Below are 138,569 nucleotides of genomic sequence, written 5' to 3' on the forward strand. Positions count from 1 at the left end.
TTCAAAAAAAAAAAATTACTGAGTACAAATAAGGTTAAAGTGTATTATTACCCATATATTTTCTTCAAAGAGCACTAGACATTTTGTATTAATAAATGTAATATTTTTTTTAAAATAATTTTTTAGATGAATAAAAATTTTTCCCAATTAATGAATAACTAATGGAGAGAATTTTCACTCTTTCAAAAAATAATATTCCATTCAGTAATACAAGATATCTAGCGCACCGTAAAAAAAAAAAACATGAGCAAAAGTACATTTTAATCTATGCAAATATAACATACAATATAATATCTAGAATCCACGTCATACACCGGCGCTACAAATTTACACCATGAACTTTAATGTTAAAAAAGGGGGGAATAAAGCAACCTCGAACCCTTCAAAGCTGAGCCCACAGACTCAAACCCGCAAGTCATATTTATCGTTTTAGAGATGAATATTAAAGTCTGATCCTTAAAAAAATATGAACCTTTTTTCGGCTCCATCAAGATGTTCAAATAGAATCCAGCTGTCTTTTTGAAGGTTTAAAGTCTTTGATGCTAACACAGAACCCACAGATATTACGGCTTTTTTTTTTTTTTTACATGGTGAGATGTGTAATAGTCTGTTAGGATGCGACTTCTGCTATTTCAAATGAAATTTAAACTAATACGTACTAATTTTTTTAAAAAAATAACTATATAAATATCCAATATTGTTAAATTATATTTGAAAATTGTTGAATTCAATTTGGAGCAACGATCTCATGTATGTTTTCTGCGTGTGTGTGTTTTGGTTTTCCATTTGTTAATAGTCAACTTGTCAAACGTTTATTTAATAAAAATTAGTTGATTAAATAAAATTTGTATTTAAATATCATTTTTCAAATGTTAGCGTAGTAAATTAAATTTTATTTAGATTATATATGATAAAAAAAGCTTTGAAACATACAATTATCAAAATAGATATTGATTTTTATAATTTATAATTTTCAATATGCAAATACTTCATACCAGACATATTTGACAAAATATATGTAATAAAAATTTTAAATAACATAAAATTCAATATGTTAATTAATAAAGATAAAAATATAAAGTTTGATACATTGGATAAAAATTATATAAATAATCAAACATCCCTCAGGCCTCAACCTTTAAGTAAAACAATAATACATGTCAATCCACTGAGTCTGAATCATTGGGGGAAAAAATATACAGTGCAATGTTATTACATTTTATTAGAAGTTAGATGTGCAAATAACTTAATTATAATGTATTCCTTTCATCTAAATTATATGACACTTTTATTAAAAAATTAATGTCCCAAAATATAAATACTTTGATAAAAATAAAGTTTATTAATGATACTTTTTTAATATTACCTTTCTCATATATTCTCTTTCTTTAATATTATTTCATCAATTGATTATTAAATAAATAATATTTTTAAAAGTTTATATTTTTGTTTTGAAAAAAATAAAATTGTAAAGTATATTTAATGAGTTTTATTAATATGTGAGAATTTATTTAAAAATATTTTATAATTTAAAATGGAGGAAGTATAATGGATTACTTTTTGTTTACAGAAACAGAGATAATAATTAAAAGTATGAGGTAGGGTGATTTAGTTGGGAGGGAAGGTGGTTATTGTTGTTTTGTTAATTGATATTCGACAACCACTATGTGCATGCTCCGGTGCAGGCACTAGACTTTTCCTAATTACAATAATTAATCCCTGGATCACTACTTACTGCATGATTAGGACATTGTCTCCATAATTAAAACAGCTAATTTTGCCTTCATGAATGACACTTGAAAAACAAAAAACAAAACAAACAAAAACTAAAGTAAGCAGAAATTGAAAAGTAACTATTCCGATATAATTTTTTTTTTCATGCATATATAATTCATAATTTTTAAATTCTCAATCAACCACTTTTAGTACCTTCTTTAATTTATTATTATTACAGTTTATTCTATAGGAAAGGAACAAGGCAAAATAATTACATCAAAAATGAAATAATTTGATAAAGTATATTTAGATTTAATTTGGTTATGTTGAATTGGATAAATCCACCTATTGGCCCAAAAAAAAATTGCACCCAAAAATATGAATGAAAATTTTAAAAATTAAAAGTGTGGCCTATTCACATTAATATACAATAAATTTATTATTAATATATAAAATATTTATTATTAAAAATTTAAAATTTTACAAGCAGTTTATCTTAATATACAATGATATATCATTGATAAATATAATAAATCAATTATAATACAAAAAATAAAAAATAGTGGATTATTTGTTTAGTTTGGTCTCATAACCCAAGCTAGACCTATAAAAATTCCATTTTGAATTTAATCGTAAAGGATATATAAGAAAATTGCTAAAATATGTTTAAAAAGGAGCTGCTGTTCTAACTATTTTGTTATAAAAAAATTGACACGCGCGACAGGCTATTTTTGGGCCAACCACTTAAGGATGACCTCAAGTATCATTTAATTGGAGGTGACATGATATGTATTTCTTCAAGGATTCATTCATAAGTGGTCAAAAAAAAAAAATGATTCATAACTTTCTCGTTTTTTAAATGCAAGTTGATAGGATGTAGAGGACAAAACATGATGAGGAAGGCGAGTTTCCTTTGGGGTTGGCAAACACAGCTATACACAAAAAGCAATGATGTTATGCGCTCCCTCGGATTTTTATTGTAGGGTATATTTTTAAAAATTATTTGGTTCCTTGTATAAGACATTCAATAAAATATTAATTATATTTTTTAATATTATTTCCATTTTAACTTATTAACTATAAAAAAATTAATAGAAGTTTTTAAAAATTTGTTATATTTTTATTTTTTAAACAAAGATAATAATATAACCACCTCTCCTTAATTTTAGCAAGATTGTTAAATGTATTTTATAAGAGGGAGAGAAAGTAATGTGAGTTTTGTAAAATTATGGGAAAACATAATCATCGACCCTTATAATTTTATCAGATTTTGTTTTTAGTTCTTATATAGTTTTTTAGTATTTTTAGTCCCTATAATTTTAAAAAGATTGGATAATGTTTGTTTTTTAGAACGTTATAGTTTTAATTTTTTCAATATTTTTAATATCTATAAAGATTAGAAATACTGAAAAAGACTACAAAGATTGAAAGTAAAACCCAATGAAACTATAAGGGTAAAAAAATTATCTACTCCTTCTGACTAGGTTCAGGTTCGAGTCACAGGCAACCCATTATACTTAATATATCCAAGTCACACACACACATATATATATATAAATGTATACAAAAATGACTCTAGTCTGCGGTCAAATGAATGAACTGCCTAGAGCTTATGTGAGAGTTGGTAAGGACTAACAGTAGAATGAAATGAAACTATAAAAATAAAAAATTATGTTTTTCCTTAAATTATTGGATGCATGTTTAGATGTGTTTGTGCATAATTGTATCTCGAAGAAAAAATTAAACTAAAATATTATATTATTTAATCAAAATAAAATTGCATTAATTGTTTTATGTGAATGAAAATTATGAATTCATGAGAGGTAATTTAAAAAATTTATAAATATTTATTAAGATATGTAATTCTATTTATAAATAAAAACAAAACAACAAGTAATATAGTTTATCTTGTGTATAGAAACAGAAAAAGTAACCAATACAATAACAATGCCTACATGGCATTTCGAGCGATAAAAGATGGTGTCAAATTGAAATTTCTCATGTCTTTGTAACCTTGTCAAAATGATCATTAATCTTTATTACACCTAAAGTTTTCAAATTTAATATTCTTTCTCCCATTGTTTCAATACTAACATTTTTGAAAAAAAAAATCTTAATTAAACATTAATCCTCTCCTTACTTGCCATTTCCTCAAAAGAAATAGGGAAATTTTTATTTTAAAATAAATATTATTTGTAAAAAAAATATTAACAGAATAAAAAGTAAGAGCGTGGAACTGCGTATATAGGAATTAGGAAGACGTCAGACATTGAAGTGCTTGCTTCTGCATATTGGTGCTCCTCTCAGTGACAGTGCTATCCTTCTTTTTTTTTTTTAAATCAAAAGATCAATTAAATAAAATAGAAATAGCTTACAAAGTACGAGTCTAAGGAACCATAAAATAAAAAGGGGAGAAAGAGTAAGCTCTATCTTGAGAAACATTGAAGTAAACAGCATCAAGATTTTCAAGTAGCAAATTAATGTCAGTTATTAAAGGTTGGATAGAATGATGCTTTTGCAAAAGACAATTTTAAGGCTTCCTTTTATAGCAGATCATAAAAAAACCACGACAATTAGAAAATGTTTAATCTGTTTGATACTTAATTCATATGAGTAAGGCTCTAAAGTAAAGCAAAATGAAAGAGTTGAGTTGAATGAATGAAGAGTATTTCCAAACAAAGCTCATAATGAGCTCCGGGTTGATGTATAAGATAGAAGTATAGAAAACACTATCGCTTCTTCAATTTGATCATTATAATATTATAGTTCCAAATAAAGAATACAGTTGGATGACAATTCCAAGTGCAACCAATTAGATTGAAACCACATGAATTATTTCCATCACTAGTATCATACCACTGACGTATATGAAAAAGATAGTGGCATTAACTGTGAAATTTCAACAAAACTTGACTAGGATGATGGATAATCTTATTATGAAAAGCAAGGTTACTCTTTTGCCAAATTATATCGAAGAGTATAATAATATCTCTCAATTGAAGATCAAGCGCATCTTTGTATAAGTAAAACAAGATATAAACAATCCAGTTAGACAATCCAATAACTTCAACATCTAAGGAGTGGATAGACAAAGTACCAAATCATATATGTCTAATATAATTACAACAACCAAACATATGCATCAGTGATTTAGGATCCAAACATCCAAGGGCACATTGAGATTGTAAACCTAAATGATGTTTTTGAAGAATGCCTCTAACTAGTACGTTTGAATGGATTAGCTTCTCTATGAATAAAAGCTGCTTTTGTGGCAATTTAATTTTTCAAAGAAAACTCTAAAAGGATTCATTGGAGAAAGAAGATTGGTACCTACAAATGAAAAAAAAAAAAGTCATCTTTAACTAACTAAAACTAAAAATCATTAGTGTTTCATGGTTAAATCAACTTAACATTTTGAGAAAACAAGGAAAAAAAGAGTTTTAAGAATGGCCTGATCATCCTGCAGGCTATAGATTTGTTGAATTAAATATCTATTCCAATTAAGGGGAGATCAAGGTGAATTTTTGTGAATCATTAGATCAAACACACAACTAATATCAAATCCATTGAGCAAGTTGCAATCATTCAATTTCTACCAAAGCTCATAATCAATCGAAATATTAAATCTAGAACTTATTTGTCATTTCAAAATTTTAAGGATGAGATCTTGAGAATCCAGGCACCCTTCCAAAATCATGTAGCATTATGAGGCTTCTTCAATTTAATATGACTAGAGAAATTAACATATTTTATCCTAAGAGTGTTACCGAGCATGGAGTTTGGCCGACAGGATAAAGTCTTCCAAATTTGTTTGGCTTGCAAAACCAAATGAATCTAATGTGTTGATCGAATACCAAGTCCACTGTTAGAGATGGAAGCAAAAAGAGAATCCTTCTCAATCAAATGCATCATCTTCTAGTCATCATCAAATCCCCAAAAGAAATTTAATCAGCTTGGAGTCAATAAGGCGACAAATACTAAGTGCTTGCTTTTGCATATTGGTGCTCGTCTAACTCATAATCCTGTCCACACTTAATAAAGAAATAGTGAATGGTTAGGCTGAGGAATCTATCTATCTATCAATCTTTTAAATAAAAAGTCAAATGTTGAAAAATATATCTTCAAAGTCAATTGAGCTGTTCATCAATAGTAATTGCCCCACCACACGCTCATCATTTTAAACGTTTCCAAGCCCCTTTCTTTCCCTCCAGAGTGATTTTAATAACGAGGTACTGAGAAATAAGTTTTACACTTTAAACTAATATTGTCTCTGGATTAACACAGTTTTTAAATTTATATTTGAACCAAATCATTCGTTCCAATACATAAAAATCTGTAGGTTTAAATTTAATTTAAATTAATTTCACATTATAATTTATTAGTAATTTTATACTTATCACTATACAGTATACACTAATGTCACTTAAAATTTCAATCATTTCAAATTTTTTATTCTCTTTAAATTTTTATTGCTAGTGCCTTTATTATTGTTATTTTTTTCTTTCATCTATTTTTGATTAAAAAATAGATGTAAGTTTATCATTTTTAATTTTTTTTCTTTTAAAAATTTTTACACAAGATTTTAAGTAAATGAAATTTTAAATTTAAAGCTGAAATCCATCAATCTGAATCTCATCTAAAGGTATCTGATTTTCCTTTAAATGAGATGGATGATTTAAATCTTAAATCTTATTTCTAATAAGAATCATATTAGAAGAGTTAATCCTAATCAAACCCATCAATATTTTTAATTGATTGGATACCATGAAATATTACATTAAATAAAGCATGAACTGTGAAGGATATGCATAAAGTGTGTGGAGGACCACTAAGGTGTGGTATATATTGACCTTTATGATAATAAAAGGGTGGCAGACATGTCTCGTTGTCGTTGTACGTAGTGCTGCACCACACTGTATAGTGAATCATTTCAATTTCTCATCTCTTATATGCACACTATGATGGAGATTTGTTGAATCAATATTATAAGCACACATCAATAATTAATATTTGTGATGCAGTGTCGCAGTCCGCTGTGCTGGACAAAGTCTGGTTGGTGTTGGGGGTGGGGGTCACCCATAGAGAAGCACTCTGCGCTTGACAAGTGTGTGTCGGACCTTCCATGCTTGTTATGCATCTAATCTAAATTAACAAATTAACAAAGTAGTGTGATTGGGTGAGCCACACAAATCCTCTTACTGCGTAAGTGTTTTATCTGATATAATAATAATTGTTGGATTTAGTTGAACAATTATCAAACATTTTATCATTTAATACTCATATCTTTAGTTTTTATATTGTCATGGGTTTAGAGTTTGGTGCAGCACACAGCGCCCGTGCGATGTCCCGAGGACCCCATAATTCTCGGAACCAACCTTATCACATACGAATCCTATTGGTTTCGTCCTGCCATGGGCTCATCAGGGAGGCGGCACTAGCCCCCGACCAGTTGTGCACTTAGCCCGAAGACTAAGACAGAACACACCCAAATGCTTATGTTGCCCCCTTTTTTCATATTGTGCGAGGCTAACCAGCGGATTGTTCATTATATTGGTCTTTACACAGTCACGAAAATATCATTCGTGACATTCTTCCCCACCCAATTTAGCACGCCCTTGTGCTAGGGGAGAAAGACTCTGCCCAAAGATCGCCTGTACAGTACTGCCACACACACATCAGCTCACCACTGAATGGCCACCCGAGTCCAGCACCCTTCGGACCCACTCACACCCGCGAGCCATCAGGAGTGAAGTCGACCACAGCCTACCTTTCCACCCGAGTCCCCACTTTTGGACCCACCTGTACCTCACAGGCCTTCTGGAGCGATGCCGAGATCGACTAGTCTCGACACATGGGACTCCACAGGTACACGGCAGTAAAGTACGTCCGGCTCTGATACCAATCTGATAGGGGACGCGGAGGCAGAATCGTGCTGGTTTAGGGACAGAACCCTAGCACAACAAAAAAAAAAGAAATAGACGAAACTTATGATAAAAATAAACAAAAATATGAAATAAATAATGGGATAATGATCAAGGAGAAAATCCTCTAGAGCACCTGCCTCTAGGAATCCCAACCTTTGAAGACAGCACAAGAGTTGATCACGCTCTTAATCACGTCTGTACGCGGGATGCCACCACAAAGCACTAAGGCTTACAAGAGTTATAAACTCTAAAATGAATAATTTTATTCAACTTCTATTCTGTTTGCCTAATTTATATAGACTCATAGAAAAGAATATTTCCTAAAATTAAAACCTTAATTTTCTAATACTAAAAGGAGAAATAATATAAAATAATGATAAAATATTCAGCCACATAATTTAGGAAATGTGATCCTAAAATTATGGGATTACAAAATTTATAAATTAATATTATAATTAATTTTAACCTTTGACTAGACTCAAAATAAAAAATCAAATCAAAGGACCATTAAAATAGGAAATAATTTAGGAGACAATCAAGGGATCATAAAAGATTTAAAATCACGCCACCCTTGACTTCTTCACTAGGGTTTCATGCCTCCTTGCTTGCAAGAGGCTCAACTTGTAGTCTTTCTTACATTAGGCTTGGGTTTGCATCTCTTAGGCTTGACTCTTCATGAGTTTGGATTTTAAGTACATTATACACGTATAGATGCTCTCTTTAGGCTTGAGAGGAGTGCCCCAATGCTCTCCAAGCTCTTGAACTTCTTGCACAAGACTGAACAATGCTTGCTTCATGGCTTTAGCTCGGGCTTTTGTCATTGGACCTCTAATATGTTGTAATGGGTCTTTAGGTATGTTGGATTGGAAGTATTGGGCTCCTTCCATGCCACCATGCTCATGATTACCATCCTCAAGTTTTGTTGCCATTAGTGCTATATCATCCGTGCCATGGGGTCCATCATTCCCTCCCAGTTGGAAAGGATTTGTCCTCAAATCTGCAGAATCATATAAAGATAAATTAGAAACATTAAATGTGGCACTAACATTGCCATAAGAGTTAAGCAAATCAATCTTATAAGTATTATCATTAATTCTTTCCAAAACTTGGAAAGGTCCATCTCCTCGAGCTTGAAGTTTAGACTTCCTTTGATTAGAAAATCTCTCTTTCCTTAAATGTAACCAAATCCAATCTCCAGGCTCAAAGATCACACGTCTCCTGCCTTTATTAGCTTGCCTGGCATATTGCTCATTTTTTCACTCTATGTTTGCTTTAACCTTAGCATGTAAGTCCTGCACAAACTCAGCTTTTTTCTTACCATCAGTGTTAGCATGCTCAAAAAAAGATAAAGGTAAAATATCAATAGGAGATAATGGATTGAAACCATAAATAATTTCAAATGGAGAATAAGAAATAGAAGAATGAATAACCCTGTTGTAAGCAAATTCAATATGAGGTAAACAATTCACCCAATTCTTCAAATTCTTCTGAATTATTGCTTTTAATAGTGTAGTCATAGTTCTATTAACTATCTCAGTTTGACCATCAGTTTGTGGGTGGACAGTAGTGGAAAAAAGTAACTTAGTTCCTAATTTATGCCACAGGGTACGCCAGAAATGACTAAGAAACTTCACATCCTTGTCACTCACAATAGTCTTAAGTAAACCATGTAAACGAACAATCTCTTCAAAGAATAAGTCAGCAGTGTTAACAGCATCATTAGTCTTAGCACAAGCAATAAACTAGGAAATAACATATGTTAAGAAGTGTTTTAATTGTAAGAACTGTTTTAAACTTGTGCAAGGAATTAATAATTTTTAAGTGTTCATTAAATACAAGAATTAAGGTGTAATTTTACCCTCAAATTATTCTTGAAGGAACAATATTACTCCTAAATTATTCATCGTAGCAACTTTGTCCCTAAACTAATTAAATCAAAGCAATGTTATCCCCATCATTTAAACGACCATTACTATAACTAATGGAATCTACTTTTTATGAGTTAAGGTATAATTTTATATTTAAATTATTTTTAAAGGAGTAATGTTGCCTTTACCATTTAAAAATCATAAAATTAAATTAAAAAAATTAAGATAAAGGTGCAAATTTATATTTATTACATGCAGAAAAGTTAATATTCAAACTCCAACTATTTGTTTAAATAATAATAAAATCCCTATCATGTATAACAACTTGTTTCCTAAAAATATTAAACAACAAATTGAGTATTTAAAGATCAAAATTATTTTAAACTATATAAATGATTTTAATAAAAATTTAAAAACTAAAAAAAATAGAATAAATGATTCCACTAAAAATATAAGAATTAAATGATTTCAAATAAAAATCTCAATGAAAAATAATTATCCATGATACTTTAATTATTTTAAAATCTCAATCCTCTCTAATTATATTTCTTTTTCTCCCTTGTCACATACATCTAGGTGACTATCATTTCCCTCTCCCTCTTTCTTCCTCTTCCCTTATTCCTTTCTTAATCTGTAGGTTCAAACTAATATATCAGTAAATTAAAACTCAATTCATATTTACATGAGGTATCACGAAATACAGATTGGGAAACTAATGTATTTAGATCCGCCACAGCGTGGGCACATATATATATATATATATATATGGAGAATGCTAAGCTTATATAGGAGGAGTGGAGGAGTGTATGTGTATGTGTGAGATGTAAAGTGACTTCAAAATCAAAGCAGTGAGACAGAAATGGCTGCTTTAGGTAGCGATGAGAAGTGGATTCAAGCGAAGAATCAGCAACATCATCATCATCATCATCATCATGGTTCAGTGTCCAAGACGAAGAAAACCAGTCCTAATTCTTCATCTTCTTCAGTAGCGTCCCATTCCAAAGCAGCAGCAATCATCACAAAACGAAGATTTCGAGCTTCCAATAAAACCCCAGCCACTCTCCTCAACGCCAACGCCTCCAACTTGAAGGAAAAGATCAGGATACCAAGCATTTGTGAAGAAAAAGTTTTAAAGTAAATTTGTATCATTATCTAAAAATTATAATAATATTAAATAAAATAATATTAAATGTATATATAAATAAAAATTATAATAATGTTAAATGTATGTATCAAATAAATATAAAAAAGATATAAATTATAATTTTATAACTTATAAAATAAGTAAAATTTAATTAAATTAAATATCAATAGACTCAAAAATATCTACATTTACACCTATAATTATCGATTGAAATCATCGTTAACGATTCAATTTAGACCAAAATATTATTTTCATAATTAAGTTGGACTGAACAAGAGTTAAACGGCTATTAAGCTAGAAACTAAAGTTAAATTGGAAACCAGAATGATTTTCATAAAATTGGACGATTTTCAACATCTTATTAAAAATGTTTAAATTTTTTAAAAAAATTTAAAAATTAGATCTTATTAAAAGCTAACTTTATTTTTAAATAATTCAAATGTATAAAATATAATTTGAAACTATTTTTTATAAAGATGTTGATAGTTATAGGTGTAAATACAGATATTTTTAAGTCTACTCATATCTAATTTAACCAATATTCATTTATATTTGATAAGTTATAAAATTATAATTTATTTTTTCTTATATTTATTTTATATATGCATTTACTATTATTTTTATTTAATATAATTATAATTTTATATTTATATATACATTTAATATTATTTTATTTAATATTATTATAATATTATTTTTATTTTATTTTATGATTTTTAAATGGTGAGGGCAACATTACTCTTTTAAGAACAATTTAAGAATAAAATTACACCTTAATTTATGAAAAGTGAATCCTACTAGCTACAATAATGGACATTAAAATGACAAGAGAATATTGCTCCGATTTAATTAGTTTAGGGGTAACATTACTACGATAAGTAATTTAAAGGCACCATTACTCTTTTAAAAATAATTTAAGAGCAAAATTATATCTTAACCATAAATACAATAATTGTTTTTATGATATTCATTGAATAAGTGAGTTTAGACTACCCATTGAATCCAAACATTTAAATTTAAGTGTATATTAAACTATATATATATTTGCTTAACTTAAATAGATACACCAACACGAATAATTGAGTTCATTAACAAGGGACTCAATATTCTCATTTGGGAAAAAACATTATGATGGAAAAATTTCTTCCTCTTAGGAATCCAACTAGGAGAAATTAACGATATTATGTATCAAGTTTGTCACTACCTCCGTTTCGAATGTACAAGGTATTTTTACACAACGCACATCCAAGAAAAACAGTTTAGCAGGTAAAATTTCAAAAAAGAGAAATTTTAATTAGCTTCTGGGGGCATTTTAGGTAAAGAGACCTCAATACACTTAAGATTTTGTAAAATGCCTTGTGCATCTAAAAAATATATTATATATGAAGCATAGTTAGTACCAAATAAAGAGTGAAATCAAAATATATAAAGGAACATATATAACTAATATGTTCATGTTTAATACCTAGTCATATATATATCGAACAAGATTGTTTTAGATAAAAAGACTCGTCCGCCCAAAAAAAAAAAAAAATCTCATTTGCTTAAGCCAACCCTCCCAATATATTTGAAGAAAGAATAACACCAAAGCATATGATTATTTCAAAAACGGTCCTCTTTTTCATTCAAAAACAAGTGGTCCTCTTATTTCTTGCTATTCCTCGAATGATCCCTTAAATTGTCAATATTATTTCCTAAACGCAAGCACACTAGACAAAGTTCAATGAAAAGTGAAAACATAACCATGATTCGAAAATCTGCTTGAACTTTGGGGACAGAGATTATTAGTGTGACAATGAGTTGTAAATAGCCTATTCATTTAATACGCAATCTAAAATGAGATAAGTCCAGTATTCTTAAACAGGCTTCGTTGTTTGGGCCTACTCGTCATCCATAAAAGCCCATTTTTTGGGACTCCATCATTTTATACATTTTTTGTTTGTTTATGAAGTATATTAAGAATAAATATGTAAGTTGACCTTTTTATTCCTTGTAAATTTATCTTTGAAAATTATCAACGTTTTCATTTAATTTGTATACTTTGAAGGATACTTTGGTAATGATCTGTAAATGTTTGGAATTTAATTCTTATAAAATATATACTCCCTCTATTAAAAAATATAAGGTATTTTTTAAAATATTTGATATTAAAAAATATAAGAAATTTTTAATACTTTAAGATATAATTAATTTATTCTTGAAAAAAATTTCATAATAAACAAAACACTTTACGTTTATTTTAAAATAAAATATTCTATTAAATAAGGGTAAATATGAAGATGAGATTCGGTTAAAAAATATTTTGTATTTTTTTAACGGAGGGAATATTATTGAGATGAAAATTATATATTTATTCAAAATTAAAAATGATAAATAGAATGCTGATTAAAAATAAATAACATATATTGAACTTTAAAGAAAATATAACTTATGTCCTGTTAACGTTACAAGTGCCGATAAAGCTTGGGAGTTCGATATCTCACTGCATTCCATTATAATAATAAATTCCTAATTAAATATTAAAAGTAAATTCCAATATTAAAACAAAAAGAGTAAATGTCAACTGTTTTCTTAATAGAATGGTCCAATAGATATTTTAATCTCATTGTTTCATATAGTAAGGGTATATAATATGCCTAAGAATCTCTTACTATACACTACAAACTTAAATGTTATTTATTCATTTTATGAGTACCTATTAGAGTTTTTTTAATAAATTCTAGTTGTATATATTTAATATGCCGATAAAGTCTTTTATAATAAATAAATAATAAAGCCAGTAAAATTAAAATATTCACACTTAATTCAAACTTACCAACTCTATAACGCTCTAGCTCTTACCTACTAAGTTTAGAGCGACACTATTGAGTCGTGTTTCTTCACCTAACTTTTTATATTTGATGATCATGTTTGAAAAAATAAATATTTTCCTAACATACAATTTAATTCTAAAAGGCTACAATATGCAAAATTTTATCCTGTAACCTAATCAGATCCCACTAACAATATACAAATAATTAAAATATGATTCAAAGATGTGAATTGAGTGAACTTGCGATTATTTTACATGGGTAAACACAAAGTAATTTCGATATGAGAGACGGCTATATTGTTGTAAAATCGCACGAAATTAAAATGAAGTCTACAAGGCACTTAATTAAATATAAAATAAGACCAAGATTACTTTAGAGTCTATAGAGAAGCAAGATTAATTACTCAAGCTGTGATTAGATAGATAGGGCCATTAGAGAAACTAGCCACCATTAACTCATATTGTAGCTTGATCACCGACTGGAGTTTATAACCCTAGTTTAGAGTCAACAACCAACCACTGCTTTAATAAATATAATGTATGTATCGTGCATTAATTACAAATTGATTTATATATCATCAATAGAAAAGGAATATAAACATTTGACCCTAGAAGAAGAAGAATCTTCCATGTGTCATGAACAGTAAAACACAACAACAAGCCTACAAAACTAATCTGTTGCACTCTTGCATATATCATGGTGACTCATTAATTAAATGACAGAAACCACTTGACCTTGTCGAGAGACTATTAATTATTCCCAAGAGTACATATATGTGTGTTAGCATTTTAAGAGTTGAGTTATTGATTATTAATTTCAGTATGGTATAAAATACTGAAATGATGAGTCGTTACCCTTATATATCCACCTTATGACTAATCCATTAATATAATATAGTAGCATTTTAAATTATGACAATGCTTTTCGTACTTCATAGTAGAATTAATGTTTTGTTCCAAAAGCTAATGGTTTCGACGAATTTATATTGAGTTATGTTGGGATTCTTTTAAGTGAGAGCTTTACTATCAAACACTGATGCATTTTCAGAATTTGAATTCAAAACTTGTGGCTAAGTTTGTACAAGTTCCTCACTAGTAGAATCAAATGCTTCTCGGTTATAGTAAAATTAATGTTAGTGCCATTGTCCAATTTCATATAAACTTAGTTGTCTTCTATACAAGAACAAACAATTGGTGAAAAATGCAGCAGTTAAGTTCTGTGGACTTTGAAGGATATAGAATTTTTGTGAAAACAATAAAGTTCATCGGTGAAATCGATGCATTTAAGGTCTCGAGGAGCTCGAAGTATTGCATGAACAAGCTTTTTGGTTGGGAATGATAATTTTGAGGACAATGTTACCATTAACACTGTTTCATAATGACCTTGAGTCCCAAACTCCCAATTAGTCATATTTGGATGCTCCTTTCACCCGACAAGTGGAGGGAACAAATATCTAATAAAAATAAAATTTAAAAATTTTATTAAATTTATAAAACATAGTGAATGGGTTATAACTTTTTTTTAATTTTAGTGAAATATGTTAAAAACAACTTATAAATTAGATCTAAATAATATTAAATATGAAAGGCTAAGTTTAAGAAATGCTTGGATTAAAAATTCACCTTTTTTTTGGGTAAATAAAGAACATGGTAGAGCACTTCGGCCAAAACTTACCAAAAAAAAAAAAGAGCACTTCGGCCAACGGCATTATATTAGGATTTAGGATGCAAGAATTAAAACGATCAGCATTGGCCGTTGACTAATTAGGCAATCACCTGATCCCATTTCTACAACCTAACTTTACAACTCCAAACTGCTCTTTCCCGCATCACCAAGCTACGGCTTTCGACTTCCCACCTTTCTCTTTTTCTCAAACGCCGAACAAATGTAAACATATATATATATATATATATATAAGGATAAACCCCATCTAACCCCCCAATTATTTCGTCGTTATCAATTCTACTTACTTTACCTTTAATTAGTTAATTAATTAATGGCTTCTTAATCATCATGTTGAAATGCATAGACTGTACACAGTCACAATTGTAATGTTATTTTAAAATTTCTACTTCAAAAAAAAAAAATCATAGACCAAAAGCCAAAGATGAGAAAAAATAAAAATACTATGAGGACGGTGGTGGAGAGATGTCATCGGCTCGTCTCAAAGCTCGCATACGCCAAAGTCTACGTAAATACGGCGTCGTCTGAGGGGGACCTCCGCATTGAGTGGCGTCTTATTTTCGTAACTTCAGATGGGGGCCCCACACTCTTCTAAAGAAAATCCACGTCACTTCCTTGTCTTTTGGCGCTTTCTGGCTTTACCTTGGCGCCAAAGTCAGCCAACAAATGGCGTCACCCTTCACGGCTTCGAAACGGAGGCCGCGTCTTTAACGGCGCCGTCATTAACCGCAGTAGCGGTGGACTGGAGGGTCAACACGGACATGCTGGGAGAGGATGGCCCTTCCACCCCGTTGCCGTTGGACGCTGCGGCGGGATGGTGGTTGGTAGCGGTGGGGACCAAGGGGTTCCGGGAGTGACACGTGGCGGTGGAGATGGCGGTGGCGAGGGAGATTGGCATGAGGCAGAGACCTTTCCCCTGGAGGTACTGCATGGCGGAGCCCATGTCTTCCTCCATGAGCTTGGCCACCTGGTGCTCCGTCAGGGCCAGGGTGTCGTTGGAGGACGACGCCGTTTGGTTGCCGTTCGAGTTGCGAGCGGCGGTGGACTGGATGCAATCACCTCCCTGAAAGAGACAAGTCAAATCACCCCATGATGATGGTTGTCAATTATTATATTATCAGACGGAAAGAGAAGGTAAAGCGAGAGAGGAAAGGAAAAAAGAAGAAAGAAAGAAAGAAAGAAAGAAAGAGTTTTGTTAGGGTGTGAAAGGTGTCTCGAGAGAGATAGAGACTAGAGAGAAAGAGGAATCTGAGAAAGTGGGCACGCGTGCTGCCTTTTTAATTGTCATTATATGTCGATTGAGAATTGAACTGGTAAGGGCAAGGCCAAGTGTGCGTGTGTGTGTGAGAGAGAGAAGGGTGGGGAGGGGTGGGGGAAGGGGGTGGTTGGGTTAAGACTTAAGAGAGTACTGAGTCCGACAACATTGACAAAATGATGCCTCCCCTGTATGCTGCACATCTTCAACTTATTATTCCCTGTTAGCTTTATTTATCTATATCTTCACAGTTTCACATAACACTTTTAATATTGGAATCAATTATCAGAGAGACAGAGACCTCCTCCGTTGAAGTTTGGGTTTTAAGGCAATAAAAAATATAGCTATGCAAAAAGCAGAATACTAGCATGGAGGAATAGTATTGGGTGATAGCTGGGTTACCTCAGAGGAGATATCAGCAACAAGAGGAGCAACAGCAGCAGCACCGCCCAATCTGCTCATGCTCAGAACCTGTTCATTTCGCCCCCGCATAATAATAAAGATCCCCAAAAGTATTTACACAAACAATTTTTCATCGATATATAAACTAGAATCGCACCTTAACTTGGAGCTGTAAGAACTTGACATAGTCTATTATCTCGTCCAGCATTGAGGCCTTGTCTGTCTGTCATTTCATTTCATTTCATTTCATTTCACACATATTTCCAAAACCCCATCAGTGATTTGTTTTTCTTCGGGCCAAGTGAGGCACGGAATGATAGGAAGAGAGAGAGATAGATAAGGTTGGTTACCTTGTTGGCATTTGGAACCAGTTCCTGCAGGGCCTTCATTCTCTCTGCGATTCTCTCCCTTCGCAGCTGCCAACACAAACAATATCCCAGATTCAGAATATTGACAAAAACCTCACATTACACACTGTTCCTTGCTCAGTTGCTTGCCTCCTCATAATTCCAAGCCACTGTCTATTTTCGGGAAGATAAATTTTCTTCACAATCAACGTTTTAAGTTTGATTCCGAAAATGGATATAAAAAAAAAGAGGGAAGAAAATGGCGAGGATTTAATGGGCATGTTGCGCGGAAAATGACCCATGAAATTGTGGGCTGGATTTTCTCGGCAGCCTCAATTAATGAAGCCAGCAACGAAGTCAGAGAAAGCGAGAAACAGTTACAGTACCCTCTCCGCGATGCTGTGTGGGTCCGTCGCTTGACCTCTCCTTGCCCTGACCCTCTGCTTCGGCTGTGCCGGAGCTCCGTTCGTCGGGGCCTGGTTCGTCGATGGCGTGCCTGATGCTCCATAATTCTGCCCATTATTCATATTTAACAAGCATTTAAGAAAATCAATAAAGGAAAAAGAATCTGAAAGTCGAATTCAACCAGCCAAAAAGGATTGCTACGAAGTAAATAAATAAATAAGAATATCTTTAAAGACGGAACCTGAGGATGATGGAAATGTTGGGACTGGTTGGAAGCTTGATGGGCGTCGTGCATAGATCCGGCGAACCCGTTGTACAGAGATTGGACGGTACCCTCGCCGGCCTGTGAAAATTACGCAAAAAATTCGGAGAAAATTACGCTACATATCATCCGAACCTGAAATGCTTGATGATCAAGCTTTGATAAATCTCTATTGGCCCAAATAACCCTGGATGTATCCCTATTGAAACTCACCGGAATATGAGATTTGAAGGAGGAACCATCACCGACGTCGTTACGGGAAGGGTCGAAGTTTCCCCCTGCACCGAGAGACAAGGGCATCTGAAGAAGGCTAGAATCGGCGGCAGCTCTGGACGTGAGAAGCTGGCGCTGAAGCATCAAAGCCACGGCCTCGGCGGTGATGGACTTGGGAGCGGGAGCGGAGGTGGGAGGGATCTGGTGGTTGCGAAACTTGTCATCGAAGTGGAAAGCGGCGGCATTATTGTGGTCGTCATCGGCGGCGGAGGAGGAGGAGGGATTGAGAGGGTGGTCCCAGAAGGGCTTGGGGTTGAGGTCAGGCCAGGAGCAAGAAGGAAGGTTGGAGAGCATTTGGTCGAGGAAATCGTCGTGAAGGTCAGGTTGTGGGACCTGGTCGTGAAGAGGGATTTGAGAAGAGTTCATGGAGGAGGAGGAGGAAGAGTTGATTCCCTGTTGCATTTCGGTGGTGCTGGGCTGCATAGTCATCCAGAGCTACAGTTGGTTCTTGAGGTTCGAGTTTGAAGTGGGGAAGACGAAGAGACTCGGAACGAGAACGAGAAAGAAAAGAGAACGTTTTTTTCCCGGGTTTCCACAGAAGCTGCCTCCCACTATCTTCTTCCTCCGATCTCTGGTTTTACTTTTGGGAGCTATGCTTGTACTTATACATAAATATATCACAAACCAAACCAGAACATCATTTTTTTTTATTTTCTCTTTTTATTATAAAAAGGCCATCGTGGTTTCAAATTTTTTTTTATATAAATGCGAAAAAAAATTACTTAAAAGTTTCAAAAAAATATAAATATAAAAAACTCTCATGAGATCAGTTTTCCTTTGAAATTCCATGTAATTTATTGAATGCCGGAGTTGTCAATTATTTCCTGATAAAAACTCTCAAGGAATCAGTTTTACTTTGAAATTCCATGCCATTTATTGAATGCTGGAGCTGTCAATTATTTCGTGATAATTGTTAATTATTTCTATTTAGTTTTTATCTGAACAACTCCATTAACCAAACCTAAAGCCCGTGTGTGAAGCTGGACAACTCTATTAACAATTATCCAGTAATAATTATCAATTTTAATACAGCAAATATGCAACTTCAAAATAATTTTATAAAAAAATTAAATTTAATATTTTTGTGTGAGACTTTAAAATGATATTTCTCGAAAATAACTTCATGATAGTTAGGGTGAGTAGCTAAAAGGGATAAGTTATTGGAAGAATCTCAATCAAGGCCTCCATAGAAATTTACATTTAGAGTCCAATATAATTTTAAAAACTCTCTATACATCGAAAAGCTGTAAATGAAAATATATTTTAATAAAATAAATGCATTTACCTTCCCTCTCTTCATAAATGGACAATATAATATTTATAAATTATCAACATAATGTCTTGTATTATACATTTAATCTAGTAAAAATGATTTAACTTAAAATGCATAAGTTGCACAAGACGAAAGAAAAACAAAATACCTATAAATACATAACATAATGTCTTGTAATGTACAATTAGTTTGATAGAAATAAGTCAACTTGGAGTGAAGTATATAAACTGCACAAGATGAAATAATAATAAAATATTCATGAATGTACAATACAATGTCTTGCAATCGATAACAAAATGTTCAAGGGTAGATGTGTTTTTTTTTTTTGTTAAAATATATTTTCACTCAAAGCTTGAGGAGAATTTTTATATTGCATTGGACCATAAATGTAAATTTTTGTGCCATGAGGGCCTTAAGTGAGATTCAGTTATTTTTTTTACTTGTGTCATTAAAAGACTTAATATTTCAGAAAGTAATATTTTTGTGTGCTTGTATCACTGAAAATATTAATATTTCACGGAGTCAACCCACTACTTTTGCAGAAAAGGAAATAACTCACTAAACAGAGCCCGAGTAAGTTCTGCAAGAGAATAAGTCATGGTTCTTTAGTATTTATTTTATATTATTCAAATAAAGGGATATTGTTTAGTCTTTAGCATTGAATTTTTTTATATTTATTTAAAAAAATTAGACTTCTCGATAATTAAGATAAAATGAAGTGAGCAATGAACATTGAACTTTGTTTTTTTTTTCCAGATAATTCAGTGAATTAAACCACATAGCCCCTTTGAATGGAGAGATTAAAAGAGCAAATTAAAGTGAGGTGTGAGTAAAAATTAAAACCTCAGAGCCTAATTATGTATTAAAGATATTTCATGCAAAATGGTCCCATTTGTGGGAACTTTATTAGTGAGTAGAGTGGCGAGACCTATTTTGAACCTATCAAGCTTTTGACACAGCCTCATCTATTTTCCCCCCTCCCTCAAAGAAAGAGATTGATATATGAGATGAAATGGACATGAACAATATGTTAGATACGTAAATGAGTACCGTTTTGAGCTTTGTAGTTTGCACATGTGATGTCTTCCATTTTGTGGTGCGATAGAAGAATGGGAGACTTTAGTCAAAAGTGACAGAGAGGCATGATTTTATCACCAGGACTCGTCACTAGTCACTACCGCGTGAGTAGGAGAGGGACAATAAACCTGACATAAGAGTCAAGGATTTGAAATTCAAGCTTAACTTGATTGGGTGAGACCAAAACTATCTAGAAAGCAATGTCTATTTTACTTTTATTAATCTCCATTATTCAAATTATAATATAATTTAAAATGTTAGCGGGTAGTTATCCTAACAGCTATATTACCTTCATCTCTTGAAAGAAATATTGACTATAAACCTAATGTTAACACGGTTAGTGTACGTGTATAGATTGCGTGTCTTTCTTTCTTTCTTGTGAGAAAGAGTTAAATTAGAAATAAATTTTTTTACAGTAACAATTTGAGACTAATTTATATATACCAATAAGATTTAATAATGACAAATTACAAATTTATTTTTTAAAATAAAAATATAAACTTTTAACAATACTTTTTATTTAATATAAATTTATAATCATTTTAATTTTTCTCTATTTGAGGGCATTATTAAAAAATTATTATTAATAAAAATTAATTTTTATTAAATTATATTATATTTTGAAATAATAAAATGTTTTTAATATTATTTATAATTTAGGATAGAAAAAGTATAAAATATTTTTTTTATCCATCAAATTGATATGCAAAGGCTTCAGATTCAGAATGTTCCCAGATACACTGTTGGGTCAAGTTTTTGGGATCTTGATATGACACACATAATAGTCTCAACCCTCAAGCATTTCTCAGGGTCGGGTGCAAAGCAATTTCCACCGCGAATTAATTTATTTTATTATTATTTTTTTGGTTATCACAAATAATGATATTGATGGATAATTGAATCCCCAAGTTTCGAATTGAATGTGTCAGTTTTTATATTCTGGCGATGATCTCCAGCGATTTTCCGTATCACAATCATTAGTGGAGATCCACGATGTGCCCCCAATTAACTCAACCGCTTCTCTCTCTCTCTCTTCCTGCTTTTAATGTAAGTATACAAATAAAAAAATTTATATTTAAATATAATTATTTTATATTATTTCATGAAATTGCCTGTCCAGTTAATTACTTTGTTTTAAAATTCTTTCAATATATTGTTCACCTTGTGCTCAACAAACTAGCAAACAAAACTCATCTTGGATGTATAAAGCAACTACGGCTGATCATGTGGCCCAATCCTTCTCGAGCTAGTTTGGCTAGGTACTAGGCTAGAGTCAAAAACCTGCCTGACCTAAAGATACATTTACTTTTTTTTTTTTAATTTTGTGCATAAATTAATTATTTTGTAGTATTATTTTTCTTTAGATTTTTATTATATTTTGTTTATGAATTTTATAGATATTTTTATAGAACTGATAATTTAAATCAAGATGAGCTAGCTTGAACTCGTTTAAAAAAAGTTAGGGTCAGGCTAATTATATGAATTTTTTATAAAGGTAGTATACTTTAATGCAGGCTCAAATTGAGTTCAACTGTTGGAATTACTAACTCTAGGTATATGTAAAGCAAGTAATTCAAGTCTTATAAATTAGTTTGAACCTACTCAAAAAAGTTGGTGATGGGGTTAATTATACGGGCTTGTTTTAAAAAATAAGGTACCTTAAGTTCAATCCAAATAAACTTATCTAGCCCGAATTAGCAGCTTTAGTTTTATATGATTTTAAATTTTATAATTTTTTTAAAAAAATTGTAAATTAATTTTTTTAACTTTATTGGTTTATGTTAGGTAAAAAATAATAGATAATTCTCAAGCACATATCATTTGAAATATTATTAATTTTAATTTTAGAATTATTTTTATAAAACAATATATTTTAAATAAATTTAATTTTTTTGTTGGTCAAAAATATTTTTTGAAAACTATTTTTTGCGTTGGGTCAAACTCAGCCCAAATCTTTAGGCAACCCAATACCTATTACATTAGACCAAGTATCAAGTAAGGATGAAGCCCGGTCCAATTTTACCCATGCACAGCTCTAATTGCAATAACACTACGATACAATAATGAACATCAATTTCTCTACCAAAAAAAAAAATTGCATTCATACAAGTTTAAACTCAATATCTTTTCTTCCACTTAGATTAACTCAATATATCTTTTCTTCCACTTAGATTAACACACCTGTGGCTTGTTATAGTTGATGAATTTAATAACTCTCCAACATAGTAAAACCTTTTTTAAGAAATTAGAACCGATATAGGAATTGTTGTCACAAACGTATCAATCCCACTTGCAGATGAGATTAGGTCTTAGGTGTTGATCACTACGCCGAGTTCTTTTTATCCAAATATTTAAGATCACATAATTAATATTCCAAGTTTGCGACGCAACCCCACAAAACCAAAGCATTCGTCCCATTTGCCTAATTGCTAAATATCTAATCAAAACTTCATCTCAATACTACGTCAAAACTGAAAGAGCTGAAGTATTCTTTATTTTACTCTTTTAACATCCAAAATTTAATTGCAGTTCAAATCACACGTAGAAAATTATTTGAGGGATGGATAGGTATATATATAAAAGAAAATGATTCGAACCAAGTGTTAGAAGCACGCAAGCTCTATTGGAACGAAAAGAAAAAGGGGGAGGGGGGTTGGGGGGCTTTTGAATTAGTGTTGAATACGTCACTTTGATTGCCATAATTTCTTCAAGCACTTATTTTTCTGATCACCTATTTTTCCCTTTTTCTCGCGAACACCATATTGTGATTTCCTTTTTCTTTTTTAATTGCTTACATATATCCTTTTATTAGAGATAATTTTATTCAAGATACAGTTAAACACTAAATGTAGGTACCTCTCTTATTAAAAATTCAAACCTTAGTTTGCTACGTTGTGAAAGACCTTTTTGCCAGACTTAACACATGAACATAAACATGAGCATTCTCTAAATCTAGCCAACACACATTTTCCTATCAAAACATTGAGCAAACTAATAGAGAAACCTCTTTATTGAAACATACTACACAATTTTTCTAGTTTAAGATTATATATAGATAGCCTGATGATGTTGGGTTTGGATTAGATGTGTTTAAATTTTAGTCCAATTCATTATTTAGTATCTAGGTTTGACCCAAATTCCATTAAATTTTATATTATATTCTTTTTTAGCATCTCAAACACTCACTCCAGCGCGCTCATTTTAAATTCAAGCAAATTATCTTTACTGTTATCATTCAAAATTTTTGTTGTTGAATCTAGAATTTTTTTAATACTGCTCAAATAAATAATTTTTAATGTAAGATTTTAAATTTTAAATTTAAATCTAAGTCTATCTATCCAAACTCATTCTAATTGTTTTCTACATCTGGATTATTTTTGGGCATGATTAGTTTAGTTTATCTGTATTGAGGTGAAGGTGAAGGCACTTACAATCTTTTTTTCTTTAAAAAAAGGGGGGATGCATGACTTTTTTTTTTTTTGCCCAAGAAAGCACGCATGGTTAGCAATTTTAAGCCCATTTCACTACAGGGTGACATGTGGCTCTATACACCTCAGCAAATCCCCCCCCCGAAAAAGACCTTAAAAAAAAAACTAAAAACAATGTGGTATGGTCATTGCATTTTCTTTTTTAAAAAAATTTCCAAAAATGCTGTGTTTTGTTTTTTATTTTTGTCAACTCATCACCATAACACAACATTCTTTGTGTTGGGTTTGGGTTTTCTCCCATGAAATAGTTTTAGCCTGTTAGGATATTCTTGCTGTTAAAAAATATAATTTTTTTAATAATTGAATATTTAAAATTATAAAATATTTTTAATCTTTCAAAGTGTAATTATTATATTTTTTAAAAATATCCCTACTGAATAAATAACTTTATATTTATTTTAAATTGAAACAAACTTTATTTAAATATAACAAATATGGTTAGTTAAAGATAAATAATTATTTTATTGAAGAATGAAATTTGATTAAAAATATCTCACATTTTTTAATGGAAGGAATATATACAAAGTATACCTATCTTGCATCCACCAAATTTTAATTAGATGATGACTAAAAATCACAAAGAGAAAATTAACTTGACCAGGTGTTGATCCTACATGTTCGACATTAAATCTGAACTTGATAAATTTTAGTAGAAACAATTTTAAAATCTAATGGCGAATTGATATAATGAACATCTTGAGAGAGGTTTGGCATAAATTTAAACTGGAACAAGATACATGTTCCTTGAAATATTAACAGGGCACAAGGTATTGAGATTCACTTGTCGTTAAATCTCAGTACAATTAGTAGACAACATATCACACTCATTATTTATATTAGTTTGAATCTCAGCTTCCAAACTCAGTAGCAAGCTCATCTGCAGTTTTTTCCAACTAAGACCTATCAAACAATCCCTGAATAAAACTTTTTCTTCCTCTTAAATATTTTATTTCGACACCAAGAATATATCAGCCCATGGCATAAGAAGGAGTGGGCAAGTTAATTACAGTGGTCTTGACCTTGGTCATCATGTTTATGCTGTTTGTAATCCCTTGTGATCCAATTCCACTGTCCTTAATTCCCTGCAAGTCATGCATCAATTTCTCAGTATTGGATTCACTTGATTTCCATGGCAAAACAGTGAAATGTTTGGAAGTAACATAAATTTTACGGGTTTCTCGGCCAGATTCACCTGGAAGGGGAAGTGATCGGGTCCTCGGGCTGGGGCTGAGTTTATCTGAACTGTTCCTGTCTCCATTGCATCACTGATCAAAATTGCTTTGTTCACATCCTTTGTGAAGACACAACCCTGCACAGGTTCAAATGTGCGGATGGATCATGGATCCAAGTTATTTTCATGCTCACATATTACAGAAACCTACTTTCAAGGGACATTTGTGCATGCAAAAAACCGTTTTGAATCAGAAGCTTCAGCTATTATGTAATAAAATGTGTTACTGCTGATCTTTTTGGTCATGTCAAGGATCATTTTAACTGGAAAGCTTAAATTGTTAAGAGAATTAGTTTTATGATAGAAACTAACTATACCTGAAGTCCAAAATTGCTAGCATTGCAATGGTGGATTCCTTCTTCAACAGAGTTAATCCTAATAACAGGCAAGACTGGTCCAAATGGTTCCTCCCATGCAATTCTCATATCAGGCCTGACATTATCTAGAAGCAAGGGCCAAATAAGATTTCCCTTTCTTCTGTACTCCTGGCAGAATGTTGCTCCTTTCTCTTTAGCATCCATTACAAGACCTTCAATATAGTTTGCCGATGACTCTGTCACAACTGGAGTGATATCACTGTTATTTTCAGGTGGCCCAACAGTCAGTTTTGCCACCTTAGCCTTAACTTTCTCCACCAAAGCATCGGCGACAGATTCCATTACTAGGACAACCTTGACAGCAGTGCACCTCTGACCACTGTTATTGCAGAACATCAACTGGTTTTAGAATGTTGGTTTCTCAGAAATCATATCTGGATTACAACTAGTCAGTCACTACAAGAAAAGCATGCATCTAAAAGTCAGGAAGATGAATATAGTTTGTAAATATATTATAGAAACTGTAACCATGTGCACTTGATAGCTTAGAGAAAATTATTTTATAGCTTTGCTTTTGAAGATGGAAATTTACACTACATTCTAGGAATTGAGAGTGAAGCAATCCAGTGTCATTGGAAAAAGCGTCAGCATGAAAAGCCATTTACCTGTATGAGAAGCCTCCTTTTATAATGTTTGAAGCCACCAAATCAAGGTCAGCATCTTCAAGTACAATGCAGGCATCTTTTCCTCCCAGCTCCATTTGCAAAGGGATCATGCCTGCCTTCTTTGAAATTGAAATGCCAGTATCTCCACCAGTGAAGCTGAGATACAGAAGGATGAAAAGCCAGAAATAGAGAACTTAAGTACATCTCACACAAGTAGGGAACGTGATTTGCCATTAAAGCACCAGATATAAAGGATAAAGCTGTTACCTTATACAGTTCGCTCCTGGGTGCATTGTGAGGAAGTCGCCAATCTCAGAGCCTTTGCCGGTGACACAGCTGATTAAGCCTTTGGGAAAACCAGCCAAGTGAAAGCAGTGCACCATATGCAGACAAGAAACAGCTCCCTAGGAGGCAGAACGCAGAAGAATAAGAAAATCAGCTTCATTTGATAAATCATCCTAGCAATTGTTGTGTTAATCATAGTCGTTATATGGTTTGGGTTTTAGAAAAATGGAGTTGAAAAGAACTTGTTGAAGAAATGGATGGCGTTTGTTTGTGTGATATTTGTGGAAGGGGCGAATATACATTTGTAAGAGTTGCTCAATTAGAGTTTCTCTATTTGTTGCTATTTTCTCAGTTATCACACAATAATACATACATGGTAATGTTACGAGTTTTCAGGCTGGGTTCTATCATATACTCTCAAGGAATAAAGCAGGAAAGAACGGAGAAATTAATCTGAGTCATGGCAATATCACAAACGTGCAATACCTATAGGCGCAACCATGGAATCTCATGTAGTCACTTCTTGATTAAGCTAGTTACTTTACTTGCAAGAATGGATCCATTTATCCATAATGCCTTTGAAGAGTCTTACAAGTTATTTGAAAATAAGGGATTTGAATTATTTTCGGATAAGAATTACCTGAGTAGGAGGCTTGAGCACAAGGGAATTTCCAGCAATCAGCGCAGGACCAATTTTTGAGACAGCAAGATTTACTGGATAATTAAATGGTGGAATGGCTAAAACTACTCCCAGTGGAATCTGAAAAATAATAGGAGATTGTTTAGATTACACATCATGTAAAAAACTTCACAAGAAAGAAGGATATCAAATGACTAGCTGACAGACCATGGTAGTAATTATATTTATTGTAACTATCAGTAAATAAAATAATGAAACGCCACGCCAGGCAGAGATTGCAGTGTCTAATGTACTAAAGAGAAATTATTAGAAAGGTACTATCAAATTAACCCAGATTCCATGGGGATTTAAGATATTCATGCATTCTAATTTTTAACTCCAGTACTTTATGGCAAAGATAGTTCCATTTCTGAATATGCATATTGTCTCAAGTGTTTAGGAATCTGTTCTTCCTCTAAACTAGAAGCTTTGGCTCAAGGTATTGGAAATTTATCCTGAAATCTGAATAACTTACTGTAAGGTTGGTCTTATTGTCCACCGAGTCATCAAATATGAGCATGCATGGGTGCATGTGGGTATCTAAGTGTTGATCAACCTTCACTTTTTTTTTTTTTTTGGCCCGATAACCACAGTATTCCTCCTTCATAAGTGAGGGTTAATTAATAAAATATGGAGGCACTGTCCTCTTCTTTTTGAAAAACATAAACTTACAGCCTTTTCCATTTTGATCTTCTTCCATTTAGGTTGAAATAGAGAATTTATAGCAACACCGTCCCTTGTAACAAGTTGCTCATATATGAAAGTTGAAGCGTAACAAGTGAAGTGAAAAGAATGTGCCGAAAATATACCTTGGATGTGAGGCAATACTTGGTCCTTTCATTTCCAGGAAAACTATCTGATACCAAGAACTTTCCCTCACCCAGAATCCTCACACCTTCTTCAGCACAGTAAGAAACCAGATCCCCAGATCTCACAACCTTCATATAAAATAAATAAATAAATAAGTAAACAGTAACTAGCTATCTTATGGCTCAATATCCATTCGTAAACACTCATATTTGTTTGGCGTACAACCCAGAAAACACAAAAGAATACGCACCTCTGTGACCGAATCTTTAGCTGGTTTTGCTATTTCTTTCACAAGACACTCTGCAATTGGATCTTTGTGTTCTTTAAGAATGGCTGCTGCCTTGTGAAGAAGTTCAGCTCGCTTCCAAAGTGGGGTCTTTGCCCATGACTTCTGTGCAGATTTTGCTGAATCCATGACCTTGTTGACCTCTTCTTGTGTACAAGCTACAACAATATCATAAAAAGACTCAGTAAGGCATTCACTCATATAATCTTACAAGCTTCCTTTTACTTCCCAGTTCTGCCACAAAATACCATAAATCCCACCTTTAAAAACATTATTTACACGTAAATCCTCGCTGCAATTTTCAGTTCCAAGAAACCAGAATCCTTAAGATTGTTTAAAAGCACCATTTAATCCAAAAATTTAAAGGCAAAAAGGGTAAAAACCTTCGAATTCTGGAGCACAGTGACATCACTAATTTACCACTATTCCCGTAATAAATTTAGTGAAGGCAACATCCACAAGCTAAACATCGAGTTAACACTAGAAAAGATGATCAAAATGTTCAATCATGAAAATTAATTACCCTGAACTTTGTACTGAGTCTTTCTGGTAGTGGGATTAATAATAGGAACGGTTTTCCCAGAAGAAGACTTCTTCCATTCTCCATCAGCATAATACTTGTACACTTCTCCATCAAAAATCTCTGCAAAAACTCCAGTCCCAGCCATTTCAGAGATACCCAGATACACAAATGCGACCCCCAGAAAAAAATGAACAGACTTTCTCCCTTTTTCTCCTTTTTCCCCTTCTCACCAACAAGTTCTAGACTTGTATTTATATATAAGTGCAGAGAGAGAGAGAGAAGCTGCAAAAAATAGGTGAACGTTAGGAGGATTGTCTGGTGTAATACGGATCGGGGTTTTGCGGGTGGCGGTTTGGTGAGTGAATGAAGAGTGAAGAGAGTGAAGGGAGATTTGGTTAAAATTAAGAAGGTGAGCCACGCGTTGGTTTGGTTGTGTCTTGTCCAGAACTGGTTAGGTGGTTCAAAGATTGCCACTTAGCTTGAGCACTTGATTATCTCAGATTCTCTCAATTCAATGTTTAATTAATAATTACTTTCGTTTCGTCTTTCTCCTACAAGATTTGACTTTTCTGTTATTGGGACAACTTGATGCTCCTTCTTCCTTCAGCATCTTTCATGCACAAAACGGTTAAAAGAATATTCCATTTAGAACTTAACAAGCCTGCCTCCTTTTTCTTCAACCTTTTTCATAACCCATAAACATAAAGTTCAACATTAAATTTGTGGAACACAAAAGGGCTTATCATCATTGAGAGTATAATGACTTATTTAACTATTAAATCCAGTATTTAAAGGTGGTAAGTGCTGTAAAAAAATTATCTAGAAAGAAAGATCATCTTTTGAAGTTTTGAAATGAAGCTTTAATATTGACGTGACATATATTAAAATTGTATGGGAGGGAAGCAGGGGAAATAGTTTTTGAAGAATATGGTAAGCGATACAGAAAATTGTACGATAAAGTCAGATTGACTAATTATATGACTGTAATAAATTTGAATAAGTTCTCGATTTTAAATTTTTATGAGTATAACAATTTATATACTAAAATAAATTGTTGTTATATTTGAGTATAATTGGATAGCAAGTTTTAAAATAAAACAAGCTAATATATTTATTTATACTTTTATTTTTATTTTTATTTATTTAATTCTTTTTCATACGCTCTATGTACTATTACTTTTTTTATAAAATTATCGATAGAAATATCAATTCACACACTGCTATGAATATGTTACATTTTGTAAAATTATCAGATTAATATTTGCTCATTACTTAACATTTATTACTTTCTATGATATGTTTGGTTCAAGGAAAAAGAAGGAAGAAATGTAAATTTTAATGAGTTTGATTGAAAAATAAAAATAAAATGATATGGAAAGTTTTTAATTAATTTTTCTTAATATTTTATCTTATATCTTCTTTATATTAAAATGTTATAACTTTTTTTGTCTATTTTTTAAAAATTATGCTTATTAAAATCTTCTATCTTATTCCCTTCAAGTCAAATAAAATATTAATATCCGCTTAATGCACGGGTAAATAATCTAGTTAAATTACACATGAGGGGAAGCAAGGGGAATATTTTTTGAAGACATATACACACACATATATGGTGAGGGAGACAGAAAATTATATGATAAAATTAGATTAATTAATCATGTGGCTCTCATAAATTCGAGCTAGTTTTGGTCCACGATGAGATTGAGATCTCCATTCTCCACCTTACTTGTCTGACATGAGATTTACCACTCGTCATTGATTTTTTTTTTTTTTTAAGTCACCATCAGTACAGATGACAGATGAAGAAGAAAATCCATAGTGTACCACCGAATGTTTAGGTGAATTGATATGGAATCGTCCTAACTTAATTAAATTTAAAATCTTGAGTTAGAGTTTTGAAAATACAATTAAGATGATAAATTCTCTAAGGAGGGAGTGGTAGAGGCTTTCCTTAAAAATGGGCTGAGTCAGTCTCAATCTGAATTAGTCTGATCTTGAGTTTGTGAGTTAAAATATTGGAAGCTATCATAAAAAAAAAAAACCAAAAAGAAAATCCAAGGTGTGAAAGACACCAAAATTTAATAGAAAAACACAAGTTTAGGCCATATGTTATCAGCGCATAAAAAAAAAATTGTGCGCATAAATAATATTTTAGCCCAATTAATATAAAAAATCGTTTCAAATTAAAAAGATTTTGCATTATCCCAACTGCTTTACGAGTGGCGCACGTATTTCAGAAGAACTTTGTTATAAGTGAGCTGGATTTCTAAATCGTTATTTGCTGGGGGCAGCGTCTAGACTGGCGTCACGATGTCTCTCCATCACTTAAAAAAAAAAAAAAGTACGTAGGATTGTTTAGCTTTAATAAATAATAAATAAATAACATCATCCTTTTGATTTTGGAGGCTCGTGAGACGTGGAAAAATTAGGCTAATATCCTATACAAGAAATCCAAATATAGATTTTTTTAAAATTATAACATTGATAATTATTTGATCCTAGAAGTTTTTATTTTATTATAATTTAATTTTAAAATTTTAAATCATTATAACTCAATTTTTATAATTTTAACTCAGTTATAATTTAATCCTGAGTCATAAGTCTTGCAGTTGAATCCTTATAATTTTAACCATTTAAAATATTGATTTTTATATTTAAAATATAAAACTATAAATACTAAAATTATGTTAAAATTTAGTTCAAATATTTTAAATTACAAAAACTTTTAATCTTGATAAAGATTATAAAATTTAAAATTTTAAAATAGTTTTAATTTTTACAATTTTTTTAAATGCAAGGACCAATTTTAAATAGTTAAAACATATTGAGCTGTAAGAGTCAAAGTTTAAAAAATAAGTTTATTTAAGCCTAAAATAAGGTGATGTTTAATTAAAGCTCCAAATAAAGATAGATGAAGCATCGAGCCTAGACAGGTGAAGAGTTAGGCTTGATAAGTTATCAAATGAACCAAACTCCAATTTGTTTAAGTAAAATTTTTTTAATTAAGTAAGTGTTGAATCGTTGAAAAGATATGAATTATAAGATTCAGAATAACTAAATTAAAAAAATTATTATATAGGTGCATGATTGTCACTTGAACATGTCTCAAATTTTGTGAGTCCGTGTCAAGTGGGAGAGAATATTTTGATAGGAGCATCTAAGCTTTTTATTTTGTGGACATAACAGCATCAGATGAGCATTATAGATAGGGTTTTGTTGAAGAAGAAAAAATAGAAGACAAAACATAAAAGCATTGTCACTTTATTTCCCCTTTACATTGCTCTGCACTCAAAATTTTAGCTCTTCCTCTTCTCCACTTTCTTATACTTATGCCATTCTATGTAAAGTTGCTAAGTTAGTTAATTATCTTTGATATTATACTTTTTTTTATGTCTACCTCTATTTAATATAATATCATAATTAAAAAATCTTATCAATTACAATTCTAATTAAAAATACTTAAAAAAAATTTCATTGATCATGCTTTGAAATACATAGAATATATTATATTTTTTAACATATTATCTAAAAAAATGTCTTATATTTTTTAATAGAAAAAGTATTAAATGATTGTTAATTATTGTTGTCTAGTTGTTAAAATTTTTTTTATTAATTATTATTTATTTATTAATAATCAAAAATTTCAACATTGACAATTTTAATGAATGACATGTTATTTAAATTTATTATGTGAAATTTAGAGTAATTTTTTCCATAAAATAATACACATACACAGATGTGCGTGTTTTTCTAATAAATTTACATCCCAATCAAAGGCTACATTTTTTGAAATTATTAACAAAGTTAGAACATTGATTATAAAAGATTGAATCATTATCTTCGAACACATATTTAGGAAAAATAAACAGATGTGCGGACATACTTACTCGCATAGCCTCTTAAAATAATCTTAATCTTATTATTTACAATCATTCATCCTTAAGATGCAAATCTCTTATAAAATTTAATATGACCTGATTTTATTTAACATTTATACAGATTTTTCATGTTCTTGTATTTTTTTTTAAAAAAAAAGACTCCATCTTTTTCGAAGGAAGTGTTATGTCGCAACGTAAACATCTACTTATCGCAATTAGCTCGGATGCTATGTTTTAAGGCTTGGACCAAAATAGCGCGAATACGGAGGATCCCACCACCTTCATCATTAAACAAAAGGCTACCAATTGAACACGTGTCACAAAACACAACTTATCACATTATTGGCTCCCTGACATTTCATTACTCCATTTCACATGTTCTTATATATAAAGTATTCTTAAAAATTTATTTTATTTTTAAATATAAAAATTGTCAACAATATTATTAAATAATTAAATAATTTTATCCCTATATTAAAAGCGAAAGAGATATTAATTATGATATTATTAAAAATAAAATTAAAAAATTATTTTGATTTTAGCTGATTTCAATCCTATAACAAATTTTTATTGAAATCGCGAGATTCAATTTAAAAATATTTTATATAGATAAAAATGAAGGTAGTATTATTTATTAATTTAACATGATCAACACACACATAAAAAATTTATAATGATTCATACTATTTATGACTTACAAATGAAAAAAAAAACTTATTTCAAATTTGCATAGAGCCTTATAAACTATTTAATCTAGTGTTTAAAATTTTAAAAATTATATTATTTATAAATTATGAACTGTGTGACTCATTTTAAAAGAAAAAGCGATAACGTTGTTTCGGGAAAAAGAAATGAAAGGGAAAGGGTTAGAGAAATGAAGATGTTAGCTGGGGAAACGAAAGTTGTAGGTGGGGTCTCAATTTGGGCCACAAGTTGTTTGTAGGGACTAATTCATCTGCATTGCCTTGCTTCATTTCTTCTGTGGACCAACTTTCTCAATTAGTTTCAGCCACGTGATTCACCCCAATTCTTTTGCTCCACACATACATATATATATTATTATAACGTCCTCTTTCCCTTCACATATTTCCATCACCATGATCTTGACTCTTGGACTCTTGAAAAGGTTCACCCCCCAACATATGGGCTTACATGCTGGACCATTTTGGGCCTTCGAAGCCCAGTGTACAAAGGAAGGAATTTCTAACAACTACTAGATGGGCCTCCAACTTTGAATACTTAGAATTATAGAATTAGTCAATCCCATGGACTTTGATTGGAATCTATGGTGATCAGCGAGTCATTTTGGAAGATTTTATATTATTCATACGTGTTTTGATTTAAATAGTACATACCACAATAAAAATTTAAGTATATTAAATTTATCTCAGTTATGAATTCATGACCTGTTTGTTTTAGCCTATTTTATGAAAAAAAATCACTTTTGTTTTGAAAAAAAATTATTTTGTGAGTTTTTATGAAATTTATTTAAGGAAAAATTGATCTTTTAATCCTCCAACTTTTAATTAACTTGTGACTCAGTCCCTCAACTATGACTCGTTGTGACTCAATCCCTCAACTATGACTCGCCTATGACTTAGTTCCTCAACTTTTGAATCACTTACAAATTAGTCCCTGAACTTTTGTTAATTTTTTTTTATATTAACTTATATCTCACATCAATGAGCAAGATGAAAGTATTTTAGAATAATATATGAGCATTTTTTATTCCTCTTATTTGATAAGAATTTTTTTAAGAAAGTAAAAAATAAGGATCGAATTATTGGTGAATCAAAAGTTGAGGGATTAAATCACAGCGAATTATAATTGAGGGACTGAGTTGTAACGAGTTATAATTGAGGGACTGAGTTACATGTGAGTTAAAAGTTAAAAGATTAAAAAATTATTTTTTTATTTAATTTCTTGAAAATAATCAAAATAAAAAAAGCATATTTTTTATTATTTTAAGAAGTAACTTTGAGTAGTTTTTGAAAAGAATTTAATACAGTACATGAGAGGGAGTATTTAAAAAAAAATGGAATACATGAAGATATCATAAAATTTTAAAACAATATAATAATAAATTATTTTTACAAAACAAAAATCAAGAAAGATGTTATAAAGTTTAAAAATAAATAACTAATAATTACTTTTCTATTATTGTAACCAAATATAAAATGATATACGTTTTTTTATAAAATATTTACAAAATAAATATCATTTTATAAAATATCTAAATTATTTAAAAATTACTTATTTTTTAATTTTAAACAGATGAGCCTTTGATATTTCAAATTTAATTTTTTATCATTTTTAATATTAAAAAATAAATTATTATTGATAGAATCAAATATAGAAATCAGAGAACATTTACTCTATTTAGCATCGAATGAAGTGTCTGAACCATATTGAATTAGAAGCAACAGGAAACACTATTTTTTTTTTTGAAACCAGACAGTCCAACCATCAGATTCATGAATTTCAAACTGGGACTTCGTAGATCGCGGGGGAGATCAATGGTTTCCATAGGATACTCCGTGCTGAAGGCAAAGAGCAGGAAACATATCGTTTTATAAATTTTAAATAGGAGTAAATGTTTAGAAATATAATTACAAATGTATTGATAAAATTATCCATTTTCCAAGTTTAAAATTATAATTATATAAGTTAGGAGTAAATAAGTATCAATGTATATTTATATTTATCTTTTTTATAGTTCATGTATAATGTTTTATTAAAAAAATTCTTCAACATTTACATGGAATTTGAAAAATATATCTTGCCATTTATAAAAGGTGTATGGGATGAGATAAATTCATGAAATTTCTTTAACAAAACATGTATTTCTCTTATTTTATTTATAATTCACATTATAAAAAATTCATTTAAATTTATTTATAAATCATGACATAATTTTTTAAATAATATTTAAAATATATTTGTAAAATTATTTTTTATGAGAGAAAAAAATAATATGATATTATTTTTTAATTTATTATATAATAATATATTTAAAATTTTATATATTTTTATTTTTTTATTGATATTGATAAAATTAATAAAAATAATTTTTTAAAGATAGAAGAGTAATTTATAAGATTTAGATTTGAAAGAATTAAAAAAAAATTTGATTTTTGACGTGGTTTTTAAATTAATTTTGATTTGATTTGACTCTGAGTTAGATTAAAAATAAGTTTGGCAGAATCATAATTTACTGAATTACTATAAACATGATTTTTAAGGTTATTAATTTTCATTAAACATAAGTTTTATTAACTTCTAAAAATCACGACAAAGACTCCTGAAGCGGGCATAGTTGGCGGTGATCGATTTCCTCGTACCTACGGGCTACCGCTTCCTCCATCGGTTCTTCTTTCAGGCTCTGAACGCAGAGTTGAAAGCTGTCTTCTTTGCTTGAGGTAATTATCTCCCTTGACTCAGTCTCCATTTTCTGTGGCTTCTCGATTCGATCTTGGCTTCGGACTATCGGTAATTCTTGGGTTAACTGTCGGTTTCTGGCTTCTGGCTCTTTTCTGTTTGCAGATTTTAGTGAGTTGTTTCTAAGGGATTAGTATTTTGCGACGATCATCAATCCTGAATTTCCTGTTCGGGAGTACCCTAGCTGAATTCAACTTTACGTCTCTTGTTCACGAACCCTAGAAATCCAATGCATCCCAAATTTTGCCGGAAATGCCAAATCCTAGTTCAATCGCCAGAACTAGGGATTCCTTGCCAATCCGTAACTGTTTCCCCCATCACCAATCATACACTGTTCCACCTTAAACGCACTTTCTTCCCCAAATCGCTCTCTTCCCAACTCCTATCGTCGTTCTATTTCACTCTTAATGGCAGGCCTCTCGCCGACCATACCTCTATTTCGGCTTCCCAAATTCCTCCCCTTTCCACCCTGATTTTGCGATCCAGGTCTCGTGGCGGTGGTGGCGATGGCGGTGCTACGGGTGCGGAGTCCCGTGATTGTTACCTCAATATGTACGCTGTTAAGAAGCCCGATAAAGTGGACCCGAATGAACAAAGGTTATCAAAGTGGTTGAACTGTGCTTTATCGAATGAGCCGTTGAGGGAACCTTGTGTGGTGGATAAACTTGGAAATATATTCAATAAGGAAACTCTGGTGGAGGCGTTGCTGAAGAAGAATCTGCCCAAGGAGTTCAGGCACATTAAGGGTTTGAAGGATATGATAAAAGTTCAGCTATCTCTAATTCGTGGGATGGAGGATGCGAATAGTGGGACTCGTTTTCAGTGTCCTATTTCAGGGCTTGAGTTTAATGGGAAGTATAAGTTCTTTGCGTTGAAGAGCTGTGGTCATGTTTTGAGTGTTAAGGCTTTGAAGGAAGTTAAATCCTCATCTTGTCTGATTTGTCACGAGGATTTTTCAGAAACAGATAAGATACCGATCAATGGGAGTGAGGAAGAGGTAGCAATGTTGAGGGAGAGAATGGAGGAGGAGAAGGCTAAATTGAACGAGAAGAAAGCAAAGAAGATCAAGAATGGATCGAGGGTCAATGGGGAGAAGGATAGTATGAGTTTGGAACAATCAAGGTTAAGTGGTACCAAACATGGGAATGCTGCATTAAATGGTGTGGCTGATGGTGCAACCAAGCGTTTCAAGGCTGCTGATATGGCCCCTGCTAATGCTAACAAAGAAGTTTATGCATCGATATTCACTTCTTCAAAGAAGTCAGACTTTAAAGAGACATTTACTTGTAGATCCCTCCCACTTGGTAGAAACTGATTGTTGTATCCAACATAAAAGTATGTGCTACCGACCAAGTCGCCTGTGGTTTTAGAAGTTACTTGCACTGTAAGTTCTTGACAACATACTATGGAATTGGATTGCCTGGGTTTTGAAATGATACAGACATGTGAACTTGATTGCACAACAAGAGAATCAACTTTGAACTAGTCATTTTGTTGCTTTGGCTTCTCATTATTATTTATTGGTTGCCGACGTATTGACTTCCTTATAGTGTGTAATCTATTATGCCTTCTTGAACATAGTATCGAATCCATACTCATCTTATATTCCTTGGGTTTGATTTCTTTACCATCCTGTTGGTGAAAGGTGAATGAGAAATTTAACTCCTGTTTGTACTTGGAATGTCATGCCTATTTTGTGGATATCTGGGAAAACCATTCTCAGTCGAAGGCAAAGGCAACCAATCTCATGGATTAGCTGTTTTAATAATTAATGTTAGATTGCTTCCGGAGTGATTGTGTGTTCTCTTTCTGCTTATTGGCATTTCAGCCTTATGGAGGTTACATCTTTTTCAGTATTTTGTCTTTGCTTAGGAGACTGGAAATATGCAGATTCATATGACTTGTTTCATGGCCATTTTACAATTTCAATTCCAGAGCACCATTTTCTTACAAAAAAATGCAGGATCTTTCTTATTAAATTAGTTGATTTTTCATTTTCTTTATTTTCCCTTTCATGGTAAATCCTTGATCCAAATACAAAATGGAACTGGGGAGCTTATGGTTTTCAAATGATACAACAGATTGGAGATTGGAGATGTTCTTGGTTCTGTACTTGGGAATTGTGATTGGACTTGGCGAAGCTACAAAATAAAATGAGCCATGTTGCTTTGTACAAAACGATTGATTTTTTTAGTTGTGGGCCAACTTTTTCCAATTAGTTGGTGGCTTCACTCTCTGGTACTGCCTGCTTGAAATTTGTACCTTTTGTGCACCAAAACAAAACAAAAAAAACAAAACAAAACAAAGAAACTTGTAACACTTGGATCCACTAGCTGATTAGGGATTGATTCAACTTAATTGGAAGTCTCAAATTTAAATTCAAGATATATAATAACAATTAAATTCTGTGGAAAGTATGCCTTTTAAAAATGTGTTTGTAAGTTGTCAATAGAATTAGATTAATTAAAAAACTTGGCATATTGGAGCTAGAAAAAAGAAAAAAGGAATATCCCCCCTCTTTTTTTAATTCTTGCTAGAACATGATATTTGTAGTTTTGTGCCATGTATCGTATCAAATAATTTTCACAAATTCCTAGGATTATTCATTAACAAAATAATATAAAAATAGCTTTGCCTTGAAATTTTGGAGTTTGTTTCCAACCAAAAACCGAAAGTACCAAATAGTGGCATTTTGCATGGTTAGAGCTTGTTACGTTTTATCAAGGTACGTAAAACCGGATCGGTCATTGAACCGGTCATGACATTGGGTCACGGGTTAGTGGTTCAATTAGGGTTGAACCGGGGTTGAACCGGTGGCAAACCGGTCATGATTAAAATAATACAATTTAAATAAAAAAATATTAATTATAAGAACATTCAACCAAATACAATACTTCAAATATCTATCCTTACAATGACAACCTTTCTATCATATGATTAACATGTCCATGGTAACTAATATTGACCAACACCAAAGTCATCATTAACTTCATTCAAATCTCCAGGCATTGAGACATTAGGATTGGAATGAGAAAAACCAGAACCACTAGCAACATCAGGCAAAGATGGGGGCTCTAGAACATTCATATATTCATCACCTACAATACAACAAATAGAAATTAATACTAATGAATGGCATTTCAAAAAATTCATATACTTGTATTAAACATTATAGTAAATTTAATAAACCTTCATAATCCCTCTCAAGGATTAATGGAGTAGCTATGGTTTCATTGTGAATGACACTTTCAAGATTTGCAACTTCTTGAAAATCAAACTCAGGAGCTGGCTCTTCCTCTTCTTCAGCTACCTAAAAGTCAATTTTGTCAATTGATTCATAATCAATGGGATCATAACTTTTATTTTTCCTCAATTGACTCCTTGAAAAAAAATAAAATAATCAAATATGATAAACAATAATAAAATTCATATTCAATTATAAATTATAAAAACATTGCCATTTAAAACTCTAATTTTTACCTATGCTTCAATCGCAGATTATAATTTGTAAAAACTAAATCATTCAATCTTTGATGTTGTAATCTATTTCGTCTTTTGATATGGATGCGTTCAAACAAACTCCAATTTCTTTCACAGCCAGAAGAAGAAGAAGTTTGACTAAGAATACGCATTGCAAGAGTTTGCAATTCTGGAACAGAACCTCCATAGAATGACCACCATTTATCTGCAAATAAAAGACACTTAGTTAGATGTTAATCATATAATAACTAGAATTACCATGAACATGTTAAATAATAAATATGAATACTCACAAGGATCTAATTTCTGAGCTGCTCTTTCACATGAAGTTTTGTCAAAAGATTCTTTACGATCACGATACAAGCTCAATTGCTTCATCATTACAATATAATCAATTTCTTCACTTTCATTTGACTCAAACACATCAAGCATTGCATCCATTAACCTTCTCTTGTGAACAAAATTCTCATTATACAAGAATGCAGGATTCAACAAATATGCCGCTACATGAAGATTTGTCTTAAAGTGCTTATCCCATCGAGCTTGAATAATGCTTATGTAAGGCTTGTAATAATCTTTCTTATTGTTGAATGTTGCCTTAATTGCTTTTTTTGCCCTTTGCATGCCTTCATAAACATAAGGCAAAGAAGGCTTCTCATCTGAATCCACAATTCTCAACAACTTTATAAGAGGAGATACAACCTTCACAATTTCTAAGCAATCACCTCAAAAGCCATTATCTAATATGATGGCAGTAACAATTATTCCAGCTTGAGTCTTTGACAATTTGTGATCCACAAAGTGCTTATCAGTCACCAAAGCTTGCAAGTCATGCTTATGCATATATATGCTATGCAACGTAATAAATGTAGTAGCAAATCTTGTTGCACTAGGACGTACAATTTCTTTCCAACTCGATCTTTTCCTTAGCCATGACAAGAAGATCATATGATTATAAACAAAAACAGTTATCTTTGATGCCTTAGTTCAAGTGCTGACATATTGTCCAAGCTTGCTATATCTTTTAAAGTAAGGTTCAAACAATGAGCAGCACAAGGTGACCAATAAATATTTTTATATTTTTCCTTAATCAACTTACCACATACTACATAATTTGCAGCATTATCAGTCACCACATGAACAATGTTCTTAGGACCAACCCACTCAATCACTTCACAGAACAACGAGAATAAAGTCCTAGCATCTTTTACCAAATCTGATGCATCAACAGATTTCACAAAAACCATTCCATGTGTAGAATAGACTAAGAAATTAATCAAAGTTCGCTGCCTCACATCTGTCCAACCATCAGCCATGAGTGTACATCTAGTGTTTTTCCATTTAGCCCGATAACTCTTAATAAGTAATTGACATTCTTTTCTTCAATCTGTCAACAAATTGACTCTAAATTCATAAGCATTAGGGGCTTTGAACCCTGGCCCAATAGAAGCAATAGCATCTATGGCTTTTTGAAATGAAGGGCAATCTAATGCATTAAATGGAATGCAATTGATGATAGCCCATTCAGCAATAGCCATTTTTGCATTGTACTGTGCTTCTTTTGTTGCAAACACACTTTTGATGCCAGGCTGGGAACCAGGAGTTATCCTAGGGGCAAAATAATTCTCAACTGAAACAGTAGAAGCTTGCCTCTTATTGGCACCTCTCTCAGGGACTATCTTAATTGGAGTAGGAGCAATTGGATCATTAGTTTCAAGGTCCCCTATGTCTACTTGTTCTTGTTCTTGTTCTTTTCTATCATCAACCTTCCTTTTTCTCCCACCTTTCAGAGACTCTACCATTCTGTGACATACATCATGAGGAACTTTTTTACAAGAAGCTACTTGACCACTTACACCAGCAAGATGTTGCTTCATTCTGTTAATCCCACCTCCTCCATAGCTTGATGCACAATAAAGGCAAGTATATATATTTTTCTTGCCTTCTTTTCTTAAGGCAACATGTGCCTAAGCAGGATCAATTTTTCCACACATAAATGGGGCCTCATATGTTGAATCATTACCACTAGGAGGGGGATCATTGGAATTGGAGGTAGGATTCTCATTTCTATCACTACTACTAAGATTACTTCCAATATCCATGATCAATGCAATAATTATATTTTAACCTGCAAGCTAAAATAATGACTAAGCTTCAATTTCATTTTTCCACACAAATGCTGATTAGTCATATTCAGTGTTGACTGCATAGTTTTCAAGTTTGGCCACAAAGAAAGAAGGAAAAATAAGAAGCTTGATATGCCCTGTCTATAACATAGTGCAATCCGTAGTTCAAAATTAAGATAGAAAATCACAACATTTTTAAAATGCACACACAGTATGAACCTGAGCAGAGGATAAGACATGTGCCTTGAGATTGCAATTTATATAATAGCAATTCACGTGCAAAGATCTCATTTTCCCAACCAACATATATAACCCCCAAATCATCAACAAGATAAACAGATCACAGAGCAGGAAAAGATCAGAAAGCGCCATCAATAATCCCTATTTAATTTTAAAGGGCTTGGACATGATCGATCTACAAAGTCATGAAGCATAGGCTTGAGCTGTCAGATTCAAAGTCCTCTCCATACTTACTTGAAATATTAAACAAAACCATAAACTGACATTATATTGTCAAACAAGATCAAACACAAAATCATTACCAGAAGAAAGCCTAGATCCGAAGCCAAGATCAAACATTATATTATCAAAGCCACAAATGATTATGAAACTAAACCAGTATATACATATAGCTTCATTTCCGAAGCAACATAAAAGCACAAATTAACAGTAAAGAAACCTTAAAACCAAAAAAACACAAAACACCAGAAAGTTTCACACATACAAAATGATCTGCCGAACAAGCAAGAAACAAATCACGAGCAACAGAGTCGACCACTTAAGCTGAATCACGAAACAAAAAATAGAGTTGTGCACGATCAACAGTGACTAACTAGAAGCAAAATGCGAGCTGCGTACACCGAGCTGTCACGAACTGACCGGCTGAGATTTCAGATCGATCAGGCTAAGAGACGAAAGTCGTACACTGAGCTAAAGGAGAGACCGAACAGCAGAGATAGAGAGAGAGCTGGAGAGGATGGATGGTCGGAGACAGGGAAAGGCGAGAGAGGAGGGTCAGAGAGTCGGACGCTGATTAGGGCGAGAGAGAGGACTGAGGAGAGACGGTAAGACACAGACGAAAGTCACGAAAGGGAAAGGCGGAAAGCTGGTGCTGTCTGGCGTCCGTCTGCGTCTGCAATTGGAAATCTGGGCTTCATACCATGGGCTCTGGATTTGGACCGAAAGAAAATTAAAAAAAATAAATCCCCCAAAACGACGTCGTTTTGGGGATTTTTGTCTGAAAAATCATGACCCGGTTAACCCAGTCAACCTATCGGGTTATCCGGGTTACACCGGGTTGACCCCAGGTTGACCGGGTTACATCGGTTCACCCCCTCACCGGTTTAGGAGTAAACCCAGACCGGACAAGGGACTGGGTCACCGGTTTTCGGGTTGACCTGGCCGGTCCGGTCCGGTTTTCAATAGCATGCGTTTTATCTTTTTATAATGTGAGAATGTAAAAGTTGTTTGGTTTCTTAAATTTTTTTTCATAGTGCATTTAAATGGCACATTTTTTTGGTCATGCATCATTTAAAAGGTACATTGAAAAAGCTTTAAAGTCTATTTCTATTTAATTGAATTTTGGATAGCCTTCTAAAAGTGTTTTGCATGATTTTGCTACCAAACTAATTCTCTATGGTCTATTATTTTGGGACGGAGGTGTTCTTTGTCTAATTATCTTGACCAATGCCTAGTCAGTTTCTTTTATATGGGATATGTAATTTCAGATTAGCTATAAATAATCACATAATTATTTTATATATATTGGCCAAAAAATTTTATACATTGAATAGTATTTTTTGAGTTTAATATATTGAATGATATTGATGACACATGTTTATCAATTTTCTGCTTGGTATATTAAAAAAATAATTAGTCATATTAATTTTCAGATCAATTTATATTGATCAGTGTATCAAATTTTATATTTTTTATTCTTATCATTTAACATATCAAATAACAAAAATTATAAATCATAAAGTCAATTATATTTAAAAGTCAAACTTTCCACTTTAAAAAAATGTTTTAAAAAACAAATTAAAATCCTCGTATTTTGATGTCAACATTTTATCCATAACTTTACTAACTTAATTAAATTCAGAATTTGAGAAGGTTGTCGTACAAAATTGTTCACAACTTGAATTTTCGTATAAAAAAATATGCAAAATTTCCTGATATAATTTATACGCCTACAATCTGTCACTGTATTTACCAAGAAAATCTCACAAAACAAGAGGGAGAAAACAACGGTGTATGAAAAATAATAACCTTTTCTGGAAGTATTTTTTCTTGATAGTAAATAAATATATAAGCTATTTTCAGGGCAAAAAAAAAAAAAAGATTAGAAAAAAGCCCAACGAACTCTTTCGCTTTCGCATTTTGCCGCGTCTTTAAATGGCTTGTTTATGAATTCCATGTCGTCTTCTGATTTGCCCCCAAGTTCGCAGAATCCTCTCCAGTTTCCCCACCAACAACATTGATAATTCGCCGTCTCAGTTCATCATCTTGCGGAGCCTCGACGTTAAGTTAAAAGTCCTCTTCATAATCTTCTTCGGGTAAAGATTCATTTTCTTGCTTCTTCATTCTTCTTTGTTTTTTTCTCTGATTTCTTGATGTCCGTAACCCTCATTCCTATTTCCGCATCTTTGTTTGCTTGCAGATTCTATACTCGAGGGATTCTGGCATATTATATCACTTGCTGCAAAATCTTTGGACGTTTGCGAAGAATCAAGATGTCGATTCCGAACACAAGCAATGTCGAAATCAGGGAAGTCTGGGCCAACAATCTTCATCAAGAGATTGAATTGATCCAGAAGGTAGTAGAAAATTACCAGTATGTGGCTATGGATACTGAGTTTCCTGGTACTGTTCATGGGCGTTACATGGACACTAGTTACGAAACTCTGAAGAAGAATGTTAATGACCTGAAGTTGATTCAGCTGGGCCTCACATTTTCTGATGACCAAGGAAACCTTCCCACACTTGGAAATGGAAAGTACTGCGTGTGGCAATTCAACTTTCGTGAATTTGATCCCGCTAAAGACAAACAAAACCAACAATCAATTACACTCTTGGTTGAAAGTGGCATTGATTTCAAGAGGAACAGAGAAGAAGGTGTCGAGGCATCCGAATTTAGTAAGCTATTAACGCCCTCTGATGCAGTGCTAAACTGTGGTAAGCGTTGGATTGTATTCCACGGTTCATCTGACTTTGGTTACTTAGTCAAGGTGCTTACAGGCCGTCCTCTTCCAGATACAGAGTCTGATTTTATGAAGCTGGTCAAGGTATATTTCCCAAAATTTTATGATGTGGAATACATGATGAAATCCTGTGGCATTGTTCCCGGTGGTTTGAGGATGCTTGCTGAGATTTTGGATGTAAATAGAATTGGTAGTATTCATCAAGCTGGATCAGATAGTTTACTAACATGTCATACCTTCTTTAAACTGATAGAGGTTTATGATCTCAAGAACAAATTACAAGAGAAATTTGAAGGTGTTTTGTCTGGTCTAGGTCCTGGTGCAAACACATGTATTCCTCCAGAGGGAAAAAAGTGATGAAATCATCATTTATATTTGCTAGATTGCAGTTTTTTGCTTTTAATAATTCTCATGTTTTTGGTTTGCCTCCTCTATCTTGCGCTTGCTGTGAGATATGTTTATTTCTTTCTTAGCAAATATGATTTCGAAGTGTTTTTTTTGGGAGGGAAGATAAAGGAAAATTTCAAAGTTATAAAATATGAATCTCTTGCTTCTGGTAATAATCCTCTAGCTTTATCGAGAAACTTAATTAAAGTATATGAATCTATGTTGGTAGATACCCAGGTTTTGATCATTGTGTGTATCTTGTCTAGATGACTTTTGGGCACTATATTTTCTAAGTTTTTGTTTCATGGACGTTTTACAAATACAATTCCACAGGAGCAACATTTTCTTACCAAAGAATGCTGAATCTTTTAATTAATTGCTTTGATATTCCTTTTTTTTTTGGGTCAAAATTTTGATATTCCTTATTTAGTCCTTCACCAAAATGCAAAATCGAGCTGGCTAGCTTGTGGTTTTCAAATGATACAATAGATTGAAGATGCACATTGTTCCAGATAATTTTCACAACCTCTGGGATTCTTCACCAGTGCTGAGCTAAGTAATTAATGCGCATAAAATGATTTGTATTTCATATATTTAGTTTTCCTAGTTTCGCATAATCATTTTTTTACGTTGGCAAAAATAATATTTTTTAAGAAAAAAATTCTTGTGACAAAGGTTTACTTGGGGTCAATAATGAAATGGAAATTTTAAAAAGGGTTGCTCGCTCTAATTTTAAATGTATGGGTTAGTTTGAGGAATTTGTTTTGTTCTTAAATGTAAAGACATTTCTAGTTAAAAAAAGAGAGTAAGACTTCAACTTCCTTTCTCTCTTTATTTATTATTTGTTCTCTAAAATTATTCCTACTGATTACAAACAACAATCCATAGTAGTAACTTGCAATGAAATTATTAAAATGAAGGATATTTTAGAGAAATTAAGACACTTTTTTTTTTAACAAATGACTAACTTTACTAATTTTTTTAATCAATGTGAAATAATTATCTGGCTTCTACGTTTAGGATAAAAAGACATATTTATTATTAATTTTTCAGTGAGATATATACAGCGTTGAATCGGACAAGAGTAGTCTGACCTGTAATGAAAATTAAACTAGAATCCATTATCAAGGGTTTCGATTTAAAAAAAAAAAAAAGGCATGGTTTTTACATTTTCTATTACGATGCAAATGAGTAGAACAAGAATCGAAGCAATTTTCATGTAAATAATTTATCCCTATCTGTCCTAACCCAATTAAATAAAGAATTTGACAAGGTTCCCGTACAAAATTGTTCACAACTTGAATGTTCAATTAGCAGCAACATGAGTATGTTTTTAAGATTACTCAACAATAAAACAGTTCAATGCAATTTTAAAATACTCAAAATTATGTGAATTTGTCTAATATATAAATTTTACATCAATAGTCTATCACAATACTGCATTTAATTACATGAGTAAAGACGTAAATTTGGCCATTAATTAATTTTTTAGGAGAATTGGGTAGCTTGTATTATAAGTTGGTGCAAAATAAATTCTCAATTTTTAAATACAAAGTATCCAGCATCCTTCATTAATTTTTATTTGATGAAAGTTAACTTTTCATGTAGGGCCCACAAATTTTTGATTAAAATGACATGTTACACTCCACCTTAACAATAAAGGTGTAAATGTAACCATGAATTATTTTTCGAAGAACATTGGATAGCTTCTACTGTAAAAAAAATAAATTATCTAACATTTTTTTATTAATTTTGATCAAACACCATTTATTTTCAGACTTATGAGATCTCAATGCATCAATCTCTCCAATTTGTTTTCATTTTCTTCATTTTTAATCTTAACTCAAGAAAAGAATGTTCAAATAGTTATTATCTAAAAATATTCATGAGGACATAGCCAATGAAGGAGAAGAAGAGGAGGAGGAAGATAAGGTTTTATTTAAATTTTTGTGACGATTCAATTAAAGTAACTGCTTGAATTGCAATACTATTATGTGTGGGAGAAACTTGATTCAATCTTAATTTAACTTTGAATTATTTTTATAAAAAATAAAGTAATTGTATCAAGCTTGTCCCACAAGTAATAACATCACAATTCAAATAGCTAGTTCTCTTGAATTGCCACAAAGATTTAAATGAAATCATGTTTTCCTCCTTCTCTTCTACTTCGTTGGCTTTGTCCTAGTAAATATTTTAAAATAAGAACTCTTTGGGCTTCTTCTTTTCGAGCTGAGACTAAGAACAACGGCAAGAAGATTTGAGAGATTGATGCATTGCAAGTCTCATAAGTATGAAAATAAATGATATTTTATTAAAATTGATAGAAAGGTGCTGGATAGTTCATTTTTTATTGTAGAAGCTACCCAGTGCTTCTCAAAAAATAGTTCAAGACTAGATTTGTACTTTTATTTGTTAAGGTAAAATGCCACGTGTCATTTTTGCCAAAAATTTATGAGCCCCATATAGGAAGTTTATGTTCATTAAATAAAAATTAACATAAGCTGCTGGATGCTCTGTTTTTTAAAGTTAAAAATTTATTTCACACTACTTTGTAGTATAGTTACCCGGTGCTTTTGAAAAAAAAAAGTTGAAGGCCAAATTTACACATTTACCCTAATTATATTCATATGTTACTTCTAATACATTTTATTAGAATGAAGAAAATTTTTAAAACTCATTATCTAAATTTTTAAAACTCATTATTTTTTTTTAAATTTTAATAAGCTTTTAGTTATTCCTATTTAATACAGACACACTCTCCTGTCCTTATTATACAATGAGCCATAAAAGTAAAAACTTGTAATGAAAATGATTTTTTTTCTCTATATTATTCCCTTTGATTTTTATTATAAAATATTTTCAAATTTCAATTACTTAACTGAAACTAAGAAATGGCAGTTAATTTATTCAATATGTGTTAAAATAAAAAAATTAACTTTACTCCTATTGAAAAATAAAAAAAGAAAAAAAATATATATAATGAGCCATAAAATTAAATTAAAATGTGGATAAAATTTAAAAATAGTAATAAATAACTTTGCGTTAGGACCAAATAATTCTTCAAAAAATTTCTGTAATAAGAACAAAGTGAGTGCAAATAAGATTAGATAGAGTATTAACCAAGAAAATCTCACAAAACAAAGGGCAGCAAGAAAACGATGTATGAAAATTAATAGTATGAGTGTATAACCATTTTTCCTCCGAGTTACAAAGCTTTGTCTATATTCTCTGTATTATCAAGAGAAAAAAAAAGCCAAAAAAAAAAAAACAGAAGAAAGACTCTTTCGCATTTTGGCGCGCCAAAGAACGCATTTTGCTTATTTAAAGTCATAGGCTCATAGCCTTTCCTCTGCCTCTCTATCGATCCTCTCTGTGACTGTGAATTCCATTTTCAGTTTGCCCACTTGAATCATCAGATCATTCGCCGTCTCAGTTTAACCCATCACTTTTACGTTCATCATCTTGCGTTAAGTTAAAGTCTTGACAATCATCTTGAGGTAAAGATTCAATTTCTTGTTTGTTCTGTCCCTTCATCATCATAATCTTCCTCTCATTTCTTGAACCAATGGACAAACTCTCCCAGATACTGGTCATCCTTAGTCCTCTCTCGGCCTCTTTGTTTGTCTGCAGATTGTATCACTTGCCATAAAATCTTAAAAATGTCGATTCTGAACGCAAGCAATGTCGAAATCAGACAAGTCTGGGCCAACAACCTTGAGGACGAGATTAAATTGATTCGTGATGTAGTAGACGATTACCCTTATGTGGCCATGGATACTGAGTTTCCAGGTACTGTTACTGTTATTAGCAATGTGGATGACAAAGAGTCGAGCTACAAAGCTTTGAAGGAAAATGTTGATCTTTTGAAGTTGATTCAGCTCGGCCTCACATTTTCTGATGATCAAGGAAACCTTCCCACTGGTGGAACTCAAAAGTACAGTGTTTGGCAATTCAATTTTCGTGAATTTAATCTCACTAAAGACAGTTATAACTCAGAATCCATTGACTTCTTGATCGGAAGAGGCATTGATTTCAGGAGGAACAATGAAGAAGGTGTGGATGCAATCAAATTCAGTGAGTTATTAATGTCTTCTGGTGTTGTGCTAAACCCAGAAGTGCATTGGCTTGTATTCCATGGCTCATCTGATTTTGGTTATTTAATCAAGTTGCTTACCGGTAAAAGTCGTCTTCCAGATACAGAGCCTGAATTTTTGAAGGTGGTCGAGACATTTTTCCCAGTAATCTATGATGTCAAATGCATCATAAGATTCTGTTACAACCTTTATGGTGGTTTGGATAAGGTTGCAAAGACTTTGAACGTGGAGAGAGTTGGCGTTGGTCATCAGGCTGGCTCAGATAGCTTACTAACATGTTGTACATTCTTTAAACTAATACAGGTTTATAATCACCTCAGAGACTCACCTGAGAAATATGCAGGCTGTGTGTTTGGTCTCACTACTGGTCGATAGAAAACAAGTGATGAAACGGTTTCAAATAATAAAAATAAAAGAGAGAGTATTTGTTGCTAGATTGCAGTTTTCTGTTGATTCTCATTTTTTTGGGGTTCATCTCTCCTGTCTTGCTCTCATTGATCCTCCCTTGTGAATATTTAACTGTGTTAAAATATGTTTATTTCTTTCCCTGTGGCATTTTAGCTGTATTTCAAAGTGTTTGTGGGGAGGGAAAGTAAAGTGAATTTGAAGTTATAAAATATGAATCTGTGTCTTTTGGTTATGGTTCACCAACTTTACCAGGAAATTTTGGTGTTGTAATTTGGCTAGTGTACTCAGAATCCTTCTTGTTTGGGAGAACATTTCTCCTTGTGGCGTCCATGAATGGACTGAGTCATACATGTCTCTAAGTATTCACTTTGTTTTCGCCTTATGGAATTATGTGGGTCGATGCAAATCAATACCGCATCATTCTTTTTCGGGATGATGTTTAATTATTGTTATCATAGTTAGCTTTGTTTTCAAGTGAACTGAAAATCATGCTTGCAAGTTCGGGGGAAAATTATTTTCTTGTTTAGATGATTATTATTAAAAAGCGTTCAGTATAGCTATCCACTTTGTCTTCAAGTTTTGAATAAAGAAACAGGGAACATTTATTGAACTATACTGCTCCCCAATAAGCTTTGTTCTCATGGTGTAATAGATTAAATGTCAGTTGGTTTAAATATATATAAAAAAAAAGCATAATCTTTAATCTCCATAATTTCATCAAATTAAAAAATTTCCGTAATTTTTTTTACTGCTTTTAATCTTATCGAAACTAATGACACTAAAAAAACTGAAATTACAAGAACCTAAAAAAAACATCACCTAATTTTTCTAAAGTCATATGGACTAAAAGTACTGAAAAAAATTACGGAAACTAAAAAGCAAAGCCTGATAAAATATAGATTTCAATGATGGTGTTTTCCCAAATATATATACATAGAATGAATGTCTTAGATTTTAATGAGACAAACTGACATAGACAAAACACTTGCAGCTTGGAAGGAACCAGTTGATGGCCTATAAATAGAATACTTTTTGTACATTTTTTAAGTAATTTTGAGATAAAAATTAATCCAAGAGGATTAAATCAATCATTAGATGTTTACGCTCTGCATCCAACGTCTATCGAAAACAATGAACACACTCAAACCTGCCCACTGGTCAGCATCACCCAAGAAAACCCCCCCCCCCGGGGGGGGGGGAGGGGGGGTACGACTTGTTCGTTAAGTAGGGCTAAATATACCAACATCATATCTAACACAAAGTATCCTAATTCATCGAGTGATTCCGGCTTCAAGGCAGAACTTTCATTGCACATACATGAAACAAACAGAAAGAAGAAAAACAACAGTTCAGATAATAGAGATAAGACAGGCTTGTGAGGAAATTCTCATTTACTGAACCACCAAGAGGTAAAAAGTTCAGATCTTTTGTACTTCGGTGCAGAACACCACAAACATCTCGGCTGTGAATTCTGCGTATAAACATCATCAGCCCAGTCTGGCTTCTCTACGTAGCACCTGTATTATAGAAACCCACAAGCTCAAAAATATTAGATTACAGTGAATATTGTGTGTATATGAATGGGGAAATTCAAGTATAACGTGTGTCCATGCAATGGTCAGGATTTCACTTCAACAATTTGCAATCCAACATGTGGGTCTCATGTCAACAAATACGGTTCTAATCATTGGGAATATTGCATCATGAGGTGCTTGAGAATTTTCCTCCAGGAACAAAAGAGACCTTAAGCAAAATCAGTGGGATTGTACCTCTTCAGCAAACTTTATCAAGATAGTAGTGCGTGGTCGTTGTTGACCTTCCATGGGCACAAAATGAGCAGTAACAACAGCTGGAAATCCAGAGCCGTCCAAAACGCCCTTTGTTGAAAAGAACAGAACAGAATCAGGTCAATGACTGGATTTCGACCCTCCATTAGGCTCTAGCAATCAATTAGTCAATTGATGAATGAGGACACTTACTCGTACTATTCCAGCAACAAATGCCCCACAATTGAAAGTTCCCATGTCCTTTGGAATAGAAATGAATCTACAAAGCAGAGACAAAACTAGACCTTGCTATAAATTTATGTACGCAAAATCTGGTTATGTCCTTTGGAATAGACCTTGCTATAAAATTTATGTACGCAAAATCTGGTTATGTCTAATTTTCAATTAAAATGATGAGAGTGAAGACTCTTTTACCTGTTGACAAGGAGCTCCTTTTCACTGATCATGTATTCATCTTCATGTTCAGTGCCTTTCTCCAGTGAGTCCGCTACCTAATCCAACGGCAAATGCAAAAACTAAGGGGCCAGCTAAGCAGTTGAGTTGCTTAATATATGATGACTTAATCTAATCCATGCAAATACAAACATATGATGCAAACATAAAAGAAATGTAAATGAATCATAAGCTTCTGCCTTGCATTTTTAACAAAGTAATTATGAAGGGCAGTCATGATTACATATAAGTACACAACAGTATGATGTTTCAATATTTCGAATGTCTTTCCAGTCTCTTATACCTGATCTTTCAACAGATAATTGAGTGGCCAAAAGACACAAAGAAAAGAGCAAGGCCATATAGATGACGAAAACCTATGAAGCAGAGACACTTTATAAGAAGAAGCAATAGTGTCAATGAGTTAATACTTCCTATAGAAACATGACAGTTTGATGGATGACAATTACTTAATGTAAAACTCAACTGCATGCGCCCACAACTGCAATAACCATAGCATAGCAACGACAATTGGCATTTTGTGTCTATGAAAATGAACTGCTTTCTCTTGGGGTGAAGAACGGGGAAGAAAAAGTTAAAAAGGATAGAGGAACTCACCTTTCCAAATAATACCTTCCACACTGTGCTGTGCACAAAAGACAGAATACCTAATAGTCTTGTCTCCCTTCTGTTTCCCTACAGAATCAGAAAAGTATCATTACGTCAGTCATTCATGCAATGCAAAGGCACAGACACATTCCAGCTGGTGCGCCATGCCCAAACCAAAACCAACATAAGGTGTCAATTTTTTATCATACAACGGTTAATCAAAAGATCCAATATGCATCCACATCATTAAAACACAATTTATATTAGAAGCAAAGCAACGTTCACAAGACTATGACTCCGCAAGTATCCTATCATTTTAGGAGGACAAAGTTAATGAGCCTAAGGGATAGAGAAGTCTCATAATGGAGAAGAAAATATCATTAGGGAAGGTACCTCTAACAGGCTAGAGATTCAGCAGGAAAATTACCATGTTGAAGATTTCAACGCCAAAATGTTGATAGGCATTTATCATAAAATTTAACTAGGTTCATAGTCGTTAAACATAATCAAAGACAATCCCAGGTTTCGTTATAATTAAGAAACTCACCAACATAAAGTTATTGATTGATTTTAACCCATGTTTTATGCCATTTGGTACTAGATTAGAAAATGAAACATCAGGACAAATCTATCTTGAGACTAATGGTCACCAGAATTATCAAAATTCACTTTCATACCAAATTCCTTTTCCTTTTTCCTTGCACAATCAAATTCATTAGAAAATCATCATTAAGCTGGATCCCTTGCATATCCAAGGGTGTAACTGCAATTCCTTGCATTTTAAAAAGTGATGAGGCTTTAAATGAACAGTTTTATTATTTTCTATAGCAGGTATATGACAATAAAACCAAATAGACCATAATGCATGTTAAATCAACCAGAAAAATGGACCATCAGACAACCACATTTCTGGTTTATCCTACTGTCTGCATATTGTGTTCTAGTCCACTTCACCAGGTACTTGAATCATCACTGCACTACATTTAGATGAATAATGAAACTTTATTGAAGAGTTCCCAAGAGCCATCATACCTTTTCTCTGTGGCAAAGCAGTTCCAAAACTCGCGCCCCAACAGCATATCCAGCATCCTCCAGTCTGATAGTGATGTTCAAAATAAATTACATGACATTAGAGTCAATTGTGATATCACATCAAGTCATCAAGTGTCTCGTTAAAAGCCTGATTCAATCTTATGTTTCGTACAGTTTTTTTTCTATTCATACTCCATAAATTGCAAATAAAGTAAAGGACGATGATCATAATAATGACATACAACGTATAACATTGCATTAATCATTTACTAGGGCTAAAACCAGGGAAGAGACAATTCTCATCAGTGGAGTGACATACTCTGCGCAACCATGAGACAAAGTAAATTTAGTGATTCCAACTTAGAATCATATAGGAAAAATTAACAAAAACAAATTTTTTCACACTGCTTTATCTTCAACGATCCCGTCCGACTGGACAACTAAAGAATGTGCCATAAAAGAGCAATCACCTTCGTTCTAACTCAGCAATATTGTCGACCTGAGTTTGGTTGTACTGTACAAGCTCTGAGAACAAGAACGCAAATGCACTCAAACTAACCTGCACCACCATCAAATCTACATATGATTACAAAAAATAAAATACCAATAAAATTATACAGGCAACTATACATATTTCGAGTTCAGCAAAATCAATCGAGGCTCAATTTCCCTCTTTCCAGGATACCAGACAGGTTGAACAGGAGCAGAATGCCCCGAAGAGTGAGATCTCAATAAAGCAAGCTGGGGAGAAAAAGGTTCTTATTCTACATGCCAAACAAGTTGCGTCGATTCAACCAATATATTCTCCAGACAATTTAAAGGGCAGGAAGAGAACAAAAAAGAAAAGAAGAGAAAGCAAGTAGATTGAAGAAGAAGAGGAACCTCTTGCTTGCCCTTGTTGAGGGGCCTTTCGAGGACGTTACTATACTGCTTGATCTTTCCAGCTCCGATCATCGTCAGAAATATTGCCTCTCACTGGAGCGAGTAAGTTGTAATCCCAACTCACTCAGTATAGCATATACGGAAATGTTGGAGCGGATCCAGATACTAAGTAAATCACGAAATGCAGATAATTAATCAGGCGGCTGCAGTTGATAACATATCAGCAGTCCTAACCGGACCAGTATCACACCGGAGAACGACCACGTGGGCAGACAACGGTCGACGGCGTCCGACGGCGAGCTAGACGAAGTGGGGAATGCTTGTCCGTCGACGAAGAAAAATGGATCTGCTTCTTCCACCAGACGAGATTGCGTTTTGTTGGGCTTGTAATTAGTTTTAATAATTCTGGCAAGAAAAAGAGTTTTATTAATTCGTTTTATTATTTATTTTCTATAAGGACATTATCGTCTTTCACTATTTTCGGGCTGCTTTTCCATGGACGTACAACCCTTTCATCCCAAATGCAGCCTATCGCTATGTACCTTCTATTGTATGATCTGTGATTCTGTGTACTATTTTTTGATGATAAAAAAAGGATTGTAAATTATTAATGTCTTATACAATACTTTCATCCAGGATACCTTTGAGAAATAATTTTTGATATAAAATATAAATATTTTATAATAATTAAATTGCTTTTTTAAAATTTTATTTTTTTTATTAGTGTGAAGATATTTAATATAATTGTACCATTGTTTAATGTCAAATTTACCTGAAAAGTATATATTATTTTTTATGATATAAAAAAAGCTAACTTTTATTAAAATACATGAAATAATTAAAAGTGTCTTATAATAAAATTAGAGTAAGTACTCTCACCGGTCTAAATATAAACATTTTTTAAAAAAACCTGTATATCAATAAAGTCCTCGATCTTACAAAAATATATATTGTTTTTTTAACATCTACTCCCAATTATCAATGCATTTCCTAATTAGTGAGAGATACATTTATATGAAGATCTAGATTAATAAATACAAAAGGTAAAATAAAAAAAATTATATATGTTAGATCACCTATATTTTGAACCAAAATTAATTGAAAAAAAACGCTTATATTTTGAATTGGAATGAATATTGCATTTAGGGAGAAGCTGAAATTGGGGGGAAATTGGGAAGACAGGACCCAATTGTTTAGATTTCAATATGGATTCTCTTAAATTTAAATCAAATTAAAATAATAAAAAATGCTCCAAAGATAATAAAAAAACAAAACATTGGATGTGACAAATGAATTTTTTTTATAGAAAAAATTACATTAAAATCTCACAAAAAAATTAATTATTATAAAATTCATTGATAATTAATATAAAGTCACTTATAATAAACTTTATAATAATTAATTTTTTTATATAAGGCCTGTATATAATTTTTCCTTTGGTTTGAATTACAACTCAATTTGAAGAAGATTGAGTGTAATTTGTATAAATTTACAAAACACTTGCAGTTCAAAGGCATACAAATGACATTAATTTGCATATACTTTACCATTAATTTATAATAAAATCATTTTTATACATAAAAATAAATAAATTAAAGCGTAATGCTATGATCATAATCAAGGAGAAACAACACATGTATAACTGTACCTCAACAGCATAGAGACTCTATTTCTCTTTTGTGGTCATCCTTCTGCTTTACTTGTATCAACTTAAAAAGTTATGGATAGATTGTACACGTAAAAGATCTAAAATGGAAAATGAGATACATACGATTCATAAATCATATAAGCTAAATTATGTTTAAAGAGACATAGGTAGACATCATGCATTCTTTTGAGAGTGAATCTCCGCTTACAGCAAAAATGAAGCACCATGTCATTAGTGAATCAAGTAAAATCCTATTGGCCAATGAGGGGAAATTAAGAATACAAGGAAATGAAAAGAAACATCCTCCTGAATTTCTGGTTCTTAGATTTTCTACCAAATGATGAAAAAAGAAACAGGCCACATCTTGATAGGTGGTAGTATTTGATGTGAGGCATTTTTGTTAAACTAATAAAATTAGTCTGAACCCTTCCAACCAGTTAGGAATTAAGATAAGCATATCTCATATCAAAGGAAAAGAAAATATTGAAGCAAGAGTTCTAAATTGTACTATTATGAGAGAGTAATTCACTAGCTCACAACTTCCACTTCATCTCTCTTGTTATCAGTACTGTCTTCCTCATTGACAAATCGCAGATCTGGATAATTTCTATGGTTCAGCGAATGCAACCAAAGAGCAACAGCTCCATCGTTCTTCTCTGTGGAAGCAATATGAGAATATATATACTTCATCTTGAAATCTCCAGCTTCTTTCTCATATGCTTTCATTGACAACTCTTCGTGACTATCATTCCATTTCTGGTTATATGATGCAAAGAAGCACTCATCCAAGTATAAACCAACCTCTGGGGCAGTAGGCACATTAATGTTAACATCCCTGCAGTTAAAAAGATGAAATCGAATGTGAACTCATATTGTCCATCAATTTGAAAAGTTAATAAAAACTACAGGAGCTTTCTGTACTTACTTCTGCAAAGCTTTTTCAATAAGTGACTCTGGCGCGCAATTTCTCATGATTGCTACAGCAAGACCCATCATCTTCCGTATCTGATGAAGCATGAAGCTCTGTCCCACAACCTCACACTTCACAAATTCAATGCCCTCAACTGTGACAGTGGTGTTAGCATCAAATGAAATTATGAAACGCCTAGCAGCAGGGTCCTCAGCTTTTGTTCTTGTGGTGAAGTTATGAAAATTATGGGTCCCTCCATAATATTTCAAAATTCTATTAAACCTCTCCCTCTCCTTCTGACCATAACAGAATCCACTTCCCTTTATAGTCTTCTCCTCTTCATTAACATTTTCTTTCCCAACAATGCTTGAATCATCCACTGATCCACCATTCGTTTGAGTACTTTCGTGATGGGCAGGAGCCACAGACTTGAGGTCAAGTTCAGAATTCAAATCCTCCACTGAATTTTTTTCTTCATTACTGGATTTCTTATTTAAATTATCACCATCAGTTTTGTTCAAAGAAACCCCAAAATCCTCTGTCACTCCAGAGTTAGGAGCAGGATCTCCTTTGGATGAACTGCAAACATCCATAGCTTCTAATCCTGTACTGTGCTTACCAACTAAGCCAGGCACCTTCCGACCTCTCTCAGAACAATCCAAACATTTAACAAGTTCATTTTCAGACCCCACACTAGCCAACACACTCTCTCTATCGCGATGTGAACATGGATCAAGAGCAAACACAGGAATGAGATAGACATACCTCCTCCGATCACAGAACTTCTTGGCATTAAAAGATGCTGTGACCCGCTTGTAACCAAAGATCCGTATCTGAGGAGAAAGGTTTGAATTAAGGCGGACAACAAGACCAGGTGGATCAATATAAAAACGTCCTGAGACAACCTGACCAACAGCACTAACACCTTTATCAGTTCGGGCAGAGCGAGCCCAGTCATACCTTTTAGGATTTCCACGATCCTGTTCAGGGACAGCTCCAGACACAAATAAGGCTTCTTCAAGGTCACCTTCAATGGTCTTTGCACCAGGATTTTTCTGCATGCCTTGATAGCCAACACCACAGTAAGCAAAGAAAATGGCAATTTTGCGGCGCTTGTATCTTTTCTTGGTGCCCATTGCAGTTGTGCATTCTTCATCATCAGAAGTGGTGGTAGACATTTTAAGTTTTTTTAACTCAGGTTCTTCTCTGACAACTGGCGGCGGCGGTGCAGGTGGTGGTGAGCTCGTCACTTTCACATCTGAGTTTTCCATTTTTAAGAAGTGATAAGAATACGGCTTGTATAGGATAATGGTAAAAAATCCGGACTTTTCAACAACCTGGAATGAGATTCAGATTTAGAGGTCACTGGCCCGGCCACCAGATCAATCTATGGCCAACCCAATGATATCTACATGATGCCACAACTAATCACTAATTTTAAATATCACACACACACACATATATTAAGAAACTTGCACTAGGTTGAAAATTCATGCTTTAAAAAAAAAAAAGAAGTAAAGATATCTTTAAACACAATTTCTTTCAGCTTTTAACAAACAAATCATCAGAACTTGGAAGAACTTAGAAAATGTTTTCAAAATGGATACGCATGTCGCTTCTGATCGGAGCAGTCCAACAAATCAATCAAAAGAGTTGAGCTAAACGCAGAAATACAAATAGGCACAAAGGTTATCCGACAAGGTCAGTAGCAAGCTATAATGGCCATTGACAATATTACTTCAAGAATACAAGCAAACACCGATTAAGCATATCAGCAGAGAACAAACAGCCAGTAATTACATATACGGATCAAAATCCTCTAAGGTTAGATGTCTAAAGTCCCGCGAATTTAAGAAAATACTAACCGTTGATTAAATCAGGTGGCATAAACTTGTTAATAAAAAATTGAGAGTACCTTTTTTATGGGCTAACAATTAATATTGCATTGAAACCACTCAACAACTCAAGCAAAGTACCATTTCTTTTATTAGATGACCCAATCACAAAAGTTTGTTTAATCAACGGCTAATATGATATCAAATTCACAGAACTTTAGACAGCTAAATTCAGAGAATTTTTATCCTACACATATAACTCACTGGTATAAAGAATTGATTAGAGAGAGAAAGATTATAACAGTTTGCCTCAGCTGTTATATAATTTCTAAGACAGTTGAGAAAGGTGGAAAGACTTGAGCAATTGATTTGAAATCGAAACCACACGAGAGATCCCGAAACTTTTCGATTAAAATAGAGCTGGGTAAGATCCATCAATTGCTTGCCACATTCATACCATGAACAATGGTCCGGGAAAATGCTATTTGAGTATTTCCAAACTCATAAAGTAAAATGAAAGTTGAGAGAGTCTGGAATCTGCTATGTCAAATTATGAAACTCATATACAACTGATGGAAGGGAAACTGTGTGCAAGTCTTACCAGGAAGAGGAAGGAACAAGAGATGCTTTGATAAGAGTGTCCGCCCAACTCTAAGTACTGCTGCTTGCTACTACGAAGGAGCCAAAGGGGAGAGGGAGGGACGGAGGCAAAGACACTTAAACCCTCACACCCTCACTTTTCAGGTTCTCCGTTTGCGGAAGGAAGGCGATGGTTAGGAAGAGCAAGGACTTCGAACAAAGCACTCCATTTCTCAGTGAGCACCACCCCACGTCCTGCGCTTCCACTGTCTCTTTAATTTGGGCCTAAAATCTGCAGAAATATCCACAATACAGTTATTCCAATTGGGCTGTCTGTGGTTTTTGGGCGGTTTTTTAAGCCGAGAAAGGTTTATTATTATTATTATTATTATAGATAATATAGTTTGTACTCCTTAACTTAACATTTTTTTTAAAAATTAAATATTAAAAAATATAAGATATTTTTTGAAAAGTTAAATATTAAAAAATATAAATTATTTTTAATTTTTAAAATGTAATCATTACTTTTTTTAAAAAGTGTCTATTGATTAATAACTTTATATTTCTTATAAAGTATTTAATAGGAATAAATATAAAAAAATAGGGTTAATTTAAAAATAGGTTGCTACTTTATTCGGGGTGAGATTCAATTAAAAACATGTTATATTTTTTAACAGAGAGTAGTCTTTATATTTTTTAAAATATAGATTTAATCATTAAATTTTGACTTCACATAATTCAATTTTTGTGATTTATTGAATTAAGAGATTATAGTTTTTAGGTAATATTTAAAAAATATTTTTAAAATTATTCTTTATAAGAGAGAAAAGTAACATGATATTACTTTTTAAATTTGTCATATAGAGGTTTATTTGAAATTCTACACATTTTTATTTTTTTGCTTTTTTTGTATTGGATATTAATAATATTAATAAAAATAACTTATAAAGAGAATTAACGGATTATAATCAAATTCTGTAAAATGGCCCCATGGAAGATGACCACCCATTTCAAAGAACCTGGCGGCCCCAATTCTCAAATAGCTTGCCATTTCATTTCTCCTCCAATGGATGAATATAAATACATCTCCACTCCTCAACCCAAATTGTTTGAATCAACAATTTTTTAGGACCCATTTGTTTTAAATTTTTAAATAAAAAATCACTTAATTTTTTAGCAAATTTCTTATGCTTATGAGAAGTTATTTAAAATTACCGTTTCAAAATAATCAGATGGGATAGAAATAAAAGGTTGAGACACATGAAAATATAACATCTAAAAATTATTAAACCAATTTTTTTTTTAATTGTTGCCAAATGCAAAATATTTTTTGTGTTTACAATGTCTCAGATGAACCTAGTTATTCATAACTAATTTATATGATAAACGATATAGTGCATGGAGTATTTAGGGGGGGGAACTGCTCAAGCAATGACAAGCTTTAAAAATCATTTAAATTTAAATTAAATATTTTTAATTTGGGAACTTGATGCAACCACCTACGTTTTGGAGCTAAATTTGTGCACCATCAGTTGTTCTAACTAATATTCTTGCTAACTGCTAAGAGAGTAGCTGACATAAATTAGCCAACATAAACCAACCCGATAATCACATTCTAAAATCTTGCTAACCAAAACTTCATTATCTACTACCACTTTGCATGTGACATCTCTACATTCTTTCCAAATCCATATAGTTAACCTCATTTAATGAAATAAGACTCGTGGATGTTATTTTGAAGTGTTGTTTAGAAAAGAATGTAGAGAGATAGTATGGAAAGTAATAGTATAGAATCAAGGTCCACAAGTGTATGGAACATAAATCGGATCCATATTAATGCATTTATGTATTTTAAAGGATAACATAAGAAAATATGATTGTACATTCCATATCTTAAAATTACTGTCTGACCTTTCTCTGATGCTTGATCTTTCCGCTACACCTAGCAAACAACCTATGAACCTAACAAAACCAGTAGTTTACGGATGTTAAGAATTCTCAAAAGTTTATGAACCAAGACAATTATGAACAGGCAGGTAAGCATGTCATAGATGGCCTGATTGAAAAGTGTTTCCTGATATGCTGACACGTGTCTATCTATAACTACTTTGATCTGCAATTTTTTTAAAAAAATATACATAATATTGAAGAATTTCTTAGCTCGGTTAGCCTTGAATTTATAGCCCACCGTTCACCAAAACAATAAAAGAATACAATTTATAGCCCACCGTTCCAGTAGATGAGTCACACCTCTCTCACAGCAAATTAACCAGCAAAACCTTGAGATCCTGGAAAAGAAATATCATTCATGAGTTGAGTAATTCACAAAAAAGAGGAGAGAATATAAGTTACCAAATGATGTGTAGAAAATAGTTTCCAGATTTTTCAATTGGAGGAAGCTATGCTAACATCCACTCTTTAACGTTAAACTAACTTCCAGATCTATGAGGAACATAAATCAATCCTAGCATAGATCCTATAGAAGATGATAAAGAAAATTCTATAGAAAAATATAAGCTTCATCAAAAGCATTTTGAACAACAATCTGCTCACAGTATTGTTCATCAATGAATTCACATAAAGGGTCAAAAATAGTCTTACAGTTTCCTTGACCAGATCATCATCCCAGTCTTATTGCTAGCCACCAAAAACTGCAATCCCATGTCTTGGCTGCCTTCTTGATCTTCACGAACCAAAAAAAAAAAAGTGAACACGGAAGGTAAAATATATCCATTGAGTTATCAGATGACAACATTTCAATTAAACAGTATATCTCTGCAAAAAAAAAGCCAATCAAATGGAACATACAAGTCTAAAGGCAAAAGATGCATGTCCATAAATACAATAGATTTGTTTCAATACAGTTACTGAGAAGCATTTCTATTTGTATAAAATAAGTTACAGTAATACATTCAAAATGGCCACAAACATCAGATCATAGTCAGTGCTTCATGTCCTTAATCATGGCAAGACCATATCAGTTCATGCTAGAAAAGCCATGTAGCCAGACAAATCAACACGTAAGTAAATGAGTAAAAAATTTATAATTCACAAAAGCAATGGTTTCTAAGCATTGATACAACATTTAGACGGCATTAACTTGCTATTGATTGCATCAATTACCACATTCAAATATCAAGAATTTTAAACCCTTTTCCACGCCATACAAAAGAATCAAAATGAGGTCTTTCCATGTTTCTGAAAAGTCAAAACCATAGATAGATAAGACGGTTCAACAAGTCTTTTTATTTTTCTATTCACCAAGGAAAAAAAAAACAGCTATGGAGTTCAACTTCTATGAAATGAACCCATGGTGCATTTGCAAAGAAGAAGAAAAAGAAGAAGCAATTATCAACTGAGTAAAGAAGAAAGAGGAACCGCCTCACTTAACAGGATAACTTCAGATATATATCAAGGAACAAGAATTCATTCTATATCATAAATAGAATCATCTCATCTTCAAAGATTGTACTTCTAAGGTCATTAAAACAGAATCCAAATTATTTGATTGATTTAAGAAAAGTTGAGAGTCAAAGAATGGGAACTCATAAATAATACCTTCCAAATCATCAATAGTGACAGGCAATGGATCTAAACAAGGTCGATATCCTTCATCTTTCATCAATTTGGTCAAAAACCGTAACTCTGATCGTATCTCATCTATCTGTGGATGCATCTGGTCTCCGACAACAAAAACATGAACTAAACTCTTTAACTCACTCCAGCTACAACCAGGTTCTTTAGTCACCCCTCGGACTTTCATCATCCTTCTTACACGCTCTACATCTTCCCACTTGCCCAAGGCTGTATAAATACTAGATAACAAAACATAAGTGGATGATTCTGGTGAGCCTAGCTCAATCAGTTTTTCTCCAGCATAGGCACCAAGATCATAGTTACGATAGTTCCTACAGGCCCCTAATAATATGCGCCACAAACACAAACCATGATCAATTTTTGCTGATTCAATGAACTCTCTTGCTTCATTCAGTTTACCAGCACGGCTCAAGATATCAACCATGCATGCATAATGCTCTACTGTGGGAACAATGCTGAACTCATCAAACATCATCTTGAAATAATCCCAACCTCGCTCCACAAGTCCCATATGACTGCAAGCAGAGAGAAGATTTACAAACGTGACATGGTCTGGTTTTGTGCCCTCCAAACGCATCTCCTCAAACAACTCCAAGGCTTCATTGCCATAACCATTTTGAGAAAGACCGGATATCATTGCATTCCATGAAATTACATCTCTGGAAGGCATCCTACAAAAAACACGATACCCTTCATCCATATTTCCACATTTTGCATACATGGCAGAAAGTGCACTTCCAATTGGGATTTCCAAGCTGAAACCGTACTTTACAATCCGCGCGTGGATTTGCATTCCTTGATCTGAAGCAGCTAGGCTAGAGCAGGCTTTTAGGACACTTGCCATGGTAAGCTCATTGGGAATAATTCCTTTCATCTGCATTTTGCAATACAGATTTAAAGCACCTTCACTATCCCCATTCTGTGCGTACCCTGTTATGATAGAAGTCCAAAGAACAATGTCAGGTTGCCGTAGATAATCAAAGCCCTTGCGAGCATCAGCAATGCTGCCACATTTTGCATACATGTCCACTAAAGCTGTCAAAACGTACATGTGTGATTCATAACCTAACCTCAACGCATAACTATGCATCTGCTTTCCTTCTATAAGAGTACCAAGGTCACTGCAAGCGTTGATAACCCCGACAAGAGTAAATTCACTGGGCACGACTGCAGAGAGATGCATACTGTGAAACAACTTCAACGCCTTACCTGAATCCCCACTTTGTGCATAACCAGTAATCATTGCCGACCATGTGATTGAATTTTTACCCCCAGATAAGTAAAATGTCTTAAATGCATCATCCAAGCTCCCACATTTAGCATACATCGTTACAAGAGCATTTTCCACAGAGGTAATTGACAACAGCCCATTTTTAGCAGCGAGAGAATGAATCTGCTTACCAGTGTCTACAAGTTCAGGAATTGTCAGAGCACTTAGAACACTAGTAAACACGAACTCGTTCTCACCCTCAGTCTCACGACGCATGGATTCAAAAATCTCCAGAGCCTCTCCAGCCATCTCTTGAGTAGCATACCCAGAAATCATTGTAGCCCAAGAAACAGGATTCCTTTCAGGCATTCTATCAAACAACTTACGGGCTTCATCAACAAACCCCGTTTTGCAATACATATTAAGAAGCGAACTCCCAACAAAAACGTCATAAAAGCTTGCAGTTTTGATGGCGACCGCGTGCGCTTGCCGGCCAACACAAATGTCAGACAAACTGGAAGCAGCAGTAAAGACACCAGAGAAAGTGTGGGCATTGGGAGAGGTATTATCTGCGATCATACGCCGAAAGAGTTCCATGACGAAGGAAGAGCCAGAGTGTCCCCGTTGGGAGTACCCGTTGATGAGACAATTCCATGAGACAACGTCTTTGACACGAATGTTGTCGAAAACAACCTTGGCGTTGGGCAAGTGACCGCACTTTGCATAGAAATTAACAAGGCTATTTTCAAGGAAAATACAAGAAGGTGAGACGGTTTTGATGATGCGAGCATGCAATGCTCGACCTTTGTTGGCATGTTTCAGCTGAGTGTACTGTAGGAGCTCCTTGAAGAACTCATTAGACAAAGGAGAAAGCCGCATCAACTTTCTTCCCACGAACTATGGGCATTCACATGGTGTACTACTGTATTTCTATTTCCTAGTGTTGTGCACTTCATCTGGCCATTGGTTAAATCTACATGTGAGAGAGTGACACGTAGGTAAGAAAGAATGAACGAGACAACAAATCGATCCACGATCAGATGTAGCTCCTTCAATATCTGAAACACGAGATGTATTAGAATGAACAGATCAAAAGAGAGCAGTGGAGGAGAGAAACACGAGGATGGAGATTCGATGAGAGGAGAGGCAGGAGATTAGCAAGTTGGCGAGCAGGCTGGGCTGATGGCAAGAAGCTCAACAGCAGCTCACAATAACGGTGTAGAGAGCCAAGGAGACTTACGAAGCAATGCCTAGGTAAAATCATTTTTTTCATAACGATAAACCAGTATTTAATAAAATATTTTGTTCATGATTCATTTGATATGGTTACCACCATTAACTTTGAATCATTTCGTAAGTTTAATAACCGGTCTGGTTAATTATGTAAATAAAATGAAAATATAAAATGTCGAAGATAATACTGGTTTGCACAAATAAAAATATTCTATTCTTCTGGGAAACTTCATGATTTTATTGGTTTTTCAATTTACATTCACATTCTCTTTTCTAAAGTGACTTTGATTTTTCTGTTATTTCAAAATTTATGCTCCATGAACTTGTTGGGCATGATTGAGAAATATGATGTCACTTATGGCCATCATGCTATCATATGTTCTTAGAATTTTCAGGCCAAAAAAAGTTTAAAAAAATACTGCAATTTTTTTATTTTCAAAGAAATGTAAATGTGATTTTCCAGGTATCGTTAGTTATGTTTAATTAAAGTATAGCATGAAAAACAACTATTGTTCTATAACCCCTTTATCCTTTTGCTATGATAATATTGTGTCTAGGGTGATGGAACCCTGTAGCCTTGCCCTACCCGAGCTAATCGTGTTGGTCGAATTGGCATTGCCTGAGAATATATATATATATATATATATTGTCTTAATTTCGTATAAAATTTATTATTTTGTAACATTATTTTTTATATTTTTTAATTATATTGTTTTTATGATTATTATAGATATTTTTTATAATTTTAAATTTGTATAACATTTTTAAATATTTTAAATTGATTTTTCTAACTTTATAAGTTTATATTAGATAAGAATTAAAAAATAATGTTAAGCATATAAAATTTTAAAAATTATTAATCTTAATTCTGGAATTAATTTTATAAAAAAATATTTTAAATAATTTTAATTATATTTTTTGTTGATGAAAAATTATCTTCATAATTTTAAAAATATTTATTAAAAATAGTTTTGGGTTGGGTCAAACCCTACCCAAATTATTGCATCGAGTTGAGGTGAAGCCAAGCCCGCCTCTATCCATATACAGCTCTAATTGTGTCTAATCATAGTCAACTCGAAATTAATGTAAACTGTTTTTAAAATATTATGCATATTTAGATTTAAATATTTATAAATACATGACAAGGTGATATTAAGACTATGGAAGGTCATATCGTTTGAAAGTAATGAATAAAGTTCTTTATCGAAGTCCTAAACCCACATTCTATTTTTGCTCATGAACAAATGATTGAGTAAAATGAAGTTTGAAAGAAATAATATAGTCGGTCAATTGGTACGAGAAAAGTTAAGAGAGACAGAAAATCTTTTAAATAAAAGGAGGTAATTTATTGCTGTTTGGTTCAAATAAATGTAAAAGCTTTAAGAAAATTAAGAGTCTGTTTGATTCGAGGGGAAGGGAGGAGAGGGGAGGTGAGGTGAGGGGAGAGGAGGGCAGGGAAGGGGAGGAGGAGGAGGGGAGGGGAGGGAAGGAAAAATTTTAAAAATTCCCCCTCCCCTCCTCCTAACCAAATGAAGGGAGGGAAGAGCCTCCTCTCCTCCCCTCCCACCCAACCAAACGGGGCTTAAAGGTCAAACTTTTCAAAGTAACCTCCAAAGAAAGCTTCTTTAACGTTTTATGTTAACTCATGAAAGGCATCTTCAAGATTAAATCCACTAAACCCAAAACAAGAATATTTGTATTTAACGTTAAAAATTAAAAAGATAAACGTTATTATATATTTATAAGGATAAGAAACTTACTTTTCCCTTTTATCCCTTTCACATGTTTATTAAACAAATAATCGATTTAATTCCAATCAAATTGATTTTATTAGTTGTTAACTTGTTACATCAAAAGGTTAGAATCTTGAACTTCTATTCTCACTTTACTCAACCCTACCCCTTAAAAGGATGCTTGATGCTTAATGCCAATGAACTAAATTGTTATAATGAATGAACATGTACAAAATCACCATAAATGAAAAATAGTTTGGTACAATGAAAAGGCCAATATTGCTTTCTTTTGACATAGAAATTCTCCTCAAGCTGCTTCTCCTGGCAAAAAGTTTGCAGCCTCTATCCACAATCAGAATCTTGTATAACAGAGGATCTGGTGCATAAAAAACAAGCTAGAATCCAATTAAAAGGAGAAAACAAAACAAATGTCATCAACACCACAAAAAATATAAGTCTTCCCCTACTGCTTCTTTCTTATAGGGAAATTTTCCTCAGGCTGCTTCTGCCAGAGATAGTTCGCAGCCTCTATCCATCTAGGAGCAACCAGGAACTTCTTCTCCTTCATTGCCAACGTGCCTTCTCAGTTCCCTTATCAGCGCTAACTACATGTGTCACTGAGGGGTCAACTTTCGTCAGACACATGGCCCCCATTTGTTCTGCCATGTCACCGAGCGTTGGCAACATGGCATGAGCGATTCGGCTGAATACAACCACACATCCTTGCAGGACTTCACTTTTTAGAGATTTCAACACCTGTACAAATATGTTCGGACAAAACAAAGCAAATCTCGCTTAAAACAATCCTAGATCAAATAAGTACACAATATCAACAACACAGTTTAATAGCAACTTCATTAACAACCTGCCTCACATCTCGGTTTGCAAGATTGTCTCCAAGTTCCTATAAAAGGATCCAATCCAAGGTCCATTAGTTCAATGTATATCAGAAATTGCCAAATATTGACAGAATGAAAGTAACATACATCAAAGAATGTGTGATGGACTTGCTTAAGAACATTAAGAATTCTTGCAAGTGCCCCAATAGATTCACATTCATCGCTCTTTGACTCCGCAAGAGATTCACAATTGAAACCAAATTGCAACTTGAAGCGAAAAATTGGTATCTTTCCATCACTATCAGATTGTCTTTATGCTTCATCCATGCCTACAAGTACCAGACAACTTTTTTTAAAATCAGAAGTAGCAAACAATTTCCATACAGACTACAAGAAAGAAAAATGGTTTTACATCATAAAAACCACATTGAATAGTAGTATCTTAAAAGATAATGGTCATCATACTAGCATCCTGGGCAAGTTTTTTTCCCCCTTGTTCTATCATTGACTAGTTTGATAAAAAAACAGAGAAATGTAGCTACAAGACATTCAATTCTTTCATAATTTCATACCAATGTAAATAAGCCTTTTTCTAAGGAAAAACTCTTGAAGAGACTTCCACAAGGGACAACTATCCATTCATACAAACATGCCAATCATGTAGATCAAAATTACAAGTCAGTGAATTGGAATTTGCTTACATTTTCTGCATCATCAAGAATGAGGATAGCACTTTCTTGCCCCAGGACAATATCAAGACCCTTCTGATGCTTTTGAGTGCCACCATCTCGAGAAATCACCTTAGAATGGAAGTATTCTCCCTTAGGATCAAGCAGCTTAGACATCTCTAAGGCATAGGACCAGTCTCCCATGGTTTATATGTACATTTCAAACATTTCACTTGCTTCTTTCAGAAATGTGCGGACAAAAGGCCTCAACTTGATCATCATATGTATGTAATCCATCTTGAAGAGGTTGCCTTTAGACACATCTATAAATTTTACCATGCAAAGATTTAGAAAGGCGACATATATGAAAAATGATGAAAACACCAGGAAATTAAAGGTGAAATGAAATCATGCAAGGCACGTCAAAAAATAAATTCATACAACTAAGATGATCACAAGTCTGACATGTCTTGCTTTATCAAAGTAAGAATTCATATAACATGTGAATATATTCATAAGTTGTGTTTTCCTATGAGACAGACGCCAATTGCTAAATGCATAGCAAAAATACCCTAAGGTCTCAGCAAAAAAATGAAGTCTTCATTTTCTGATAGTTCACAGAGCTTGTCAGATAAGATTTCCAAGTGGTATTAACTATCAAATTGTACAGAGACTGCATAAGCATATTAGTACTTTTGAAAATTTTCAAACACAATAGTTAAAAAAAAGGACACATTTGTTCTTCACCGGCAAGGGTAAAAATAACATGGTCTCCAAGTATAAGGTCACTTCTATGTTACAATGAGAAATACAGTCAACAAGGTAGATTTCTTGATATTCACTAAAAACAAGAAAGGTGTATTAAAATGAAAAATTATGCATTATGCATAACTAAAACCATTATATAAAATATGAGCAGTAATTATCATGCATACGGGTAACATAATAACCTGTCAAAGAATCTGTCTGGTTCAGTAAATACTCCTCTTCTAAGTTCAAATCAACAAACTCAGTAGAATTCAGTAATGTGTGATCTAGATCAAGAACCAAATACAACTTTTGCAGCGTGACAAATTCTTCATGTCCTCATTGCACGATCTAGATATCTCCTCATTATGAAGTCTCAGTCCCTGTAAATTCAAAATAATTCCATCAGAATTCTAGTCACAAGTAATATCGCCAGCTAATCAAGACATGAAATTCAAAAAAGGAGTTCTCTATCCGTACCTTGTGTATGTACCCAAATGTCACACCATATTCTCCATCCAATTTTTGCCCACAGCGTATGCACATATCTCCAAATGAGCCAGGATGCATGCATACATCTTCCTTCACAGTTATATCTGCAACAACAAACAATAAAATACTGAGTGCAGCTAAGAGGAAAATGTTACTGCATTATCTCTTATATTATAATTTTCTTTCTAAAAAAAGTAATGCATAAAGAAATTCCTACTAGGCTCAGCAAAGTAAATGAACACAACAAATAAGACCATCAAACTCACTGTTCTTGTTGAGTTGTTCTGGAGTAGACGCCTTTGTCTCCTCTCTGCTTTCAACTTTACGTCTTTTAAAGCTGCATCAATTTATAAATTGAAACAAATTGATGCATAAATCAATATAACTTGACAAAAATATAAAACAATAGCAAAACCATAACATTATATCAGGACAAAACTTATATAGATATTTGCTATTAGGTTCTCCAATAAAACATCACATGCAAATATTTTTTATAAGGAATATCAAAGCAATTAATCTAACAAGAAAGATGAAGTATTTTTTGTAAGACATTGTTTCTCTTAGTGTAATGTAAAGGTACAACGTCCACAAGACAATGTTAAACAGATGAATTTGCATATTTCCTAAAGATAAAATAGTGTAAAAAGATGTATCCCTATCCCTGGCAAGGCTGAAATATGAAATAAGCAGATAGTGAAGAAGCAATCACTAAGAAAATCTCACATAAATTTTTTAAAACAGCTAATCCAGCATATTGGTTGCATTCGACAAAGAATGGTTTTCCCAAATATACCCAATATAGGCATCAAATTCCAAGCAGAAACAAGACATTAAATTGTCATTCACCTTTCAGAAACAGGGTTGTAAAGAAATCATGCAAAAAGAATATAAGCTGACCTTGGATTCAAGTTGTGTTCAAGAAGACATAATAAATTACATATTACATTATTCATCTTCAAATAAGAAAGCAGATTCATACTCTAGGGATACCTTGATGTCACCAACCAATAAAAAGTGATGAGAAGTAAAAGAAATGAAATCACGTGCCCAAAGTTGATTCTCTCACTTTGCAGTCATAACGAAAATGTCTGTACTATAATTTCAAAACACTGGCAATCCACTTCCATGGTGTTGGTCAATAAATAACAGTATAGTCAATAAGACCAAGGGTGACCTGGTAGGTAGTACATACTTTTATACTGGATGCAACAATCAGTTTCCAGTATCTACTGCTAAAAGGGTGAGATCTACAAGTAAATGTTTCTTTTTTTAAGTCTGACTTAAGCGTAGATCAATGCTTATGTCACCAGCTGGTAAATAGTGATAAGAAGCAGAAGTAAATAATAATAATAATACTAATAAATAAATAAATTACAGATTCAAAGTTGATTTTCTCAAACAAAAGTGTCTGTAATGTCATTTTGAAACATTGGCAAACTAATTCCATAGTATGTTGGTCAATAACATGCAATACAAGCAACTAATAAGATCACATGTGACCCAGTAGGGCAATACATACTTTTAATATGCAGCAATCAGTTTCTATCAATTCTTATTTAAAATCTGCAAGTAAATGTTTATTTAAAATTTGACGTGTTTGAAGAAGTGAATATCAATGCTTAAACTCGTTTGTTTGCATTAGGAGTGGCCGTATGAGTTCCTTCCACTTTAGCCGAAACTTCATTCACAACCTTGACATCCATACAATGTTTGGTACCACTCAACCTTGATTATTCTAAACTCACACTATCTTTCACCAGAGTTTGCCTATTGAATATAGTTCCGAGTTTATCCACCACAGTAGGTTGACTGCTTCGCTCCTGTAAAGATTCGCTCAACGGTTCATTCAACAAAGCACATTCCAACCACTTTAACAGCATTTGTTCATCCAGGTCCATTTTATTGGACTCTGCACCAGTTGCACCAGTACGTCACCACCGCCACGGGACCTGGACCGCAGAATCATAGTGGAAAAGGGGGATCAGTTTTAGTGCGCAGCGGACTGATTTATTAAAAGCAAACAAGATTTCGTCTTAGCAATTGCCATATATTGTTGTTAATAACACAAACGACTCATGGCGATAGAAGCTTGACAAGTGGAGACTCATAGCACCAACATTTGGAGCGAAATGTGTTTCTGACTTTCAGCCATTGAAGGTTGAAAGAAGACATCGAGTTTCAGAGAGAGAAGGTTTTAGTGCAAAGATGTTTTTGATTGATCATAAAAACCAATATTTGATAATATCTGAGAAGGCACAAACATTATGGCAATTCTAAGGCTAACATAGGGCTAAGATCAGAACCAGTGAAAATAGAAAAGTAAAAAACGACGGGGGAACACCTAAAAGAGCAAATACTACTTCCAAAGCTGCAATGACAATGGCCTACGGGGAAAGAGAGCGTCGACGAGACCCAACGGAGAAATAAATCGCTGATGGGATAAGCTTGAGATCGGGAAGCTCACGGTGGCGAAGTGAACAATAATATTTTAAAAGTTCGAACAAAATAAAATTGAATTATGAGTCAATAAATAAACAAAAACGAAAAGATGTATAGATTTTGCATGATTTTAATATTTTAATTTATTTTATTGCTTAAAAATATCAAGGCAATGGTGCGGGGCTCAAGCATCTCATCTAATAAATATTCAAACATTAGTTTTCTACCCGTTAAGAAACTAGCTTATTGCACTAGAATTAGCCCTCTTGGTTATAATTCTAATTTTACTTTATTTAAAAAGTTGTGGAGATTTAAAAATAACAAATTCAAAGGTTAACCATTTCATTATAAATAATAGAGATGGAGAGAAAAAGAGCTTGAGAGAAACCTATAAGGTTGAGAGAAGAGGAGAACAAGGGAATGTAAATTTTTTATTATTTCAATGTGTAAAATAAACACAAGATATCCTGTAACATCCCAATTTAAATTTTAATAGTTAATTTGGATTAATAAAAAAATTTAAAAAATATTTAGAGCTAAATAAATTAGTAGGAGATGATTATTAAATTTAACTTAGGATATAATTATAAATTAAAAATAAAAAAAATTAATTAAAAAAAATATTAAATTATTATTATAATAAAAAGAGGGGAAAGGGTATGCCAAAAAAAAAAGAAGAAGAAGAGAAAACGAATTTGCTTTCGGCGCCGCATGAATAGTAAATATAAAATAATAATAATAAAAAAGGGGGGAGAGAGAAGACGAAATAATAAAAAAAATGTGTGGGACCCACTGAATTTTTATAAAAACTCACCTTCCTTCATTTCCTCATTCATTTCTGCGCGCGAGCTGAGGCGGAGAGAACGCGAGTCACCGGTGTGAAATATCTAAATTTTTAAGGTAAGAGTTTTTAATAGGATATTTAGGGTGTGATTTTAAGCTTTTCAAGACTAAGTAAGTGTTCTAAAATTTTTTCTTAGTCATCCTTTTTCTTTGATTTCTGAGTTTGTAGTGGTAGAAAATTTAAGATCTGGAAGAGGGATGAATTTATGTTGAATAAATATGATTTTTGAGGCTGTCAGTAGTATAATAAATGTTCTAGAGTATAAATTTATTGATGATCTTTGAATCTATGGCTTATGGATCAAATTCTAAACTAGATCTGAAAATATATGTTGATTTATTGAGGTTTAGATGATTATTATGGCTATAGGATTATGATTCTAAGCTAGAGACTCAATTTTTAATTTTTGAATATTTTAGGTACGAATTTATGAAATAAAAAGAAAATTTTGATAATAAAAATTAGTTTAGAAGTTGATTTTTAGATTATTAATGTTTATTGATAATTAAAAGAGGAGTTAAAAATTATACTTAATAGTATTAACTATAGATTTGTATTAAGATTGAGATTAGGAATTATGTTATATTTTTAATTCTATTATTAGAATTATTTTATTAGTTTCAAAAATTGAAACTAATATTTATAAATAATATGTTATTTGTAGATTGTATTATTGGTGAAGATTGTGGTGAGAGAGAAATTTTAAGGAATAATTTATTGAAAAAGCCACAAGGTAACCATGCTTTTAATTTGTGATTAGTGTTACTTCTTGTTAATTGGGTGATTATTGAGAAAATTATGAATTTTGTAATATTGTATAATTGTGCAATATTATTATGAATTTGTTTAATTATTGTGGGAGGTGTTGGGAGACTTGCTATTGTTGTTGTATTTATGTGCCACGTGGTACGCCCCTATTGGAGCTCAATAGGTGGCTTGTAAGGGCTCGGGCTAATCTACCTTTGGCCGGGTAATTTAGCACCGAGTGAGGGCTACGGCTCGAGGTTAATGGAGGGATATAAGGATGATTGTTTGTGTGTATTGTAATATTTCTTATATTTATTGAAATTATATTATTTTTAATTCTCACTTAGTAAACACACACTTAACTGTTTGTATACACTATCATAAATTGGCTTTGGTTACTGGGACTTTTGAGTCTCATTATGTGGTTAACAATTTTCAGGAGAAGAGCCACGAGTGACACGTGGAGGAGTCCCAGAGGCTTAGTGGTATAGATCCACTATCTCTTTTGGGTATTTAATTTATGATTTATAATGTGTTATATTGCCAATATTAGGGCTTTTTGTTTATTGTCAATTATATGAATATATAAATGTAATCATGCCTTTCAAACTATTTCTATTTTTGGTACAATTTGGATGACTGTAATTTTAATATTTGGTTTACTTTGGATTAGTTAAAATGGCATGATTATAAGGCCAAATAACTGGCTTGTGTTGAAAATTGACTAAATTGCTTAGTTTACTTGTTGGGAGTATAAGGATGGACAAATGTGATTTAGCCTAATGGCATGTGGGAGGTAAAAATTTATCTGAAATGTTATAGTGTGTGAGTTGAAGCCAATTATAAAATATTTTATATTGAAATTATTGATATAAAAATGTGTTGGGTGGCTGTAACCCAACTATGGTTGAGTTAAATTATTTAAAAAAAAAATTTTGGTGTGTTACATATCCTCTATTTATAGGCAAAAGTATGTCACTCAAATCTCATCAACAACAACCAAAAAAAAAAAAAACACAAACTGATGATGATAAGAGATATTATAAAACAATGAAGATGCTAAAAGATATGATAAGATAATAGACAATCATATTATATCCTAATATTTATAACACATTTAAACTTTGATGGTAATTTGAGTTTTTTTATCTTGTTAAATCGTAAATTTTGAATGAGGACATACAAATTTGAGAAATTAACTTATAAATTGATTCGTAAGAATTGAATAACTAATGCAAAAAATTAAACAAATTAACTCATAGATCTATCTAATAATTTTTTATTTTATGTAGTAAATATCACATTAAAAATAAAATGCTATAATTCATACAAGATTATATTTATAAAATGAGATTCAATATTTTTTTATCAAATTTTATTTTGTCAGTATATAATATTGACCAAAAATTTAAAAAATTGTTAGTGGTTAATAATAATTTTAGAAGGTTTATTAAAATAGAATTAAAAAATATACATTTTGAGAATTTTTTAGGGTAAAAACAAAGAAAAAATATTTTTCTTTTACAGGTAATTCTCAATCAAACCGGCAGTCCAATTCGATTTTTAAGTAGTTTTTTCTATTGAATCGCGCAGTGTTTTAATGTTTGCTAGTGATAGACGTGATTATTATATGAGAAAAATATTTATTCTTATGAGAGATTTTAAATAAGTCCTAAATAAGGATTTTTATTTTTTTGGCCAGAGTCCTGAAAAAGGATTTAAATATAAACCACTACTGTGAATTTGCTTAAATACAATACAGTTTTGATTTTGGGAGAATGACATATAATGACCACTTAAATAAATTATTTATAAATAAGGATTAATATAAAACAAATTATTATTAAAATATGAACATAAACTTATTCTTTTAAAATGTAACCACGTAATTCAAACTCATAACTTATTTTAAGTAAGAAAGATAATATTATCATTAAAACAACTAATTGTTGATGTTGATAAAAATTTTGACACGAGGTTAATCAACCAACATGGTCATTGATTGGTTGCTTAATGAATACTATTTGGTTTTTGATATACAATGAAGTTAACAAATTTTATGCTTTTTATGAAATGTTAGTTATAATCTTGAAATTATAAAAAAAAATCTAACTTTTCGATTTTTTTTATGATTAAAGACCCTAACAAATTATTATTTAAAAATTTAAATGAAAATAAATAAATAGAGGGTAAAATTAGGAAAATGTATTAATTACTTTAGTTTGGTTTTATATTTAAGATAAAAAAAAAGCTTTAAATTTTGTCTTACTTTAAATATTCAAAGGAGTGTGTGTGCCTCTCTTAAAAAATCAATATTTTTATATTTACTATCAATGAATCTCTTGTACTTATAACTCGATTTAGCCTTCTAGCTTCTTTGACTTCTGTCATAATTGAGCATTCAACAAAAAATCTTTAGAACTTTTGCCATATGCTCTACGGCCACTTCTTAAGAATTGACATGGATTCAAAAAGATATTGTATCACTTTTAAGAAAAAAAACAAATTTATATATTTAGTTTTATATATTTAAAGTAATTGTTTTCAATTAAATTAAGATATATAAATTTTTTATAAATTATTTATTTCATGGCAAACTCTTATGGTTAATATTATTAATGTAATAAAATTTACTTATTTTGATTTAATTAAATAAAAGTACATTGAGACTACAATATCAGGCATTTGAGTCCTGCCTTTTGAAAAACTTTGTTGTTGATTTGTATCTTCTTCCTTCATTTTCGTTCTTCATTTTCTTGATTTCTTCTCTTATTTTTTAGTTGCTTATCTCTTTTTCTTGGATCTTCAATGGATGGCTGAAAATTGAGCTGAGTGGCTAAAAAAAAAAAGATTGATGGAGCTGCAAAAAAAAGTCGATATTCTGATTTTATTTTTTTGACACCAAAACAACTCTCCTTTAAAGATATCAAAAGGAAAAGATATTATCTTATCCAACTCATTTAACCTGTTGAGGATGTATTAGTTTTCGTGTGATTTAAATGAAAAATTAAGTTGGACAAGTGGCCAGTTCAAAGGGTTATCAATATGACCTGCCAATTTGATCCAATTTTCCATATATGGTTAACTGCATGTGTTTACGCTATGCAATTGAGTTTAGGCTTTTCTTTCTTTATTTCTTTCTTTTGTTGTTCTTTTCTTTTGCCACTTGAGTTTGCCCAATAAGGTAGTGCAGGTTATTTCAAGTGTATTATGTTATGTACACATTATTATTTTGTTATGTACTCATTGTTTTATCTCTGATAATAAGAATAAATTCATAGTTAACAAAAATAGCACATACTTTAAAATTGATGAATAAGGTTAAAGAATTTCGCCTCAATTACACACACACACATTTTAAGAACCTAGTGCATGGGGGCATGGATTGCTTTTAGCCAATGTAGATTTATCAAATTATAAGATATTTTTAATATCTCAAAACGTATGACATTTTGATAAAAATAATATTTTATTAATAATATTTTTTAATATCACCTTTGTCATTGTACTTTTTCTCTCTTGAATATTTTTTTTAATAAACGAGGTATTAAATAGAGAGTACTTTTAAAAGTTTTATATTTTGATCTTGAAAAAATAAAATTGTAAAATATATTTAATAAAATTTATTTATATATGTAACATTATTTAAAGGTATTTTATAACTTGAAAGTGAGGAAGTATTAATTATTAATTGTTGATATTAATTATTATTAATGTATCTAACTTCTAGCAACTTATACCCAAAAAGCAAACCAAATAGTCAAACTTAAGAGTTGCTTGATCCTTAATTATCAACACTTCTGGGACAACGAAACCCTAAAGTCCGATCACCCTCGATTCATTAATTACTTCAGCTCTTTTGCAGATTAAACGTATATTCTCAACGAATTTGTAAATAGAACATAAGGCGCCAAAGTAACTCAAAGCAAGGGATTTAGGGAAAAAATCACTCACAAGTCCCACGGAAAGAGTTTAATTAAATGAAAGTTTTATAAAATTATAATTATAAAATCATTCTAAAATCTGGTATTATTTATTGATGCTGTTAATACTCTCAACTAAATAACTTTATTAGTAACTATATTGACAACTTTTTTTTGTTTGTTTTTTAGGATGTATTTCCACAGCCAACAATCATGAAACCAAATTTTTAAGAAATTTGAACCTGATTTAAGGATTTGCTATCTCCCAAACAATACTCTTTATACACATTTTTAATAATTGAATTCTGAAATGATATTTAAAGAGTCCAAACTACTATCATCTGTAACTATATTAACAATTACTTGTTTGAATTAATGGACTTGAACTTAAATTTTATATTTCAAATCTATGTATTTAAAATTCATTATTTGAATAGTTAAAAAAGTTTCAGATGAAGATAGATGAGTTGAGGTTTAGAATGAAAATGAAAGATTGAAAATAGCAAAATTTATTTTTATTTTTTAATTGATGAGGTATAAGAATGAGACACATGAGAAGATATGAGAATCATAAAGACATTAACAATGAAAATATGAAAAGAATAATATGTTTGAAACGTCAAATGATTAAGATGTAGAAATAATTTAAAATTATAAAGGAGTTGCAATCATAAATGGATTTAAATTTGAATCAAATTGATAAATTTTTATATATCAAATTGAGAGATTTAGATTAAATTTAAATTCAAATCCTGTTAATCAAAACACACCATAACATAACAAATTAACAACGATGAAAAATATGAGACTTCAACATGCCAATATAATTTATGACTTTATGAGATTTTTTTTCATATTTAGATGTTTTTGTATGGGATTTAAGAGTTTTTTTTTTTTTAACGTGAAAAGATTCATTCACTGGGCTTTAAAGAATAACTAGACTAAATCCTTGCATTTTTATATATTTAATTTAAAGAAGATAAATATTTTTTCTGGGCAATCTAAAGAAGATAAATATTGTCAGCACGTTTATAATAATTTGCTAGCATTATCAATTTCAAATCTGTGCTTTTTCTAAACAAAAAAGGAGTGTTTCGTTTTTCTTATTTATAGTAGCTTCCAAGTCTTCCGTTTTCAGTGATAATAATTATATTTCCTTGAAAACAGTGACAATAATTATATATGTTTTTTTTTTGGTCATGAATTCACTGTTATTTTTCTATCGATGATTTTTTTCGTTTTATCAAAGAGCCAACATCAGTGAATGAAAAAAATAAATAAATACAGGCATTCGTGGGAGAATTTCCAAGCCAGGGTTTGGGCCATGGTTAATTTCTGTTTGTAGTTTGCTTTGGAATGGTAAATCTGAGGAATAACAATAACAACAACAACAAAGCTGCTGTGCACTTTGCCTAGGCCAAACCTCAAAACCCTCCTGCCTCCTCAAGGCACACCTTCCTCCATCGCTGTGTTTCGTTCCATCTCACTCTTCTCTGTTTCAATCTCTCTCTTCCCGAAGAACTCCTCTTTTATGGAAGATGACGATGAGTTCGGAGATTTATACACTGACGTCCTCCGACCCTTTGCTCCGACATCTTCCACCGCTCCTCAGTCTTTCTCTGCGCCCCCATCTGCCACAGGTTCAATCGATCTCAATTTCCAGACCCATCGACTAGAGATCCTCCACGGAGCTTCTCACCCTAATTCGGCTGTTCCCTACCAGTCGTCCGATCAAACCGGAGCTCCCAAGCGGGACGACTTCGTCGAAGAATCTGCTCGCGCTGTAGCTTCCAATTCTGCGCCGGGTTTGATCGGGCGCGATGAGATAGACGAGCGTGGACCTGGGAAGGAAGATGAATCAGTTGAGGCTGCTAAGGTTATTGAACGTGGAGATGCGGAATCGGCTGGTAGGGCTTTACAGGATGTGAACCGCGGTAAGGAATCTGGCATTGGTGATGTGCGCCGCGAAGTTGCTGTGAAAGGAGATGATTTGACGGATAAGGATGTAAAATTTGACATCGAGGATGACGGTGATGGAATTGAAGAGGTGGGTTCCGAGCCAATTATTCCTGGGTTATCAAGCGGTGCTGGCGGCTATATTGATGGTGTGGTTGCTGCAGCAGGCGGTGAAGCTGCCGGAAGGTTTAATGAGAGCGGTGACAGAGGCGAGGGCGATGATTGGGACAGTGACAGTGAGGATGATTTGCAGATAGTGTTGAATAATCATATGGACATGGAAAGAGGTGGAATGGTGGGCGAAGATGACGAAGATGAAGATAGTGAGCTGGTTATCGTGGCAGATGGCGACCCAAGTCAGGCAACTGAGGTGCAAGAGTGGGGCGAGAACTCAGCGCAACCCGCTGATAGTGAGAGGAAGGATATGGGTGACTCTGCCAAAGCAAGTGGGGGCGTGACAGTGGTGCCAAAAGTTGGTTATAGCAATCATGGGTATCATCCATTTCATTCGCAGTTTAAGGTCAGTGTCTTGTGTTGCTTGAAAGGCAATTACTTGTATTTGGGGTTTCTCGTTCCCCTTCATGTATTATATAAAGAATTAGATTTCAACAATATAGACTTGTATTGTACGATGTGATGTGTTGCTTCGTTTGTTATTGAAATAAAATTTTATGGTTTTAACGTAGCCAACATTAATGTTTCTTTCATGCGCGTTTGTTGAGAAAAACTTTGAAAAGCTGAATGTCTGTCAAAAAGCAGCTGACACAACAATGATCTGGATGAAGAAATAAAAGCCTGGAAGGCAATGGGTTCAACTTTACGGGGCTTCTCAATAAAATGAGAATGCCTGCTGCAAGTTTAAATGGCCATCTTTTACATAATGCAGAAGATTTTCTGATGTTTCTTCTGTTACCAAATTAACTATTGAGGCTTACACACGCGGAAAGTTGAATATCTCTCTCTTTACAGACGTGGAAAAGAATTAATATATCATATATCAATGTAAAACATAAAAATGTGGGGAGTCACATCATTCACAAGTATTGAACAATGCTACCCACTCTAGTTAAATATTTATATCAGTTGCCTAGCTAAGACATGGGTTTAAGGACCAGGCAAACATAGTGCAAAGTATTGGTGATATTGTGCTTTGTTATAGTCATGTGCAAGCAAGTCATATTTCATGGTTATCTCCTAGTACCTCAATTATCCTTTTGGTTGTGAAAGACCACGAAGGCATGTAGTGCATTTATCAGCTCGGTTGTGGGCTTGTGTTTTGTATGGAGTCAAAAGTGAGCCTATTTATGATGTATAAAAAGTGTGACTTCTTCTAGATATTTAGGTATATAAAAGGCGCTTCTAGAGGGGGAAATAAAGGGTTTCACTACATAGTCATGATAACATGGTTGCTTGTTGGGTGATTCTTCCATTGCATTTTGAATGTTTAAATGCTATAATAAGTTGAATTTCGCCCCCTCTTCATTATCCTCTTGCATCTGACGTCTCTCAATACTTGGAATAACTACCTTTCCATTAACTGTTCTTGGATGGGTGCATAAAGCTGCAACCATACCCAAGGTTTGTTGTTTGCAGGTTAACCTGCTCAATGTTCAACCAAATAGCATTCTTTGTTTTTTAAGTATTATGATAAACTTATGGCATGTTTTCTCTTTCCCATGGGAGTATGAAGCAATTCTACTGGCTTAACATTCTCTCACGAGGCTGTTTTCTATATCATGTTTATCGGAATGAGAATCAAGAATCATACCTATCTCATGTTTTCTATCTATCCTCACTTGTAAAAACTGGAAACCTATGAAAATTAAGCATGGGTTTGCTTAAAAAGCGGGATTGTATTGAATTGACGAATTGTGACAAGCTTTAGGGTTGCTGAGGGAAGTTGTATTAGGAGCCACTTGTAAATTTCACACCTAGTTTATGTCCTACACAGTGAGAAAAAAGAAGAGATTAGGATACTGTTTTTTATCATTGATGTTACTTTATTAAGTTGTAATACTTGGAAAATATGGTTATTTGAGTGGATGATCTGATGTGCAAATGTTCCTCATATCTCTTGCTTAACCAAATACTGCCTAGAGCTAATGTATGTGATGTTTAAGCAAGGGTTGCTACCTTTTACAGGTATATATCCTATGTGGTAATTTATTGTGAAATGCTCGGTTACAACTTTGCCTTTATATTAATGATTTTATCAAAGGATCATCGATTTGATGTTTTAATTTGTTCTGTGGTGTTTTTCTTCCATGGTGAGTTTAATTTCTTGATGATCATAAGTTTTGGATTATCAAATTACTTTTTGTTCCTTATTCTACGGGGTTTGTGTTTTCTTGGTGACCTTTTAATGTACTTGAGTGAACGATTTCCAGAAAAAAATCTATTCCCTCTCTAACTGGGTTCTCTGCAAGATTTGACCATCTTCATATAGTGGTGGGACTTTGTAAATACTTTAATTTCAATCATATTCTTTCAGAAGGGAAGAATTTAGTCATTCTGTCACCAGGCACCTTTTGGGAGTTGTTTCCTCCAAGTGTGTAGATAATTCTTGATATTTAGATGCGTAGCAATACATTATTAAATTCATCTATTAATTTGTTTTCCATTGTAATGCAGTATGTCAGGCCTGGTGCAGCGCCAATACCTGGAGCATCTACTGCCCCGGGAGTATCTGCTGGTCAGATCCGTCCACCTGCTAACATGGTTCCTATGGCTGGTCGTGGAAGAGGGGACTGGAGACCTCCTGGAATAAAAGGTGCTGCTGCTTTGCAAAAAGGCTTTCATGCAGGTCCTGGATTACCTGTTTGGGGCAACAGTGCAGCAGGGCGGGGTTTTGGTGGTGGACTGGAATTTACTCTTCCCTCGCACAAGTAAATTTAATTGACTTAATGTGCATGCATGGATGAACGTGTAATTTTTTATCCAATGATTTGTTATCTTAAAGGCATTTTCCTGGTGGTGTAGACTGCAATCAAGTAGGTTAATCACGTTATGTCTTCTTGCCTTGAATTTTGGTTTTTATGAACGTGTACATTTGACTATCAAATCATTCTTACCATGAGCATGAAATGCTGATGTGTTAAGTTGGTGAGCTTTATGTTAGTCATGGAGAATGGGAAGAGAGTACCGGGGGAGATGAAATTGTAGAAGATTTACTTTAGGAGTAGGAAATTCTAGATCATTTAGAATTTTTAGAGTTGTTCAAGATTTATGTATTTTCTGACATTTATTTGTTTGGTGATTTTTCTTTTTATTTTTTTATTTTCTTTTTAGGCTTCATTATACATGGCCTTATGGCTTTGCACATTGTTCAGATCAGATACGTTGTCAGTTTAATTCTCTGTTTTTCTGTCCCACCTTCCTTACTTCCTCTTTCTGTCTTTACTTATTTCATTGATTATTTTCAATATCACTGCTATTTTTGTTTGGTTTCATTATTGTCCATGCACTTGCATCTGGATGGACAAATTTTCTGAGAAATGTCTCACTAATAATTACAAATTTATACTGTGTGAAGCCAGTATTCCTTGCATCTTTGAATTCTTCTTGTGTTGGGGTTTTAAATGAAGGCTAAATCTTTCATGTAATATGTATGATGCTTTAATCTCGATTAATTTTCTTCCATCTTTCTATTTGGGTAAAATTTATCAGTTGTTAACATCTGATGAGTGCTTATCTAAACTTGCCTGTAACTTTCAGGACTATATTTGATGTTGATATTGATAGTTTTGAGGAAAAGCCTTGGAAATATCCTGGTGTTGACACATCAGACTTTTTCAACTTTGGTTTGATTGAGGAGACCTGGAAAGAATACTGCAAGCAGCTGGTAAAATTTTTCATGTTAACATTCTCTAGAAATTTAGTGAGAACTGTATAAAAAAAAAGAAAGAAATTTAGTGAGAACAGTGGACTGAGACTTTTACTCTCTCTCTTTTTTCCTTTTAATGCTTGACTTTCTAGGAACAACTGCGCCTAGAGTCTACAATGCAAAGCAAAATCCGTGTATATGAAAGTGGCAGAATGGAGCAGGTTAGTGCTGACACTGCATCTTTTAAAGAACCTGTTATCCCATTTTTCATGGCGTGTGCTGTCTTTTTTTTCTACTTTTTTTTTTTTAGAAACATCCAATTCATTGAGTCAATGTCATTGCAGGAGTATGACCCAGATTTGCCCCCTGAATTAGCTGCAGCAACTGGTATGCGTGAAGTCAATGCGGAAAATACAAATTCTGTAAAGTCAGATGCTGGACAAAGTGATGTTGGAAAAGGTTCTGGGCGTGTGAGGCCACCACTTGTATGTCTTCTTCTCACATTTGTTTTGCATTTGCACTTCTTTTATCTTAAAAAGAAATACACCGTTTTTGAATTTCTCTCTCATGAAGGCCAGATTTTGCAACTTTTTGGGGCCTATTATTTTCCACTTAGCCTGCATGTAGCTGATTGATATAGCATTAAATATATGTGCTGAGATCTATTGCTCTCTAAGGCCAAACAATAGAAGGTTTATCGCCCTTTCATTTCCCATTTAGTCTCTGTATCTTATATTTTAATTTATTGTCCCCCAGCCAACTGGGAGAGCAATACAGGTGGAAGGTGGTCTTGGTGAACGCCTTCCTTCCATTGACACTCGACCTCCACGAATCCGTGATTCAGATGCAATCATTGAGGTAATTGATCCTCTTGTGGTTCAGCCTATGATGCAATTGGATAATTATGTTTATGTTGCATATCTGCCCTGCACTCATGGCTGAAAGTATTTGTGTGCACAGATTGTTTTGCAGGATTCTGCCGATGATGATTCCTCTGCAGGGATTGCTGTTCAAGATCAATATGAGGGAGGAGAGCCCCAGAGAGATGATTTTGAAGAGGAGGATGTTGTTGACGAGGTTCCAAATGTGGAGCATAAGTATTTTGATGGATTTCCTCAAGATTATAGTAGTAGAAAGAGAGACCTTGCTGGAAAAAGAATGACATTCAAGAAGTCCCCACCTGCTGACGTGCTTGAAGGAGGTGAAACTCTGCCTTTCTCTCAGGAAGAATCAGTCAACTGCACTAGTACTAGGGACCAAACTCCTAGACCCAGTGGCGGCAATTCTGTCTCCTCTGATGTGGAAAGGTATGAAGAAGTCCTGATTATTTGCCTATAGAATTGTGCATTGTCAATATGTATTGCATTTGATAGGGCCCGTTATTTTCCTAAGACATATTAGAGGAAGTCAAAGGGGAAGAATAACTCTAGTGGAAATACTTGAACTAGTCTAGAAGTTAGATTGGCCTCTCGAATGCCAGTGGGAGTGAGACTCTTGTATTGAAGCTTGTAATCTGTGTTGCTGGAGTGTTTTATCATCTTTTAGAGGAAATAGGGTTTTGGGCCAGAATCAGAGTCCCCTTGTACATCTGATTCGGTTATTCATCTCATTAATATCAAAATCTAAGTATTTTCCTCTCATATTTATTGCTGCTGCTGTCTTATTTATTACCCTTTGCTGTGATTCTGGCTTGGGACACATTACATTTTCAACTTACAAGTTAATCCCAAGGCATAACTCTGATTGGGAGGGGAGAAAACCATGTTGGGAGATCCTCCACCCAATTGTGGTTTAACATGGCTTGATTCCAGATTAGTCAGTATTGCCATATACTAGATTTGTTACACAAAAAAATGCAATTAAGTTGTTAGTTTGTGTTGAAAGTTTGTAGTGATCAAGAGATTTTATTTATTGTGGGGGCAACATCTTTATTGACAAAAATAGGTTATTAGATGGATATTTCTTTGCATGAAATTTTCATTTCATCAAAATTATTTGAGTTGCAGTTTGTGCATGGAAGAATGATATTTGAACATGATCTAGAGCACGATGAAACATGTATGGGGTCATAGAGTTTAAGAAGAAAGGCGATAGACCCACATTTAGATGTAGGGGATTTTTTCCTGTTAAAATTATTGCCTTCTCAATTGTAAGATCATAAAATGTATTCTCTGAATCTTTCTTTTAAAGAGGACATCTTTGTTATTTTCTTTGCATATTCTGGGATCTCTTGTTAAAGTTGAAGTTCAAAACTAATAGGTTTGGTATTTTGCATCTTCACCTATTTACCATCTGGGGTTTTCTATTTACAGGCAGATAGAAGAAAGGCAAGTTCTCGTATAACTCCTAGTCGAGAAATTAATGACAATAAAAAAGAAGATTCTGATGAAAGCATGGAAAGGAGAGATAATGCACACTTGTCATCTCCTATGGCTGAGAATGCAAGGGAGTCTAGTGTTGGGGATAAGGATGCTAATCTTGATGAGCCTGGGACGGCTGGTGAAAGTTCCAAAATAGAGAAGGAGGAAATGGATCTTAATGCAGAGGACAAAAGAGATACCCTTAAGAGCTGTGATGGGAAGCCAGAGAAATTAACATCTCAAGATGAGGAACCTGTACTTGATGAAGTTGATGATTGGGAGAACTCAAGAGCAGCAAGAAGTAGTGATAACAGCAAAGCAAGTTCAGTAAGGAGCAGGGGCTATCAGAAGCGGCTGGATGGTTATGAGGAGGAAGTAGTTCAGGATGCACAGTCAGCACGTCTGGGTGCAAATAGACGGCCCTCTGATGAAAATGAACATGATGATCTCCATAGAAGAGAGCATGACGGAAGGCAAGAACCTGAAAGAGATCGCCTACTGCCTAAAGGCAGAGAGGAATCATACCCTTACAAAGAGTGGCATCCTAGCTCAGCGCATCAATTGCACATGAAGGCTGATGGATTTGGCAGGCAAAAAGATAGGGACGGCTCTGACATTGCCTGGGCCCGCAGAGATGATGATCCCTATGGCAGAAGGGGCAGAAATGATGAAGCAAGAAAGAGGGATAGGGTTAAGGTCCGAGAGAATGAGAGAAGTGACAGAGATGATAGCCTCTATTCACGAAAACAGTTGGATAATGGTAGTTATAGGGTTCCCTATGATAAGGATATAGGGTTAAGGGACTCAGGATACTGGGAAAAAGATGATGGCTTGAAGAGTAGGTATGAAGCTATGGAAGATTACCATAACAAGAGGAGGAAGGATGAGGAGTATCTTAGGAGGGAGCATATTGATAAAGAAGATATGTTGCATGGCTACAGGGAGAGTGGCAGTCGGCGTAGGAGAGAAAGAGATGTAGTGTTGGATCCACGGAAGAGAAATGATCTGCAAAGAAGTAGAGACAACTTAGATGATCATTATGCCTCAAGGCAGAAGGATGACGGATTACTACTGAAGGAGAGGTCTGATAGGCAGAGAGATAAGGAGGAGTGGCACAGGGCAAAACAATCTCATGAAGAACATCCATCAAAGCGTGAAAGAGAAGAGGGAAGGAGTTCTGTAAGAAGTGGACGAGGTGCTGAAGAAAAATCATGGGTTGGCCATGTTAGGGCTCAAGACGAGCACAGAGCTTCTGTGAAAGAGTACCAATCTAGAGATGCAACGCGGCCTAGTGAACAAGTGAAGAGAAGGGATCGAATTCGAGATGAAAGTCCTCATCATAAGGGTCGTGAGGATTCTTATACCCGTGGAAATCACTATAGCAGTGAGGAAAAGCGATCTAGGCAGGAAAGGTCAAGTAGTCGTGGTGATCGTGCTGCTACTGTTTCAGATAACCAAAGAGTTAATGAGAAAAGGCATAAAGAGGGCACAAGGAGAAGCAAAGAATCTGATCTCAGCGATCATAATAGTCTGTCCAAGAGGAATCAGGAAGATCAAAGTGGTCAGACCAACAGGAAGGTATATTGCTTATCTGTAAAAATGTGAAAGTCTCTGGAAAGTAAAGCTCTCTTTTTCTTGGATTTGATCTGTCTCTATGTAACTGAGTAGAAGATCCTGATAATCTAAAGTTATTGGAAGTTTAAAATTTGATGCTGGCCATAAAATTTTTATATGTGGCATGTTTTCTCCAAATTAAATTCCGTTCAAGTCCAAATATTTGTATGGCAGGGTAGGCATGATAAATAAAAGCTAGTTTTACACTTGCCTGAATTATACTGGCCCAACTCAATGACATGAGGAGCCTTATTTTTCCCATTTTCATTGTCAACTTTGAAGAGTAGACTTTTTTTCTTGTTACATTAGGAGGGCTTGAACCTTGACCTTTACCCGCAACCAACCCCACACTTGCCACCTGAACTAACTTCAGGTGGCTATCTGGTTTGTTTGTTTGTTTGTTTTTTTTTTTTTTGCGTATTTTTATACCAGTATTTGAACTTAGGACCCCAACATTACACTTTGAAGGGCTCACCACTGAGATTAAATATGCTAGTTGGCTGATTGGTGTTTTACATAGTAGTCTGAATGTGTTCAGGTCGCTAAATTCCAGAGAATGTCTATTATGCCTAATTTGTAGGACCTTTCTTTTTTAATTGTTTATCTTAAGTCAGTCAAACTTCATTTCTGTTGTTTGTTTGCAATTTGTTGATTTTTAGATTTTATAATACCATTATCATTATTGTTGGTATTGTATATTTTTTCCTGCTTGTGAAGAGCTCAAGAGTCTCCATTGAAGAAGGACGCACTGAGCAAGAAGGGCATCATCCTTCCAGAAAACACCGGGAAGACATTTCATCAGATGATGAACAACATGAATCTCGTAGAGGAAGATCTAAATTGGAACGCTGGACGAGTCATAAGGAAAGGGATTTCAGTGTGACTGGCAAGCCATCATCTTCCCTGAAGTTCAAAGACATTGATAAAGATAACAATGATGCGTCTTCTGGAGTTGGGAAACCTGTGGATGAATCTGCCAAAACAGTTGAGACTGTCGAAAACCAACACAACGCATCAGCTGAAGGAAAGGATTCCATTGATATGGAAAGCAAAGATGCTGATCCTAAGGGATCTGGGGATCGGCACATTGACACAGTTGAGAAGTTGAAGAAACGCAGTGAGCGGTTCAAGCTCCCAATGCCAAGTGAGAAAGAGGCTCTGACTATCAAAAAGTTGGAGAGCGAACCATTGCCTTCTGCTAAAAGTGAAAATACTGTGGATTCAGAAGTCAAACAAGAACGACCAGCACGAAAAAGAAGATGGATCAGTAACTAAATGGGGGAAAAAAACAGGATCCCACCATTGCTTTGGCAAAAATCTACCTAGGCATCGGCCTAGTTCTGGCAAACCTAGAACCCCAGCTAGCCAGCCATGCAATATCTACGTTGAAGATCAGAAGATGGCATCGTTAGGGTTTCAGATGATTTGTAATTCTTCAGTTGTAATGTCATTTTTGTAACCATGCTTCTTCCAACATATGCATTATACTATATGTATATACAGGTGAAAACGTAAAATTGGAACTGGTCACTGTAATAGGTGACACATTTTTCTGATCTCGGCTGAGGATTGTGTTGGGAATTTGACTAGGGTCGGATACAAATGCATCCAGAAACCATTGACATGGATGATGAGGCATGAGCCTAATACTGGTCACCTCTTGTGGCCCTGGCAGGTCCGAGTATTGAAAAGAAAAAACAGGAAGCGTCCTGGTTGGCGGAGGACCGTTGTAAGATGTCGAAGGCGCCTGTCTTTTGTTCTAGTCTTGTAGATTATGAACAAGCTCTGGCAACTGTTTTACTATATCACTTTTATTCTTCTTTCCGATCATAACACTGTAGGATAGTGCCTGTTTAGGGTTACAGCAGAAATCCTATATAGTGAAGTCAGGAAGGGAATGTAACTGTTGTGGAATATGAACAGGTAGAAAAAAAAAGTAGCAGCAAAATCTTGCCAGTTATAAATCTCTCTCATCGTACTATTTAAGTTTAAGGAAGCACGCTTGCAAATACAAAATGCTTTTTTAACTTTTCACCAGCAATGCAAATAATCCTCTTCAACCTGACTTTCTGTGAAAATAAATAAATAAATGTGGGTTCGGATGAATGTTTGATCAGAAAATCATGTTTTTAACTCACCCGCATAATGTTTAGTAATTGTACTCCGTGGGACTTTCGAAATTCCAAATATTGGTAGTTACAAGCACTGGACGTTGAAGCCTAAACAAAAGACCGAGAAAATATCAAATAAAGAGGCGGGGAATCTAGCATTCCAGATCTTGCCTCAACTCATGTTAATTCTTATTAATTACTAAAAGCATACTCATTAGAATGTTATCAAATAAAATTAACATGCGTGATGGGGTTTTTGTTATTTAAGCAAGTAATTGAAAATTTAAATATTATTTTTTGTATGTAACAACTTAGTTGTTTATGGTAAAAATAACGTGTGCTATTTCGAATGTGAAGTTTGACAAGGCTTTTTTTTAATATGAAAATATTTGTCTGGACGTAAAATTTATTTAATTATTGAACAATTTGAAAAGGGCACGAGAACTCTCATTCAACGTCTAGAACACTAAAACTGGAGTTGACGTATGCTATATAATTATCAACATAATACAAAGTTATACTTAGACTTTGCGCAAAGCGTGTCTTACAATCTAGTTACAATTACAATAACAATTTGTTTTCCTGAACATTATATTCATGGCTACAATGCAAGCGTTTGTCTGAGTCGACAAGATTTATTCCTATTTTTTGTGGTAGAAGAAATAATTGCTGATGCGGCTTTTGCACCATGATTTTGTCCTCTTCTGATTATCTTTCAAACATTTAATCGATGATTGATAATTAAGATGTGAGCAATACTCTCTCCCGTTTTAAACTATAAGTTACTTCTAATATTTTTATTTAACCTCATTAACTTTATTTAAAAATTCAACAAATTTTTTAACTTTACTTCTATTCAATATAAATATATATATATATTAAAAATAAAATATTTAACATTTAATAACATTCCCAACATATAATAAAGGCAGAAGGATAAAGATGGATATAATAATAATTGGGTAAACATAATTTTAATCCCTATATGTTACTCGCGTTTTGCTTTTGGTCCTTACAGTTTTTTAGGTGTTTTAGATCCTTACATTTTTATTTTTTATTATTTTTAATTTTTTAAAGTTCATATACTTTGTTCATAGAGGTCAAAAATAATGAAAAAAAATTATAGGGACGTAAAACAAAAAAAAAAGGAATAAAAACAAAACACGAGTAAAATATAAAGATTAAAAGTTATGTTTACCCATAATAATTAATATATCCTATAAAAAGGATCAAAATCAACAATTTTCCTGCGTTATAAATAGTATTAGAAGAGTAATTAATAATTAATAATTAATATATATTCCAATGATGATAATATGCTCCAACTTACTCTTGAACCATTCTCCAATGAATCTAGCAGTAGTGTACAGTAATTCAAGACCTCGATGGATTTTCATTTGCCCCCATGTGTTCTTGTTGTTTTTATCTCTATTACAGATTTGAAATCTCATATTTTTATAGTCAATGATTCAAATTTAATCAACAATTTTTTTACATTTGAATAATATTGTCATAAATTTTCATTTTAAATCATTCACTGATGGAGATGATGTTGATGAGAAGTCAGTGGAGAGTGGAGAGAATTAGGATTTATTTGGCAACTTGTTATAGGAATAGTTAAAAAAAAATTTGTTTGATAACATGCTTTTAAAAAATATATTTTAAAAAATAAAAAATTAAATATTATTTTAAGAGTAGAAAAATAAAAATATTATTTAGATATTTTATAATTGTTGTTCTGAAAAAAAAGGAGGATGAAAAAACATTTATTTTTATTATTTTTTTTAAAATATATTCTATAAAATACTAATTTTTAAAATAATAAATTAAAAACAGTTCGTAGCAGCCCTTTTCATCTCAAAATGCGGTTCATGGTGACTTCAGCTTCTCAGTTCCCCCAAAAAGATAAGATAAAGTGTGAAAAGATTTAAAAATAAAATATATTTTTTACTCGTTAAACTTTCATTAAATCATCCATTTATAGTCCTTAAATTAATATTGACTCAAAACAATTTAATTTTAAATTGTAGATCTTGAAGAATTGAATCGCTTTGAATCAGCAAAGCAAATGGATAGATAAATTGAATTGTCCGAGAGACAAAATTTAGAGTGTGAAAAATAAATAAGAAAAAAAAAATTAAGGATAGAAAAGTTACATAAGGCCATATACATGTGCCGTACCAGAAACTTCGAATTATATGATTTGAATTCTTCCCTGTTGTGAGCAGCATCGCTTTGTTAAAAAATAGAGTGAGCAAGATCCTTACATATGATTGAGATCTATGTATGGTTTTTTTTTTTCCCGGTGAATAGCTCAATGTTTATTTACAATTGAGATTAGATGTTTTTGTTAAAAAAAAACAATATTACTGCGTTAATTTTTTAAAAATAAATTTAAGTTCAAATTGTTAATAAAATTGGCCTAATTCAATCCGCTTTCAAATAGAGGCCTAATAGAGGTTAATTGGCCATCTAAATTTAGTTTAGAACTAGAGATCAAGACTAAAAAATGGACATGTCGTTGAATTAGTTAAGGATTTAAAAGTTAATGTTTTGTAATTGAATTACTTTCAATAAAAAGAAACATGTTAATAAGAAAAAATTGCAATTAAATTGTAGTTAGACTGATTATGAAAAAGCTACTCCCTTTAATTTAAAATATAGCATTTTTTTAGCTAGCTTTGATCTAAAATATACAAAATTTAGTATTTGTGAAATAAATTTTTCCTAGTTTTATCTATTCTGTTCATTTCTATGATAAACAGTGAAACTTGTTTCTGAATTTATATGCTTTTCTCTCATCAATCATCATACAATGGAAGTAAATCCGTTCACAAGCTAACCCATCGGAGATACCTTGAGGAATCGAAAAGGAAACGTCACCTCAATTAAAAAAAAAAAAAGAAAAAGAAAAAGGGAAACTTATCTCCCTGTGTTTGTGGGCTGGTACATATGAATATGAGAATGCCAAGCCGTGTGGGGAGTCTTGAGGTTGTACGTTTATTCGATTTCGGCGGCTCAATCTTGTTTTTTAGGACAAAAAATTAATCAATCATGTTGAACCTTTGTTTCGGACCATAACATGATTTGATCGATTGTATCATACGGTGAAAATAATCCAGAGCTTATATCTTCCTATGGATTTCACTCTCACACACGCACATGATTCTGTCATGTCGATGATTGATTTCCTGAGGGGGTTGGGGGGCCCAGCGTCATGTGCGACATGGGCCTATAAGCTATAGTTGATCTCTGACGTTTCAGATCGAGCACGTCGCCATTACACTAAGTGGAGGAGAAAGCTTTCTGAAAATTTCTATGTCGAAATGGAGAAGACATCTTGGGTCTGTACGGTTGTTACACAAGTTTCTCTCTGCTTTGCTCTCTACATAGCTCTAAACTTGGGACGTCCTCCGAAGTTCATATATGGACGCACCTCTCTTGATTTGTACTTCATCAGTGTGAAAGGAGGCTTCAGACCGCTTCAACAACAATTAGATCTACTGAAACAGGTAGTTTTTGTCCCCTCCTCATTTTTCTTTTGATTTTGGAATTGGGTCCATTTCTCTTTCTTCAGCTGAACCAAGTGCATCATAGGATAAAGAAATTTACTCTTTCATACTTGATACCAGTTCTCTGCTAAGCCAGATATAGCATGTTGAAGCTGATTTTTATTTGCAGCAAGTTTTTGAATCATATAATATAGACTTTTCGAAGTACATTTGCCTTTCTTCCCACTTTACTGCCATACCCTTTAAATTTTATAATTGACCTGGATGCAGAAAAGTGTTGTATACGGATATGCAATTTAACTGTTACTTTAAAGGCGTCCCACCTGTTTTGTTGAATTGCATGAACCAGATATTCAGATTCATCTCCTTATCTTTTCCTTCATTGACACATTGGAATCTAGAGTCTCATTGTTGGTTCAACAAATTCTGGTCTAGCCTATATCATTGCTCCCCCTCCCAAAAAAAAGAATAATATAATTTTGTCGTTCATGAAGATGGAGAAGGTGGCAAAGACTTACAGAGCAAGTTTTCTCGTGAGCAGCAGTGAGCTTGGGGAAGATGATCCACTCTTTCAGAATGTAGATCATTATCTTTACAGGACCACAATCCTCCTCTTTTTGGTCTGTTTTAAACTTTCACGAAAATGCTCATGGCCCATGTGTTATGAAAAATGAAATAGAATGAAAAGATAAATAAAATAAAAGAAATTTATGGATGATAAGTATTTCTTGTGTTTCTGATACATAATAATAATAATAGCAATAATGATAATAATAAGGGACGTTACTGTTAAATTACAATAATAAAAGAAAATAGATATTGCATATCTCCAAATTTTTGTGTAAGGAAAGCTGGAAAGGTGAAAAATTTCCTATATTGTTAGCAAATTAGGCTTCAGATGTGGTTCTTGAAGTGTTTGATAACAAGTTCTTCAACCAGAAAGAGCTTTGAAGTCTGAACCAGTCTGTAATAAGGTGCTGGATTGGAAAAAAATGTTCATGTTTTCTGTTGAAAAACTTGAAGTGAAAACCTAGGGAATTTCAAGCAAATCTTTTCCTTGTTTTAACTAGTTTAACTAACATTTGAAATGGTTCTCTGATAGTTTGACTGAGATATTAGTTTCTGACTAAAATTGAGGTGCCAAAGATATTGTTTATTTCCTTTTATGAGCATGAAAATAATGAATTATCACTATTTGATCTTTTTTTTTAATGGATGTTTGATATTCACTTGAACAAGTGATTATGGTTGATTTTACTTTTAATACAACGACATTCTGGCTCATGGCTCTATAAGCAACCATATATTTTTTTGACAGGCTACTCGGCAGCTTCCATCACTGAAGCTTCCCTGGTAATATTATCATCTGAGCAATCGGTTCTCTATGTTGGTATATTTGCATGACACGGAAATGATGTCACCAGTCACCACAAAGTCTTGAATACCAACTGTATTGTTTGATCAATTACTTTTCTCGTCAAATCATCTTGATATGATGGTTATGAAAGGACTTCATCTGCAGGTACATCTCGTGCTCCACAAGAACTTCAAAAGGACCAGTAGCAGGGTGCTTTGAAGAGAAGTTCAAAATATCTAATGGGAAGACACTAGATATTATCGGTGTGGATACTGAATTACTGCAAGTATTTCTTGTTTGTTCAATATTTATCTGCATTCAGGGCATTTCACTGAAGAATTTCTTGGTAGAGTTGAAGTGAAATTCTGATGTGCTTTCTTGCCTGCTTGTCATACGATGTTTTCATTTTACTGAATTTGGCCATCCTCTGCATCCATCTGACTTGCTGTTCTAGCAATGATGTTTTACCTGCAGGTTTTATTATTCATGCTAGTATTTGATATATCTCTTTTATAAAATGCTAATTTTAGATTATATATATCCTCAAATATGATCTTGCATTTGATGTGGTAACGTTATAAGCTAGCCAATCCCACACCCTTGCTTAATTTGGTTGAGATATATATATTTTTTTAAGTTCGTTATTGATCAATTTGACATTTTAGTTATAAAAAATGTCATATAAAGTAGGAGGGCATATCTGTCACAGCAAAATGTGTGTGGGGTTGGGGTGGGGAGTGCATGGTGTGAAAAAAGCTTTGATGAGCTCTTTAGCTTTTAGTATCGAGTATTTTCTTTATGGTCACCTGCTCTCCGAATCTTAATTTTTTTTTATGCCGAAGATGGTAACGGACTTGACTAACTGAAAAATGTCCAAATTGACTTTTGAATAGCATCTAGCTGGCACTGGGTATCAGCAGGTTTATAGTCTAAAGCAGAAGATTACCTAATCATATTTTTTTGGGTGAAAACCTTATCATATGGATTGGCAATGATATAATAATCTATTAATTTTTCATCCTCAGTCAAATTAGTAAGAAGTGCTGCAATTTTACTGAGATTGTTACACTTGAGGAAGAAATAAGATAGCCTAGTTTCTACCTGGTATACATGTCACTGTGCTATGACGCTCCTTTTAGCTTTTGTTGCTTTTGTTGGCTTTCTAGATTATTATTTGTTAGACTTAACGCCCCCAAGGTCATCAAGATTCTCAGGGAAAACTAATTCCTTGCACGTTATGAAATAGAAATTACCTTTTCTTTCAAATGTGAGGTTATTTACTTAGTTTCTGATTTCATATTGGTTCAGTCTAAGTTGTGCATAAAAAAATCACAAAATTTCTTTTTTCCTCCCTATTGGTTTTGCTGCCCGAAAGAAATTGTACCTTCTTGATTGTTATTAAGCTTTAATATATTCCTCTACTATGGTTTTGTTTTCTCATGCAGAAGGAATTTGCATTGCGGGATCACTAAGTGGTGACAGGAAGAATCAGTTGCATTGGATGATTAGGACGCTAGAAAGAAATGGTAGTAACTGGTATGGCCGGTCTTTATACTTCCGCTGTGTATGAAGTTAGCATTTAGTTTATGTATAATGGGCATATGAAATAACAAATATTTGGTAGTTTGCATCAATTTAATCCTTACAAAACTTGAGATTTTATGTGTTAAGGCAGGCTTCAAATGGATCAATTTATTGCTTTAATGCTCAAACAAAGAAATCTTGTCTACGAGCTCTTTCTTCCCCAATTCTCCAAACATATACAATAATAATTGTTAACTCCGCCTTTGTTTCATAGTAGATCCCAAGCCCAGATAATAAAGGAAGGTTGTGTTAGGCCCCCACAACTAACATAAAACTCTATCGAATTCACATAGACGTGGACCTTAGAAGCTTGATGTTGACTTCTTGTTGTTGTAGTATACAATGATAATTGTTATTCTAATAGTTGATGAATTACAATTTCAGGCGCATAGTTGTTGGATACCAGCCACTGGTGGTTTGTGGAGAGAATAATGAGCAGATGCAGAGACAAGAGGTTTTCAACCATCTGCGTAGAATATTTCAGAAACTTGAAGTAGTAAGTCTTTATGCAGTCATCAAGTTAATGATGCCTCCACTGTCTCTCATCTGACTAAACCAAATATTACTCTTCAGAACGTGTACTTGAGTGGCCAAGATTGCACTAGCCATACCCAAGAAAGCAGTGTAGCTTACATTGGGAACCTGGCCTGAATCAGAAAACCCTATTCATTTTTTGTCGATGGAAGCTCTTTACATAGTCGGTGAGTACCAATCTTCAACCTCTGCTTTTGGTCATGGGCAAGGCTGGGTACACCTTTTTAGCTATTTGCCATCATGTTTTCTCATAAGGATAAGACAAATGAACATTTTTGACGACTCAATGCCCATGGGTGCTGGTCTCTCAACAAGTTTCTTGCACATGTTATGTCTCTATCAGAAAACTTGATAGCAGGCATCTAGACAACTTTACCCTAACTTGACACCTGCTATTTAGTGCCTACTTATGAAATTTTCCTTTTTCTTTTGGCTCTTTTAGAGAATTGGCTGATGGGTTCCTTCTTCACAGAGTCAGCCCAATGCAAATTGTGAGTATCAAACTTTCATTCATGAGTTCTTTCTGAAGAAACCTAGTGATCTAGATATTCTGAATTATTCCATAATATTTTTGGCATTGCTTTGATCTACTAGTCCATACATTAAAGGTATTTGGCCAATTGAATCGTGTTATGCATGGAGAGATTCATGCATAGGCAGATTTGGTATATCTACGATATGCGTGTCAAAAGTAGGTCCTAGCCTTTTGTTTGGATGAGGAGAAACATAGAAAGGAAGGAAAATTAGGAGATAAAACTTCTAAAAATAGTTTAAAAAAATTACTAGTTTTGGAACTTTCTACTCCTAGATTTTTTTCCTCGCTATTTTCTCCCCACTTTTCCTTCTATGCAAATCAAGCCTAAGGAAAAGCGCTCTGTTCATAATAGATATATACTACTTACTTCTCTATGATCTGTTACCTGTATCATTATTAATAAAAGGTTTACCTAAGGACTAGATTGGATCATATACATTGCATAGAATGCAAGGAGTAAATTACACAAGTCTCGGCTTATAAATAGTGTGACTTGCTACAGATTTTATATTCTACAATGATATTGATTTTTCTCATGCATGTCATGACTGTTTGAAGTTGCATCTTCTCATGGCAGGTAACCTACTATATCACTTCATCAGGTGAAGTTGCATATAAAACTGTGCTGCAACAGAAGGGAAGAGAGATCATGTAAATATACCCAGTTCGTGATCCATTGCAATTTGTATTCTTTCAAGCCTAGATTGCCTTGAAGCCATAATTTTCTATTCCATTTTCATTATCATATTTCCCATTTTGCTTCTCAAACTGCAAGAAAGCTTTCCACTTGAAGTTCATTCTTTATATGCGTTCAAGGGCTGTCGCGAGGAATAATTAGGTTGTTGATTATTCAGCTTGAAGTAGTTCTGATGAGTTTTGCAGCGTTGCAGAACTTTATAACGTTTAGTTTGAGATTCTTGGCCAAGAAATGTTAAAGAAGTGCTCGAGATTCATTTGCACGAGGCCAGAATCGTAATAGAGATGCAGACTATGGGCCAGTTTGATTTCCGTGTATAAAAATCGTTTTCTACGTTTTTAAAATAAAAAAATGTATAAGTAAAGTAAGTATTTTGGGTTTAAATGTTTTTAATTTTTTTTATGTTTTATTTTCAAAAACAAAAAATAGGAGCATCTTAGAGCTAATTTCATTTTCTTTTTTTTATTTTTAAAATATACTGTATTTGATTATTATAAATTACTTTCACTTATAGTAAACTATTAGAGTCATTACTATAATACTATTAACCATTGATGACCACTGCTATCATCTTAGAGTCAGTACTATCAGCTAATATTTTAACTTTACAAATGTCTTCAAATTAACATAATATATCCTGAAACTAGGAAAAATTTATTTTATAAAATAATTTTAATTATGCTTTTAAATTGTTCATATCAAATTTTAACAAGCTAAATTTATTTATTTATTATTTAATACTCTTTTTATTTTAAATTATAAGACATTTTTAAATAAAATCTTATATATTAATAACCTTGTTAAATACACGTAATAACTTTACTTTTTTAAAATAAAAATATAAATTTTTAAAAAATATTTTTAATTTAATAATCATAAATCTATACTTAATTAGTATTAAATAGAAAGAAATATGATAATATTAAAATAAATCTACTTAATGAAACCTTAATATTTTTAAAATATTTTATATTATGAGATAATAAATTTCCCTCAAAAATTTTTTATAATTTGGGATGAATGTAGTATAATAATAATAATAATAACAATAGCAACAACAACAACAATAATATCTTATATTCAATCTCAATCATTGAAGTTGAAATTCAAGGGTGAGAAAAATATAAGGAAGGTAAAAAAAAAAAAGGAGGCAACTCTATTTAATACTTTCAATAGTTAATTTATATTGTTATCCTTTCTGATTCCTACCTTACGGCATTGTTTGGTTGGGGGGAAGAGGAGGGAGGAGAAATTTTAAGTTTTCCCTCCAAAACCTCTCCCCCCAAATTGGGTGGGAGCCCCCCCTCCCCTCCTCTTCCCTCTCCTCCCCTCCTCTCCCTTCTCTCTCTTTTTTTTTAAATCAAGCAGAGCCCACAAGAAATTAACCATCAGAGGTAGAGCTCTTTTTCTTATTAGAAGATGTCTAGGCAAGACATTGGCACTTATATGACTGAGAGTTTATGAAAGCCTTGCACAGCACCTATGCCTTTCTTGGCTTCTTGCCAATGATTGAGTTTCTACTCGTGAAGATGATTTCAGCCTCTTTCAATTGATAGTTTCTTATTTGGTGTACTTCTAACATGAGCTGATGATGTGGAGCACATTCCCTCAGGATTAAGTTTAATCACTTGAGTGAATCAGTGTGAATTAACAGATCCATCTATATCAAATCTAAGTAATTTGGGTATGGTGGTCCCATGAATTTTGCCCACAAAGTTCCAAGCAGTAATTTTTTTGTCTATGATTCCTAGCCTTTTCATTCTCCAACAGGCCATGTTTACAAATTTATATCACGTCCATAGCAGTTCACCCTCTCCTTGAAACACGCGTGCATCTTGCTTTCCAAATGCCCCAATATATGTAGCAGAATGCCTTGTGCCAGGGGGCAGGGTCATCTTTTGAAAGATCCTGCAGCAACTTCATTTTTTGCATTTTACTTCAGCCAATCCTGCAGAGGTAAACCAAAGAACTTCTGTACAGAGTTGGGATTGATACATCAACGCCACACCTCCCCAGCAATTTTACACTTAGGACAATTATCATTCCATGTAAGGCTTCTTTTTATTTTATGAGAGTTAGTTAAAATTTTCTCTTGATTTACTTGTTAAAGAAAAAAATTTTGCTTTTCAAGAATCTTCTATAAAACCTGATTACTCAGAAATTCATAGGCAGCTTTTACAGAAAACTCTCCATGAGAAGCATTAACCCAACAACCTTTCCGATTTTCTGCAAACGATTTAGCCAATATTGAGAAAGTACGGGACCCGTCAATAAAACACCAAGACAGTAACGGCAGAATGACGAAACTGCCACCGTTTTCTTTTCGTTGCAAGCGAATAACACGAAGGGCCGCGTTGTCAAGAGGGAAAAAAAAAAAAATTTCCATTATTTAAGTGCTCGCCGCTCGTTTGAGGGAAATTAGGGTTTTCTCCATCCACACTCCATCTGAGAATGAGGCCGACTCTCTGAACTTCAGTGTTTCACACTGAAATCTCAGGGACGATCGACCTGTGATTTTTCCGAAACCCTTGAGTATCATCATCATCATCATCTCCTCTTTCTCTCTCTCTATCTATGTATGTATCTATGTTCCTTTACTCGCTTTCTTGTTCTATGTTTCTTTTCCCTTTTTCCTCTCTCTCTCTCTCTCTCTCTCTCTCGCTCGCTCGCTCTCTCTCCCCCCTCCCACTGTGGCTGTGATGAAGGTTTCGGAGTGTGGAGGGATCAGCAGACTTGAAAACAAGGCTTGCCGTTGGCGGGGCGATGCTATCGGATGGCCTCCTGGTTGAAATGGCTCTTTTGTCAGTTTCTCCACGAGGAAACCGATTTTTTTTGCAGCCCGGGAGCTCTTGCTTTTCGCCGATGCATCCCATACTGATGACCTGAGCCTCCTTAAGTAAATAAAAGTTACCACTTGTCTTCTTTTTTACAAAGTTGCTTTTCTTTAGACCTTTTCTTTTGTTATTCACTTTCGGCTGTCCTCTGTTTCTAGCTGAGAAAGCCCATAGAAGATGGTTCAATACCTGTGTCGTCGATTTTAAGGTCATGTTTGGTTGGGGATGTTTGGAACGAGGGAATGAATGTATCAGTGCGATTACATTGGAACACTTTCTTTCGTTCGTTCCAAACATCATCTAGCAAACACAGCTTTATTGAGTTGCAATGCGTTGGTTCTGGGACTTCCATTGTCTATAGTAAAATCCAATCTGGAGTCATGGTTTGGGGGAAAAATTCTTGGATCCCAAGCCTGTTCTCTCTTTGGATGCCGAGAAAGCCCGTTGAGTATGTCCACCGGCTCCGCTTTTAAGGTCATGTATGGTTAGGGATGTTTGGAATGAGAGAATGAACGAATCAGTCCAATCACGAGACACTTTCTTTCATTCTTTCATTCCATACATCATCTAAGCAAACATAACTTTAATCAATTTCCTGAGAAATGCTGCTGTGGTAAGTTCATTTATTCGGAATGTTATCAAGCTAAAAGAAAAGGTTTAACTTGGGCTCAAATTGGTGCAAAGTGGAATCATCATTCATAATTTATGTACTGGGAGTTCGGAGAAGAGAGAAGGAAGTGGATCCGACTCATTAATATTGAACTTAGATATTAACCGTTCATGCATCTTGGATAAAGAACGTAAATTGTTAACTTCTGTCCTGTATTAATATCTAATAATCTAACACAAATGTACTGCTTTAATAATTGTCTTGTGTGAACTAGCACCTGATGTATTCCTTAGAGATATCCTACAACAATTGAACTGATGCTAAGGAATGAAATTTGAAGAGCTGGGTCTTTAATATGGTCTAAATAAACATCACAGTGCAGCTTTAAGCATACCAAAGACCACAATGACCGTTATAAGCAGATCACGATCGGCTGCATTTGTAGAAGCAGCTGAAGAGGATGCTGGAGGTGCATTCGACGTTGAAGTGGAAGCAGCGGGCCCAGGGTCGGCTTTTCTTGCACTGTTTAGTGCTGGAAGTGGTGGGTCGGTGACGTTTTGAGCTTGAAGAGGTGGAAGTGGTGCTTCTGCTGGTGGCCTTGCTTCCAGAGATAGGGAGTTTAGTAGGTCACCAGGGTTGGCTGCGATGAAGGAAAAACTGTGTTTTGGAGGATTAGGATTGCTACATGGGCTCCCTGCATTTAGACAAGGGCAATATATCATGAACTTCTGTTTATCTTAACGCTTGTAAGTTTTTTATTTTTTTTTTGCCCCTTTGGTAGTGTGAAAATTTGTAGTTGGTGGGACGAAGAAAGCCAAATAGATTGGAAGTACTTACTCATATATCTGCTGGCTGTGGCTGGAAATGCTGTTACGATTCCTTCAACTGATGCAATTTGGACTAGACTAGCAACCTCCATGTAAGGATCTGAAAAATAGTCAAATGCTAGGGAGATGTACTCATTTTTCAAAAGATGGACTAATACTGTGAGGTTGGCGTCTTTCATTTCTTTAACAACATTTGTCATTCCGGTGGTGAAGGAATCAGATGTTGTTATAATAGATCCTTTTGGAAGGTTCACTGTGTTTGCATATTTCTTGATTTCCTGGACTGTCGGCCCCGGTGCATCACCTATTTTATCTTCAATTAGAAGAACCCTTTTGTAAGATTGGATATCCTTAAACTTGGATAGCACTGACGTATCATCTGATTGGATCATAACTACTTGTGTGGATTGCTTGTCAAACGTTGCATTGCTTAAGGCAGTGCTAACATTGCCAACAATGTCAAGACCCTTGTTTGATGCGAGGTAGGCAGCATTCTGTGAAACAAATGAAGATGTTTAGTAAAATTTGGTATTTTTTTAAGGAAAAGCATTGCAGGTGGTAGGGTAGTTGCATACCTGTATGTTTATCAGAATGCCAGAAACTGCCTTTGCCTTGGCAATATCCAAAAATTCAGAGAGGGTGACTAGCTTACCGCTGTTTTTGTTTATTGGGTTTCTTTGAAAGCCATCGTTGACGAAAGGGCTAACAATTTGAGCTGAAACAAGAGACCAGTTAGTGCGGGTTCTGTTTTTAAATCTTCTGATCCCATGACTAGATTTGTATGTCAATTGTAGGTTTTATAAAACATTACGTTTTAAAGTCTGAATCTCGCTCCATGTAAGGTCGAAGGAGAAGATACCACTTTCAGATTGAATTTCGGGTACTTCGGAAGATTTAGGCATGAATTGACTCACTGCAGAAGTAGATGCCATTAGGTCGGCAGTATCAGAACAGAAGGCAACTCCATCTTTTGTCATTTGAACTGAGCAATCTATAATGTCGGCCCCGTCATTTATTGCTTGCTGATATGCAAGATCAGTGCTGCCTGGATAAACACCACTTGCTCCATCTCTGCTGATGACCAAAGCTTGCCCTGCAAAATCAAATGATATTGATATTGTTGTAATATAGCTTGTCTGTACTTCATGTTTATCTGAGGCTTTGATTTTGATCATTGCAAGATTGGTATGATACCTTTTATTGGCTTGGCGGTGTTATATGCCAAGCATGCTGCAGACATAAAGTTATGGGCGTTAGACTTTATCTCGGTCATAAGTTGGGTCTCTCTTGGTTGTGCTATGGCAAAAAAGATTAGCAAAGGATCAAAGGTTTATCATCTTACCTATGGCTGCTGATGCTGTTGGAGGGAAATCAGTGACGAAACCATCAACAGAAGCGCTATTATCTAAAAATTGAAGGTACTCAACAGCAGGGTCATAGCTGTAGTTATAACTTGCAATGAAATCGTTAGCGAAACCGGACGCATGCACTTCCAGTCCCAGTTTATGGGCATCAGCTACGAGTGTTGTGGGAGGCCCCAAATATCTGTCTGGTTTGATTGGCCATATATATTCTTTTGGAACCATGATCCCTGATGCAAATAACTTGACTGTCGCAAGATCCTTGGCTATGGAACTGTATATCTGGTTGGTCGAGGGTTCAACTTCATTAGCGTCAAGAAATTGGAAGATGACCTTTGTAATAGCCTTGTTCACTCTCCCATGGATGCTCTTCAAGAAACTAATCTCTGGAGATGAAACGAAGGATATGCTTGAAGAACTCAACGTTTTCATGACAAAATCTTCCATCTTTATTCCGCGTTGGGTGTAGAATGCTGCATACTGCACCAGCTTGGTCAATTACATTAATCGCTTTTAAAAAGCCTGTGTAAGAGTCTCTGAGAGTATGACCCACTTTGCATTAAGATGTGGGGAGAGAGAGAGAACCTGGACATTCAACCAGAGCTTTGGGGGTTCACTCTTTATTATGTCATCAAGAGTGGCGATTGGATACAGACCGTCATACGAAGGGGGTCGGGAGTATATTGCTTGATTCACTGTGGACGAGGTGGCAAGCAGTAAGTTGTCGCGTTCTGACTTATTATAAACTGGTATGTATAGTTGTATACACTGTAAGCCTTGTGTTTTTATTTTCTACTCCCAAACTCACGTAAGTCGTATGATACCCTCAAGCCTACCTAATTCTAGATTATGAGTTTTCCCTGGATCTAAAAGGAAAAAGAATAACATTGGTTTCTTTTGTCTAACATCCTCTATTTCTTTTAGCAATGGGAAAATGAATCTGTATTGGTGACTCACATTGCACATTTTCTGCTAGCTGTTTTGCTGTGTAATCCACTGAGAACCATGCTGTGAGATTCTTGCTGTTCACAACGTAGGTTTTCTGGCCTTTAGGATCAAATTGTGCTATGTTGGTTGCATTGTCAAGCCTAATATCTGTCAGACACAAACCAACCCCATCTTTTGTGATCTGAAGATTGCACAAGATTACCACATCCAGCAAACTTGAGTCCATTCCAATTTCAATTGCAAATTGCGAGCCTTCTGGGAAAACCCCAGATAACCCACCTCGGGCTACTACAAGCGGTCGTCTCCCTGCAAGTGACGTAAGAAAAGCATCAATTACCGTGATGTTTATGGTTTTTTTTTTTTTGGGGGGGGGGGATATGCTTGGTATCCAGATTCTTAATTTACTGAACATAATGAATTAGCTGGGAAATCTGAACCCATGAATATTATTAATTCACGTAGGTCTAAAGTGAGCCATATTATGACAATTTATTAATAGTTGGGTAATATATACAGACACACACACACACACACACACACACACACACACACATATATGTTTTGCCAACGAGATACATAGATATGTTACCATGAGATTTCACAGAAACATTTTTAAGAAATTTATAACAAGCCCGAGAAAATGAATAATTTCCTGAAAAAATTGAACAAATCCCCATGCTAGATGCTGTCTAAGGGAAAGATGTGAAACAAAATCCTTGGTTACCATTTAATGTTGACCATGTCTGGGCAGAAGCAGCAGGAGGCTGTGGGTTTGCAGGATCACTTGGATTTGCGGTGCTCTGGGCTACTGTTGTTTGGATGAACAAGGAAACCAAAAACAAGTTTATGATCATATTCTTAACCTGTCACAATTTAAAATCGAAGTCAATTTAGATCATGAACAATTTGAGAGATTCTAGGAATTGTCTAAATGTTCCAAAAAAATAAATAAATAAACAGCAACTTGGTTCATAATTGTATAACGTCATGTTGTCTTAAATTTCTTTGTGCCGTTTTCAGTTGCTTGTATATATGTTTCCAGAGATCTATTGTTTCACAACATCATTAAATGGCAAGATTGAAAACAAATCAAATTGCATTTACAAATCAAATTGCATCAGAAGGATAGAATCCATTGTGAAGAAGCTGATGCCAATTCACTTTTTACATGATCCAACTGGAAAACTGTCAAGCATTTGATTACATGCTAGAAGTATCATAAATAATGAGACAAAGAATAGGGTTTTGAATCATAATTCCCAGAAATCCATACAAGTAATCCTTCTCTGTTTTGCTGTTTGAAACAGGCATTCCACCAGGTTGCAATGCAAGCACTCAAAGAAAGTGACGAAAGAAATAAAATTGATGAGTAAGAATTGAGTTCCCCAATTTTTTTATTTTTTCTAACTTTCTTCCCACGACGCATTTCAAGCTTAAATTTTCTGGTCAGGATTTCTTATCAGTTGTTTGTTTAATCGTTTGCTATATTTGGTTAGTCTTACTTTATTCTTTAAACGAAACTTGATTTGCTGAACCTGAATGTGAAAATATACTTAAGTAGTTTAATATATAAATCAAATTAACGAAGAGCATTGATTTCATATTTCGTGTAAACAGTATATTTTATCCATCAAATCGACTTGATCCAATTAGCGTTACTCACTTACTCAAATCCCAACTAAACTTCAGGTCGTGGGGGCAAAAAAAATACACACCAAACTATCTCAGCGTTTCCCCCCCCCCCCCGGGTTTTTATGTAAATCAGATATATCTTCTCATATAGTATACCGAATTTTAAAATAAATTATATTAATTATGATTTCTAAATAAAATAACTCATTACTATATATATATATATATATACTGATTTAATTAATAAAAAATTCAATAAAGTTAAAGGATTAAATTAAAATGTAATGTAGAAGGACTAAAATAAATAGCTTTACCCTTAAAACTTTATGTTTGCAAATAAAAAAAAAACAACGGAAAGTGTAGATTATGAGAAACATGAAATTTAAATTTAATTGTTGTTAATTTATTAAAAAAGCTGAATCATTCTAAATAAATAGTGAAGATTCTAATTATCTAAAAAATGTATTTTAAAAAAAGAACTCTTTTTCTCATACAGTGAAATAATCTTTAGTATACCCAAAAAAAAAAAAACACCACCACCACACAAACAACAAATAATCTATAGTATACGGACACAATAAGACGACGATGTCTTTTGGTGAAAATAGAAAGACTTTTGGTAGTTGTTAATTACAGAACGAATAAGACGATTACCTTGGGAAACAAAAAGAAAGAAAGAAAGAACAGAAAAGAACGAATAAGGCAAAAAAATGACGGGAACAACCGAAGAACGACAGTATTCTGTTGTTGGTCCCCCAAAAAAAAAAAAAACAAACGACGGGTTTCTGTTCGTTGACGCCAAAGGTTGCTACTTTACATTTACAAATCAAAATCACCAGCCCTGTCGACTCCGTTTTTAATTGACGCCAGTTCAAGAGTCCCACAGATCCCAAATGCTCTCAGCCGCAGGGGAACAGGCCCATCGCCATTCGAAGTGGGAATGGAATAGTATCGTTATTTTATGAATAGTTTTATTCGATCGCTTCCTTTTTTTTTAACGTACATTTCTAATTCAGCTCTCTCCGTTGCCGGCTACTACGAAGCGCAAGACAAACGTACAGAGAAAAGGGGAAAAGATGAAGATCACAGCATTGTTGGTGCTTAAATGCAGCCCCGATGGGTCCGATCCGGTTATAATGGCCAATGCTTCCGATGTAAGCCACTTCGGCTACTTCCAACGCTCCAGCGTCAAGCAGTTTATCGTCTTTGTGGGTCGTACCGTTGCCAAACGCACCCCTCAGGGCCAACGCCAATCTGTCCAGCACGAGGGTTCGTCTTGCTCCTTCATTTGGATGTGCTTTTAGGGTTTTAAGGCCTCCAATCTCTAGATTTCCCCCTTTTTTGTTGGAGCTCGGATGGTGGGTTTTGTATCGCTCCCGGGAAAAGAGTTGGCCCCCTAGGTTTTTGGGTTATTGATTGCTTTATTGATTCATTTCAATTGGTGGCAATATCCCCATACTGATGAAGTTTCCTGGATTTCTCATGAATTATGGATTTGTTTGTGCATTTGGGTATCCATCATGAAATGAAAACATTGCTGTTGCCAAGATTTTTTTAAAAAAATAAAAAAAATGAAAAATCCCAAATAAAACTTGTGGCTTCTATTCCAGCTCTGTCCATTGAGAGAAAGCTTAGTTGATGTTTGGCCGGGTTGGGAGACAACAAAATAATTAGAATTATTTTTTTCTAGACAGCATTAATCTTCAGTGTTAGGTAATCTTAACTTTTTGACGGGCGACATCAATTTCTTTTTGAGTATGTGCTTATTCTCCTCTAAGAAAAAGTGAGTTGATTCTGATCTAATTTATGTTTTTTTCTTGCAGAGTATAAGGTGCATTCGTACAACAGGAATGGCCTTTGTGCATTGGGATTTATGGATGATCACTACCCTGTTCGAAGTGCATTTTCTCTTCTTAATCAGGTGAGTTCAATGCGGGCTTTTCAATATATAAATGAAGGAAAATCGCTTGAGTAACTTGAACAGCTTCTATCTGTAATGCCATTGTCCCAGTGATAGGCTGACAGCTATTGATTAAGATATTTCTTCATTTCCTAGATGATCTCAGCATTGGCATCTGTGATCTGACTCATTTACTTTTGATGATTTCAAATAATCGACCTTTACAACCATGGACCCTTCCAGTTACAACCTGTTTCATGTTTAGTCACGGGTCCTTCCGGACTATAAATACTTGGCTCATTTTTCCTTGCAGTGAAAATGCTAACTGTGTTGCTTCCTAGGTGCATGATCAAATATATTGTTTGGTATTTTTAAACCTCAATCAACCTGTGAGGAATTTATAATGATGTTAGGGGTCTCATCTAGTAGATTTTTAGTTGATGGAGATTATATTAAAATATTCCATTCTGAAGTGTTAACGTTAAACACTAATGGGCACATTCAATTCAATCTTGTTCCGTGTTATTAAGCTTCTGATTATATCAATACGTCATGGTTAATGGGTGACCTTCTATCCTAATTGACCTTCTAGGATGAAATCTGGGTGATTTTCAATTTGTACTTTTTGATATAAATGCAAAGCCATCATTAATACTACTCTTCCTGATATCGACCTTCCTCTTTAAGTTTACTGGTTATTTTACCGTTCAGTTTGGTTTCCTCTTCCCCTCTTCTTTTAACCACACACACAAACACTCATGTATATCTTTCCTTCCATGACTGTGTGCTTTTTTCTGTGCTCTGGCCAAGATAACAAGTATTGCTCCATTGGAGAAGGTGATCTGCACCACAACAAATTATTGGTTTCTTGGTGCCCTTTATCCCCACTTGAGTTCACATGACTGCATTTAATAATGTGTGCCTACTGATATCAAATGACTCTATGCAAGTAAATTCCCCCATAGTTGGTGCATGACAAAGGGATGAACATTCTGGTCAGGCTTGTTACGTACCTTTTTCCCTTTAGTATCAAATAATAAATTGAGTGAATATATTTGAACTACAGTCAATACATGTTGGATTGAAATATCTGTTACGTAGTATATAATGTATAACATGTGTAAAATGAATGATAATAAATAATGATGTCTTAATGCTCTTGCAGGTGCTGGATGAATATACTAAAAGTTTTGGTGAGTCATGGCGAAATGCTCAAGCAGACAGTACTCAGCCATGGCCTTATTTGAACGAAGCACTGACAAAATTCCAGGTATCTATGGACCTAATTGTATCAGCTTCAGCTAGAGGGAGGCTTGTGGATTGTGTTAATTATCCAAATAGTGAAGTTTTTCTTTCTCTGTTCTGTACCTTTCAGCACAATATGTTTGAGTCTTGGCTAAAAGCCCTCTTATTCCTGCTTCTGTTAAACCTCAGGACCCTGCAGAGGCTGATAAGTTGTTAAAAATCCAGAGGGAACTGGATGAAACGAAAATCATCCTTGTAAGTATTGAGTAATTTCCAAAATCTATTGATTCCCTGCATTTCTTGTTTACCACGTATTCTTATCTTCTGTTTGACTTTTTTTTTCCTCCTTCAATTTTAAAGATTTTCTGTTGTGTTATTAGTTATTTTCTATGAGAAATATTTCGATGCTTGAGATCTTGATATTGAATTTGACGTACATATCATTCTGCTGTTATAGATGATAATAGCTGCATGGATTCATATTGTTGAAGCCATATATAAAATATATAATTCTGAATTATTTCCTTCTCAATGAAATGTTAATCTCTTAGTTCTTATGTGAAGATTCTATAATGCTTCTTATTTGGCTCATTAATAGCTCAGTTGCTATCCTATTCTGCATTGCTCTCTTTCTAATTTGTATTCGTTTGGTTATCTGTAACGCTTTGATGCATAGATTTCTGAGAACTGCATGATAGAGACATGATGGAGTTTATATCTTTGGCGTTGTTTTGGGCTCACTGTGATTTATTCATTTCTTTTATATACAGCATAAGACTATCGACAGTGTCCTTGCAAGAGGGGAGAGGCTGGACAGTTTAGTCGACAAGAGTTCTGATCTGAGTGCAGCATCCCAGGTATGATAAGACAGCTCCTGTTTATAAATTATTCGTTTGGGACTAGCCCATGAATGGACACATGCATACTGAATGCAGACAAAGTGAAGGTGTATCTTCCACCCCTCCCCCAAACACCCCCCCCCCAAAAAAAAAAAATCCTGAAGAAATTGAGGGTTTTGTAGGCACTTTGTTGGGTCCTTGTTTTTATTGCATGCAGTTAGTCTTTGCTCAGTGGATTTTTGAAAGGGGGAATGGATTTTGTTTAATTTTCATAAATGACCATGTACGTACTTGCCTATTTGGTTTCATGTATGGTTTTTGTAATTTACAACATAAAACCAAACGCACACAATATAAGCATAGACTATTTTTCTCTGTACTTGCTTCTGTTAAGTGGTGACTTATTTTGAGGTTCAATGAGCTCAATCACAAATTGAGTGTTACTGCCATCTGGTTAGTGTGCTGACACAAGAACTTGATTATGGCGTTTGAAACAGATGTTCTACAAGCAGGCCAAAAAAACCAATCAGTGTTGTACCATACTGTAAGTTTTCAAGGTTAATGTTTTCCTGTAACGGCACTCACCTACGTGATGTTGAAGCTGCTGTACAAGGGGGAATTGCTTCATATGTCTTCATTGCTCGCGATTGCTTAGGGAAATTGTGTGGATCCTCCCTCTATTCTGCATTGTGGAAAGGAATCTGTTTGGGGATAGAGGTCTTACCATGGTGAAAATATGCTTTTCACCGTTTTGGTGATAAATTATCATTAGCAATAACGTTGTTTGTAATTCTTCCTATATGAGATTTTTAGTATAAAGGATATAATATATCTCGTAATTTCATGTGGCTCAATATATCTCTGCCTCTGGGTTCATATATTTTTAGATGAGTTTTGGCGTAAAATTTAAGTAACTTTGAGTTAATTTTACAGCCTGCTTTTGTCTCTGTCTGAGAAACGGTATTTTCGCGTTGCTATTTTTAAAATCATAGAAAAGAGATAACATTGTGGTACAAAAGTAAAGCATGTCTACTTTAGAAGACGAACCATCTATTGATTATTAATTATTTTTTTAAAAAATGATAATTAAGGACCTTTTAAAGATATAATCTCAATTAAGAATTATAAAATATTAAAATCTCAATTAAGGACTATGGTCTTTAAGTGAAATAAAAAGCATACTTAACTTTATATAATTGTCTTTCACTAGACACTAAAAGATAACAACTTATGTTTTTGTTCTTTATTCACTTTGGGAGTGAAAAATCTGCTCTCACATGCTCTCTTTTGCGAAAAATCTGAGCAAAAAATCGTAATCTTTAATAGAGTGGATCGTCATCTGGGTAATCATCTTCTCCTCTTCTTGGTGATAGGTAATTACATGTATTGTTTTTTCTACATCTTCTCCCCATTCATGCGTGAAAAATTTAAACTTTGCATTTTTTATCTTTTGTCTCTTCTCTCTTAAGAGAAAGACAATTTTTATATCTTTGTAAATACTATTTCGCACTGTTTCTCTTTTATAACTAAGAAAAAAGAGGTCTTGTTAATAATTATATAGATTATATATATACAATAAATGATTTCTGACAAAGATAGTGTTAAAAAAATTGAGTGAAAAAAAGAAAGATGTAATATAGATGTTGATTTGTTTCCTATTCTATGATAAAAAGTATGCCGATGTTAAAAATGTAACATGGATATTAAATTATTGTAGTCATAGTTAGGATTACGAGAAGAGTTGATGTTGAAAAATGTAACATGAATGTTGAATTGTTGTAGTCATAGTTGGGAGTACGGGAATGATAATTGTGAAGTAATAAATTTGTATTTTGCTTTTAGTTACTTCAGGCTTATTTCCTATATGAAAAGTACTTCAGCAAAAATAAGTATTGACCTGTGAGTAATTGTGAATGCAAAATGAAAGATTTCTTACCATGGTCATAACCAGAATCTCCCTTTAGGCAAGAGCTTAAAAGTATATCACCATCTTTGCTATGTTCAACACAAAATACTCCTGCACTACTCTCTAAGGTTAATTAAGTAAAATGGAAGGATTTATTTATGAGTATTGGACAGACATTTGACGATGCAACTATATTTACAAAAGCATTTGTGCACAAGAAAAAGTTATAGCTTCACAATGATTCCGGTGAAAACCATTGACGTGCCTCAATTGACTAAATTACATTATAAAAATTATGAAAACAATACTTTTTTTAAACCACCATTGACTACATGTCCCCCAGGACAACCACACACCAAGCGAAGAGAGTCACAGTTTTAAAACAAGAAGGTGTATCATTATTCAAGATGTAATCAGATTAAACATACTAAGAATAGATGTAGGAATTTCAATCCAATAATAAATGTAAGGATTGAAATGGGATGAAAACCATATGCATATTAATTGATTTGAAATTAAAATGCATCTAATTTGTATTTATTTAGTGTGTTTTGCTGTTGAATGACTTTTTGTACAAACACCTACACTATATTTTTTGTACTTATGGTGGTGACAAGCTAATGTAAATAGATTTGCAGTTTACATTATTTTTTGAAAAGCAAACTATACAATTACCATTTAAGTATATGAGATATTTTATATGTAAAAGAAGATGCAAATATGGCGTATATGTATTGAAATCAGTATAATGTAATATTGATATCTATTTCAGGTTTAATTATGTGCAAGTGTAACTATTGTGATAACATAAAACTATTGAAATCACTAACATAGAATGGCAATATTATTATTGTAACTTGAGAAAATATAGACCCTACTTGGGAATAGATTTTTTCCCAGTATCAAAGAAACTTTTTGAATGTTATAAGGTCACTTATAAATATACTAATGATTCATGGGAATATCATTATTGTATTTTGTGAAAACATGAAACCCCACTTGAAAATAGATTATTTCCCACAATTTTAAAAACTAAGCTTTGAAAAGTTCCAATCTCGCTTGTAAATATACTAAAGTGGCTTGAGAATTCACTAACATTAATCAAGATAATTCACCAATGACTTGTCAAATTTCTTGTTGGTCAATGTTGAGTGAAGTCTCTTTAGAATCCACTAATGTGGCATAAAAATATTGCTATTGTATCTTGTGAAAACATGAGACTCCACTTAGGATATGATTGTTTAACAAAAATGACTTGTCCAAATTTGGAATCACAAACGTGACTTAAGAATTCACTAATATGACTTGGGACTTCACTAATGTGGCTTGGCAATTTACTAACGTAAATTATAATTCACCAATGACTTGTCCAATTTCTTGTAAATTTAGCAAAAAAAAATAATTAGGATTAATTGCTATATCATATATATGGAGCCACAAAAAATACTTAAGTATATAAAATTTTAATTTACATCATATATATAACGAAAACATAACTTGTAAAAGTTCATATCAAAGTTGTCTAATCCATGCTTTCAACCTTTTTGATCATCCATGCCTGGCATTTGAAATATTTGTAATCACTTGTGAGGCTACTCTATTGTGTGGATGAATCACCAATTAAACAATAGCTCAAACCTCATTTTACTCAACTGTTCCTACACAATTAAAGCAACTCAATTAATGGAGGCATGGTATGACTGTCTCATTCTTCTTGTGCAATATTGTTGCAATGTCTAAGGAAAATGATGATATACATGCCACAATCAGCTCTATGTAAAAAAATTTCAAGATAAAATCTATCAATAATTTATTACTTTACAACTATCCTTCTTGTAATTTCAACTATGACTATAACAATTCATCATCCATGTTACATTTTTCAACATTAGCACACTTTTCATCATAAAATAGAAAAAATCAATATCCATATTACATCTTTCTTTTTTTCACTCATTTTTTTAACACTATATTTGTCAGAAATCATTTCTTGCATATATATATATATATATATAGATAATCATCAATAAGATCTCTCTTTTTTCTTAGCTATAGATGAAAAACAGTGTAAACTAGCATTTATAAAGACATAAAAATTCGCTTTCACGCACGAGAAAGAAGAAAATGTAAAAGATAGAGAAGACGAAAAATATAAAAGTTCAAATTTTTCACGCACGAGAAGGGAGAGGATGTTAAAAAAACAATGCATATAATTACCTATCACCAAAAGAGAGAAAAAGTGATGATCTAGATGACAATTCACTCTACTAAAAACTAAGATTTTTTGTACACGAAAGCATGAGAGCATATTTTTCACGCTCAAAATGAATAAATAACACAAGCATAAACTGTTACCTTTTAATGTTATGTAGAGAGTAATTTTATAAAATTAGATATCTTTTTTTTATTTTAATTTAAGACCATAATCCTTAATTAAAATTTTAATATTTTATGATCTCAAATTAAAATTAACATTCTTAAAAAATCCTTAATTATCATTTTTTCTTATATTTTTTTTTTCCTCAAGGACGTTGCTTGATGTGTTTCAGTCCAACTATTAAATTCAGAACACCGGATTCTGTTAATGTATAATCCTGGACCAGGGAATAAAGGCTTAAAGAATAATGTTCAGAATAAATACCATAACATACTCCTACAACACAATGAAATGAAATAAACGCTTAAAACCAAAAACATGCCAATCCCTCAACAGCAACGATTTCATTCTCGTCACGTCACGTCACCAGTCTTCCTTTGCCAAGTGGATAAGATCAGATCAGAGACTGGTTCCCACAGCATTCTAAAAAGTAAATACTACAAGACAGGATTCTCGCCTCAACTCATAACAGAAGTAGAGGCATTAAAAACATACAAAGGTTGACATATTTGCAGAAAGCCATACAAACATTGCAGAGACCCAAACACAATGGATTCATCTAAGCAACAAATGGTCGGGAATCTATCTTCCAAACAAGGACTTGATCCACCAAAAGCCTTTGTCTTCAGGGGAGCCTCCTTCTGGAGGAGGATCATTCTGTGGCGTCTTGTGCAGTTTGCTCACATCATATCCCACTTCCTTGGCTTTCTCAACTAGTTGGTTGTATATCTCTTCATCCATATGAGGTTTCCTGCATAATATCTACATCCTCAAACAGTGTTATAGTCTTCAAGCAATGACAGCGCATGAAACAGACTTAATCACAGTTAGCTCTCAAAAAATGATCAGGTTACCGACCATATTCTCTACTAAAGAATTGAGTTGTAAACATCGATTCAATCTTTAAATTGATTCAACAGTTGGAATATTTTCATGACGTGAAGGTCTGAATTTATACTGATGAGCATGGATCCCAAGGACCAAGCTTGTGAAGGATACTGATACTAGACTAGAGTTGCTCAAGCGTATGAGAAATGAAGCAGAATAAAGGATACAGAATGTGAAATCTCAGAATTTCCAACCCCACAAACAGAATCACATACCCATGATGCAGTGAACTTTAAAAGAAAATTGAAAGATCTAGAGCTGATAATTTTCTTACCCAAAGGTATCTCCTGCTAGGCTGGCCGATAAGAGCATACTGATAATCGTCATCGATGTACAGAACCCAGTAATCTCCGACCACTGGAATAATGGGCAGAAACGGAGGAACATAAAATTTGACCTTAAGCTTAGCTTCATCGCTCTTAGGATCAGCCTTAAAAGCAGTCCCTTCTATGTACCCTCTCTTCCCATCACTCCAGGTCTCGTTCAGCACGTGCACAGTACCATCATTGTTCAGAGTGTAGGTGGCTCTGGTGTCCTGTCCATTCTTCGGCTGATTCCTCGACGGGAACGAAGCAATCTCGTACCAACGACCCATGTATCGCCCGAGGTCCAGACCCTCCACAACATTCATCTCTTTGTTCGCCATTGCTGGTGCTTCTCAGCTTCCTCTGTGTTGTCTTATATAACGGAGGTTCTTAACTTGTTAAGATTTTGCCGCTGGTTTTGAAAACATTTTGGGGCTATTTGATGTTGATGCGGAGGATGTTTTGGGGAGTCTGACGTGGAGGATTCTTTACCATACACGTAGGAGATGGCGATTTCTAGAAACTAGTTCGTGTTCTAGTAATTACCGCAGAATGGTGTCTAGTCAATTTCTGGACTACCCCAGCAAGAGAAAATGCTTGAAAATTTGGCTTGTGTTTCTCGATTCTTTTCGGGTTTATCATTATAGGATTCTTTCTATTTTTTTCCCCCAACTCTATCTTCTTTATAAATCTGAAATATTTAAATTACATTTATATTTTTTAAAAAATTGTTAAATTTAAATTATTAACTTTAATTTAACAATCCAGATTTACGGTATTCCTCCATTACTCTTCTCTGTGAAAGAGTAAAGCCAGCTCCAACTTCTCAAGTAAATTTCATATAAATATTCTGCACAATTTTATTATTAAAATGAATTCAAGTGAGGCCTATTTTGAAAAATGGGGACCACGTTCGTTGCTTTGTGGGAAAGCAAGAGATTTTGGAGGACTTGCGGCTCAAGGCACACGTGAATGTAACTTCGAAGAAACTAACTGCTAGGCTATCCAATTGTATGATGCCACAAAAATGTTTTGGTTTTGAATAATTGTGAGGCTGCTTAATTAATTAATTTATGTATTGTTAGATAAATATAATTATTATGTTTTAGTTTCAAATTTTAATGGGGGGAAAAAAAGCAAAGGTACAATTTAATTATGATGGAAAAATAAAAAATTAAATGATAATTTAAACCCTAAAACTACAAACCTCTATAAATTTAGGAGCAGTTTAAATTTCAAGCTTGTTTTTTATATAGACCCTAAATAATCATACTTGTAATAATTTGGACTTGTTGGAATATTGTAAAAAAATGTTATAAGTAATTAGAGTTAATTATTAAGTTTGTTGGTGATCCTTAAAATTATATATAAAAAACACTATATTACTAAGTTAAGTAAGGGCTGTATCCCACCTCTAAAGAAGTTAACAAACGTTTTTTTTTTTTCTCAGAGTGTTTTTAAAATTTATGATTTCTTCTTCAAATTAGAGCTATATTGTTCATCATGTTGTTTAATCATCAATTCACCGTTCTTCTTTTGTTCAAGTTCTACATTTGTTAATAGGACTACCCTTATATTTAAATAAACGTGGGTTAAATTGATACACGTGACGGTTTTTATTTTTTAACCAGATTAATTCGATGCTCCTCACACAAACCAAACATGGCCTTCTCTCTCAACAACACTTTCTCCCTCCACTTTCTTCCTTCTCAAACCCCACCCACTTGCCGCCGCCGTCTTCTCCAGCGCATCACTGCCCCATATTTAGAGATGTAGAGATTACTGAACAGAAGAAAAGATTTAGAGATGCGAAGGTTCCAAAGATTATAGGGTGAAAACATAAAGGGGCTGTCAGCGGTGCGCAGGAGTATTGAGTAATAGCATTCCTGTAACTCAACACGTTAAGAAGTGGCATGAAAAGCTGAAATTCAACGACGACGACGACGACGACGACAAAGAGATATATTATTACTACATGATGTGGAGGAGGAGAGATAAAGAGATGAACGGGGAAGCCACGTAGCAGGAGCTGAGGGTCCTATATCCAATTCCTATGATCATGTCAATGTTATTAATCTGCCTCCCTTTTCCTTTAACCCCAAAAAGCAACCCCAAACCACACCACACAGCCCAACTACTCCATCTTCCCCATTTCTCTGCAGCTCATCCCTCTGTTTTACTGGCCGAAGCTGAAGATCACACCCGACAAAACCCCACATGTCCCGAACTCTTGAGCAGCGACGACTGGGAAGGTCTGCTTTACCATCTCGACCTCATCCTCCGCTCCGGCGACCTCATTCAGGCCACCGCACTCACAGCGCACTCAAGCGGGGTTCATGACAGCTTCGGACGGGAAGAGAGAGAGACAGAGAGAAGGGGGAGAGAGAGGATAAAATTGACTTAATAACTGCCACGTCAGACACGGACATTTGTTTTAAGTTAATGATAGGTTCTGATTGCTGCAAGTGTAATTATTTACAATTGAAAATGTATTAAAAATAAGTTTAGAATTTAAATCCCAGCTTATAATTTAAAATCTAAATTACCATTTCACTCAAAAATAAAAAATCCTTACGAATCTATTAGGAGATTTGAAAATCCTGAAGATGATGAAATTAAATTTTACATATTTTATTTTAATTATAATTATAATATCTTGTATTTATTATTATCTTTTAAATATTTTTTGTTAACTTTTTAAGATTTCATCATTTATTGTTATCTTTATGTTTAATTTAAATATTTCTAAAATATTTATATATTTATGTTTAGAGTTAGGTCAAACTATCAAAAATCTATAAATAATATCTAAACTCATTTGATCTGTATGGCCTTTGGTGAATTGAATAAAATTGAATATTGAGTTTCCTTTATCCTCCATTCTTCTCTTGTCTCTCAACCTTTCCATGTGCTTTTTTAAGCTTTTGTCTCTATCCGCTTTTCTCTTCCCCTTCCCTCGGTGCGGCATCAAATTCTTTACATTCAATTGACATTTAATTAATAATTAATAAAAAATTATATACTTAATATATTTATTTTTAATTAAAATATTAAATCAAGATATATGAATATTTTATAAATTATTTATTTTATAATAAATTATTGATATTAATTTTTTTATAAAAATTATTGATATTAATTTTATTATCACATTAATCTTGCCTTAATTAATATTATGCGGTGGTTTTCATGCGTGTACATTGGTGGGCCCTAAGCTCAGGGCTTCATCCTTCATTGCATTTGACAAATTCTATAACCTAAACCAGGGGAAAAAAAAATTTTGTTGTTGTCAATTGTTTTAAGAAATGTGTAGACAAGTGTAATTTCTTGAATTAAAAATATACTCAAGATAATTTTAAAAATAAAAAGAACAAAACAGAGTGTAAAAGCTAGACTTGTAATAATTAAACTAATTTAAAGATAAATTTATTTTTATTTAACTATATATACATGTTAAAATTATCAAAATACTTTTACAGTAATTAATTTAAAAATATTTTTGTGTTTTAAAACTTATTTCAACACTAAAATGATCATTCAAACAAATATAAAAAATCAAAATGATAAAAAATAAATTTTAAAAACCAAATTAATAATTAAAATAAATTTAAGGGAGTAAAAAATTTGTCAATCATTGGAACCCAAGGAATGCATGGTTTTTCATAATAGAAGACAGGCAAGTTGTCATTTCGCTGGAGACAATCTAGACTTCACTTGCCCAAGTGGATTTAGATGAAGATAAGATCACAGACTTGTTCCCACAGCTTTCTAAAAAGTAAATACTACAAAGACAGGATTCTCATCTCAACTCATAACAGAAGTAGAGGCATCAAAAACATACAAAAGTTGACATATTTACAGAAAGCCATACAAACATTAGAGAGATCTAAACACAATGGATTCATCTGAGCAACAAATGGTCGGGAATCTATCTTCCAAACAAGGATTTGATCCACCAAACGCCTTTGTCTTGAGGGAATTCTCCTCAGGAGGAGGATCACTCTGTGGTGTCTTGTGCAGTTTGCTCACATCATATCCCTCGTCCGTTGCTCTCTGAACTAGCTGGTTGTATATCTCTTCATCCATACGAGTCCTCCTGCATAATATCTACATCCCCAAACACTATCTTAATCTTTAAGCTATGACACCACATGAACCAGTTAGATCTCCACGGATTGAATTATTGAATTAATGACAAAATTAGGTTATTGGTCAATTTCTCTCAAGAATGACTTGAAATGTTTAACAGATAAACATACACATGAATCCCAAGAACGAAGCTTGTGAAGGATACTGAATTACTCACACTAGACTAAGAGTTGCTTAAGCGCATGAGAAATGAGGCAGGAAATATGATACAGATAGAGAAAGTGAAATCTCAGAATTTCCAACCCCACAAACAGAATCACATACCCATGATGCAGAGAACCTGAAAAGAAAATATTAACATCTAAAGCTGATAAATTTTCTTACCCAAAGGTATTTCCTTCTAGGCTCGCCGATCAGAGCATACTGATAATCCTCATCGAGGAACAGAACCCAGTAATCTCCGACCACTGGAATAATGGGCAGAAACGGAGGAACATAAAATTTGACCTTGAGCTTAGCTTCATCGCTATCAGGATTAGCCTTATACGCAGTCCCTTCTATACTGCTTCTCTTTCCATCACTCCAAGTCTCGTTCAGGACGTGCACAGTACTATCTTTGTTCAGAGTATAGGTGGCTCTGGTGTTCTCTCCATTCCTGGGCTGAAAAAACGACGGGAACGAAGCAATCTCGTACCAACGACCCATGTAACGCTCGAGGTCCACACCCTTCACAACCTCCATCTCTTTTTTCGCCATTGGTGGTGCTCCTCAGCTTCCAGGGTGCTTTCTGATATAATTGGGAGTTTGGGACTCCCAACTTCGTACTTCTTCGGATTGTTCTGTGTCGCTGGTTCTGATAAGGTTTTTGGGCTTTTTAAGGTTGATGTTGCGGAGGATGTTTCGGCGCGTGTGACGTGGAGAGTTTTGTACCACGCACGTGGGAGATGGCAGTATCTACCAACGTCATTAAATTCGCAAGTTTAAATAAATTTATAATAAAAATATAAACTTGTATTATAAATTTAAATTATAAATTTATAAAAATTTATCTTTATTAACAAATTATCTTAAAAATATGATTATAATTTAATTTAAATATAAATAATTAAAATTAAACTCATCTACATTAATAAATTGTCATATACAAGACATAAAAATTTTAAAGTAGAAAAATTTATTTTTGATATTTTTTTTATTTTTTATTAATATTATTTTTTACATTTTAAGCTTTTTTCTTTGAACCAGGTCTTATAACTTCATATTATATACTTAACTCGCTCAACTAAAAAAAAAATTGATGAGCTTAACAAGTTTAAACAAGCTTATATCTGGTCCGAATTTATAAATTAGTTGACACAATTTTATAAGTTAAAAACATAAAAATGGTTAACTCGAAGGTAAACTCGCAAGTTTAACCGAGTTTATATCTAGTTTAAGTTTATCAATGAGTTGACATAATTTTATAAATTAAAAATGTAAAAACGTTAAACTCGTAGAGTCAATTTAAAAATTTGACGACTATGATTTCCACAATTTAGTGCTTTGATCTAATAATTACATATTAGGCTCACTAGCAATTTTTGGACTACTGACTAACCCAAAAAGAGAAAATGCTCCTTAAATTTTGTTGCATGCTTCTCAATTCCTTTTTGAGCTTCTCAATTCCTTTTTGAGTTTCTCAACCATATTGCTTCCAAAGGAGAAGGCAAGGTTGTGTTTTTGGTAAATTGGTTTACAGTTGGATTAGATAAGGTTGTGGTTTGTTTAGTATTTTAAAAACTGAACTAGATAGTCCGCTTACCACCCCTTAACCAAAATGGCCTGGTTCAACCAGTTAAACTGGTTTGACCTGACTGATTTTGAGAGAACTAAAGTTAACCCAAAAACTATTATAGCTCAACTTGGGTCAAGGCTAAAAAAAAATTAGACTAAGTCTCTCAAATTCATGTTTTCTTTTTTCTAATTTCTAGTTCTCTTCTATCTTCTCTTATCTCATCTTTAATTTCTTCTTCACAGCCCAGGTTCAATCTTTGACTTCTCCTCTAACTCTAGCAATCCAGCCTTTGGTATCAAAATTAAAAGCTTATGAGTTGTGACATAATGGCGTGCCTCTAACTCTAACATTTTGCTTCGAGATCACAAGCTTGAGCTAACATATCTCTGCCTCCAACTTTAGCAATCTAAGCATCTAGCCTTTGGCATCAAGATCTCGAGTACTATTAAAAAATAAATATTTTTGATATATTTGTGTATATAAATATTATTTTATTTAATTTTTATGTCATTGGTTCAACATCCATTTCGGGTTTCAAAACATTGGGTTTGTTATTTTTACTATTAATATTATTTTTGTGGATACTACTAACATTAATTTTTAAGAATGGATATCAAGTAAATGGGATTATTTTTCAAGTAAATTTCACATAGATATTTTATATAATTTTATTAGGTTAAAGTCCAATTTGACCCATGTATTCATTTTTTAAGAGCACTAGACACCTTAAACTCTTAAGTGAGACAATTCCCTCCCCTGAGCTATTTTTTAAAGGAGCAAAGTTGACTCTGTTAGTGTGTCATTAGTTCCTCTATTTTTGTGGCATCCCTCCTTGATCTGTGAATGAGGGTGAGGACCAATCATCCTCCACGTGCCCCCACACTTATCAAATCATTCTACACATCAACACACATTATCTCATCCTCAACCCCTCTCTCATTCTTCATCTTTGATGTCATTAGAGAAAATTATATGCTCCTCATGATAAGTCTCCCATCCTCACAGCCCTCCCATCCTGATGATAAGTCTATCTCATGTCCTTCAACAACCTCTAAAGACCTATCTTCATATCCCATTTCCCCTCTCTCTCCCTACCCTTTTACACACTTACCCCCACCATCTCCTTCCACCGCCTATTCGTCAAAGGTCGTGTCACCTCCAAATGTCACCTTTAAAACCTAGTAAAACCCAAGCACTCACTCGATGACCTCCTCTTTGTCATCTCCATCTCCACATGTGAGTCTTGTGTCTTTACATTAATGATCCCCTAGTAGTGAGGTGGTTGTCAATCCACACATCTTGTTTTGGTTTGATTTTGAGATTTGGAAAAACAAATGTGAAAGGGAGGATCTTACGTGACTGTTAAGGATGGTCTAAGGTACCTGTAGCATTTTTTCAACTATGCGATACCTCTTACAGAGCTTCCCCGTCTTGTGGTGGCACTGGATGATAGTTTTTGATGGAGACACATTTCCTAAAAATAAATTAATTAATTAAAATCAATTAAACAATCTCACAATTATTCAAAACCAAAATATTTTTGTGGATGATATAATTGGACAATCAAGCAGTTTCTTTGAAGTTACATTCACACATGTCTTGAGCTGCAAGCACTCAATGTTTATCCAAAAAGCTCTTGCTTTCTCACCAAGCAATAAGTATGGTCCCCTATTCTCAAAATAGACCTTACTTGAATTCATTTTAATAATAAAATTAAGGTTAAGGTCTAATTTTATTTCTGTACTTATTTTTTAGGAGCGTTAAGCATTTAAAACTCTTAAGTGGGGCAATTTTTTCCTGATCCTGAACTATATTTTTAAAAATGTAAAATTTCCCTTATGTTACTTAGCCATGTATTCCTTCATTTTTTGGCTTATGTGTCATGGTGTGGGACCCAGGCAATTTGATGGGCAATAGTTAGACTCCCCTTTTAAATTATTATTAGAACTTCCCCACCTCATTTATTAATTATTTTACTTCACTTATTCATTTACTTACCAAATGTTATTAATTGCCTTACTTTACTTGTTTACTTTACTAAAATGAAATCAAATGAAAATCTATCAATCAATAAGTGAAGTAAAGCAATTAACAATAGTCTGTACGTAAATGAATAATATACGGTATATAAATTAATAAGTTGTCTTAAATAATTTAAACATTTAAAATAAAAATAAGTTAAGTAAGGTAATTAACAATATTGTATAAGTAAATAAATAAGTAAAATAAGATAATTGATAAGTGAAGAAGGAAAATTCTGATATTAATTTAAAAAATGGGTAATTTTTATTATTTCTCTCACAAATTTAACATAAAATCAATACCTTTGGACTATAATAAAAGTTTAAAAATTTAATAATTTTAAATGCAAATAAATATAATCAAGGATCCTTTATTAAAATTCTTCCTTCTTAAACTCTCCTTTCTGTTCTGTCCTCCCTTTCATTTTCCTGGCCGTAAAATTCTTTTGCGGTGGACATTTAATAGATGTTGCATGTTGGTGGGCCTAGAGAACAAGGCTTCATCCATCATTGCGTTAGACACATTCTATAGCCTAAGCCAGAAAAAATAAAAAATAATAATATTTTTTCTATCTCAGTTTATAAAATTTTTTTATAAAATTATACATATTAATGAAATTTATTTAATACACTTTATAATTTTTAAAATATAAATTTAAAATATTTAAAATATTTTTCATTTAATATAACATTATTTGTTAAGCATTAAATAAATAAAGAAAAAATAACAAGAACTGAATGGCACTATTAGAACATGTATGGTTAATAAAACTTTGCTTTTTAAAAATATTTTGAGACACTAAATCACCTTCAAAAGTACCTTACAAATTAGGAGGAAGGAAGTAATACATTATAGAGACGGAAAAATTTATAACTGTTTTCAAAAAATGTACAACATGTGCATAGTTTTCCCTAGTGAAATAATAAATTACTATTTAGAAAAACATATTGATATTTTTACAAAAATACATATATTATACTTAGAATATTTGAATTGTCAAAAACTCTAGAATCTTACTACTTCTTATTTTGTTGATTAACAACTCAAATTGTATAATGTTGTGTTAAGTCTGCCATGATCATTCTTATTACTCAATAGTCCCACTAAATATTGAAACGAGTCTGCGGTCGCTAGGCCCTTAGATGTAATTTAAGTACTTTATCAATTGACTAAAATGTCCCCGCTTATAATTTAGTTCTCACCTCTCTCCAAAGTCTATGACGGTTGAGAAGAAGAAAAAGTAGGGCGGACAAAGGCGATGACGCGGTCGGGATTGGAGCTTGCCAACGATGGTCCTTTGGTCAAATCACATGACATTTAAATTATAACCAAGGCTTTCAGACTGCAAATTCATTTCACCATTTGGTAGGGCTTAGGGAATAAGAATGGATATGGGAGATTTAGGAGTGATTTTCCCAAACCTTTTCTCCCAATTTGTGGTTAAGTCGGGGGGGAAGATTCTTGTTTTTCTTAAACAAGGTCAAAGATTTAAACTTTGCGGATAAAAAATGAAATTCGAAGGAACTACTTTTAATTGGGTCTAATAATTCCCAAATATACTAACTTGACAGTAAAATATTTTTAAATAAAATCTCACAAATCAATGAATTTTATTAAATAAATTTAATAACTTATCTTTTTAAAATAAAAATATAAATTTTTAAAAATGCCTATCATTTAATATATTGAAAAGAGAATGGATGAAAATTAATTATAAAAAAATAATAATATTAAAATTGATGTATTTAATGAAATTTTAATCTATTTAAAATTTATTATATTTTGAAACAAAAATTTTTTTAAAAATATTCTATAATTTGAGATGTAATAAGTATTAAGTATTACTTCAGGAATTTTCTGGCCAAAAAAATACTACCTCCAGATGTTGACTTGAAGTGTCAGGTCAACGGACTAATGCTCAGTCTCATCCGGCAACGAGGAGAGGTATTACTTGGATCTTTAAAAGCGCAAACGAACCTTAATTGCTTCCTGCGACAAAATTAATGAAACAATCAAGTACTAAAACGTCATGCTAGTGACACAAAAGCCAACATACTCCACTTATTTAATATTATAAAATATTTTTAATTGAATTATATATTCTTTTCATATTTATTTTTATTTAATAAAATATTTAATTAAAAAATTTTATTAATTACACCCTTAATTAATGGTTTATTTGAAAAAAAAAACTTCAGCAATTATACTTTAAAAAATTCAAAACACCTTATATTTTTGGATGTCTTAACTTAAAAAAATGTTTTATATTTTTTAATCAAAAGGGATAATAAATATACTAGAACTTATCCACCAACCCTATTATTGCCTGGCCAAGCCAAAAGAAAATATAATGGAACGCAATGCAATCTTAATATTGTTTTGGAAGGAGAGATGGTAATTGAGCACGATGAATATTTCTAAAGGGGACATATGAATGAGTATTACCATTAATTTGGTAATAATGATTAATAGTCATTATCATGGGACCACTTAAAAAGCCCACAACTCTCCTAACGATAATGCAATACTGATTACCACTGCACATGTGCAATTTTGTTTAAGTCTTGGCACACGTGTTAAGAAATGTAATTAATATGATAAGAAATTATTTTTATATTTTCAAATTTTCCTTAATTGAATTTATAACTAATAAAAAATAGAGAAACAATTGTACTTATAAATGATATGTTGAGATTATAAATAAGGATATAATATAATAATAGAAGGATCATCAATTAAAAATTGTATTGAACTTTTAAAAGGACTTGTAAAATAAAATTATTTGACTTGAAAATGTCTATATTTAAATAAAAATCTAAAATAATAAAAAAAGAAGAGTTAGACCTGATGAGACGTCTAGTGAAATAGGGCCTAATCCATTTAGAATAGGCCTTCTGAATTTTACAAGTACTAAGTCATGAAAGGAATGTGAATTTCAAGACTTCAAATGACTAAGTCAAGAGAACTATTATTTAAAAATGAGATTGTTACTAGGACTTGCCCTGAAATTCACAAGGCAAGGCTTAATAGAAACAAATATTTTGGCATGAAGCATCCAAACTCCTGGTTTTACAAACACAATAACTTTGGATAAACATTATAAATAAAGCTTTAGAGAGGATAGAAAAAGCAGCAACAGACAATAACACAACTTAAACACTTTCATTATTTAGTTATCTTCTATATTACTTTGTACTTAAAATTTAGTTATTGTTTTCAGTTTTCTTGTAGTTATGTAGTTTTGTAACTTTTCACCATTAATCAAGCTCCTCCCTTCTTATTATTTATTGCATCTTTGCATATAAGCAAAATAAGATAAGAGAGCTCGGGAGCTCTATTTATATTGAGACTCTTCATTTTTTATATGCTTAAAAATTTACCATCAGCAAAAACAAAAATTTTCTTCTGAAAATACATATATTTTGAAATGAAGGAAATATTTACTTGTCCTCGGGATAATTACACTTGATATTACTTAAATAAACAAAATCGAAAATCTAGAGACTTGATTAGTAAAAGAAGTGGTTAGGGAATGAGGGGGAGCGTACGTGGCCGGATAATGCCAGTGCCAGCTGCAAGTAATGGAGGACGTTGACATAGCTCAAAATGCACAATTCTCTCGTAGTTTAAGTTCCAGATCTTTCTTTTTTTTCTTAGTTTAGACTTTAAACTTTTATCACTCGTTTGAATTTTAGTTAAATATAATTAATTATAAAAATTAATTAATATAATTAATTATGTTATAATTTGGATATTATTTTTTTTGAAATTGATTTAACAGAAATAGAGATATTTGGATGATTTAATCAGAATTAATTTTAAGTGCGTTATCAAAAAGAATATTGTTTTTAAAAATCAAAACATTGATACACTTTTATATAATATTATTAAATTTATTTAACTTTATTTGACAAGTAAAATAAAATATATTATTTAATTTATATACCTAATTAATTATATAAATGTAAATTTAAGTTAAAGTGTACTTTTAGTCATTTAAATTTTATATATATTTTTATTTTGATCCATTAATTTTATAAAGTGTTTTTATGATCTTTCAATTCTAATATTGTTAGTTTCATTATATTGTAATATTAATAATTTAATGTGTGTAAAAAATAAATAAATAAATATAAATTCAAATAAATTTAATAAAAGAAGATTATATAATTCTTAAATTTATTATGCTTAATTTATGTAAAGCAAATAGAATTTTTTTTTCGTGGCAGTTAATTAGCAAACAAGTTATTCCAATTTATTTTAATTGAAATGTTATGGGAGGCTTCTTTTTTTTTTTGAAGTGAGAATTTAACTATAGAAATATAAAAGCTACTCCCAAGTTTAATTCAAGAGTAACGGATCTAAAGATTAAATGTAAACAAGCGAGCTGGAGATTAAGAATATAAACAATGGAAAGCAAGACACCGAGTACATGCAAGGGTGGCGGTATATTTGGACAGCTGACATTTCTGACAAATAATAAATGAGAGTATAAGTAAGATTGAAATTTCTAAGCTACTTCAAGCAAGCAGCCCAATGGAAAATGAATTTTGGCTTCTAATAATTGATTATGAAGCAATGGAGGAGTTTAGCAAAACCGTGATTTTATTCATATAATTGCTTGTAACTTAATATCGTAACAAGTACTTAATTCTTTCCCACATATCACTCCACCTTTACCATTTGAGTTAGCTTCAAGGTGCTTATTAAAGCTCCAAATTTGTTGTTCATGCCTAGCATTACCATTTTTATATATTCTAATTAGGGAAATCTGCAACCAAAATATTAAAAAGAGAAAATGATGGTGTCACCAATCATCCATTAGGACACGTATTCTTTTAAGTATCAATAGACTTATTATCCTCGCAAAAAGTGAAAGGAATTGAGAACCCATCATTAGATGTTACATAATCTACAATTGTTTGAGACTACATCCTCCACAAAACCATTCCCTGATGAGATCAGGTTTGAAGTTTTGCACAGAATTTATCAAGGTCAAGTAATCACTTTTAAATATAACCTTTTCATTGCCCAAGTTTGCATCTTGAACAATTGTAAATAATCGTAAACATTCATTTGTTATTCCTACAAATTTTTATGTTAGTTACATAAATATTTTCTTCAGCAATTGCATTATAATAAAGTTAATGACTCATCTTGTTAATCTTTTCTTCTTGTCCTTAACGTCAATTTTATATCTCAATAACTTAAATTTTTTATTTTTCTTGTAACAACACATGTATTTAAACTCAAAATTTTTTTTCAATCAAGCCTGCAAACCTTAAATGTGTCTACAATGTCAATATGCATTATTTAAGCTGTATTTTATAATCTCGGTAGCTTTTTTTTGACACTTAAAATTCATGAAATATTTATAAAAGTACTTATATATTATTTATCGGCAAAATTCTTACATCAACAAACAAGACTTGAACCTAAACACAGACTCTCATAGAACATTACTTCGCATCAAACTATAAGCAAATTTGAATCAACTCACACAATTTTAAAAAAAATTAATTAAGCATAATAATTATGTTTAAAATTAAAAATGGATACTGGAATTTTTAGTCCCTTAAAGTTGCCTCAACTCCTAATTATCTATGTGGTTTCTTAAATTTAATTTTTATTAATTTGATCTTTATTATTTAAAAATAAAGTAATAATATTAAAATCTATTGGAATAAACAATAGAATATTGATGGTAACTATGTGAATCAATAAAAAAAAAGTGTAATTATAATTGGGAAAAGAATAGACACAAATTAAAAAAACAAAAACAAAAGAACAAAACACAGCTTAAAGAATTAGATCAATAAAAATTAAATTAACTTGAGAAATAATTTATTCTCATTTGACTATATATATATGTGTCAAGCCATTAATATGCTTTATACATTATATTAATCTGAGAGTTAATTTATGCTTTAAAACTTAAAGTACAAACATGATAATTTAACGAAACGTAAAGGATCAAATTAATAAAAATTAAAGATGAGGAATTAAATTGATAATTAAAATAAATTTAAAAATTGAAAGTTTTATTATCCTTTAAAAAATTGTTTTAATGAATAAGTTTGTCTCATAAAACTAAAATTTGATCTTACAAGGGAACAATTTAAAAAAAATATACTTCCTTTGTCCTAAATTATAAAATACTTTTGAAAAAAATTAGTATACCAAAATATAAAATATTTTGATAAGATTAAGATTTTATTAAAAAATTTTATTTTAATATTACCCTTTCTTTTTTCATTTAATTGTTGTCCCCCCCTTTTTTTTAATATATTAAATGAATGATGTTTTTAAAAGTTTATTATTTAAAAAAATAAAGTTGCTAACTATGAAACATCAATACTTCAAATTGCTCCACGTATCCATATCAGTATTGTAATCGATACCGATACTCATTGATACTTTTTTAATACATATCCGCAGAGGCACAAAGTATCAAAATATTATTTTTAATTTTAATTTTTTATTTTTTATACGTATCTGATATTTATAGACTGTGAGTTGGTAATTTGAAGCTAATACTTCAAGATTATTTAAAAAATTAACTTTTGTTCAATATTGCTATATTAATATTTTTTATGACTTATATATTTTTGTGATTTGCTTTTAAAATTAAAACTATATCTTCCTTAAAAAATAAGTTTTAGATATAATAAGAAGATAAAAATTATATTTTTTAGTTATAAAAATATAGGAATATAATCTTTTAGCATTTAAACCTTAGGTGAGGAATTATTAGCAAAGACCAGGAGATAGGCAATTAGGTATAGATAAAATAAAAATACAAGTAATCTTTATATTTTATCTGATATTATTTTGTTGGACTATATATATATACTCCCTCCATTCAAAAATATAAGTCAATTTTAATCGAATATCATTTCCTAATAAAGTAATTACCTACTTTTAAACTAATCATATCTTTTTATATTTATCCATATTAAACATTATACAATAAATATAAAGTCATTCATCAATCGAGGTATTTTTTTTAAAAAGGCAATGATTACACATCAAAAGATTAAAAATATCTTACATTTTTTAAGATTTAACTCCTCAAAAAATGTCTTATATTTTTTAACGGAAGTAATATATATTATATATATCCAATTTTTGATATTTTCTAAATTAAAATTATATTTTTATTATTTTTTATAAATATATAATTAAGTATAGATAGAATAAAAGTACAAGTAATGATTATATTTTTTTTGATATTATTTTATAAGGCTATATGTGTATACTATTTTGAATATTTTTTAAATTAATATTATATTTTTTATTTTTTTATTTTTTTTGAATATATATGTACATATCGAAAAGGTATCATATCCTATAATTTTAAAAAAGAAAGTATTGAAGTATCCAATACATATCATATTCGATGCACATATTAATATCCATGTATTATACTCCTTTTGTCTCTATATACAAAAATTCTTTTTAAATTTTTTTATCTCTAAATATAAGGGGTTGCTAGTATATTTTTAATGAATGGACCACTATATCTTTATTAAATTAAAAAAAAATAAATACTCTCATTAATTTAATTTAAAAAAAAATTATTTTTATTTACGATAATTAAGGATAGAGTTAAAATTTTGTTGTGTTTTCAAATTAAATAATTAAATTTTATTAATTTGCGTGATTCAATTAAAAATATCTTATATATAGGGATGGAGGGAATAGGTTGTTAAGTGTATTTAATAAATAAAACCTATAAACATGTAAGAATTTGTATAAAATTATTTTATAATTTAAAATGAAGGGAGTAATTAATGTTTCTTGAATTTTATATATATATATTTTTTAAAAACAATGAAATATAGATCTCACAACCAATGGCTCGGCAAGTCTGCAGGAACGCATGGGCTCAATTGGATAGACCCAGTTCTGATTGTTAAGCAAACCGATAATTAGTGTATTGGCCATTACTATTAGGTCCATTTGCACAATCAAACCGAAGTGAGTAAACGACGTACGGGAAATGAATAAAAGCGAGTTGGAGTGGGACGTCACAGTGGGCATTTTTCATTACAGACAGCTCATTAATGGGAACACACTGACTCCTTCAATATCAAATCCCAGAGGTGAATCTCGCAATCATCTCAGCAGGTTAGATAGATCTCACTTCCCCGGAAATATGTCACGCCGATCCGGAGCTTGCCTGCGGTGTTGCTTGGTGGTTTTCGCGGTGGCTTCTGCTTTGGCCGTGTGTGGCCCTGCTCTGTACTGGAGATTCAAGAACACTATCAACCTTCGCAATTCCAAACTCTCTTGCCCTCCTTGCGTTTGTGACTGCCCTCCTCCCTTGTCCCTCCTCCAGATTGCTCCTGGTAAGGGCTTTCTCTTTCCATTTCTTCATCTTTTCTGTTGATTTGTGGGAAATCTAGTTCCGCGGTTTGATCTGTTGTTTTTCAATAGTCCTTCGGCAGTGGAATCTGGTTCCAGAGATGTTCATCGGTTGGTCGGGTTCTGGGATTTGCTAAAAACCGACAAAAAAAATCCTTTTAAAAAAAAAAATCTGGAGTTTTAGCATTTATACTATTGTTATGACCGGTTATGGGTTCACAGATTTTTCTTTGCTTGATAATTGTGATTGTTACTATGAACAAATGAGATTCCGTTGACCAATATGTCTGAGTGAAAGTGGAGCAGTTTGCCCATTTAGAAATCATGATCTAAGATTCTTTTTTGATTAATTATAAGAAAGGATATGCATTTCTGTGGTTCGGTCACTGAAACTTAATCTGGGGTATCTGCTCTGTGTTTCTCTCCCCCACCTCCCTAGTCACTCTCAAGCTGCACTTGGACCTTACTTGCTTTAAACGTGCTCTCCAACTTACAGCGTTTTCTTATCCTTTTCTAGGTCAAATTACCTGACATTAATTATGAAATAAAAACTCTGCATCATGTTGGTCCACCTGGTGAATTTACAATGTTATGAGTTCTTATTAGTTGTGTCTCAAATCTTAAATAATTGAAGTTTGAAATATGTTTTTTTTTTCCGGCACTATAGATGATTTGGAAATTCCCCCATGCTTGTGTTACCAAATGAAGGCTTCATTTCTTTAATTTACTAGCTTCTGCACCCCATTAGCTACTACTTTCTTTGTTTTTTTTTTAGAGTTCGATCCTCTATGTTTGCAAATTTATGACTCTCAATATAGAGATTAATTCAAACTTTGCCTTCAGTTATTACTTTGTTTAATACGTGTAAATTATTATAAATGTATGTGTCTAATTTAATTTTATGTTCTATTAAAGCTTCACTGCTGATCCGTACTGATTTATTTCTTTCATTTTTGTTCCTGCACAGGGCTGGCCAATCTCTCAGTCTCAGGTGAGAGTTCATTCTGGTGGCCCTAGAACTTGTCATTATCTTAAATATATACTTTTATGTAATTTCCGCATTACTAAGTTATCCAACCATGTGAACTCTGTCCTTCATTCCGCATGTCTCATGATCAATGAAGGCTATTTTAGCCTGCCAACCTGAGTTTTCACAGCTCGTCGGAAAAAGTCTTATGCTGTCACATATTATGGTTTGCTAATTAGTCCCGTTATGATATGAAATTCAGGATCTCTTGAAATGTTTACTAGTTGTTATGTCAGAAAGACATAAATTCCACACGTATTTGTTTGCGCAAATACTGAGATTTTGTGAAAATTTAGATGTGGGGCCTGGATTTGTCCATGAGGCGATTCTACCCCATGTCAGTTTTCGCACATAGAAATTTAGATTTGGGATGTTGTTACTTTGTCCATGAGGTGATGCTTCATACCGGTTCTTGTCAAATTTATGATTTTTTTAAGCAGTGTCGTGATTTGAGAGAGAGAGAGAGGTGCCACGGCTTATACAAGATCATGCGACCCATTCATCTGAAGAATGAGTTGTCTAAAGTTATAATCAAACTTGAAGTTAATTTCACTTCTCAAGACACATGAATGACTTCAACTTTGTTGCTCAACAGACTGTGGCAGTAATGATCCGGATCTCAAGCAGGAGATGGAGAAGCAGTTTGTGGACCTTCTCACAGAGGAGCTGAAGTTGCAAGAGGCTGTTGCTGGAGAGCACGCCCGGCATATGAACATTACTTTGGCTGAAGCAAAACGAGTGGCGTCCCAGTACCAGAGGGAAGCAGACAAATGTATTGCTGCAACTGAGACATGTGAACAGGCAAGAGAGCGGGCCGAGGCCATGCTCACCCGGGAGAGAAAGATGACTCTGATGTGGGAACGACGAGCACGTCAAGTGGGCTGGGAAGGAGAATAAATGTATGATTTCAGGTTATATTATACTAATTATTCTTATTATTTTTATACAAGCATGCAAGCAAATATCTTGAGTCTTTAACAGATTTAGGTTAAAAAAAAATTTGCCCTTATTCTGTTTTTGTAATTTTGCTGTCTTATTCTACCTTGTATCAATCAATTTTCATTACACTTGTAGCAATGCACAAACAGCAATATTTACCTTATTGCGATCTCCAACTATGATGTGGTCAGTGCATCTAATCTGGTAAAGGACTTGATTTTATTTATAGGTTTCCCTATGCTGCCAAGTACTTGAAATTAGGACTTGCTTTTCAATATATTGGCATGCTGTTGGATAATTTTTTACATATAATTCTTACTCTAGTTGACTGTGCAAGAAGCCAATTAAAATTCCTTCTTGTTTTTTAGTTTATAGAGTTGCGCATTCACTTCGTATGTTATATGTTATTGAGAATTTCTCTCCTCGTGGATGACAAGTCTATTAAAATACGCATAACTTTGGCACAAGAAAGACACTTTTCACTAACGTTCATGGAGGTATAAATAAGCACTGGCGATTAACTAGGTACAATAAAACCTCCTTGTTTACAAGAATCACCGTGCTACAAAAATATAAGCTTCTAACTCAGTTGAATATTAGTACAACTTGCAAGGAAATGCGAAACCATTTTTAAATGCATAATAATTTTGGATTGCAAGCCATATAACGTAAAGCATTCGTCTGTTTCAATTGTTAGCCTGACAGTTATGGTGGATGAGTGGGTTTGGTTATGACTTTGCTTAGTGTAATTGTATCAAACAAAAAGTCAGACATTTAACACGTTTTGAGGTTTCAACGATCATGCATTCACCCAACCAGATGTGGACTTGAATAATATATTCAAGTATTCTCTTTAATAGTTGTTTTTGTACCGAAATTTAGATCTAAATCCAATAACTATACCCATTAAATCGTCGTATGAGGAAGAATCCCATCTACATTCCGGTTTTGGTTTCTAAGAAGCTTCTGGGTGTAGTCAGGGATCGGCAGAAGAATCTTAAAGTGTAACTTCGAATTCAGATTCTCTCCTATATGAAAATAATACAATCCTCGTTTGTTTATGTTCTAGTTTATGGATGAGAGACGAAAGGGTACGATATGATTTTTGCGCTTGAGAAGACATGAATTCAAATAAAATCTCTAATATATATATATATATAGATGACAATTTTATTTTACTATTTTACTATTATATGACCAAGTTCTATGATTTTTCCTTTTCTTTTTCTTTTTTACCTTTAAAAATTCTTGATAAATAATATTTCATCCCCACACACACACACACAAAATCTTCAGACTTTATGTTAAATTTATTTAAAAATTTACCTTTAAAAATTCTCGATAAATAATATTTCATCCACACACACACACACAAAATCTTCAGGCTTTATGTTAAATTTATTATTTAAAAATAGCTACGAAAGCTCCAACTGAGAATTCCGGTGCAGCTATATAGAATAAGATAACATTAACCGTGTCCACAGTTGCAATAAGAAGTAAAACTCTAGTGGCAGGAGAAAAAAATTAGATACATTAGATCAGAGGAATTACATAATGATACAGACCCCAAAGAGGAGTGAGTTTTCTGATGCAGATGCTACTAGATTCTTGGAGATTCAGATACAAGATCCAATCGGGTAAGCATCGAATCGCGCCTCTCCATCCATCATTATCATCTCATTTTGCTCCTGCATTATATAGCCCTCATGAAACTAATACAGGAAAACAAATATATCCTCTTTCATAGCAGACAAAAACTGCATCAGAATTGCCAAACGCAGATTATGTTTATAAAAACGCGCGCGCGCACAGAAATCAAGTGCATATATCAAACTACAGAAGTATGCTCAAAAATATGATGTGGTAATGCTTCATAGGTCGATAACTTGATGGACAAACATTTTAGTCAAGAATTGCAGCAAGTCAATAAATCATACAATAAATTTACTTGAAAAAGTTTGACAGGATCAAGAAGAGCTCATGAAAGAAAAGGAAAACGAAGCCGGATATTTAATCATACCCGTTTAACCATTGCACCCATTATGTCATCTAAATATCCAATATCGCGAATGAAACCATCTTGGGACTTCATCTGCTCCATCATGTATGCATCAGTAGATTTCATTCTCACATCTGAAGAGAACCTCTCATCCTCGTTAAGCTGAGAGATTGATGGGGTAGCCACATAGAATTGGTCCATGAACGATGCATCCACCCTCCTGCTGCAAGTTGAATTATTTTGATTTAAACTCTGCCCCAAGGTACTTGTGACTTCATTAGAAGAAACCAGTGAATTCACAATATTGAAATTGCAGTTCATGTTTTGGTTGTAGTCCTGCTTATGCAGTTCCCAGTTCTGCCTTGACGCGTAACTTGAAGACTGAACCACATTCCCAATCAAACCATCTTGACTTTGTAGTTGACCTCTAAGATCATCCAGCGGAACAGCAGAGGAAAAATCCACTGCATTGTTTCTGATGTAAGTGTTGGAGGAAGAAACATTTAAGCTGCTAGAAGGCAGCTGATCATTAGTGAAAGTCTCATTTAGTGGCAAAGAATTAGAGGGAAATTTAGATAACTGAACAGCACCCTGCCAACTTTCATTGCATCGTGCATGGTCCAACAAATTGGAACCACAAATGTCTAGAGTTTCTGAGTTCAAAGGAGCAGCTCCAAAAGAAGATTGGTTTCTGAAATCTCCCACATTTTGAGATTGTTGTGAGCTTCCGGCTAACATCAAATGATTGCTTGAGACACACGGTACCGAATTGCTTGCACTACCAACAGTAGCTCTACTGTCTAGGAATCCAGCTGCAAAACCACCTGAATCATCCATTGAACTTAATTGCCTAATACCAGTGGCACAGTTGCTACGTTGAGATTGACTAAATTCTATTGGTGTTGGGATGCTTTGAAATAGACTTGAGTTTGCAGACAAGATAGATGATGGCTGAAGATTTCCAAGTGTGTTTGTGGCCAAGCTTGAGTTTTGAGACTGACCAGGCTGGATCAGTCCAGAAGAACCTATTCCTCTCAAGTTCAAACCAGTTGGAGAGTTCAGTCTACTTAAAATTCCAGTAGATGCAAATGTTGATGAGAGCCGTCCAGTGCCAGACAAGGAGCGAAATTCTCCATATCCTTCCAATGAACCCATCCGCAAGTATGATGAATCACCACCCAACGCAGCAACAATTTTAGCTTGTTGAGTTGCCTTTTTAAGATAGAGCCTGTATTTCTGTAACACGAAATGATAGTGAGCTGAAGTCAAATAAATATCAAGTATTGAATTCACTCAAAAGCTTGTTCTCATTTAACCTAGGAGCAAACACAAAATGAAAGATTGTAGAACTTATACCTGTAGATGGCTTGCCACATTTTCCCTTGTAAGCCCATCAACATTCATCAGGTCAAGAATTTTCTTCGGAACAGCCTCTGCAATAACAGGTGAATAAGCCTTAACCCTGTAAGTATAACAAATCATTATAGATATCAAACTGCTAACTTCTAAGAGCCAGGTCACATTAACTCACTTTCAAGACCAAGCTGATCAACTGCAGCAACAAATTTCCGGTGCAGCTCGACTGACCAAACGACACGCGGCTTCTTCTGTGTTGATGGGTCCTCCTCGTTCTCTTGTGCATTGTCTTCACCATCTTCTTCCTCATCCTCACCTTGGTCCTTCCTCCTTTTACCCAGCTTTTTACTTTGATCAGAATTATTTTCTGAAGTGTAGCCTGGATTTCCTTCCTCAGCCATATTGCTTGCCTTTTCCACCTGGGAAGCCTTATTCTGATCCTTGCCATCAAACTTCTTTCTTCGAACCACATGCTGCCATATGTTCTTAAGCTCTTCCAGTCTAACAGGTTTCAGTAAATAGTCACAAGCACCATGGGTAACACCCTTCATCACAAGCCTTGTATCACTATAAGCGGACAACACTGGATCAACATCCAAAGTCAGAACAGCAGGGTTCATGTCAGTCAAACAATTTATCCCTTAATTTGCAGAAAATCTCTCTCGTTATTTCAGCTGCAGTACATAATAATAACAGCAATGATGACAAAATTGAAGGTTTAAAACTGTCTTCAGTTACCAACCAAAAACATAAAGAAACACAAACAAATCTAAGTTTATGTCAAGGGTAAAATGTGATTGAGCTTACTGATGACTGGCAGGTCCATTTCAAGTCCCACTAGCTCAAGGAGCTTAAATCCATCCATGTCTGGCATACTTACATCACTAATGACGAGGTCAAACTTGTTTCTGTTTTCCCTCAACAGTTTCAAAGCCTTAACCGCCTGATTAGTTGTAGTAACTGCAACATTAACCATAAATCAAATTATCAGATAAGTCAATGGCTTCAAGGCCAAACAAGTCAAGGACTCAGAAAGTAGATCTACTAATCATAGCCTAGTCAGATAAGTGCCAATAGTTGTGATATTGATGTAACAGCGCAAAATTATGTCTGGGAGGAGAATTGAAATTTAAAGAAAAAAAATGTTACTTTCAGCAGAAATCATAACGGGCCCGTTAAGATTATTATTCAGAAAATATGGGACTCAAACTGGAAATCGATAATAGAGTGACCAAAGCTTCAAAAATAAAAAAACTTATAATTGAACGCTACTAATATATACAGAACATACAATGAAAACTGGAATTTGCTGGAC

The 138,569-nt window shown here is 33.1% G+C and overlaps 14 protein-coding genes and 3 pseudogenes across 16 annotated transcripts in view; 7 read left to right on the forward strand and 10 right to left on the reverse strand.

Moving 5' to 3' along the window:
• Positions 1–15,466: 15,466 nt before the first annotated feature.
• LOC129319199 (bHLH transcription factor RHL1-like) lies at positions 15,467–18,671 on the reverse strand. Its single transcript, XM_054964193.1, has 7 exons — positions 18,033–18,671; positions 17,799–17,900; positions 17,539–17,664; positions 17,156–17,221; positions 16,963–17,028; positions 16,806–16,874; positions 15,467–16,211 (listed from the first exon to the last, which is right to left on the reverse strand). The coding sequence occupies exons 1-7, from the start codon at positions 18,519–18,521 to the stop codon at positions 15,828–15,830; spliced, it is 1,302 nt and encodes a 433-aa protein (XP_054820168.1). The 5' UTR covers positions 18,522–18,671; the 3' UTR covers positions 15,467–15,827.
• Positions 18,672–24,615: 5,944 nt separating this feature from the next.
• Positions 24,616–29,163, reverse strand: LOC129320928 (NADP-dependent glyceraldehyde-3-phosphate dehydrogenase-like). The gene is made up of 9 exons (XM_054966610.1): positions 28,727–29,163; positions 28,168–28,361; positions 27,917–28,045; positions 27,069–27,188; positions 26,411–26,547; positions 26,144–26,299; positions 25,479–25,857; positions 25,123–25,239; positions 24,616–25,012 (listed from the first exon to the last, which is right to left on the reverse strand). The coding sequence occupies exons 1-9, from the start codon at positions 28,869–28,871 to the stop codon at positions 24,899–24,901; spliced, it is 1,491 nt and encodes a 496-aa protein (XP_054822585.1). The 5' UTR covers positions 28,872–29,163; the 3' UTR covers positions 24,616–24,898.
• A 6,720-nt stretch (positions 29,164–35,883) lies between these two features.
• LOC129319507 (uncharacterized) lies at positions 35,884–37,846 on the forward strand. Its single transcript, XM_054964611.1, has 2 exons — positions 35,884–36,023; positions 36,148–37,846. Exon 2 carries the CDS (start codon positions 36,272–36,274, stop codon positions 37,355–37,357), a length of 1,086 nt encoding a protein of 361 aa, XP_054820586.1. The 5' UTR covers positions 35,884–36,023; positions 36,148–36,271; the 3' UTR covers positions 37,358–37,846.
• Positions 37,847–43,628: 5,782 nt separating this feature from the next.
• Positions 43,629–45,398, forward strand: LOC129319264 (probable CCR4-associated factor 1 homolog 6). The gene is made up of 2 exons (XM_054964268.1): positions 43,629–44,203; positions 44,308–45,398. The coding sequence occupies exon 2, from the start codon at positions 44,381–44,383 to the stop codon at positions 45,203–45,205; it is 825 nt and encodes a 274-aa protein (XP_054820243.1). The 5' UTR covers positions 43,629–44,203; positions 44,308–44,380; the 3' UTR covers positions 45,206–45,398.
• A 3,198-nt stretch (positions 45,399–48,596) lies between these two features.
• On the forward strand, positions 48,597–49,738 carry LOC129319361 (probable CCR4-associated factor 1 homolog 7). 2 transcript variants are annotated; one of them, XM_054964408.1, is made up of 2 exons: positions 48,597–48,732; positions 48,866–49,738. In XM_054964408.1, the coding sequence occupies exon 2, from the start codon at positions 48,895–48,897 to the stop codon at positions 49,702–49,704; it is 810 nt and encodes a 269-aa protein (XP_054820383.1). In that variant the 5' UTR covers positions 48,597–48,732; positions 48,866–48,894; the 3' UTR covers positions 49,705–49,738. The 2 variants fall into 2 exon arrangements, with proteins under 2 accessions (XP_054820383.1, XP_054820384.1); XM_054964409.1 differs by having other exon boundaries at positions 48,603–48,732; positions 48,819–49,738.
• Positions 49,739–50,788: 1,050 nt separating this feature from the next.
• Positions 50,789–54,864, reverse strand: LOC129319486 (uncharacterized). The gene is made up of 8 exons (XM_054964572.1): positions 54,480–54,864; positions 54,068–54,156; positions 53,598–53,661; positions 52,575–52,652; positions 51,939–52,015; positions 51,717–51,783; positions 51,507–51,614; positions 50,789–51,254 (listed from the first exon to the last, which is right to left on the reverse strand). The coding sequence occupies exons 1-8, from the start codon at positions 54,549–54,551 to the stop codon at positions 51,225–51,227; spliced, it is 585 nt and encodes a 194-aa protein (XP_054820547.1). The 5' UTR covers positions 54,552–54,864; the 3' UTR covers positions 50,789–51,224.
• A 1,406-nt stretch (positions 54,865–56,270) lies between these two features.
• LOC129319531 (uncharacterized) lies at positions 56,271–59,688 on the reverse strand. 2 transcript variants are annotated; one of them, XM_054964643.1, is made up of 3 exons: positions 59,474–59,688; positions 57,053–58,374; positions 56,271–56,962 (listed from the first exon to the last, which is right to left on the reverse strand). In XM_054964643.1, exons 2-3 carry the CDS (start codon positions 58,306–58,308, stop codon positions 56,656–56,658), a joined length of 1,563 nt encoding a protein of 520 aa, XP_054820618.1. In that variant the 5' UTR covers positions 58,309–58,374; positions 59,474–59,688; the 3' UTR covers positions 56,271–56,655. The 2 variants fall into 2 exon arrangements, with proteins under 2 accessions (XP_054820618.1, XP_054820619.1); XM_054964644.1 differs by having other exon boundaries at positions 57,053–58,295; positions 59,474–59,687.
• Positions 59,689–61,304: 1,616 nt separating this feature from the next.
• On the reverse strand, positions 61,305–65,467 carry LOC129319306 (pentatricopeptide repeat-containing protein At2g33680-like). The gene is made up of 3 exons (XM_054964328.1): positions 63,010–65,467; positions 62,053–62,134; positions 61,305–61,739 (listed from the first exon to the last, which is right to left on the reverse strand). The coding sequence occupies exons 1-3, from the start codon at positions 65,135–65,137 to the stop codon at positions 61,643–61,645; spliced, it is 2,307 nt and encodes a 768-aa protein (XP_054820303.1). The 5' UTR covers positions 65,138–65,467; the 3' UTR covers positions 61,305–61,642.
• Positions 65,468–67,425: 1,958 nt separating this feature from the next.
• Positions 67,426–72,437, reverse strand: LOC129319307 (RNA polymerase II C-terminal domain phosphatase-like 4; annotated as a pseudogene).
• Positions 72,438–79,323: 6,886 nt separating this feature from the next.
• Positions 79,324–89,512, forward strand: LOC129319713 (FIP1[V]-like protein). The gene is made up of 9 exons (XM_054964795.1): positions 79,324–80,402; positions 82,514–82,767; positions 83,597–83,723; positions 83,858–83,926; positions 84,050–84,190; positions 84,462–84,563; positions 84,666–85,040; positions 85,949–87,643; positions 88,397–89,512. Exons 1-9 carry the CDS (start codon positions 79,458–79,460, stop codon positions 88,952–88,954), a joined length of 4,266 nt encoding a protein of 1,421 aa, XP_054820770.1. The 5' UTR covers positions 79,324–79,457; the 3' UTR covers positions 88,955–89,512.
• Positions 89,513–92,755: 3,243 nt separating this feature from the next.
• LOC129319714 (uncharacterized) lies at positions 92,756–98,066 on the forward strand (annotated as a pseudogene).
• Positions 98,067–101,824: 3,758 nt separating this feature from the next.
• On the reverse strand, positions 101,825–105,446 carry LOC129319962 (glycerophosphodiester phosphodiesterase GDPDL7-like; annotated as a pseudogene).
• Positions 105,447–106,999: 1,553 nt separating this feature from the next.
• On the forward strand, positions 107,000–110,898 carry LOC129320627 (VAMP-like protein YKT61). The gene is made up of 7 exons (XM_054966160.1): positions 107,000–107,155; positions 107,238–107,490; positions 108,045–108,142; positions 109,287–109,391; positions 109,556–109,621; positions 110,137–110,223; positions 110,703–110,898. Exons 2-7 carry the CDS (start codon positions 107,298–107,300, stop codon positions 110,751–110,753), a joined length of 600 nt encoding a protein of 199 aa, XP_054822135.1. The 5' UTR covers positions 107,000–107,155; positions 107,238–107,297; the 3' UTR covers positions 110,754–110,898.
• A 3,820-nt stretch (positions 110,899–114,718) lies between these two features.
• Positions 114,719–116,067, reverse strand: LOC129320644 (temperature-induced lipocalin-1-like). The gene is made up of 2 exons (XM_054966184.1): positions 115,651–116,067; positions 114,719–115,250 (listed from the first exon to the last, which is right to left on the reverse strand). The coding sequence occupies exons 1-2, from the start codon at positions 116,020–116,022 to the stop codon at positions 115,071–115,073; spliced, it is 552 nt and encodes a 183-aa protein (XP_054822159.1). The 5' UTR covers positions 116,023–116,067; the 3' UTR covers positions 114,719–115,070.
• A 3,248-nt stretch (positions 116,068–119,315) lies between these two features.
• On the reverse strand, positions 119,316–120,606 carry LOC129320672 (temperature-induced lipocalin-1-like). The gene is made up of 2 exons (XM_054966222.1): positions 120,155–120,606; positions 119,316–119,788 (listed from the first exon to the last, which is right to left on the reverse strand). Exons 1-2 carry the CDS (start codon positions 120,524–120,526, stop codon positions 119,558–119,560), a joined length of 603 nt encoding a protein of 200 aa, XP_054822197.1. The 5' UTR covers positions 120,527–120,606; the 3' UTR covers positions 119,316–119,557.
• A 10,958-nt stretch (positions 120,607–131,564) lies between these two features.
• LOC129320400 (uncharacterized) lies at positions 131,565–134,131 on the forward strand. The gene is made up of 3 exons (XM_054965835.1): positions 131,565–131,917; positions 132,901–132,924; positions 133,556–134,131. The coding sequence occupies exons 1-3, from the start codon at positions 131,569–131,571 to the stop codon at positions 133,855–133,857; spliced, it is 675 nt and encodes a 224-aa protein (XP_054821810.1). The 5' UTR covers positions 131,565–131,568; the 3' UTR covers positions 133,858–134,131.
• A 1,154-nt stretch (positions 134,132–135,285) lies between these two features.
• The window catches only part of LOC129320381 (two-component response regulator ARR18), a 3,827-nt gene continuing 543 nt past the window's right edge, over positions 135,286–138,569 (reverse strand). The window contains exons 2-6 of the mRNA XM_054965807.1: positions 138,062–138,214; positions 137,430–137,837; positions 137,255–137,331; positions 135,920–137,134; positions 135,286–135,587 (exon numbers count right to left, since the gene is read on the reverse strand). Of these exons, the coding sequence (XP_054821782.1) occupies positions 135,516–135,587; positions 135,920–137,134; positions 137,255–137,331; positions 137,430–137,837; positions 138,062–138,214 (1,925 nt within the window). The 3' untranslated portion in view covers positions 135,286–135,515. The remainder of the gene's footprint in view (positions 135,588–135,919; positions 137,135–137,254; positions 137,332–137,429; positions 137,838–138,061; positions 138,215–138,569) is intronic.

The sequence above is a fragment of the Prosopis cineraria genome, unplaced genomic scaffold (genome assembly GCF_029017545.1).
Source record: "Prosopis cineraria cultivar Desert tree isolate PC_DT_omini unplaced genomic scaffold, ASM2901754v1 PC9, whole genome shotgun sequence".
NCBI classification, from domain to species: Eukaryota; Viridiplantae; Streptophyta; class Magnoliopsida; order Fabales; family Fabaceae; genus Prosopis; species Prosopis cineraria.

What these genes read in the sequence shown, in the direction of transcription:
- LOC129319199 (XM_054964193.1), bottom strand. Translation starts at nt 18,521, where the DNA reads ATGACTATGCAGCCCAGCACCACCGAAATGCAACAGGGAATCAACTCT. An exon ending in CCTTCAAATCTCATATTCCG is followed by an intron (nt 17,901 to 18,032) that starts GTGAGTTTCAAT and finishes TAATTTTCACAG; the next exon opens with GCCGGCGAGGGTACCGTCCA. An exon ending in CACACAGCATCGCGGAGAGG is followed by an intron (nt 17,222 to 17,538) that starts GTACTGTAACTG and finishes TTGTGTTGGCAG; the next exon opens with CTGCGAAGGGAGAGAATCGC.
- LOC129320928 (XM_054966610.1), bottom strand. Translation starts at nt 28,871, where the DNA reads ATGGCTGGGACTGGAGTTTTTGCAGAGATTTTTGATGGAGAAGTGTAC. An exon ending in TGCTCAAGCCTCCTACTCAG is followed by an intron (nt 26,548 to 27,068) that starts GTAATTCTTATC and finishes TCTGCCTCCTAG; the next exon opens with GGAGCTGTTTCTTGTCTGCA. An exon ending in CTAGCAATTTTGGACTTCAG is followed by an intron (nt 25,240 to 25,478) that starts GTATAGTTAGTT and finishes GAACCTGTGCAG; the next exon opens with GGTTGTGTCTTCACAAAGGA.
- LOC129319507 (XM_054964611.1), top strand. Translation starts at nt 36,272, where the DNA reads ATGCATCCCAAATTTTGCCGGAAATGCCAAATCCTAGTTCAATCGCCA.
- LOC129319264 (XM_054964268.1), top strand. Translation starts at nt 44,381, where the DNA reads ATGTCGATTCCGAACACAAGCAATGTCGAAATCAGGGAAGTCTGGGCC.
- LOC129319361 (XM_054964408.1), top strand. Translation starts at nt 48,895, where the DNA reads ATGTCGATTCTGAACGCAAGCAATGTCGAAATCAGACAAGTCTGGGCC.
- LOC129319486 (XM_054964572.1), bottom strand. Translation starts at nt 54,551, where the DNA reads ATGATCGGAGCTGGAAAGATCAAGCAGTATAGTAACGTCCTCGAAAGG. An exon ending in TCAACAAGGGCAAGCAAGAG is followed by an intron (nt 54,157 to 54,479) that starts GTTCCTCTTCTT and finishes ATGGTGGTGCAG; the next exon opens with GTTAGTTTGAGTGCATTTGC. An exon ending in TGATAAAGTTTGCTGAAGAG is followed by an intron (nt 51,255 to 51,506) that starts GTACAATCCCAC and finishes TCTATAATACAG; the next exon opens with GTGCTACGTAGAGAAGCCAG.
- LOC129319531 (XM_054964643.1), bottom strand. Translation starts at nt 58,308, where the DNA reads ATGGAAAACTCAGATGTGAAAGTGACGAGCTCACCACCACCTGCACCG. An exon ending in ATTGAAAAAGCTTTGCAGAA is followed by an intron (nt 56,963 to 57,052) that starts GTAAGTACAGAA and finishes TTTTAACTGCAG; the next exon opens with GGATGTTAACATTAATGTGC.
- LOC129319306 (XM_054964328.1), bottom strand. Translation starts at nt 65,137, where the DNA reads ATGCGGCTTTCTCCTTTGTCTAATGAGTTCTTCAAGGAGCTCCTACAG. An exon ending in CACTATTGATGATTTGGAAG is followed by an intron (nt 62,135 to 63,009) that starts GTATTATTTATG and finishes TGGTTCGTGAAG; the next exon opens with ATCAAGAAGGCAGCCAAGAC. An exon ending in ATGATCTGGTCAAGGAAACT is followed by an intron (nt 61,740 to 62,052) that starts GTAAGACTATTT and finishes TTTCTTTTCCAG; the next exon opens with GATCTCAAGGTTTTGCTGGT.
- LOC129319713 (XM_054964795.1), top strand. Translation starts at nt 79,458, where the DNA reads ATGGAAGATGACGATGAGTTCGGAGATTTATACACTGACGTCCTCCGA. An exon ending in ATTCAGATGCAATCATTGAG is followed by an intron (nt 84,564 to 84,665) that starts GTAATTGATCCT and finishes TTGTGTGCACAG; the next exon opens with ATTGTTTTGCAGGATTCTGC. An exon ending in GTGGTCAGACCAACAGGAAG is followed by an intron (nt 87,644 to 88,396) that starts GTATATTGCTTA and finishes CTGCTTGTGAAG; the next exon opens with AGCTCAAGAGTCTCCATTGA.
- LOC129320627 (XM_054966160.1), top strand. Translation starts at nt 107,298, where the DNA reads ATGAAGATCACAGCATTGTTGGTGCTTAAATGCAGCCCCGATGGGTCC. An exon ending in CCAATCTGTCCAGCACGAGG is followed by an intron (nt 107,491 to 108,044) that starts GTTCGTCTTGCT and finishes TTTTTCTTGCAG; the next exon opens with AGTATAAGGTGCATTCGTAC. An exon ending in AAGCACTGACAAAATTCCAG is followed by an intron (nt 109,392 to 109,555) that starts GTATCTATGGAC and finishes GTTAAACCTCAG; the next exon opens with GACCCTGCAGAGGCTGATAA.
- LOC129320644 (XM_054966184.1), bottom strand. Translation starts at nt 116,022, where the DNA reads ATGGCGAACAAAGAGATGAATGTTGTGGAGGGTCTGGACCTCGGGCGA. An exon ending in CTAGCAGGAGATACCTTTGG is followed by an intron (nt 115,251 to 115,650) that starts GTAAGAAAATTA and finishes TTGAGGATGTAG; the next exon opens with ATATTATGCAGGAAACCTCA.
- LOC129320672 (XM_054966222.1), bottom strand. Translation starts at nt 120,526, where the DNA reads ATGGCGAAAAAAGAGATGGAGGTTGTGAAGGGTGTGGACCTCGAGCGT. An exon ending in CTAGAAGGAAATACCTTTGG is followed by an intron (nt 119,789 to 120,154) that starts GTAAGAAAATTT and finishes TTGGGGATGTAG; the next exon opens with ATATTATGCAGGAGGACTCG.
- LOC129320400 (XM_054965835.1), top strand. Translation starts at nt 131,569, where the DNA reads ATGAATAAAAGCGAGTTGGAGTGGGACGTCACAGTGGGCATTTTTCAT. An exon ending in CCTCCTCCAGATTGCTCCTG is followed by an intron (nt 131,918 to 132,900) that starts GTAAGGGCTTTC and finishes GTTCCTGCACAG; the next exon opens with GGCTGGCCAATCTCTCAGTC. An exon ending in GGCCAATCTCTCAGTCTCAG is followed by an intron (nt 132,925 to 133,555) that starts GTGAGAGTTCAT and finishes GTTGCTCAACAG; the next exon opens with ACTGTGGCAGTAATGATCCG.